General features: G+C 43.6%; 1 protein-coding gene across 4 annotated transcripts; it reads right to left on the bottom strand.

Moving 5' to 3' along the window:
* Positions 1–4,678: 4,678 nt before the first annotated feature.
* Positions 4,679–117,091, bottom strand: AMMECR1 (AMMECR nuclear protein 1). 4 transcript variants are annotated; one of them, XM_084639815.1, is made up of 7 exons: positions 116,513–117,081; positions 67,971–68,081; positions 67,484–67,525; positions 36,199–36,313; positions 26,862–26,952; positions 24,852–24,948; positions 4,679–9,065 (listed from the first exon to the last, which is right to left on the bottom strand). In XM_084639815.1, exons 1-7 carry the CDS (start codon positions 116,974–116,976, stop codon positions 8,951–8,953), a joined length of 1,035 nt encoding a protein of 344 aa, XP_084495941.1. In that variant the 5' UTR covers positions 116,977–117,081; the 3' UTR covers positions 4,679–8,950. The 4 variants fall into 4 exon arrangements, 3 of the variants coding, with proteins under 3 accessions (XP_084495941.1, XP_084495943.1, XP_084495942.1); XR_014713066.1 differs by lacking the exon at positions 4,679–9,065 and adding an exon at positions 33,425–33,581 and having other exon boundaries at positions 116,513–117,091; XM_084639817.1 differs by lacking the exon at positions 67,484–67,525 and having other exon boundaries at positions 116,513–116,966.
* Positions 117,092–117,552: the final 461 nt, after the last annotated feature.

The following is a 117,552-nucleotide window of genomic DNA, read 5'->3' as shown; positions in this document are numbered from 1 at the left end:
AAGAAAATGCTTTTGAAAACTTTGTACATGTCTTGTTAGTTACACTCTGCCTACCTCAACACCCTCTCCATTGAAGTGGCAGAGCATTCTTCCTAATTTTCTGTACTGTCATGCCAATATTTCACAATAGTCTCAGAAGAATTACAAGGTATGGAACAGAATATGCACAGGTTTCAACCTAAAACAATCTTTTGGACCTTTTATTCTGCAATATTTGCACATTTTGGCACTGCTGCTCAACTGCAGTGGATAGGTAAGTCCTAACTTTTAGTTTGTCATTACAGATGACATCGAGCCCTAATTAGCAGGTTTTTATTTAAAAAAATCCCCACACTTCATGAGTGCTGTGATCAACTACACTTCAGACCAGCAGTGGTTTGATTGCAAAAGCTGTTTAACATCTTTACTTCAATCCCATGAACAGTATCATTATGACAGGCTACCATATAACTTGCAAATGGTGTTCATGGAAAAGGAAAGTGACAAATCGTGCACATATATATTAAACAGTATATAGAGGCCATGAGCTGTGGGTTTCATCCAATCAAGGAGCAGAATCAATACTATGTCTTGGGATGACCAGTCACAATGTGTGAAGACTGAAACCATTGGCGCTAATAACTTGAAAGCACAGCTCAAGCCACCAGAGTAGATTTCTACCTCTATGAATGAGAGGCAAACTAATTTACTAAGCTAGAAGTCTGAATAATAACTCGGACAAGGGGCTAAATTTAATCAAATTGTTCCCTACCAATAGGTGACATAGCTATAATTGTCAATCAATTGTATTGTTTATATTTGTTTTAATAGCAAATGTTTATCAATTTTAATCTGTCACCCAAGAACCGTAGCCTTAGCTCACAGTACCACAGATTTTTTGAAAAGCAAGTTGATTCATAGACTGGAGCAGTGATCAAGGTATGGGGATTTTTTCATTGGTAGGTATAGCCACCCAGGAATCCATCACACTTTGGGAATGCACCATGCTCCATTTGGGAATATTACCATGGGGAAAAGGAGAGTGGCTCTCTACTTGAACATTGCAGAATAGAAAAGCATACATATTTCACTACTACTACTTTGTAAACATGCCTTTATACAGGTGACAAAATCTGATAAATGCCAAGATGGAAGCTTTAGTCGGGTATGTTAAGGATGGGATTGATTGCCAGAGCATTACCTATATATGGATGGCAGAACGAGAGGAAAATGCTTAGTATTCTGCATGCATTGAGTGATTTTTTTACTTTAGCAACAGCAATCAAAACAAGTCAATTTCTGTGTATTAGTGATGAAGTGAATGTGTAAAGGCTTTTTTACCAGTCTAATGACTACTTTCCCCAAACTGCCTGTGCCCAGATCACTATCACTCCATTACTTCCCCAAGACACACCCATGCCCGCCACCAGAGAGGAAATTTCTAAGAAACTTTTTTTTTTCCAGCTAAAGGGTACCTCCAAAGCTTTCACGCAGAATGTCAAGATGTAAAACTGCTAGGAGTCGGGGAAAGGATTATTAAACAGTTTTAAGGTACAGTTCAGACTGTAGATTTATCCTTCATAGAAATAAAGTATTAAAAACAGATTTGCTGCTTGATGCTATTAGTCACAATTTTGAAAGTACTACAGTGATGTCAAAAAGGTAAAATTTACTTATCTAATTTTTCATTCTCTGAAGTTGGCACCATGTTCTGTGATCCATTACAACTGGGTTATTTCTCCTAGTCTTCCAAGTGCAAGAAGCGTCTTTGTTTTAAAACTCTCTAGCTGTACAATGTACAGCCAACAGGTGGTGCTGTTCAGAGACCTGTAACTCCCCAACCTTAGAAGACAAACTATACATTCTGATTATTAAACATAAAATATTAGTATTGCCAGGCAGGAGACTGTATCTACTTACTTTTTTAGACAGAGTGGAAAGAAGACTTGTGGCAAAGTCAGATTCCAATTTGAGTGAATCCCAAGATTTGACCCTCTCTGAAGGAATACTCAGGGAGGGGAAAAAAGGAAGGATTGAGAGTTCCTCTTCAACTGGAATTTAATGCAAAATTGGACACTTTGGATGGAGTCTCTTGGAGTCCACTTAGAAGGAAAAATTACAGAATATGTAAATTTTACTTTCTGCCTTGTGGGCAGCTGGTGCTCTGAGCACTACAAGTGGGAAGTAGACAATCTCCAAAAAGGGGGAGAAACCTTAAACCATCAAGAAAATTGAATCCCACAATATACAGATGCTCCCTGACTTACATAATCGTTCTGTTCTGGAAAGCCTTGCGTAGCTCGAATTTTGCATAAATCGGAAACGTATACCTGAATGTTAGGCAAAAAGCCCCAAAGACTCCTATTTCTAGCTTACGGAACTTTTTACGTAAGTGCAAATTTGCGTAAGTCAGCTCTTGTGTAACCCGGGGAGCGTCTGTATGGAGTACAGTGAGGGGAACATCCTCTGGGGTATTAGTGTAGACGTCTAGCCCAATAGCTTGTCTTTACAAAGCCACCTATTGACATACATGCAAAAGCTACACAAACGAGCCCAAATTTTCACATTTGGGCACCTAAATCCACAGAAGACACCTCTGTAAGAGTGATCCGATTGGCAAGGATTCTGAGCACACTGTTCTCAATGGATTTGGTTCCTAATTTTAGTCACCCAAATTTGGGGTCAAGGATTTTGCGGAAAGAAATGCATAGTCTCCCCACAACTGCCAAATCCCATCTGCTACATAGGAGGGGCAGCATCATTTTTACATGAACTGTATAAATGAAAGGAATTAAATTTACAGGGTAGCTGGAATTTTTACATACACTCACCCTTGCTGTGGAATGTGATCAAAGTTGTACTCTGTACTAGCACAATGTGAAACAAACCAGTTGAGGACTTAAGCAAGACTAGTAACACTGCAAGTCATCTCTTTTGAAATGATGTGGGGAAAGAGAATGAATGTACACTGATCACTATCTAGACCCTCAGGGGTCAGCAACCTATCAGAAGTCGTGTGCTGAGTCTTCATTTATTCACTTTTAATTGAAGGGTTCGTGTGCCCTTGTTTAATGTTTTTTAGAAGGTGTGTCTCTATAAATCTATATATTATATAACTAAACTATTGTCATATGTAAACAAGGTTTTCAAAATGTTTAAGAAGCTTCATTTAAAATTAAAATGCTGATCTTACGCCGCTGGTCCGCTCAGGCTGAGTGGGGCCTGCGGCCAGGACCCTGGCTGGCTCAGCCCACTGCCGGTCTGGGGTTCTCTCCGCTGGCTCCTGCCAGCCAGGGTCCCGGCTGCTGGCCCCGCTCAGCCTGCTGCCAGTCTGGGATCCTGGCCCTGCCCACGCAGAGTGGGTACGTACCTACCTTCTCCCTGGTTCTAGCCCATTCTCTTCCTCTCTCTCTACACTGAGCACAGGGCTAGGGTGTAGGGTCTGGCTAGGAGCTAGAATGGGGGAGGGGGCTCAGGGTTAGGGCAGAAGGTTTGGGTGTGGAGTGCTTACCTTGGCAGCTCCCATTTGGTACGAGGGGTGCAGGTGGGAATGTGGGTGCAGGAGCTCCTGTTTGGTGCTCAGGGTAGGAATGTGGGGAGTGCAAGGGTCAGGACATGGGGTGGGGGGGGTGCAAGAGTAAGGGCAGGGGGTGTGTGCTGGAGTCAGGGCTGGGGTTGTGGGGGGGTACAGGGGTCAGGTCAGAGGGCTGGGGTCGCTCCCAGCCCCCTGCCCTGAGCAGCTCACAGTAGGCGGCTGTAGGGGATATGCCCTGATTCCATGCTCCTTCCCCAAGGACCTCTCCCCACCTCGTCTCCCTCTCCTCCCCAGAGCACTATGGCTCTGGTTCTCCCCCTTCTGCACAAGGGCCATCAGCTGATTGGCAGCAGGGAGGGAGAGGAGGAGGGGCAGGAACCCAGCATGCTGAGGGAAGGAGGGAGCTTGCCTGCTCTGCAGCAGCAGCTGGCAGGGGCGGGCAGGATTTTTAAGGGCACGCTGCTGCCTGGTGGGGTCCCGGCCTGGGTTCGGCAGCGGGCTGAGCATGCCATTAAAAATCTGCTCCTGTGCCATCTTTGGCAGATGTGCCATAGGTTGCTGACCCCTGGTGTAGATAATACTTAGTCCTGCCATGAGTGCAGGGGTCTGGACTAGATGACCTACTATGGTCCCTTCCAGGCCTACAATTCTACTTTAGGTGGGATTTATGGTGTTTGTTACATACTCAATACTCTGTGTATTCATTTCCTGAGTTTTATACTGTTTTGTCACATCTCCCCAATATGTACTATATAAATGATAGCAGCAGTTGTACCAGTATGACTGGTTTTGCAACAAGAAGGCTCTATATAAAAGACCAGACCCCTCCCTCGTGGATTTGATTTAAAAGTCACTGAAATCAATGGAAGGGGCATACACTCAGTAAATCGAGCTCTGAAGGAACTGAAGTGTTACATATTAGGCAGGTGACATCACTTCTCAGTTAGATTGTCAATTTCTCTTTGCCACAGAAATACCAAGTGGTTCATGCCCAATTTATTGCTCTAGCTGGGAAAATGAACAGACTGACTTCATTTAGAACAAAATGTACCTCCAAATACATCATTAAAATCCAAATTCCTTTTTGGAACTCTCAAATGTTCAAAAAAGTAACTGAGCTGGCCACACAATTTAGCAAAGAAACATGAAAACAGGAAATGGTGATTCTTTTTCCTTATTTTATTGGGTAAATGATTTAAAAGGTAAGAACAATAGTGTTAAAACTACTACAATATCTTTCCACAGCCATATCTCACAGACCCACAGATAACCTTCTATATTTTTTTTGTTTTTTTCCTCATTTTTACCTTTTTTAAGCCATACTCATATTAAAATGCCCATTTCAACAGTTTCTTCACACTAATAGCAATTAAATGTTGGAAGGGAGGATCTAGTTATAATGGAAGGGGGTTCAGGTAATCTGTGATATTATTGTAATCAATAATCAAGTTACTAATAAGGAAGGAAAAATAGGGGCCCTGTAAGCTACTCCAGGTAGCTCAAAGCCCGTAATGTGTCACCATTGCATTCAAGATAACTCATTATGCTGGTGAACAATTCAAAGTAATTTTTTTCATAACATATAAAACACTAAAATAACTTAGAAACTAGATCCAAATATTTTGAAAAGAATCAACTTTGATATACAAAAACAGTCATAAGTTGTTACAAAAGTTTCAAACAAAAGTTTGTCTTCTCAGTGCGTTTATGTACCAGCGCAGTTACTGGATCCAGAGCAAAGAAAGAGGTTTTTATTTTTTCTTTAACAGTAATAAAAAACAAGGAGAACATATCTTTGTATATAAAGAATCATTGCTGGTCATAAGAAAAAATGTAACCAGAAACCCTTAAATCTGAGAGGCACACTTTGGGTTTCTATATTTATTTTTAACATAAAAGGAAAGTCACCAGTTTATTTAAATGAAGGAGGTACTCAGACTCCTCAAATAAACTTAATTCCATTAACATCACTAGCAAAAATCAGTTAGAAACTGTACAAAAATAAAAAAGTTACCCTTTAACCCTGCAGGGATTTTGTAAGGACTGGAAGGCAGGCTTTAGGAGCAGCATGTGTGCATGGCTGGAGGCTTCTTTGGTTCGATCTAACACACACAAGAGATGTAACCTACTCCAGGCAAGAGTTTGAAAAACCCGCACATTTGAAGACAAGTAAAGAGGTCCATATACAAATGTCAGGGTGTGCCACATCAATTGCCCTGATGAACTTCGTACACCAGGTCCAAACTCACTACTGTGCTCTCCACCTACTGTGTCTAGCACTGTGGTGGAGGTGGGGTGGGGGAAGTCAGTGCGATAGCACAATCTGGGCCAGAAGGAAGGCCACTTGAAGCATGACTGAGCAACACTTAGAGGGGCTTGCTGTCTAACTCAGATAATAGCACATGGATCTGAGGAAGAGACTTTAAAGTGACAGTTAAAGCCTTTTAAAATGGAATAAAGCAAACTGATTAGTGTTTCTCGGAAGCTAAAATGTTAACTTAAAAAAAACAGTGAAAATACCCAACATAAAAATATTTCCACTGAGCTATATCTAAAAGGCTATTAGTGTAGTTAAATAAGAACATTCATGAAACTGATTTCACACACTATTCTTGATCAGGTTTAGAAAAACAGACCTATTCTGTCCCAGGGCATGTCTGAGTGAAATACATGCAAGTTTATTCAAATATACCCATAAGTATATAAGAAACATAATAAACAGCATTCTCAGCACTTACATATCGAGGAGATAGGTGCCCCAGAAACATAGTAGATAGATTTGATTATTCTAAGCATGGAAAACCAGTGTATTTCTACATATCTCCTATAAAACTGACTGATTGACCCATATATCTGTAACAGTTTTTTAATGAATGACACAAGACACTGGTCCAGAAGGGCCTGGGCATTAATTGATTTTAAAGCACACCTTTACAATTTGTATAACACTCTTAGAACTATTCTTTTTAAGCAACAGCTACTGAAAGATAGACAAAAATTCATTGTGCATTATGCTGTGTACAAAAAGGAGACAAAACTATCCTTTTTTTCCCCCCCAAGCCATGATGGGAAGTATTGCTGACCTTGTCCTTCAAAACCTGCAGGATTGTTTATTTCATCAGTATATCATTATTACACTGGTAAGAAATTCTGTATAACATCTGCATATATTGAGGATTTTTAAAAAATCTGATATGATTTTAGAGTCCGCATGACCAGTCACGTGACCTGCTCAAGGTTGATTAGCACCTTTAAATACATATATATTTTTATATATAATCTTTTTTTAAAAAACTTCTAACAATGAGCTCATACAGAAGCATGAGCACGGTGTAACGAGATGATGGGTAAAGATGGGGTAAATGACCTTTTTTTTTTTTTGCAGCAGACAATATTATTCAGCTTGTGCTCAGTTTCCCTATAAGGGCAAGAAAAAAACCTTTCAATCAAGTAGCCACTTGTTTACAGTTTCCACTTAAAAGCTAATCCACTTTAAAATGTTCCCCAAGTAGAAACAAGACAAAAGAATCCTCCAAAATATCCTCTATATAAACATCTATTGATTTTTGCAGTGTCCACTTCGCATCTCTCTTGGCTACTGAATTTTCAGGCCCTTTTGTTTGCTTATAAATTAAGGCATTACAACTGAAAGTGTTTGGACATCAAATGCTGTGGATGAAGGAATACCAAAGACCTTCTATCTTAAAACTAACCAGCAAAACCTGCCTCATATTACAGGTGAGCAGTAACAATTTACCCAATTACCTTTTAAAATATAAAAGTTTTAGCATGATCCACTAGCCGCCTGCCATTTGCTACAGCAAACGTATTATTAGCGCCGTCTTTTTTCTCTGATCTGTTTAGAATATATATTTTGTTTCACACGCACACATCCATTATTTGAAATATTTGGGGATTTCTACTTAATGTATTTTACACATCCGCACGTAGAGGGTCTTTTTCTATGATGCATGGGGTATATTATCCCCTTGAAGAGGCAATAAACTACTCCTGGTGTTAGTGGGAGTTCTACAGCCACACGAAGCAAGGAGAGAATAGGCCCCAAAATGTTCAGGTCTTGCTACTCTACCACACGTACCTTTTATAAATCCCATCTCCGTTCCTACAGCTGTAACAACAACAAAAAATTCTGATCAATACACTAAATGAATTTCTACCTCTTCTTAGTGCAGAAATGTTACCAGAACTTTTTCACAGTACTTACAACTCTCCAGGACTGCTCCTGTAAGAGATGAAGCCATCTGAAATCATGGCATATTTGTCCTGTGCTCTTTCTCCAACACCCACACTGTTTTTTAAAACAACAGTTAATTGTTATCTGGCTAATCATGACCTAATACAACTTAGGAAACCCACAACTAAAAAGAAAGAATATGATGAGGAGAGAAGAGAAATTCTTTCACAATTTGCTTGCTCAAAAGAACCCCAGTTTAAAACATAATTGACACTAGATCAGTAGAGAATTGAGCGTGGTTTGCTAAGCTATCTGGTGCTTTTAATATTCTTCCTATGATTTTTATGTAACTATATTTATGTCCTACACAAAAGGCACAAAAATCTAAATCCATTTCTTCCTAATATAACATTGCCTCTTCACCAACCATTATTAAAACAAAAGTGACTTCTAATTTGAGAACATCAGAACGACGTCTCTTCTTTGCATTACAAACACTGTTTTGGTGTCTGATCCTGAGAAGGGCAGAATACCCTCGATTCCCACATAATGGAATATGAGTTGAGGGCACTTAGTACCCTGCTGGATCAGGCACTTTAAGTCTGTAATCAATTAGACCAACCGATCCTGAAATACTTCCTATCATCAGTGCCTCTTATGCTAGGTACAACAGCTTCTCTTCATCTGAAATATTGCCCTTCAAATTCTGTCTGTAAGTACTAGATCTGAAGCTCATGTATTTAACTACATGAAGTAAAGAGCTTTTACTACAGTGGTGGGAATGTATACTTAATACCTGAATCTCTGATATGTTTCATTCCCTGTTACAACTATTAATGCAACAGCAACAAATGTCTTACTCTAAAAAAGGATATCCCTAATTGTAACCCTTAAACATTAAAGTCTTCCTTCCATCCACAGTCACAGAAAACCTTGATTGATATTATTCAATGTTAATGTAGAATAATTTCAAATTTTATAAAAAAACACAAGGGTTATATATGCTGCAAAAAAACCCCCGCAGTGACTCAATAAAAAAGAATTATGGGAACTTCGTAATAATGCAGTTTTCTCACCCGTTGCCACGATGAACTTCTCCAACCAAGGAGAAGCGTCAACATGGCAACGGAAACTATCATCATAAAATGGTACAGTAATAGAGATAGCTAGACCAGGAAGGGGCGGGGTCTCCTGGGAAGAGGTCTGCAGAGAGGTCCAGTGACTGGTCATGTGGCTCAGTGTCAGGAATAATGGTTGTATGGTGGAAGGGGGTGCCCAATGCCATTTTGGAAGTGATGATGCTGTCGATGGGCAAGGTACTCCGTGTAGCTCATGGTCATCTTCTCACTACGGTACCTAAAAATGGGCAAAGAAAAAAATCTCAAAGGATTTTTAAAGGAAACCATTAGAAATACTAAAGTTAGGCTTGGAAGGATTAGATTTAATTGGTAAACAAACTTCACTGTACGCACACAAACCGACAAATATTTCCATTGATTAAAAACTAAAATGTACAGAGTGGCAACATAACAAATATGCTGCTTGAGAACTTAAAGTTATATCCTTAAATCAAACTCTATATATTTTGACGTGATGTTGACAATTTGTATTTTAATAAAAAAAGCTTTTCTTCTTGAATCTGTGTCTACTGTCATTAAATAATTATCTGCACTACCCCATAATATCCCACTACTGTGAAAATGTAAAGAGATAAAAATGCTTAAAAACAAACATGGATATTATCCACCAAAATTACAAACAATCAAATAAAAATCCAATTCTGCAAGTCCTAACTGAGGTTATGGCATAGTCATGTGCTTTCCAAAAATAGAGATTTCATCATTTTGCTATTAGGGAGTCGGACTCTAATCTCAGTTTCAGTGATGTAAACCCAGAGTAACTCCATGGATTTCACTGGGGTCACTTTGGATTGCTTTATTTCAGTTTCATTAAAGCACCTATCTGGGTGACTTTTTACAACTGAATATATACAATAGTATAAATGTCTTCAGAAGGTGTTGCCCATCAATAGTAGCTGTCTAAGGAGGTGGTGGTAAAGCTACATCAGTTTGTACCAGAGTTACTCCATATCCTTAACCAACTCACCCCACAAAGTCAGAGAAGATGCAAGAACCATACATGGCCCAAAATCCACGTGGCCTCCTTTCACATAATGTCTTTAGTTGTAAATGTCCACAGTCTGGACCCAATTATACTTCTATATGGGTGCCAATGCAAAATAACTCCATGGAAGTCAAAATGGAGTTACTCACCTTTTTTGTACCAAAGCCTGATATACACCTAAAAGTTAGGTTGACATAGTTATGTTGAGTATCAGAGGGGTAGCCGGCTTAGTCTGTATCCACAAAACCAACGAGAAGTCTGGTGGCACCTTAAAGACTAACAGACTTATTTGGGCATAAGCTTTTGTGGGTAAAAAACCTGAGGAAGTGGGTTTTTTACCCACGAAAGCTTATGCCCAAATAAATCTATTAGTCTTTAAGGTGCCACCGGACTCCTCCTTGTTTTTATAGCTATGTCTGTCAAAGGTGTGAAAAATTCCTGCCCCTCAGCGCTGTAGCTCTGCCAACTTAATCCCTACACACAGCTAGGTTGACAGAAGAATGCTTCCGTTGATCCAGCAACCATTCCTCGGGGAGGCGGCATTCCTGCAGTGAGCGAAAAAACCCCTTCTGTCACTGCAGGAGGCATCTCCCCGACTGCGACACAGCTGTGGTGCTGAACCTGTGCCTCTACAGCACCCATCGTGTGGACATGGCCCACATATAACAAAGAAGAATCTGGCTCCTGATAGATTCTTTTTAAACGCTCTTCATAAAAAAAATGAATAAAGTTTACCAACAAATCTGCAAACTGCTGCAACATTTACACTTACGCTGTACTGTAAAATTGGGAATTGTGCATTTATGTTGAGACTATTCCTTGCGCTCTATTGCCACAAACTGTGATTTGAAAGACCAAAAATATAAGGGAAGCACAAATGTACTTGACACGATAGTGTTTGTGAGTGATGTATGTATTCATCAAATGGCTTCCAGCCTTGGCTGAAAGATGGGTTGTACGTCTCCTCAGTTTGATGTGAATGAAGTGTGGCACTTACTATGTTGTGAGGATCTTAAAAGGAGTATGGCTTCTGGTCTCTGTGTAAACTGATCTTTGAATGAAATCCCCTTCCACTCTGAAAATAAACCATCAACTTGGCAGCTAATGAAGTTACTTGAATGTGTGTCAAAGCAGGACAAGGGCAGTCTGCCTGAAACTAGAATCACATCTGCTTGTTGAACCAGATGGAAAAACAAAATACTATTGCTATCCTTATCCTGCATCTTAAGTCACTTTTTAGACATTCCCTGTGAGAGAAGAGAGAATTAAAGTTAATGCCAAGACTAGAACTCAAAGGATAGCTGGAGCTACTGCCATCACTCTGAAGTGGGGATCATGAGCAATGGACCAGTTTTGGTGTATTTCAAGGGTTCTCAAACTTTCTTGCACCCCTTCTATCTACAGAATTACTACACAAACCTAGGAGTAGGGAGCCAAAGCCTAAGCCCCACCGCCCTGAGTGAGGGAGGGGATGGAGGTGGGGGGAAAGCCAAATTCCAAGGGCTTCAGCCCCAGGAATGGGCCCTGTAACCTTAGTCCCGCCACCCAGGGCTGAAACCCTTGGGCTTTGGCTTTGGCTCCAGGCGGTGGGGCTCGGGCCTCGGCTTCAGCCCTGGCCCCCAGCAAGGCTAATGCCAGCCCTGGTGACCCCATTAAAACAGTTTGAGAACTGCTGGTCTATTTAAAACTTTTTTCACCCTTGACTTCTGGAGTAGAGAGAGAAGTTATGCCTCCTGCCCGAATTCTCTCAATATTCTAGAAGGGAAAGGGGGCAGCAGAAGCTGCACGACAACACAATTATTTCCATATAAAAAGCAACTGGAGCTGTGTTTCAAGATACCTTATCTGACAAGAAGTGTTTAATGTTTCACTGTTACCCTATATCACAGATGCCAGTAGGAGTTATTTGAATTGTTAAACACACACAACTAGCAGATGTGGAATACTGGAAAACAGGAACAGTCCTCTAAATACATATTTTTGACTACTTACTTCACTGATGAGGGCCAATAATTCTCCACTGGTTTGGGTGCTATAGATGTAAAGAACACACTCAAGCTGGAGGTGTTATTTTCAGCTCAGGTAGATGTACGTGTGCTAGGTTTGAACACACTAAAAATAGAAGCGTACCTGCAGCGGCATGGGCAGTGAGATGGGTTAGGCACCTTGAGTACAATCATTTCCCTGTAAGTCTTATTCTCTGAAAACAGTAGGAGACTAATATTCCTAGGTTCTTGTGACTTGTGGAAACTCCTATATCAAAACTCTGATACTATTAACTCTAGCATCAGGGGTCTCTCCTACCATCTCCAATTAGTTCCTTTCTAAGCAAAAGGTAAAAAGTTATAGAATTGAAAAAATAAAGCAGTTACATTTTCTATACTTGGAAACTGAGTTTGGTTCTGCAAAGACTAGCTCTTCCCCTTGAACCTCAGGACTGAATAATATTCTCTATTTGTATTCTTCACAATGATCAAGTTGACCAGCAGAATTCTGGATCGTGAGTTGTCAGTGAGCCACAAACACTGTATTTTTCAATGACCGCATCCCCACTCACTTATTTTCACAGATCACAATATCATTCTGCCTTCCTCCTCTCTGAATCTAAAACACAGTAGCCTAACTTGGTGGGCTACAGCACTGAGTATTTATCTTAAGAGAACACAGCTCTTCAGAAAATCTCCACGTTAAGAAGGCAGCTTCTATAGAGCTAGGTGATTAAGGTATACATTTAAGAAACTTATCTCCTCCACCAGAAGCTGGAGATCACTCAGTCAAAGTTGGTGGCTACCTTTGAATGGACAAACCTCATACATTCTATGATAAGATCTGCAAGAACACAGTGTCTTTTCATCAGACAGATGCCCACTGTCTTTATATGGAGATGGCTTTTGGGCCCTACGGTTGGTACCACATCAATAATTTAGTGCCTTATCCAAATTTACTGTTTAAATGAAATGATACTCAGTGATCAGTGATACTCACCATGGGGGTGGTGATTGGGGAAACTGTCTAGTACAAGTTATGAATTCTGGTTGATTTGTGGAGTTATGGAATGTTACTATGAAAACTGCTGTTATCATGAATACCGATACAGATCAGATATATGCGAATCCTCCACTTCAGACAGAACCTGCAGTGGGTACACACCAGGCAAGACACAATGGGGCATACTTAATGTTAATGATCATGCTTTGATCACACAAAAGTTATGCTAAAAAATGGATGCATCCTAGGGGAAAACCAGCTTTACCCATCCTCTGAGGGTGCAGAGTTGTGGGGGAAAGGAAAGTTACCAACCACAAAACAAACAGCAACAGAGAGAGACAGACAGGAAGAGGGAGCACTGGACAGAAGAAAGCAAAGTCACAAGCTGGGGGAAGGAAACTTCATGAGGGAAAAGCTACCCTATACGTAACAGCTTGCCCTGCCTGCCATCCTGGATACAGATGGCCTCCAAGGACTCCCAAGAGACAGAGACAAACACCTACAAGATCTCTATCAAGCATTCTTAAAACTACAATACCCACCTGCTGAAGTGAAAAAACAGACTGACAGAGCCAGAAGAGTACCCAGAAGTCACCTACTGCAGGACAGGCCCAACAAAGAAAATAACAGAACGCCACTAGCTGTCACCTTCAGTCCCCAACTAAAACCTCTCCAGTGCATCATCAAAGATCTACAACCTATCCTGAAAAATGATCCCTCACTCTCACAGATCTTGGGAAACTGACCAGTACAGCAAATACTCTCCATCAACCACACAACAAAAACACTAACCCAGGAACCTATCCCTGCAACAAAGCCCAATGCAACTCTGTCCACATATTTATTCAAGTGACACTATCATAGGACCTAATCACATTAGCCACGCCATCAGGCTCGTTCACCTTCACATCTACCAATGTGATATATGCCATCATGTGCCAGCAAAGCCCCTCTGCCATGTACATTGGCCAAACCGGACAGTCTCTATGTAAAAGAATAAATGGACACAAATCTGACATCAGGAATCATAACATCCAAAAACCAGTAGGAGAACACTTCAACTTCCCTTTCCACTCAGTAAAAGATTTAAGGGCGGCAATTTTGCAAAGAAAAGCTTCAAAAACAGACTCCAACAAGAAACTGCTGAGCTTGAATTAATATGCAAACTAGATACCATTAACTTGGGTTTGAATAGAGACTGGGAGTGGCTGGGTCATTACACATATTGAATCTATTTCCCCATGTTAAATATCGTCACACCTTCTTGTCAACTGTCTAAATGGGCCATCTTGATTATCATTACAAAAGTTTTTTTCTCCTGCTGATAATAGCTCATCTTAATTGATTAGCCTCTTACAGTTTGTATGGCAACTTCCACCTTCTCTCTCTCTCTCTCTGTGTATCATATATATATAATCTTCTTACTATATGTTCCACTGTATGCATTTGATGAAGTGGGCTGTAGCCCACGAAAGCTTATGCTCTAATAAATTTGTTAGTCTCTAAGGTGCCGCAAGTACTCTTGTTCTTTTTGAGGATACAGACTAACGCGGCTGCTACTCTGAAACCAAGAGACAGGTGATCTAACAAGGCGCATTGTGTTTAGGATCTTAGTTATGATCTATAGGATCTGACTCTCTTTTGCTTTATATGATTAAGTAAAAGAGTAATTACATGTTAGACTTGTGAAGCATTTAGCACAGATGTTTTACACATAAAATGGTGGTTAACCTTCCATAACTGTAGCTCGTCATGTGCTGCATATGTCCTTTGCACTCTATGTCTGCATGTGCCCTGAGCACAGTCGCTGGAAATTTTCCCCTCAGTGGTACCCAAAGGGTGTCACACGCCTTAGTGCCGGTATAAAGCGACAATCGACCCCTCAGTTCCTTCTTTCCAGAAAACTCTGATGTAGAGGGGCAGGTCATGGAATGGACACGCACAAAACATCTCAAACAACAACAGTTACAGAAGGTTACTAACTGGTTTTTCTTCTTTGTGTGATTGCACATGTGCATTCCACTCTAGGTGACTCCCAAACAGTTGGCTAGGTGGAGGAAACGGAGTTCATGGACACACTGACTGCAGAACAGTTTGCCCAAATTTGGCATAAATCTCTGGCCTGTTGAGTGATTGTGTAATGGGAGGAGAACGTGTGCACTGATGACCAGTTCACTGCTTTACAAATATCGTGAACAGGAATCTGCGCTAGGAAAGAGAGATGTGTCATTTGAAAAAACGGCTCGGTTACCCACCCAGGTTTGGAAAGTTGATACTGCTGCAAGGTGAACCTTGAAAGAGGAGATTAGCTTAGACCTGCTGCTTCAGGTACAATAGATATTCAAGTCTTTCTTTCTTATCAAGATGACTCCATGGGCGAGACTCCATGTTGCAACGCCCACTTTGAAAGGTAAGTAGTCCTGGTGGAGGGCTTTCTACTACCTGACAGAATCTGAGAAACTTGCTCTGAGCAAGCCTGCTCGCTGGGATTTAGCCATGAAGCTTCCAGGCTGATAGGTGAAGGAAGCTCAGGTTTGAGTGGAACAGCGACTGTGGTCCTGAGAGATCAGGTCCTGGGGTAATGGAAGCAGGACTGGTGTGGCCACTGAGAGGCTCAGCAGAGTGGAGACTAATGTTGGCAGGACCATGCTAGGGCTACCAGAATGACCTGGTCTTGGTCCCGCTTGAGGTACTCTGTGCATGAGCAGGATAGGGGGAAAAGGATAGTAAAGATGTCCCATCCACAGTAGCGGAAAGGTTTCTATGATAGAATCTGGAGTGTGGCCTTGTAGGGAGCAGAACTGGGGACCCTTTCTGTTGTACTTGATTGCAAACAGGTCTACGTGGGGCATCCCCCACTGCTGGAATACGTCCCTCACCACATCCAGGCGAAGGGACCACTCTTGGTGACTGGAGAAAGACCTGCTGAGGCAATCTGCCAGCTCATTTTGTGTTCCTGGACAAGAGAGGCAAGAGCAAGCTCCTCCATGCCCAGTGAGATAAAACATGGCTGCAGTGTTGTTCATGAGAACAAACAAGTTTCTGCCCATAATGTGGGGCATGAAGGTCTGACAGGCCAGGTGAACTGCTGTGAATTCCCTGACATTGATGCGGAGTGAAAGTTCCTCCGGAGACCAAAGGTCATGAGTTCTGAGGGGCCCTAGATGAGCTCTCCACCCTAGTGCTGACATTGAGACCAAGGTCATAGCCGGTTGAGGGTGTATAAAGAGAATGCTCACACAAACAGCGAGCAGATCGAACCACCAATTCATAGATACTAAGGTCAGAAGGGACCATTATGATCATCTAGTCTGACCTCCTGCACAACGCAGGCCACAGAATTTCACCCACCCACTCCTGCAAAAAACCTCTCACCTATGTTTGAGCTATTGAAGTCCTCAAATTGTGGTTTAAAGACTTCAAGGAGTAGAGAATCCTCCAGCAAGTGACCTGTGCCCCATGCTACAGAGGAAGGCGAAAAACCTCCAGGGCCTCTTCCAATCTGCCCTGGAGGAAAATTCCTTCCCGACCCCAAATATGACGATCAGCTAAACCCTGAGCATATGGGCAAGATTCACCAGCCAGATATTACAGAAAATTCTTTCCTGGGTAACTCAGATCCCACCCCATCTAACATCCTATCATAGGCCATTAGGCCTATTTACAATGAATATTTAATTACCAAAACCATGTTATCCCATCATACCATCGCCTCCATAAACTTATCGAGTTTAATCTTAAAGCCAGATAGATCTTTTGCCCCCACTGCTTCCCTTGGAAGGCTATTCCAAAACTTCACTCCTCTGATGGTTAGAAACCATCATCTAATTTCAAGTCTAAACTTCCTGGTGGCCAGTTTATATCCATTTGTTCTTGTGTCCACATTGGTACTGAGCTTAAATAATTCCTCTCCCTCTCTGGTATTTATCCCTCTGATATATTTATAGAGAGCAATCATATCTCCCCTCAACCTTCTTTTAGTTAGGTTAAACAAGTTAAACAAGCCAAGCTCCTTGAGACTCCTTTCATAAGACAAGTTTTCCATTCTTCGGATCATCCTAGTAGCCCTTCTCTGTACCTGTTCCAATTTGAATTCATCCTTCTTAAACATGGGAGACCAGAACTGCACACAGTATTCCAGGTGAGGTCTCACCAGTGCCTTGTATAATGGTACTAAAACCTCCTTATCCCTATTGGAAATACCTCTCCTGATGCATCCCAAGACCACATTAGCTTTTTTCACAGCCATATCACATGGGCGGCTCAATCATCCTATGATCAACCAATACTCCAAGGTCCTTCTCCTCCTCTGTTACTTCTAATTGATGCGTCCCCAGCTTATAACTAAAATTCTTGTTATTAATCCCTAAAGGCATGACCTTACACTTCTCACTATTAAATTTCATCCTATTACTATTACTCCAGTTTACAAGGTCATCCAGATCCTCCTATATGATATCCCTGTCCTTCTCTAAATTGGCAATACCTCCCAGCTTTGTATCATCTACAAACTTTATTAGCACACTCCCACTTTTTGTGCTGAGATCAGTAATAAAAAGATTAAATAATATTGGTCCCAAAACTGATCCTTGAGGAACTCCACTGGTAACCTCCTGCCAGCCTGACAGTTCACCTTTCAGTAGGACCCGTTGTAGCCTTCCCTTTAACCAATTCCTTATCCACCTTTCCATTTTCATATTGATCCCCATCTTTTCCAATTTAACTACTAATTCCCCATGTGGCACAGTACCAAATGCCTTACTGAAATTTAGGTAAATTAGATCCACTGCGTTTCCTTTGTCTAAAAAATCTGTTACTTTCTCAAAGAAGGAGATCAGGTTGGTTTGGCACGATCTACCTTTTGTAAAACCATGTTGTATTTTGTCCCATTTACCATTGACTTCAATGTCCTTAACTACCTTCTCCTTCAAAATTTTTTCCAAGACCTTGAATACTACAGGTGTCAAACTAACAGGCCTATAGTTATCCGGATCACGTTTTTCCCCTTTTTTAAAAATAGGAACTATGTTAGCAATTCTCCAATCATACGGTACAACCCCTGAGTTTACAGATTCATTAAAAATTCTTGCTAATGGTCTTGCAATTTCAAGCGCCAGTTCCTTTAATATTCTTGGATAAAGATTATCTGGGCCCCCCGATTTAGTCCCATTAAGCTGTCTGAGTTTCGCTTCTACTTCAGATATGGTAATATCTACCTCCATATCCTCATTCCTATTTGTCATGCTACCATTATCCCTAAGATCCTCTTTAGCTTTATTAAAGACTGAGGCGAAGTATTTGTTTAGGTATTGGGCCCCGCCTAGATTATCCTTGACCTCTGCTCCATCCTCAGTGTTTAGCGGTCCCACTTCTTCTTTCTTTTTCTTTTTATTTATATGGCTATAGAACCTTTTACTATTGGTTTTAATTTCCTTTGCAAGGTCCAACTCTACTTTACTTTTAGCCTGTCTCACTTTATCCCTACATGTTCTGACCTCAATAAGGTAGCTTTCCTTGCTGATCCCTCCCATCTTCCACTCCCTGTATGCTTTCTGCTTTTTCTTAATCACCTCTCTGAGATGCTTGCTCATCCAGCTTGGTCTACAACTCCTGCCTATGAATTTTTTCCCCTTTCTTGGGATGCAGGCTTCCGATAGCTTCTGCAGCTTTGATTTAAAATAATCCCAGGCCTCCTCTACCTTTAGATCCATACATTCTTCAGTACAATCCACTTCCCTAACTAATTTCCTTAATTTTTTAAAGTCAGACCTTTTGAAATAAAAAACCCTAGTTGCAGATTTTTTTGTTAATCCTTCTGTTCAGTTTGAACTGAATTAGCTCATGATCACTTGAACCAAGATTATTATCCCCTACAACCATTTCTTCTATGAGGTCCTCACTACTCACCAAAACCAAATCTAAAATGGCATCCCCTCTAGTCGGTTCAGCAACTACTTGATGAAGGAATCCATCAGCTATCGCATCTAGGAAAATCTGAGCCCTATCATTATTACTAGCACTCGTCCTCCAGTCTATATCTGGGAAGTTAAAGTCTCCCATGATCACACAGTTTCCATTAGTATTTACTTTATTAAAAACATTAAAAAGGGCTCTATCCATATCCAAATTAGATCCCGGAGGTCTATAGCACACCCCAAGCACTATCCCAGGGGAGGCTCTAATAGTTTTCTTCCCCAATGTAATTTTTGCCCAGACGGACTCTGTCTTATCCATTCCATCGCTTCTTATTTCTTTACATTCAACCTCATCATTGATATACAGTGCTACTCCACCACCTTTACCTTTATTTTGGTCTTTCCTAAACAGCACATACCCTTCAATACCTGTAGCCCAGTCATGACGACTATTCCACCATGTTTCTGTTATCCCTATATCATCTGGTTTCACTTCCTGCACCAGTAGCTCTAGTTCCTCCATTTTGTTACCTAGGCTCCTCGCATTGGTGTACAAACATCTTAATTTTTGCTATTTGGCCTCACTCACATTTTGTACCATATTAGGCACGGTCATTCTACAGCCAGTATAACCTATTAGACTGGTATCCACACTGCCCTTCCTCCTTGTATACATTCTCCTACCCACAGCTGTATCCTTTCTTACTTCATTTTCTTCCCTCTCAATGCTAAAATCCGGCGTGGAGATTACCTGGACAACTTCCAACCATCTTCCCCAAATTCCTAGTTTAAAGCTCTCTTAATCAGTTGTGCCAGCCTCCATCCTAGAAGTCTATTTCTTTCCCTACTCAGATGAAGTCCATCCCGAGAGAACTGCCCTCTGTCCATGAATGCCTCCCAGTGGCCATACATCCCAAAGCCCTCCTTATAGCACCACAATTGAGGGAGACGAGGACCCCAGGAGGTTCTGTGAGTAGAGTGTCCAGATGGTGGTGGTTTGGTGAGTACACTGAGGCCAGCCATGTCTGGAGAAACTTGAGGGGCCTTGCATGTTGTACCACATAAGTACATGTGACCTAACAGTCTCATACAATTTTGGGCTATTGTGATTGGATGACCTCTGAGGTGTGTTAACATCCTTCTGGGAGGTAGGCCTTGACCTGAGTAGAGTTGAACACTGCTCCAGTGAACTCTATCCTTTGTGCCCGAGTGAGGGTAGACTGCTCTACATTTATCAGAAGGCTTAGGGACTTGAACACTACCTGAGCCCTGGACCAGCTCTTGTCTAGTCAGTCATCTAGATAAGGGTAGACCTGCACCCCTAAACTTCCTCAGGAAGACTGCCACTATTGCCATACATTTTGTGAACACTCATGGAGCTGCAGACAGGCTGAATGGGAGGACCATGAACTGTTAGTACAAATGGTTCACTATGAATCTGAGGAACCTTGTGTGTCCTTGGTGTATGGATATATGAATAGGCATCTCTTTAATGGAGGATGGCATACCAATCCCTAGGATCCAGAAAGGGAATAACTGTTGAGCTGACACAGGTCTAAAATCAGTCTGAGACCTCCCTTGGCTTTTTGGATTAGAAAATAATGGGGGTAGAACCCCTTCCACAGCTCCCACCCAAAGCAGAGATTGAACCTCTGGGGCCAGAAGCTCTTTGTGAGGAGGGTCACTGAAGAGGGGGAAGGAGGGAGGGTGAGAAAGAGGGGCAGAAATAAACTGGAGGGTGTATCCCACTTCCACTGTGCTCAACACCCAAAGGTCCATGGTGATACAGGACCACATGCTGAGCAAGTGGGAAAGGCTAAAGGCAGTTTGTAAACAAAGGAGAAACAGGGTCTGGCATAGAAGTGTAGAACAGAAAGGGACTTCAAGAAGTCTTCTGGTCCAGTCCCATGCACTCAAAGCAGGATTAAGTATTATCTAGACCATCCCTGATAGGTGTTTGTCTAACCTGTTCTTAAAAATCTCCAATGGTGGAGATTCCACAACCTCCCTAGGTAATTTATTCCAGTGTTTAACTATGCTGACAGTTAGGAAGCTTTTCCTAATGTCCAACCTAAACTGCCCTTGCTGCAATTTAAGCACAGTACTGGACAGGCTGTTGGGGCCTACAGTGCTTCCTTGAAGGCGCTGATGTGTACAGTTCAAGGGACTTAAGGGTTCCCCTGGAGTCTTTTAATCCATGAAGCTTCAACAAGTACATCCTGCAGCGTTTGCTGGACCTCCTGTGGGAGTCCCAAGGACAGTAGTCATGAACTCCTGCTTATGTCCACTGCCAAAACCATGGACCTGGTTGCTGAGCCAGCCACATCCAAAGCGGTTTGCAACGAGACACTTGCCACTGATTTTCCCTTGTCCACCAGTGAGGGACCTAACCTCTTGCGGGACCAAGTCTTCGAACTTCTGCATGGAGTCCAACATGTTAAAATCATACCTGCCCCGCAGCGCCTGTTGGTCTGCAATTTTGAGTTGTAACCCTCCTAGTAGAATAAATTTTCCTACCAAACAAATCCAGTTTCTTTGAGTCCTCTGATTTTTGGGGTTGCACCCTGATAGGGTGACCAGATAGAAAGTGTGAAAAATTGGGATGGGGGGCAGGGTGAAGAGGTAATAGGCACCTATATAAGAAAAAGACCCAAAAACCAGGACTGTCCCTATAAAATTTGGGACTTCTGGTCACCCTACACAATGAATATGCCCTGGAAACTGGGGGAAACCCCCACGGATTCCAAAAGGGCCACTGGACTGGCGTAAGTCCCCAGTGACCTCCTGGCCATGCACTCGATGGTAACCCTGAGCCTGGGCAGCAGCAAATGACTCCAGCACAGTATTGGTAGTGCTCTGTGTTGCAGATGTAGACACTCATCTGGTACTGGACTCGAAGGTGCCTGTGTAAGTGCCAGAGTCAACGGTGCCGACTTCTGCAGTACTGAGCCAGAGGAGTGACCTGGTTTAGATCTAACTCGACTCGGGTCCCCATGCCTGGCCATCTTCGTTGGTGATTGGTGCCAGGACTCGGGTATGGCAGGAGAAGCACTCCTTACCAACGCTGAGTCACTCAGTGCTGAGACTCGCCAACCTGGCTCAGATGGAGGTCTCAGTGCGGTTCCATGAGCAAAAACTTCAGCCTGGCCTCCCGATCCTTCTTTGTGCAAGGTTTAAAGTCTCTGCAGATTTGGCAATGGTCCCCACCATGAACTTCACCTAGGCACTTGCAGCTTGAGTGCGGGTAGGTCAGGAGCATAGCCTTGTTGCAGGAGGTGAGGGCTCAAAGCCCGGTGACCGAGGCATGCCTCAGCACCAGAGAACGGACTGCTAAAAACTGCTAAATCACCAAGTTACAGAACTTCACTAAAACTAATTACAACTAACTATACAAATATAAGAAAAAGACCACTGAGAGAGCCTGCCAAAGCAAGGTCACTGGAACTGCTATCCACCACAGCGGTAAGAAGGAACTGAGGAAGTGTGGGGTCAGGTGGGTGATTTATATTGGCACTATAGGTGCATGGCATCAGAGGGCACTTGAGCCGCCCTGATGGGTACCACTGAGGAAAACATTTCTGGTGACTGTGCTTGGGGTGCTTGCAAACTTACAGTGGAATGCACATGTGCAATCACTCAAACAGGAACTACAGTTCCTCAAGAGAAAACTAAACTGTAATCAGAAACTTCACTCCTTTAGGAGGAAGTTCTAGGAGAGGGTGTGTTTAAACACGGGGGAGTCTGAAGGGTCAGCACAGCACTCAGGGGCTAAGCAGCTTGACAGCGGGTTCCTGCTCTCAGAAGAGGGTGCCAGAAAAAAGGTTAGGGTTTCAACAGTAGCCTAGGGAACTGAGAATTGGAGCATTCAGGCTCCAGAGGCGTAAAACACACAAGAGATGCAGAGACACAGAAAGTTTCCCTTCATAACAGTCCAGTGGGTAGCCAGCAAGGGGGAGCACATGGCCAGATCTGTGATACTGGGATCTTACATCTACTTTGGATTGTCACACATGAAAATAAAGGACAGACATTTTGTCCTGCCTCTTAGTTTCTTTTCTCCTAGTTTCAGTACTTGGGGTGATATACATGGGACAAGTATTCCTACATCTCTCTCTCTTTCTCTGTCTCATGTTGCTATATTAAAATAAATGAAAAAGAGTGGCTGTCTACAAAAAGATGTGGGAAGTAATTTTATATTTAGCAGTTACTATACTGGTATCACTGTTGGAGTAATGACATCTGGAGCTTTCTACAGAGGACTGGCTTTTGTTATGAATGTCAGTGACAAATCTGGTTCTGCCACTACCTGCATGCAGAAAGGAGAATCTAAATAGGAATGAGACACACAAACTAGGAGAAAAGAGAATTAAAACCCAAACCTGTCTTTCCTTTTAAAGTGTCTAAGATACTTCATAACAAATTTTTAATCTATGGGGACAATCCAAAATTAAATCAAGTGTTCAGTAGGAGGCAGGAAATTTCATGCAGTTTTAGTAGAGAAACAGGTTCTGTAACACAGATAGACCAAATTTGACTTTTGCTCAAAGACTAAGTCTGAGCAATAATGCTTTGTATAATATATTGGCCTCGTGTGGGTGATCATGACTTTCTGTAGTGGCTGTTCTCAGCAACCATGCAACCTGATACTTAGTTCAGTGCTATAGGTGGCCTATGCTTTGGTGCTGAAGATCCTAAGTTCTGTTCCTTCTAATGTATGAAGGTGGGTGCTTACCACGGGGCTACCCTGAAAATCTGAGAGAGAGAGAAATCAGTGGCTTGCTAAGGATGCATATATTACTCTTGCTGTGCCTTAACAGGATCTTTAAGTTTTAGTTCTGCAAAGGAGTACTAATGAGAGATTCTTCTCCATGGTTCTTTCGGGAACAACATGTCCTGGGGTATTGTGCTAAATGAAACAAAATATGCCAAATGGACTTTAGAAGGCCTTATTTTACTATAGCCTCATGGCCCGTTGATGATGAACTTATAGAGAAAGGTCTTATTTGAATAGACATAATGGCTTGAGAAGAGTATTGACAGCATGATGGTTGACTGAGGTAGAACTTCACTACCACCTTTGGAAGGAATTTAGGGCAAGAGTGTAGCACTACCTTATACTTAAACCGATTTGTCTAAGTGAGTCCAGTCACTGAGGCTTGAAGGGAATTAAGTGTCTAAAATGAAGTAACTGTCACCAAGGAAAAATCTTTCTAGAGACATTTTATCAGCTTTCCTGTCTCCAGGAATGGTAAACTATTACCAATGGTATCTTTGGAGAAGTGAAAAGGACTTATTTGTATTTCTTTTTTCTCTGACTCTTAGTAGATAACCACCTGACCAAATTGAGAATTCTGCAGTCTTTCAATTTTGTAATTTATGTATTTTTCAAGTGTATAACAATGTACCTCTCTAGGTGCATGCAGAACTGCCCCTATAAAACCACATTTCTACATCATTCAGTTGACAGTGTGTCCACTACAAAGGAGAAGGTAATTCTCAAAGCACTAAAAGTCAACAAACGCTGCCTGGTTTGTGTGGAGGGAGTGAAGTCCCCAGCCCAACAATATAGGGACTGTCAGCCTGATTAACCCAGCTGTAGGGGTAATGTTATGTAATGTATCACCTTCCTTTCAGAAAGGCTGGGAGGGTACTGTAGTTTCCTAGCAGGGGCATATGAAGCACCTGCACAAGCTGAACTTTAGAATTTTGAATGGTGACAGTGCCTAATCTCCCTTGAACCCATGAGGGGATATCTATTACACCCGGTGCACTAACTTTGAAAACTAAGGGCTACCACACCCCTATAATTTTTCCAAGTTGCAATCTTTAAGCAGCAGCATGAAATAAAATACACAGAGGACTCTTGGAAAGACATACATTAAACAGCAGTTCATTCTTCCCTTGCTGGGTGGTGTTAACTCCTGTTACGATTAATGGAAGTTACAGACACACACCAAAAGAAGAAAGGACCACTGTTGCAGAAGATATTGTTAAATCTGTTATTATGAAGGAAGACTTTACCATCAATATTTTAGCAGATGTCTACAGGAAATAAACAAACTGGGGCAATATTGAAATAACAAAACATATCTGTCATGTATCCCCTAATACATACCTGGTCAGTTTTATGGTTTTCCTGAACTCATTAGTAATTGGAGCTTTGTAGCCTCCTTTCCTCAATAAGGAATCTATGGTCTGAATGTGGTCCCATCCTGTTGAGTTTTATCAGAATAAAAATCAGCAAAGAGCATGTAATTAAACAGACTTTACATTAAAATATTACTTCATGTTATATTTTTGCATCTACTCTGCTGAAGTCCATTATAAACATTCCCATAGATCTGTAACAAGTAAATTCCTGTGTTCCTAAGAACAGCTTCTTGCAGGAAGTACCACATACAGGATTCTTCCTACATCAGAGTAAGTTATTGTGCAAAGCAAAGATCTTGCACATAGTTTAAAAGTAGATCCAAGACAGCCGCGTTTTCTGGATATGGGGAAACAAAAATTATACCCTTCCAAAGTCTAAAAGCTGTAAAAGAAAACGAGGACTTCATCCTACTATGGCAAGGTCATATATCACAGTAATCCTTTAAATCGTATTGAAATAAAATACATAGAACCACTTGAAAATCAAGTTTCTATTGGAAATATTGCATGTAAGCAATCTTAACTGGCTCAAAATGTGCTTTCAGAGGTGCAGGTGGAGGATAGAAAAATCCTATCCCTCATCATCAAATGGTATGGGGTCTCACAGACCTCTCTGTAAGTGCCACTGTTAACTTTAATAGTGATTTTTCCAATTTCAGAATTACAACATTAAACAGTTTGCTGGCGGTTGGCTTATAAATTTTTGGAGTATTAACCCACAATTAGTTTAGGTTAATTATGGTTCTCACCCAACAAGTCTTTTACACTATTTTAAAGCAATATATAAAGATCAAATTTTGAATACATGGTATCACAATAATATGTAGAAAATGAACTGTGCATCTTTTATTTATAAAACTGTTAGATGTGTTATTTCAGAAGTACACAATTGCTTAGATTATTCAGATAGATGCCTAACAAGACTAAATATATCATTTTGCTTTGTCTGTTTAATAAACCACATGTATAAAAACCTGTTTTTTTAAAAAGAACCCAAAATTATATATATAAAAATTTTGACCTAAAGAAGTTCACATAACAATTACATTTTATAAATATAGTGAAAGCTGTCTTAAGTGACCATATAAGGGCTCAGCAAAAACTGAAAGATGCAGATCTATAAGTACAGAACAAACAAAATTGTACTGGAAATCTTAGGGATAATTTTAAGTGGTCACTTGTAGACAAGGAGTTGTATAGTCAAGGTGATCCTTAGTGCAGATTCTTCTTTATCTCTTAACACAACAAATCCAAACATAAGGAGGCAAATGCAAAAACAATGCAAAAAATGAAAAAAACCCCCAGAGTCACGGCTAGAAGAGAAAACGTTAGTAAGTAGTTAGCGGATCAGCACCATATACTGGTATTAAACAGAACTAGTGTATATTGTTCTTTCAAATGATGAACTTACAAGTCTGTGCCTCTTTTAAAAGGGACACACTTTCATTTACAGAAGTATTTTGGGATATTCAGTATGAAACCAACTCCCTTCTACCCACCCAAGAAACAATGGGAAGCCAAAGCTCTTAAAGAGGATTAAGTGCCTGCAGTGAGAGCCTAACAAAAGAAAAATTTGCAGGTTGCGAAATAACTCCATTGTTAAAATCCATGAGCAGTCATCCCATCACTAAGTTAAATAAGTTTTGCATTTCACTGATTGTAGCAAGTTGGGTGTATGAAAAATGGCAGCTTTTAATTCGCACTGTACCACCCCCTACATCTTTTATTTTGCATATTGTTGCTACTTTACTGTTTGTTTCTGACTTCCTTAACAAACTGTTACAATTTACTGAAATCTTCTCAATAACGGGACTGATTTTATACAGGCATGTAAGTGGCATTTATAAGAGTCATTCCTTACAGTTAAGTATTGCTCCATCATCTGACATCAGTGCAAGGTCAAATATTGCATTTTAGGTTTATATGTATATTTAAATTCTTCACCAGATCATATGAAATAAAGTGCAACAATGACCTTGCTCCTTTGCAACCTCCGGTAAGTAGGTGGCGGTGCGTTTTGATCCTTTTTCATTGATGAATTCTATTCTAATGCCATGTACACCCACCTGAAAGAAATTGGCAGTTTTATTAGTACATTTAAAAATAATACAAGAAATTTCTAATGTGAAAAATCACAAGATGTGAGCCTTTTAAAGAAAGGTTTACCCAATTTTAGATTTTTTTAAAAAACATTTTCCAGGTAATTCCGAAGTGAATTTAGCCCTTTTTAATGGCGTCCAACTGACAGCCTGGTCAGGGCAGTGGCAGTACAAGCATGCCCTACAATTCCCCACCAAAGTACTTCATCTCTGACCTGAAGGGAACACCATTTGAGGGGAGAGTAGTTTGGTCTCCATGCCCATTCAGTGCTTGACCTCTCTTCTGATCCTGCCAACAGGGGTGTTATTAATGGATGTGAACACCTGTCCACCAAAAAAGTGAACCAAGGTCACCAGTTCCATTTCCTAGGCAACCAGTGTTGTGGTCTAATGACTTGTGGCCATGACAGCCGGGATCTTGTCTGAACTGGCAACCTAATGGTGAAAGGTTTGAGCTACTACCAATCCCTTGAGCTTTCCAGTCCATGAAATTTCCACTAATGTATGAAGAAGAGGTGTACAGGAATGAAAGGTATTTCAAAGCTTTGGGAAGCTAATCAACTTCAAATTCATATTTCCATATATTACAAGACTGTTTTCTAGTGTAAGGTCTACTGCCTACAATGAAGAAACCAACATTGCTGACAGACAGGAGCGACATGCGACTTTCATGAGATGTTCCAAATTCCTATAAGAACTAGGCTGGATGCTCTTTCGAGGCACTGTTTGCAAAAATAATGCGTGTGTACACAGCACTTCCCTATTTTCAAGGGTACAATAATTCTGCTGTAAACACATGTTCTTGATCAATTTGTCATAAGAGGCCTCCAGCTAGGAGTGAAATTTCTTACCAAAATTTAATAAACAGTTTTCAGTTACTTTTAAGTTACACAAAAGTAAACAAAATGTTAGTAGCCTCAGATTTTTATTCTTGTGCTCCTGTAAATAAGATTTGTTTTTACTTAAATTTGGAAGTCTTCAGGTGCATGTGGAAACATGAGTATTGTGTGTTTAAAAGCTTATAGTGTTATTTGGTTTAGATACCTGTTTTTTGGCACAAACTAATTTGATTTCAACAAAAAGTATAGAAAGATTTTTAGAATAAAGACTTACTCTAGAACAACTGCATGGCAGCCAAATTCAAAACCAAGGATTAATATAATGGAGCACATAGGCTCTCCAGGGCCAACTGTCCAATTAATACACAGATATTTCAAGGTAAATATTACACAGTTACTTTTGCTCTAGCATCTTCATATGGCTATAAGTGTGGGGTGAGGGGTGGGAGTTTATTCTGGCGACCTTGACTTGCAAATCCTCCTCCTCTTTATCAGTGCACCATGTCTTAAATATGATGAAACTTTTCTGAATGAAGATGTGAATCTCTAACCTCCTTCATAACAACTGGTCTCAATTAATCTCTCTTACATTTCTGAACCTAAACTTTCAAGTAAGCAGGTGTAATTTTGTTTTAGAAGCCAAATCTTACTCTTTGAAGGTGTAATTCAGAACCAGACGGTTCTATTATGACAAACTGAAATTTGGGAATGAAAAGTCTTTAAGCAGATCTCGCCTAATTTATTCTAGGATCAAGGAAACCAACTAGTAACTTTATGCAAACTGTAAGACCACATCTGAATAATGGGAAACTTCACACTAATACAAAGTGATGCACATCAACATGGTCCATCCATGTGAAGCTCAGGTGCCCCCTTTTATTATTGCATCTGTTTTTTTCAGATCAAATTTGCAAGACAAATTGATTAGAGCAGAAAAGTAATTACAGATTGAATTAACTGCCAAGATAAAACCCAAAATGTATCCTGACCAAAACATTTGTTTACATACAAACACTATCAGTTTTAAATTTTCCTACATACCAGAAACTGAAAAAAATCTATCAGTCCTCAAACACAACAACTGCAACTCCTTTGAAATCTCTCTTTATTACAGCACGTAGATTGGGATCGGGGTCCTGTACCGTCTTTGCATATTGTCTAGAACAGTGGTTCTCAAAGCCAGCCCACTGCTTGTTCAGGGAAAGCCCCTGGTGGGCCGGACCGGTTTGTTTACCTGCTGCGTCCTCAGGTTCGGCCGATCACAGCTCCCACTGGCAGCAGTTCGCTGCTCCGGGCCAATGGGGGCTGCGGGATGGGCGGCCAGCATGTCCCTTGGCCCACGCCACTTCCCGCAGCCCCCATTGGCCTGGAGCAGCAAACCGCGGCCAGTGGGAGCTGCAATCAGCCGAACCTGCAGACACAGCAAGTAAAGAAACCGGTCCAGCTTGCCAGGGGCTTTTCCTGAACAAGCGGCGGATTGACTTTGAGAACCACTGTTCTAGACAATATGCAAAGACAGCATAGAATGGTCACTGCCATGAACAGTTTACAATCCAATTTAAGAAAAGGCTCAACAAGTGGGTTTAGCAAGCAATTTGAGGTAGAAAGGGGAGGACAGACAAGTGTAACTACAGGAGCCTGTCAAAGTTACGTAGCCTAAGGAGCATACAACATGATCCCTGATTCCATTTTAAACCTTAACTTTGTTTTAACTTTTCCTAGTTCCAATTTGTACAAAAATATTTTATTTAGCCTCTGCGTATGGTAATTTTCAGGCTATTATTATTAATTTACCTATTTTCATGAGGCTTCTATTAGGAAACTCACAGAGCAGTCACCCAGGGTATTGGTGGTGCTGTGATAACATGTATACACCCTCATCACTCTTCTTGCCTGCTTTATGATAGTAAGCTCGAAGGGTATTGACATTCTCATTGTTTTAATTCATAAATGACAATATCTGTTCTTAGGATCCATAAAGGTAAGGAGAGCAGTGGGATTAGAATCTAGATGAACAGATGATGTGATACATATTCTCGCTGCAGTCACACCCTGTATTTGGTGGTGGGTTAGAGAAGTGCTAGAATTTCATCAGTGTTGAAGCTCTCATTTTACAGAACCTGAGGTACATTTCAGTATACAAGGGAACAATGAAAGATTTTAGGATGGGTTTAATTTCAACTCATTAAGTTTTCTGTATAAACTTTTTTGAGGAAGTATGTGATTGCTTCACTGATATGAACAGATACAATTATAGTAATTGGTGGAAAAAATGAACGTACAGAGCTGTCTTGTGCTATCACCACCATGCTGCACAATTAGGCATTTGACAGTTTCATAGTACTTATGGTATATATTCAATTACTCAAGGTATTTTGTAAAATATGTTTTTATTTTAGCATGTCTTCAAAATCAAATTTAAAAATTTTGTGGAATATATAAAGTTAGGTCCACCTTCCTGTGCTAATATCCTGTGCAACAGAGGTGATCATGAGAACATATAGTTTACAATATTCATGAGGAATTAACCAGAAATACAGTAAAAGCTTTGTTATCTGGCATGTTGGGGGAATAGCGGGTGCTGGTTAATCAAATATTCCAGTTAACTCAGAGTTATACTTTACCAATGGAATACCAATTTTCAAAGAATTACAATACAATAAAATGAATAAAGTATAAAATACAGTAGTGCAGTACACAAGTATTCGCCAAGTCAGTAGTAGTGCTGCACTGCAGCGTGGTTGGTGTCTTGAAGCACTTAGGTGTATACAGATAACCTACGGTATAGAAAACTTATCTTATGATATTATATATCACTATGGGCAGTGCATGATGTACACCCAGATCACTAAAAATACACAACACTAAAACTATACTGAACATATTTAATCTTTCTTTGGTGACTCAGAAGGCACTTCAAGGCTCTTGCCTCAAGGTTATCAATTATCATTGTAGATGTGGAAGGCGTAGTAGATTGGGCTGAATCTGTAATGGCCCGATAACACACCCTGGAAACTGCTTTTTTGAATTAATCCCTGATATCAGCTTGCTGTCTTCTGCCTCTTTTGCATAAAAGTAGAGTGCAGAATGTGCAATTGCATAACTTTCTGGGCAATATACTAGTTCCCATTACTAGATTGGGGATTTGTATTGGGAGATATCAGAAATGCCGGATAATAGAGCTTTCCGGTTGATAAAGTGCCAGATAACACAGCTTTTACTGTACTGATGACGTGCTGAATATGATTCAATATCCAACCAACAAATAATTGCACTCTAACAGAGAGTAAATATAATTCTCATTGATGAGTAGATTGTGCGTCATAACCAATTAAATGGACTGACAGAGTTCATGGAAATGTCTTGCTCTATTTATGATGTCCAACACACTTCTGACATATTACAAACCCTGCCCCACAACTACACAAGAACATTGCATTGGTATAACTTAACTTGTGAATTTAAACCACTAATAGCTAACAACTGCCAACCTCTGCATGGACATTCTTCTTTTGGTGTAAGTGGGTTTTTTTTCAGTTTAGCTTAAGTTGACTGGAACAGGCTTAAATTTTGGGTGGTTGTTTTTTTAAAACTCTCTCTTGGGTGCATCTGTTCACTAGAAACTCTAAGATTATGATCTAATTTTGTACAGACTGATGAAAAGCCATCTCTCAGTCATTACTATTAACTTTCATCTCATCATCAAACCCCACAGCCAGAGTCTCAGGAGTCTTCTACAGATTGGTAGCATTTCATTGAAGGACAACAAATTCAGGATAAAGGACCATTTCACATTATTTCAGGAACCAGAAACTGACAAAATACTGGCCATTAAGTAGCCTGAATTTATGACAGTATGCTTAATGTGGAACTACTGAAGAAACTTGGCTAATTTTCTGTGCTGCCTGTATTCTGACTTTTCTTGATGTCAGGAAGGCTTGTTTCAATATCCCAAAGCTTTCTCAAGGAATCTGAATCACTTTGTGGTAAGAAGACACAGATGATTTTAAGAGGAGAAAAAAATGACTAAAAGGAAATGTACTGGGGAAACCCAGCTGTGATAGGATGTGAGTGACAGAGAAATGATAACATAGCTTTTGCTTCCTTCGGTATTTTCATAAAAGAGAAATGCAGAAAATGTATAAATTAGTTTGTCTTTCACACATTAACAAGGTATCTACTCTCAAATAACCAGCGTCTGTAGTACCAAAGCTTGCCTCCTGAAACATTTAAGCATATTTCATACTTGTCCTATCCATTTGTAGGATTCAATTTTTTCCTCCCAGGGACTCCTGATACAGCATCCTGAACCTCTCTCCTGGGGTAAGGGATTCAGTGGCCAGAGATGCAGAATGGATAGGAATCCCCTCTTTTTTTTTTTTCAGGATCTAAGCAAATCAAACAATTTCCTTAAAAAAAAAAAAATCCTGAAACCCTCTGTACTGTTTAGTAACCTAGCAGAACATGTTTTAAGTGTTTGATTTCCTCTGTGGAGCATTGTACTGTAAGGAAATGCCTCGCTAAATAGTTTAAAGATTCCCACTCTGACATGAGTTGAGAGTAAAGGAATTCAAGAGCAATAAAGCTACGAGCAAAAAAATTAATAATTTTGGAGAAGAGGGAATTGCAGAATCTGTGCAGGGCAGGGATGACCTTAGTGGAAGGGTAAAGAAATCAGGAAGGTGATTGCAAAGTGGGTGAAGGGAGGAATAAAACTGAGTTTGCTTTGGGGATGGATGGCTGCAAGGGGAAATGGATTGGGAGAAAAAGTCCCATCAGATACACTGGAGGATGTGAAAGGGTGCAGATCTTACTGCCTCCATGTCAGTAGCATTAAACAGTTATTTTACTTCCATGAGCTGCTTCCCCACTTGCCCTCTGGTGTCCACATTCTCTACTAAAGAAGTATTATCATTCAAAAACATATCCCAGAATTCATGACACTGCATGTCTCACCACCTTTCTTTGATGGAAAGGCTGTGACACTCCACATAAGTAGACATTGGACAGGGGTAGTGGAGAGATGTCTCGTGGGAGGAAGACTCTGTGCTTACAGAAATGAGGAGACAATGCATATCTGCCCAGCATCCATTGCAAACCACCACGTGTGTGAACTACGGATGCATAGTGCAATCATATACAGTCATGCGTGAATGGAAACCCTGTGTTTTTTATGAAGTGTCTTCATGAATCACTGTACTGATGTGATCCTTTGAAAGTAAATATAAAAAGGTGAAAACCTTTATAAAAGGTGAAAATGGTGGCAATTTGAAAAATCATATGGGAGCTAATGGCAGTCAATTCACTCATGTCTCCTGTTTACTCGCCTGAAGTCTCTGCTGCAAAGAGGATCTCTCACTGCTTGCTGCAACTGAAAAACTGATCTCTTCAGTTTGGGGAAACAATTCATTAATCAGTAGAAGGAAGATCTATCAGTCTGTTTCAGGGTATAGGAGGCACTCCTGTCCTGAGCCATGTCTTCAAATGATCGTCTCTAAACCACCACAGCACTGCAAGCTGTCTGGATCTGCAATTTTGAAATATTTTGACTTCTGTCAGCAAATTGCTGAATTAGCTCCCACAAGATCTCAATAGCATACCTACAGAAGTAAGGTCTCCTAACCAGGCTGATGATTTTTCAGGATGATCTGGAAATGAGCAGTTATACCAGATGGAAGACCCAGAATCTCTCTTTAGGTCATATTCTAGCCATCTTGAAATGTCTTTTTGCCACTGACATTGCATAACTGCAGTTCCCTTAAAAGAAACATGGATGACATAAGCTGTCTCACTGTAAGGGGCATGTACAGTGACACATCATTCTTTTAAGGACTAACATTTCAGTATAAACTTCTTACTTTATATGGAATGCCTGTACGTCATTTATAGTTATATATAGAACCATCACTTGAAAAGCATGGCAGAAAAAATGACAGGATTTTGCCATGTCTCAGGAGACTCATTATATTATGGCCACCTCTTTTGATTGCTTTACCATGTTAGAGGCTTTAAAAGTAGATTATTAAAATATTTGACAATACTCTTACCTTTCCCACCCTTCCAAAAGAGGCTAATGATTTCCGTTATTGAAGTGTCTTAAGAAATTTCATCGCAAATATTTTTCTACAGAATTTTTAAACCAATGTATAGAGTTCTATAGCTGGGATATAGCTCTCTATTTAATTCTATAGGGAGGATTACAAATTCTATCAAAAGGAATTTATATTTTATTACCATCGAAAGTCATTTCTCTCAAATCCTATTTTTATTTCTGTTATTAAATTCTATAGGACTTTGCAATAAAATACAGAAAGTGAAATTGCTGAAGTTACATACATACAGACATTTAAGGTATAAATTAGAAGATGGGCTCCAAATCACAACGTTCAGATCCATACTTTCCCAAAGTTTGGTGGGTGTTCTGAGCTGGGGTTTTGGTTTAAGCCCCTCTCTCGAACAAATACATATTTTGGTCATTTTAAAGCAATATGCTTATTTGATAGAACATAATGGCTCCTTTGAAACAGTTTGTCATTATGTAAAAATATTTATCTGGAAACTTGAAATGCCTATTTCAACTTGGGAAGATAATGATCATTACATTATACTGTACTAGACAATAGCATGAAGCCAATAAAATATTAGTGTGCATTTAAAATATTATGAAAAACAGTTTCTGAACATGCCCACAGTCAATTTTCAAGAGTTAAAATAAATTTAAATGACTGAGTTATTAAATCCTTCACATTACTAATTTTAGCATCAAATGCTAAACTGTAGCAAGCAGACTAGACAAAATCTCAACCAGACAGTTTGAATTATTCACTAAATTGATTTAATTATTGGCCTGTAAAGTTTCATTTAAAAAGCCACTGTAGTTATTAACGCTTGAAAAATTGTGGTCCAAACATATATTGTACTTCTGTAGCTCAGAGACAGACAATTGGATTGTCTAGAAAAAAAACTGCTCTTGGTTTAGGACAAAGCTTCAGCTCAGAGTAAATTTTTGACAGATGAGATATAAATCATGAAGAATGGTGTTTATGGTGAAAACACTGATCATTCCTCAAAGGAAACTTGCACCCATTTTGCTCAGCAGTAGAGAAGACATGAAGCTGTTGTCACTACCAATTAACTGTGAAATGCATTATATTTAAGCTTTCAATTACTGTACAATTGGCACTTCAGAGGCTAACGCTGGAGACAGTCACCCAAGTGAAAATGAGGCCTCTTGTGACCTTACCAGTGAGAGCACCCAATTGTGGAGACTATACACCCGTTTTCAACCTACAGATACAGCCAATAGAAAAGCATTACTGTTCACAATTTTTAAAAAACGAACACTAAGCATTAGAGCTCTTTTATGTGTGTTAAACCATTATTAACACAAGACAGTGGAATTTGTTTTCTTTTGTACTGGACTAGACCATGTCCATTATTTACGTAAGTGACAAATTTTCAGTAAAACTGTCGCACTCAAATATACATTGTAATTAAAAAAAAATGTAAACATAACAGCAATTGCTTTGTAACCTGTGCGTTTTCATGCTGCTGTGCCAAGACAATGTGTGCAGTTTCCCTTTAACCGTAACAAGTAAAGTGGATGCTGCTCTTCACAGGATAAGTATTAAATTGAAAAAATAAATGGTATATTTGGTTCTCATTGTTTTCAAGGGATTAGTGGGGACAGGTGCTAACTGTCTGGCTTGCACCATTTTCTCCAGATAAAGTGTTATTTGGCTTCAGCCATCCATGCTTATTCCTATATCTAAATGAGGCAGCTGTGTGGGACTTTTTTTTTTCCTTCTACCTTCCCAATGAGTGTACTATGTGATTCCAGCAGCTTAAGGTCAAATGTAGTATCAGTATAGATTGTCTGGTACAGCCTCTTTCTAGAGACTTATCTTGTTCTAGCAGAATGATGGACTATGACTATCTAGGTCTCCTCTATAACTACTTCATTACAGAAAGTTTTGATCCAAAAAACTGAGGATGTATTTCAGACTATGCCTATTTTAATATTGCAGGATTTAATCTTAAAAAACAAACAAACAAACAAAAAACAACCCTGAGACATCAGTGGCGTTTTGTTCATGTGTCTTTTAAGAACACAGGTTTACTGTGATCATCCAGTGGGCATGAAAATGGCTCAGTTCCACTTTACGGTTTCCATATCCTAAGAACTTGCATGGTAACACCAGATCTCCCAGGAGACACCAGAGATGCATCATCTTATGTGTATAAAAGACAACTAAGACAATCAGATAACTACACTAAATATTCCAAAATGTCAGTTATTTTCTTATTAGGTTGGGAGGAACTAGAGGATACTGATATCAAGGTCATTTTCTTTAAAAAGATCTGGAATCCTTACCTCCCAGTCCAAGTAATCACATACATCTTCAAAATTAGTGAGTAGAGACACTGAGCAGAAAAGCCGTGGCAGCTCATCCCTCGTCATTGGGGGGAAACGGCTATCTTTAAGGGCACTGTTGAAAACAAAACAGATTTTTAAAGCTCTTTTTTTTTTTTTTTTTTTTTGGTGTGTGTGCCTAAATTGAACTACCTAATGAACCAACTGGGAAAGAAAAAGGTAAGAGACAGCAAAAATAAAAGCTGATGGCATGATGACTACTCTGACAATTAATTCTTAATAGTGCAATACACCAGTATGGTATATCCTTTTCTCTTAGACAAATGGTTTCCAGATTTCATGGCTGGACAAGTTATATGGTCAAACCAATTGACTAGATTTCCTGGGTGGTCACTCCTTGATGAGTTGGTTTTGCTACAGGGACAGTCTTAAGGAGGAACAGATTTTGGGGAAAAATATATAAAAAACAGATCAATGACAAATCTGTTTTGAAAAGATTAAACAACATAATTTTAGGTAGGGGAAGAGTTATGCTGGAAAAAATATATTTTGACATCTTGAAAATAATCAGAATGATAACTCTGTAAGGAACTATTGTGTTTAACATATCAACGTAGACAATCTGAATGAGCAAAATATTCATGCAAATTAAGAAATGTCAATGTAAAAAGGTAAAATACTTATAATGGTACCATCAAAGAGACTCAAATTTGTGAAACTATAGGACTTGAAACTATTCTGCAAAACAGATGTATGGTAAGTAATAGAGCAGCTAATGAAGATAATCTAAGATAATCCGCTGATAACGTAAGATCCTGTGGGCAGGTGTGTAATGTAGCAGTTCAAAATCAAAGGGGAAGTGGTACCATCTACATTCATCTCAGTAACATCTGCATTACAAAAACAGGAGAGAGTGGTTAACCAGAGATGTTGGAAACAAATGTCAAAGATAAGAGCAGTATATTGTGCAAGATTTGGTATAAGGAGAACTGGGCAAATCAGAAAGGGTAAAATGAGTGCAATATACCTGCATTTATTATTTTCTAAGCTTGGGACAGGAGATACTTATACACAAATGTGCCTATGTTTAACAAGAAAAAGAACTGATCTGGCCAACTGGTTGTTTCAGCAAAAGAGGAGAATCTAACAGTGCAGAAGCCTAGTCTAAGGAGCTACCTAGTCCTCAACAGCCTTCATTTTCCACCCACTGAACGTAGGATACACTCACTAGTTCTATGAACCCTATTTGGAAATGACTAGAGATGACACCTCTTGGATCTGGTACACAACTGTGTTTCTAAAGGTGCTCAGGGTTCATTGAAATGTCTGGGTCAAACTCAGCCATTGTGTGTAGTCCTATCAATAGCATAGTTTGGTTCAATATAGCTAAATACAGCTAAATTTAGCTCAGATGGAGTTGTTGTACAGAGTGCAGTAGATGCAAAAAAGTTTAAGCTGGAACGGGGAAATTATCGTATGTATAGTTGATCCAGCCTTTTAACAAGGATCAATATGTTTTATTGTGGTGTAATGCTTGAAAACATTTAATGAAAACCTATTGGAACTACTGAGGTGGTGAGAATTACTACAGGCCCCTTTTTAAACATTGGTAGTTTTACACAAAAAGAGGAGGAGAAAATCCAATTTTATTTTTGGATGGACTTAAATGTAGTTCATTGTATAGGTTGACACAGGATGAGGGGTAGCTCTACCAAGCATTAAGGAGTATTTTAGGATGCCCAGCTTCAAACCATGGCCAATACAGAGATTAGAGAGACAGGAAAACATGGGGCAGGTACAGCAAATAGAAAAGTTAAGTATCTTTTTATGAATGAGGAATATACTTATTAGGAAGGAAAGATCGTAGCATTCTGTGCCTCAGCTTTCCCACTGGGAAAATGGGGATAATACCAATCTATGTAAAGCCTAGAGAAACTCTGTATGAAACCATACTATATACATCTCAACTATGATTATCTTTGGCAGGATTATGGAAGTACATTTGTGTATGTGATTGCCTTCATTAGTTCATCTCAGAAGGTGAATGATATTCTCCAAGACCCCATAGAATTATTTTCAAAACCAGCTGCGCAACTGCTGCAAGTTGAAAAATCAGACCCCAGTTCCTCTCCTCCCTTGTCCCAGTGACATGGAGCAGTATCAGAAAACAAAATCTATTTTAGACATGATAAAGTACTGATAATGAGAGGGTACGAGGCCACGTTTGCCTTTTATAGCTCTCCATGTGCTGTTCTTCCTGGGTTTGAGAGAGGCACTGCACAACTAGAGCAAATGCCAATGGGAAAAAATGGCAGTTTAGGAATAGACAAGTAGATGACAAGAACGTTGGTAGAACCAGACCTCTTCACACTGGTGAAATTAGAATTGACATATATTACCGTTTTCTAAAGAGGTTTCATTCATTTGTGATGCTCAGGCTGGAAGGATGAAATGGTTGAGTACCACTGCAATAACATGTATTTAACCTGATGTTGGTTATAAATTACTATTTCAAGGCTTAAACTGCTATTTTTCAGTGTCACTTAACAGAACAATTCTCAACAGCAGTAAGTTAATGAAACATTTTTGTTGATCAAATAACTTTGCATTACTTACTGCTGTGCCTTTCCATCTCTAGAAAGGCAATGTTGTAATTATAATTACTGGATAATAAGAAATACACTAAGCGAACATATATACAATCCAGACATTTTCCTGCACCTCTTAAAATCACACAGTAAAAAATTATGTTCTGCAAATCTCAATTTGATATTACTAATTTCTAATTTTAAAAATCAAGATGGTAGGCCACATAAATCTATTGCCAACCTAAAGCTGGCCTATGTTAAAAATCATAGTTCAATTTGTCTGACATACGCAGGTTTGTGATTTATTACTAACCAAACAATGCCTACAGAATTCTCACCACTTTAATATTCCCTTTTTTCCCCACACACACTGTGCCAGTGGTATAAAAATACACTGATTGAATGCATTGTAAGTCTAAGAGACTTAAGTCATCCTGGTGTTTTGGGTCAGGTAAATGATTAAGTCATAATATTAAGGCATGATTCAAATTTTTTAAAATTAAATTGATAGTCTTGTTCTTTCCTTTAGTCAGAAAGATGTTTAATTAAGATTCCTTGTTACTTCTGTCAATATGCTTTGATTATTATATTGCATTAATATGCTTGGAACTGTTCACTTTTTTATTTTTGATGAATTACACTGCATATTATTTTTGGGACATTTCCCCCATCCCACAAGAAAAGATACTGTTAAAGATTATGGCAATTCATTATTAGATTTCAAGTTTCTCAGTAACATAATGTGCCTGTACAGTATTAATAGCTTATTGAGTTCTACTGATGAAAAGAGGTGGATATTATTAAATCTAAACCAAAAATTCCAATTCTCTCAGGACAGACCTGTACAGACTGTTATTAGAAAACACTCTTCTAGGTACTGTGGATGCTCTGATCCACCTTTCTTAATTTGTGCATTAATTGTCATGTAAAACATTCCATACCAGCTGAATTTGATACCTTCAGGAACCATCAAGTTGTGCAAGAGAAGAGACTATGTGCAAGACTATGTAATCACATGGTCTTATTTTTGTAACCTTCACTCTCCCTCTCCTTTTCCTCCTTTTATTTCATCCATCATATTTGCTTGTTACATCCTGCTTCAAATTAAAGACTAAACTCATTGAGGCAAGGAATATCTCACTATATGTCAAATCATGGGCCCAGTGAAGTTAGTGGCCAAAATTCCAGGTATAAATTCTCAGCTGGTGCAGACTGTCAAAGCTCCATTGACTTCAACAATTTTCCACTAGTTGAGGATCTGCCTCTTTGACTTTAATGAGGCCAGAAGTCATCCTATATGTTTAATGCAGAAATCACCACAATAACACCTCAGTTCCAACTGCGGCTATTGTGGGGTTATATGCTACTTCAGTAGTAAAATAAGTAACATTCTGGGAGCTAATCTGAACAAATCATAACAAATTTGAGTAACGCCCAAGAACTGAGATATGAATCCTAGTACGAACCTATCAAAGACAGAAAGGCACATGCAGCTACACAATAAGATGAAAGTCAAGTGTACAATAATAAAAATGAAAATGTATGGCCACCTCAATTTGAAGCCTGAGGCAGGAAAAAGTCCTTTAATGTTATTTTCATAGTTGGCAGCTGACTGAAGGTTTTAAAATTTTAGGAAAATTAGCATTAATTGTAATTTGCATAGAATATCATGAATGTACACCTTCACTGTATACTCTTGTAACTGCTCAGTTATATCATTATCACAAAATTACACAATATTATGGAGGTGCTGGTAACAGCTGTATAGTTAATGATGAGTCAGAAGTTTTCAGTGTAATAGAAGATTTAAACCTTTATTTTGTAAGTCAACTGAAGTGCCAGTAAGTGAAATACAGAAAGTAAACTAGCTACAATTTAATATTTTCATGGGGGTCTGATGAAAATTGGGTTGATACGGACAATGAGAGTTCCAAAGTAACTCCTATTCAAGGAAACTAAAACATCTGGGATCCGTGTTTTGCTCCTCATGCTCATTAATACGGTCGTAATTACAAATAAGTCGTGCTTGTTTGGATCATGATGATTAACTTTGTTTTCATAACTGAAAAGAAAAGGACCAACCCAAACTGCCATATTTAGCAGCTACAAAGTAATATAGCCACTCGGGTAAAAATGGGGGAGAGGAGAATACAGATAGAATTCCCTTTCTGTGCATGCTTTCTGTAGATAAAAGTGATATGAAACTAACTACCCACTTGTGCCCCACACCTGTAATAATTTACACCTATGTGCAAAAAAAATAAATCAGACTTTAAAAATCTGACCGCTTGTGTCAACACGTACACATACAGGAGCACATGAGCTAAGAGAACCGTTCAATTCTACAGAAAGCAGAACAGCAACATTTTGAACAACCTACATACATTTTAAATCACAATTTATAATATTTTATATCATAAGCTGTTATGAGATCAGGAAATGTGAAAAACCTATTCTACTGCAACATTTTCACGAGTTGCTTTGCCTGTGCTGGAAAGAAGGCAAAGTACCACAAGAAATCGAAGAGGCCAACATCATCACTCTCTGTAAAAACAAGGTTAACAGGAGCAACTGTAACACATATCGTGGCATTTCCCTTCTTAGTATTATGGGAAAAGCCTTTGCCTGAGTTGTCCTGAACAGACTTCAGATCTTTGCAGACAGAATCTATCCAGAATCACAGTGTGGCTTCAGAGCTGAAAGGTCTACCATCGATATGATCTTCTCACTGAGACGACAACAAGAGAAATGCAGAGAACAAAAAAAAAGCCCCTTTACATAGCCTTCATCGATCTTAGAAAGGCTTTTGACCTTGTGAGTAGAAGTGGACTATTCGCGCTTCTAAAAAAGATTGAATGTCCCCGCCCAAACTCTTAAGCATGATTTGATCCTTCCATGTTCAAAGTTCAATATGATGGCTCAGTCTCTGAGGCTTTCCAGATTCGTAGCGGAGTTAAGACAGGCTGTGTACTTGGCCCAACTTTGTTTGGGATCTTCTTCTCCCTGCTGCTGAAACAAGCTTTTGGTTCCTCAACTGAGGGAATCTACTTGCACATGAGATCTGATGGAAAGCTGTTCAATCCTGCAAGACTCAGATCTAAAACCAAGACTTGGGAGGCCCTTATCCAACACCTCCTCTTCGCTGACGATGCAGCAGTGCCAACCCACACAGAAGCCCATCTCCAAAACCTCCTGGACAGTTTTTCCAAAGCCTGCCAAGACTTCGGCTTACTATAAGCCTAAAAAAGATGAACATAATGTGCCCAGGAGTTGCAGAAGCACCCTCCATCAAGATCAACAGCTATGAACTTGAAGTGGTGAACGAGTTCACATACCTGGGGTTCTCTATCGCAGTCAACCTCTCACTTGAACAGAACTCAACGTCTGCATCGAAAAAACCGCCACAGCAATATCTAGACTAAGCAAGAGGGTATGGCAAATCAATAAACTGACAGAACACACAAAGATCTCTGTGTATTGTGTGTGTGTTATCAGCACCCTTTTGTATGGGAGCGAACCATGGACCTTATATTCTCATCAGGAAAAAGGGCTCAACAGTTTTCATATGCGTTGCCTTTGTCGAATCTTTGGTTAAGATATAACTTTCTCCCATTCAAGTTACAGTTCAATCCTAGAGATATAGCACACATGAAAATTGCAACTGACATGAAGTTGCACATTACACAAACTTGCTTCTTGAAGGGTGAGAGTAGGTTTAATAAACAACTTTTACGACTTTTCTGTTAAATTTAGATGAATGACAGCTTGACTAGAGGTAGTGAGGAAAATATCAAGTTGGAAAAACAAGGTGGAATACAAAGGAACTACTGAGGAAAGAAAAACCGATTAAAAAAAATAGTTGCCAATTAACTACTCCTTACTTCCTCAATCCCCAGAGCTCATTCACATCCATTACTGCTGACCAAGAAAAGCCATGCCGTACCAAATAGCTGAAAAGTAGTAATGCAAAGCAAGTTGCTTCAAGTTGCTCAAACTCACCTAGGAGATGGCAATGTTTCAGCAAGAAGTCTGCTGCTCTTGAAATTAAAAGTTTTAATGGTATACATAAGCAATACCAAATCACAGTGTAATGTGATGAATGCATAATTTATGGAGCAAGAAAAGAGTATTGCAAGTCAAACATACTTAAAGCACATCTATGCAAGCCTGGGTGTCCTACTGAGGGTAGTTCAAGTTACTGTCAATCAAGAAAAAACTAAGCATTACTGTCAGTTCTCATTCATACAAGACATGCTACACAAGTCTCAGCTTTTCACAAATAAAATTCAAAATGGTTTATAAATTCTCAAATGCATTTTTCTGACTTTGGTTTATACTAGATTCTGGAGCACACTTCACATTTGGGATATGGAGAGGGATAGAAAACATAGCTAAAGGGTACCCAAAGGGGAGGGAAGAGGGGGAATGAAAAATAATCACAGAAATGGGAAAGAGAAAAAGGACTTGTTTAGGGTAGTCCAAGAATAACTAATAGGATGAAATTTAGCAAAGAAAAATTAAGCTATCAGTAATATTTCTTAGTACTGAGCATTATTGGATTGTAAAATCTCCCCCAAGGAAAGCTGCCGCACCACTTGGATAATTTGTCAGAATGGATAAAGCAAACTGCAATACTAAAGTATTTTCCATCTGTAATTTCTATGGTAAGATTGGTATGATTTTATGAAGGAACACATACTAGAATATGGAAATGCTTGCTTTGAAATAATGGATATGTCCAGTTGTAATTGGATTGCAATTTTGTTAATGACAAATATTTAATCAGTCACAAGTGACAGGCAGTGCATTTCTGGTTAGTGAGTGCATGTTTTGTGAGGTGTTCTGAGATACGAGGCTGAATGGCACATGGAGATAGCCCAAAGAACTACAGTACACACTAGAAATGCACATTTTGGAGTGTGTTATTGATAGTTGGAAAGATTTAAAATGAAGGAATTGCTCATAAAGGGGAAAGCCCACCACTCCTGTAATGACAAATCAAGGTTAAGTGACTTCCCAAAGCACACAACTAGTCAGTGGTACGGGATGGAACAGAACCCAGTTGCACAGATTCCCAGTGCTCTACAAGTCTCTCTCCTGGACTAGACTGCCTACGATTGCTAGCCCTCTAACTCTACACATTCTATAAAAGATACAATTGTATCTGCCATAAAAAGGCTAACTTGGTGGTAGGGAGTGAAAAATAAGATCTTTGACAGCAACCAAGATTTTATCTTAAATTATCTAAAATAAGTTCCCTCTCACCTCCCAACAAAGAAAAACTCAACGTAATAACTTCAATTCTTATGGTCAAGGAGCCTTAGTCAGATTTGTCTTCACAAATTTGTTTACATTAGTTTGTTTGCAGCTTACTACAAAAGCATTTCTAAGGTAGTGTGTTTTAAGCTACTGTATGTGAGAAGGAAAGTGATCATAATAACTTGAGCGAAAATAAATGGAATTTAGACTAGGTAGCTAATTAGAGAGTCTTCTTTCAATTTATGAAATAAAACTTTAAATTGATCATTAAGTCATGGTTTTCATAATTGTTGATAGTAATGGGAATCACAAATTCAGGTTTTGCCAGTAAATCTTGAGAGTAAAGCCAATCATTTCTAGGGTTTAATGGATTTGGCAAACAGAGACAAAAAAAAACCCTGACAGTTAGATCCCAGCATACAACCCAGTGAATCTCAGAGCCTAGGTCTGCAGACTCAGCTTGCGGGGCCTGCACTACAGTGCTAAAAATAGCTGTGCTGACTTTCAGGCTCTGAAGGCTGGGGAGCAGGGTGGGTCTATTTTCAGCACTGTAGCACAAGCCTGGATCTTGCTGCCGAAAGGGTGTTTTTTCCTGCCATATAAAGCTACCCTTAAAGAACATCCAAGTAAGGTCATGTCTGTACTTACAGTGCTGCATCAGCACAGTTGTACCGATGCACTGAGCCGCTGCCACATGTCAGGCGAAGATGCTCTATGGCAATGGGAGAGCTCTTCCGTTGGCATAAAAAAACCACCTCAGGGAGCAGCAGAAGCTACGACGGTGGGACAAGTTCTCCCGCCGACATAGCGCTATCCACTCGAGCACTTATGTCAGTGTAACCTGTATCGCTCAGGGAGTGGAATATTCACATCCGTGAGTTACAAGTTTTGCCAACATACGTGGTAGTGTGGATATAGCCCAAGTCAGATACTGAGAGAAGTATTCAAATTACTGAAAAAACAACAAGGCAATTATATGATCATAAGGTTTGTATGCGTTACATACAGTTGACAGTAGGTCAAAAAAATATTTGCTCATTAACAAAAACCTCTCTGCAGAAGGTTTAAATAACCATCAATTATAATAAGTTAATGTCTGTTACAGGAATTGGCATCCAACAACATTAGCAGGCAACTGTATCTTCTTATTCAAATAGAATTCATTTGGAAAGGTTTTCTCTACATCTGTATTTATCGCATTTTAATGTAAGCATTACTAAGTAAATGATTTTTAAAGGCAAACAACTAAGAAAAAAAGAATTAGGATACCTACTACAGCAATATTTGATTATGAATCATAAGTACATGCAAATGCCTAACATGGAGAATGTCTTTCACTTCAGTACAAATATGCCTACAACAGTTCACACTTTCACAGCCCATATGCCATTATTTACATATGAATGGATGCCATTACATGCAAAACGTTTGAAGTTCTATAAAAACTGCTAGAGTAAAGATCACTTGAACAACTAATTTGCTGCTAATACAACTAAAGTGTTCTACTTTTATTGGGGCTTTCTGTGCTTTTTATGCTCCAGGCTCATTTCTCCCTTCTCCCTCACAACTAAAAGCGGGATCAGAGAATTAAAAAAAAAAAAAAAAAAAAAAAAAAAGAAGCAGATTCTCATCTCAGTTACACATAGGTGGTGACTTGGGGAAGCTAGCCCTCCAGCCCCGCCCCTTCTGTGCCCACCAGAGCCCAGCCCCCACTGTGGCTGCTGGCCTCTGCCCAGCACCCCTAGTCCTCCTCCACTCTGGCTGCTGGCCTCTGCCCAAGGCTAGCGTCCCCTGGCCCCAGAGCGCCAAAGAGCAACCTGGGAAAGGATACACTGCCATGTTCCCAATCTGGCATTTTTGCAACCACTGAAAGTTTACTAAAACTGCTGACTGATATCTAAACCAAATATTTCCTTCAGAACACATCTGCAATGTGTATGGATGAACTTGATATTACCTAATGTTCCATTAATTTCAACAGAATATCAGTAAAAGAGTAAGAAGAGAAGAAGTACAGCAGAATTTTTTTTAGAGAAGCTGATTATTCTAAACACTACCATCAGTAAAAAGAAAAGGAGTACTTGTGGCACCTTAGAGACTAACCAATTTATTTGAGCATGAACTTTCGTGAGCTACAGCTCACTTCATCGGATGCATACCGTGGAAACTGCAGCAGACTTCATATATACACAGAAAGAAAAGGAGTACTTGTGGCACCTTAGAGACTAACCAATTTATTAGAGCATAAGCTTTCGTGAGCTACAACTCACTTCATCAGATGCATATCGTGGAAACTGCAGCAGACTTTATATATACACAGAGAATATGAACCAATACCTCCTCCCACCCCACTGTCCTGCTGGTAATAGCTTATCTAAAGTGATCATCAGGTTGGGCCATTTCCAGCACAAATCCAGGTTTTCTCACCCTCCACCCCCCCACACAAATTCACTCTCCTGCTGGTGATAGCCCATCCAAAGTGACAACTCTTTACCAGCAGGACAGTGGGGTGGGAGGAGGTATTGGTTCATATTCTCTGTGTATATATAAAGTCTGCTGCAGTTTCCACGATATGCATCTGATGAAGTGAGCTGTAGCTCACGAAAGCTTATGCTCTAATAAATTGGTTAGTCTCTAAGGTGCCACAAGTACTCCTTTTCTTTTTGCGAATACAGACTAACACGGCTGTTACTCTGAAACCTGTCTATATACACAGAGAATATGAAACAATACCTCCTCCCACCCCACTGTCCTGCTGGTAATAGCTTATCTAAAGTGATCATCAGGTTGGGCCATTTCCAGCACAAATCCAGGTTTTCTCACCCTCCACCCCCCCACACAAATTCACTCTCCTGCTGGTGATAGCCCATTCAAAGTGACAACTCTTTACACAAGATGAACTCTTTACATCCGATGAAGTGAGCTGTAGCTCACGAAAGCTCATGCTCAAATAAATTGGTTAGTCTCTAAGGTGCCACAAGTACTCCTTTTCTTTTTGCGAATACAGACTAACACGGCTGTTACTCTAAAAACTACCATCAGTGTTCAGGTCAAGAAAGCAGACATGGGATGCTGATGGCAGAACAAAAACATCACCATAGATAAAGCAAGAAAACCACTGATACCAAAAGGCTGCATGAAGGTGAGACCTCAGGACACAAAAAAGCATGGGATGAACCAATTAATATGGTCAGTTAAGCCTGGTATCAGAATTGTGTAAGATGACGACACATTTTATATAATGTCACTGATCTTATTAAATTATATTTACGTAGCAAGTTATTTTTTAAAACTTGTATTAACTAGAAGCTAATCTCTCTGCATTAAAGAAATCCAGTTTCTTCCCTTTTCTCATAATTAAATTTACATAGAGTAGTACTTTCAAAGCAAGTTAAAACATTAAGTTTCAGGAGCACTGTTAAGTAGACATGATATTTTCAGCACCCAAAAGCATGCTCTCAGCATTTCATAGTACAAAGATTGACACAGTACTTATCCCAAACATTTACAACAGAATGTTAGATGTGATAAGAAGGGGTAACAAACATATGAGAATTACAGCAATAAGATCACATATTACTCAGATGTAGACATATGACTATCCTGGTGATTCAATTAAAAAAGACTTATTTTAAAAAGATATATTGATGATTCACTTGTGAGCATTAATGAAACACCAAATATTAAGAAGGAATCTGAATAAGGACAGGGAAGGCATTCGGTATTTATACGTGGCATAGATGAAGGCATGTAGAGGTTTATAGGAGAATTATACAAACTGGGCATTGAGACTAGCATCTCTAGAAGATATTTAAATAGGTTATAGCCATGAGTAGAGAATTTTGCAGGTTATTGGAAATTAGATCAAGAAATTTTAATACGATTTAGTGGAAGGAGAGGCAGTGGAGACATTCAAAGATGAGGGACAATACAAGTATTATTGTACTTTTACAGATAAGATAAATGAAGCACAGAGAGGTTAATGACTCATGCAATTTAAATGGCTTGCATATAATGAGTCAGTGACAGAATCAAGAATAGAACTCACATGTCAGGACTTCCAAAACCTATTCTTTAATTCTGTTACACCCATTCTTTTACACTGTATTAATCCTGAGAGAATTCTGAGCCAAAAAAATAAAAACTCTGCACACAAAAAAAATCTGTATACAATATTTTAAAATTCTATATATTTTATTTATCAATAAATAAATGTGGAAGCTCCAGCATGGTAATGGGGATCACAGGCCATGAGTTGCACAGAGGTGGGAGATTGCCCTGAGTCCTTCACAACTCCGGACATGGACTCGGTGGTGAGGCTGCACCCAACCCTGACACAGTGCAAGGGCCAGGCCTGTTCCAGAAACACCCTGAGGCCTTGCCCCTCCATGCTAGGCACAGGCATGGAGGGGCAGGCAAGCTAGAGGAACACAGTCTTGTATGCATGCCCAGCCTGGCCCCCCGATCCAGGTGTGGGTCAGGCAGGTTCAGCCAGGCAGGATCCAAGCGTGGAGGGGCTTAGTGTGGGGTGAGAGGGTTCTGTGTAAGGCAATCTGGCTGAAGGCGGCTCACTGGGAGGTTCTGGGTACAGAGGGAATAGAGCTCTGCAGGGGAGGTCTGGGTCCAGGGGACTCGTCGGGGGGGGGGGGTCCAGTTGCAGGGGAGGTGGGGCTTGTTGAGGTGGGGAGCAAGCACAGAGGGCTCAGTGGGAGGTGATCTGGATCCATGGGAGATGGGCAGACAGGATAGCTGCTACCCATACAGTGACCCTCCCCCCCCACGGCTGAGGAGCGATGGGAGACAGGAAGCTGGGGGGCGGGTGCAGAGCTTCCTGCAGCCGAGGGAGGTTTCTGGGGGTGGGTCTCAGTTGGCCCCAGCCCCAGCAGCTCCTTGCAGGGGAAGAGGAAGTCCCGTCCTCCCCTGCCCCCCGCACAGCCAGAACTAGCAATTGAACCTGGCGCAGGGTAGGAGCCACAAGCCAGGGCATCCCTAGCCCTACTCCCACCCCAAAATGACACACCCGCACTTCTAGGGAGGGGTGCATGACCGCTCTTGCAGCTGCCCTTTGCTTCCCTGTAAAGTCAGTTTTCTGAGGGGAAGCAAAAAAATCTGCAGGGGACATGAATTCTCCCCCCAGGAATAACTATACTTACACCTTTACTGCTGTGCAGAACATAACAGTACGGCTCCCAAAGGATTAATCAAATCAAGACTGATTAACTCAAATGTGATTAATCCAATTTCAGAAAAGGAATTTTCTATAAATTGGTGCCACTTGTTAAAAACAAACTGCAGTAATTGATTTTGCTACAATAAGCAGTGTTTCCTATATTTGGAATAGGAAATATGGCAAATACAGTAAATTTATGACCAATTATGGTAACTGTTTTGGCACTCACTGTAGCCAGCAATTCATATATACTGTACCCAAGAGTGTCTATGAAATATTTGCAAAAAGAAAAGGAGTACCTGTGGCACCTTAGAGACTAACAAATTTATTTGAGCATAAACTTTCGTGAGCTACAGCTCACTTCATCAGATGCATGAAGTGAGCTGTAGCTCACAAAAGCTTTATGCTCAAATAAATTTGTTAGTCTCTAAGGTGCCACAAGTACTCCTTTTCTTTTTGCGGATACAGACTAACACGGCAGCTACTCTGAAACCTATGAAATATTTGTTGAAGACCCAACTTTGCAAGATAGTTCGCCTTTTCACAAAGAAGGTACATTAGACATTTTAAAGGCTCCTTGAAGTCCTAGTGGCTTCATATTTATCTAAAAGATATTCTCTGTGCCATACCACCAGAGTTGCATTTAGCAGAAATACTCTAGCAGAAGACACCTTGGTGTAAAAGAAAGGGGACTGCTGGAAAGATATATTGCTTAAGGGCCCCGGACCTTGTGCACCAGTTGGTCCAAAACACCTATTCTTTTTGGCTTTTGGAGAGCCAGGAGATGCATGAAGGTAAAGAGTGACAAAAGGTGTCATGAGTTTCACAGGTGTGTATTAAGGTTTATTTTTTTTTCCATTGTTGGTTGATGTTAATCCTCCCCACTCCCCATAGTTTTAACAGAGAGGAAATTAGGACATTCTTGTCACACAGATCATCAATATCTTCTTAATGAACCCCCTCCCAGCAGACATTCAGCTTGGCAAAGCTAGACAGACAAGCAGCTTCCACCACATAACACAATGCTTCTATTTTTTAAATTAGAAGACCCAGTGCAAAGAGTGCAGCACTCTAGAGAACAAGCATATTACACCTGTAAGATTCTCCTATTTTTCTCTGTGTAGGAAAGCAGACAGCCTGATGATTAACATAGGACACATTAAATTGATTAAAAACTGTCTGAGAAGTGTCAAAATGTAAATGTAAACAGGAAATCATTATCAAGCAGGTGTACTTCTAATGGGGTCCCGCAGGGATTGGTTCTGGGCCCCACACTATTTAATTTTTTTTTATCAATGACCTGGACAAAACCATAAAATCATCACAAAATTTGCAGATTACTTGAAGACTGGGGGAATGGTAAATAATGAAGAGGACAGGCCATTGATAAAGAATGATTTGGATCACTTTGTAAGCTGGGTACAAGTTAGCTAGCAAACAATATGTGTTTTAATGTGGCTAAATGTAAAAGTATACATCTAGGAACAAAGAATGTTGGCCATACTTACAAGATGGGACACTAAATCCTGGGAAGCAGTGTCTCTGGAAAAACATGTGGGGGTCCTGGTGGACAATCATGAGCTTCCAGTGCAATGCTATGGCCAAAAGGACTAATGTGATTCTTGGATGAATAAACAGGGAATCTCTAGTAGGTGTAGCAAGATTATTTTATCTCTGTATTTGGCACTGGTCTGACCTCTGCTGGAATATATGGCAATTTTATAATCAAGATTGAATTAAAAAGAAAAGAAATACTCTAGTTCAAAAGAAAAGATTTTGGGAAATCTCTATGGCCTGTGTTATATAGGAGGTGAAATGAGGTCACCATATGGGCCGTTTTGGCCTTGGAATCTATGCATCTACCAATCTCGCATTTGACAATTCTCTCACAGGCTTGATTTATTGCCAGCAGAAATTTGCCAACATAAATATGAACTGCAAAGAGTAATTTAGATGTATCATCAAATCACTTGAATGCAAGGAAAAGAATTTGTTTACATTGTCTTACTTTTTGGGCAGACTGCAAAATTTCCAGGAAACAAAATAGCTGTGAATGACGTTTCACTTCCTGAACCCACCCTTACAGTTGTGAGGCAGACAGGGAAAGAACAACACTTGTATTTCCTGAACGTTGTGTTGGTAACTGGCAGCCACAGTGGTAATTTTTTAGAATACTCTTGTTGCAATTTGGTTCAGAGCTCATGCTGTTAGTACTAAACCTTCCTGAATTAATGCAGTGTAGCAGGCAATGTCAACTTCCAGAGCCAGGTGATGGAGACAAAACATCAATTTGGCATTTTTGCTTTTTTAACCAATTTCTCAAATTTCTTAAATTAGGAGTATGTTTCCTCCAAATCTCAAATCACTTGCATAGAAGCCTATGTCCTCATTCTTCCAGTAGTTTGATTTCAGCCACCTCGTCTTAAATGTCATATTCTTGGTTTCTAGTCAAGCAGATTAATGAACATGACAATATAAAAAAACTATTAATACGATCAGGTTTGTATCCTATTTACAGAATTTGCAACACCAAATATGATGGAAGTGATAATCCCCAGCAATTTGGAAAGGATAAATTGTTCATCTCTTATTTTAATTAATAATTTATATTATATTTTATATAATTAATAATTATTCCAAATGGGAGTAATATAACATAGTTCCCTTAAAAACCCACATCCCTCTCTTCAAGATTTATCAAGAGGAGACAAGCTCTTTTACATATTGCTCTATTTTTCTTATATGCTTCAAAATGGCTAGTTGTAACATTTACCTTTGAAATAGAAAAAATGTATATTAATCTTAAACAACTAGGAGTGAATGACCTATTAGTCCCCAGTTAAATATATCTTTAATGTTAAATATACCACATTTAATGTTCACTTAAACAGAGTTCTTTTAAAAAGCAAAAAGTCCACTTAGATTTGAAAGACTAAATTAAATTTTAATTAAAAAGATAAAAAAATAAGTAATCAAAAATCCAGAAGACAGAAATTCTTTAGTATTTAAAAATCCTTATGGCCTCTTTGCAAGTGATCACAATTTCTTCAAGTTCAGTAACTGTAAATATTACATCTAATCGTTCATTCATCTTTTTAATCAAGTTATATAAAGTTAGCAAAGTAAATTCTCTATCTCTGGATGGGATGAAAACATCTATGCTGTGAGGATAATGTTGGTGTGAAAGGGATGCTGAAAGCCAAGTGGGCACATCCAAATCCAGGCCTCCATTCCAAATTTGATCCCATTCTTAAAAATTTACCATATGGCTTTTGTTGGCTTTATTAGGGTTGACAACTTTCTAATTGCACAAAAACTAACACTTTAGCCCCGCCTGTTCCCTGAGGGCCCGCCCACTACATTCCCCTTCCCTTGGTGGCTCACTCTCCCTCACTCACTTTCACTGGGCTGTGGTAGGGGATTGGGGTACGGGACGGGGTGAGGGCTCCGGCTGGGGGTGCGGGCTCTGTGGTGCAGGAGGGGGATCTAGGCTTAGAGTGGGGCCAAGGGATTTGGAATGTGAGAGGGGGGCTACAGGTTGAGATTGGGGTGTGGGAGGGGGTACAGTCTCTGGGCTGGGGCCAGGGATTAGGCATTCAGGGTGTGGGATGGGGCTCTGGATTGGGGCAGGGGGTTAGGGTGCAGGAGGGGGTATGGGCTCTGGACTGGGGGGTGCAGGCTCTGGGGTGGGGCCAGGAATGAGGGGTTTGGGATGCAGGAGGGGGCTCCAGGCTGGGGGGCGGGGCTGAGGGATTCGGAGTGCGGGCTGCGGTGCAGGAGGGGGTGAGGGCTCTGGGGTGGGGCCGGGGATGGGGGTTCAGGGTGTGAGAGGGTTCAGGGCTGGGGTTGGGGGGGGTGAGGGCTCTGGGCTGGGGCAAGGGATGAGGGCTTTGGGGTGCAGGAGGGGGCTCCAGGTTTGGAGGGGCTGAGATCTGGGGGTTGGGGCACAGGCTTACCTCAGGCGGCTCCTGCCTGGGGGGGGGTGGTGGTGGGCAGGCTGGCTAAGGCAGGCTCCCTGCCTGTTCTGACACCACATTACAGTGCTAGTAGGCGGGGGGTGGGGAGGAGGCCCCATGCATGCTGCTCTCACCCATAGGCGCTGCCCCCCCAGCTCCCATTGGCTGGGAACCGGCCAAATGAGCATGCAACTACCACAAACTGTGCATGCCAAATGAGTAACTGTACATACAAAAAAAGGGACTGTGAAAGGGGACCACCACTATTTCTAACTAAATATTTAATCACCTCCACTGCAACGTTTGTCACTATGGAAATTCTGGGGTAGATTTAGCGGAAAAGTACGTTCCCAACTTTGTAGGCCTGGTCTGACAATCAAGCAAATAAGTATAATCGGGTGTTCTCCACTGACTGAGTTTGACACCCAGGACCCTACACCTAAGGAGAGGAAATGAAAAAGTCAAAACAAAAGAACGTCTGTGGAACACATTTTACAGCAATCCTCTCTACTGATTTTAAAAAATCCTAGCTACAACTGTTACATTGATCTATTTCTATGGGTTTCTCTCTTCCACCTGCAATTTGCAATGCTTGTAGTTTAGTTAATTTATGAAAGCAACAAAAGGCGCCTGGCTAACCACTTACACCCTTGATGAATTACTTAGTAAGGATGTGTTGGAATCTAAGCAGCACATCTTATCTGAATTAAAGCTATCACAAGCTTAATATTGTGTCTTCAGTGGCATACAAATTAGATTGTGAAATTCACTTATAAAACTGACTATGTACAGTACTGTCCCTCTAATAAGAGCTATTCTGCATTGTAGTACTAATATAATTTTTTCAATTAAAACAATGCTATACTGCACTCTTAAAATTGTACATTAATCATAATTTGCTTGACAATTCAAAAGGCTTGAGGTTTTTTTATAAATTCACCATCATCCTACAATTTAAAACATACATAGGTGGTTATAGGGTTTGTTGGTGTCATTCACAGAGTTTTAGAATTTAGGCTTTCATGTGCAAGGGGAAAGACCATGCGCCAAATATTGATCTTACTTGCTGTGCTCAAAGGGAGCAAAGTAATACCAACTCATGCTGCCTGAAACAAAAGTGAAACCAAAATTTTAATACATGGTGCAATCCTGTTCTCTCTAAATTCATGGTAGTTTTATCTTGGACTTCAGCAGAAGTAGGTAAATGCCCCAAGGAAGCCACACTGTGATTGGGTATATTCCCCACAGTAGAACTAAAAAGGTTAACTGGAGATGGGGAGCTCAATCAAAGCACCTGGAGGCTGGGCCAGGCCCAAATGAAGATAAGACCCAGCTGTGAAAGGAGCTGGGTGGTGAGCATAAAGAGAGGAAAACCCAGATGAGAAAAAAAGCTGCAAGCCAAGAAGGGAAGAACTTCACAGGCCTTCTGTAGTTATTAGCGCGCAGAAGACCGGCCTAGAGGCGGCAGATGTACACTAAGTCCAGGGAGATGCTTTTGGCAAGGGTCTGAAGGAAGACCAAGGTAGGAAGTGGTCCATGGAGATAGCAGAGAGTTCAAGAGAGCAAACCCCTTAGCTGCTTGCCACAGGGTTCCTAGACTGGAAGCCAGAGAAGAGGCAGGGCCTGGGATCCTCTACTGGTCCACTTGAAAAGATGGCACAGAAACACTGATGCAAGGAGGACACTCTGGAAGGTGTTACTCTGCACAAGAGTGAAAGGACAACATTGCAGAGCCTGGGATGGGATGAAGAGACTGCAGAACAGTGAGCGTAGCTGGGGGTGATTATTTGCATTTAGTTTATTGGACTTTGTTTATCCTGGAAGGGGTGGGATTAACAGTGACCTGGCTGGAGAACTGAATCATGAGAAGAGAGACCACTACAATGCTGGAACAGCTGCCAGCAGGGCATGCTAGAGAAGGAGAGCCTTGCATACATGTCCAGCCACGAGACGGTGTGCCAGTGGTGAGTTCACTCTTCTACACACACTTTTGAGTTGGTTACCCATCTTTCTTGAATGTAAAATATGTCTTTCTACCACTAGATGCTACTGTTACAGAGAAGCTTTCTGCAAGGTTACAAAAAGCGGCTCCTCCATTGCATATGGCTTCAACCATCTGAAAGCCCAACAGACATTTAGAGTGCAATTAATTAGTATGAATGAAATGTGGCAATACAGAAGTGGGCGGGCCAGGTAAAATTCAGAAAGTGCCAATTTGAAACACAAAACAACTGGTTTATAGCTAGAAGAACTGAGTCAATGTTTTTCACAATATTAGATTTTTCAGCTTATAAAGTGTTCTGCTAGTGTTAGAATTAAATTCCATGCACACCTGTTTTGGGAGTTTGGGTATTTTCTACACCTCATACCACAAAACAATAATAATGGCTCATTATCTATGCTCTGCAAAAGCATAGGCAGGAAGGGGAAGAAGTTAACAAAAACAAGAGAGATGTACAATTTATGAAATTTCATGGTTATAATTCAAATTGTATATTTAACAAATGTATTTGATCAAACTAAGTAAATTATATGGTATACTGGCTTCAATTAGAGGTTTTTAAACCTCCATTTTCAGGCATTTCTGAATAAGAGGCATGAATTGGTCGAGCATGACTGAGCCCTAAAATATGAAGTGACTTTTTTGGAGGGGAGAGTCTGGTCAGTTCTTATGGTAACTTAGCTTTCAATTACTGCACAAATTGTGACATGTACAATTAAAATTTTCTAGCTCTGGAGGTTATACTGAAGGAAACTTTTAGTTAACTTATCTCAAATCAAAGCACTAAATTTGAGCACTAAAATTTTGATACTTGTTCTGAGATATTTAAAATATAGATGTAATATCCATTATCTCTCATTCCATAATTCCACCTGCTTTGAAACTCTATATTTTAAACAACAAATAGGTTTCATCCACTTTCTAAAAAGCAGAACTCCAAAGGGTCTCCCCCTGAATGTCAGAAATTCATCCCTTCTACACACGAGTTTGGAACAGTCCTTGGTAACCTACATGTTTTCAAAATGTATTTTCACACATTTGTGAACTTTCACAAGCCTGGTAAGAGTTTCTGGAAGAGAAAACAAGTCACTGCTTCAGTAATGAGAAAGCAGAACACAGAGGGGTTGCCCTAACTAATGAGGCAGCATGCAGATCAGAGACCTCCACAGACAAAGCGCAGCTGCTGGTCTTTGCAGTAAAAGATTAGCAGTCTAGGTCAAGAGAAAAAAGCTTCTTTGTGGAGAAGGAAGCTGAACTGCAGAATGCATCCTCAGTGCAGAGGAAAAAGGGAAGTCAGCTGAGCCTGTAAACTATGCAGGAACTTCTGGGGACAAATAACGGGCAGTGCCAATTCTTTAACAGAACGTGTACAAATACATCGTCGAAGATAGCAATCACAACCTTTTGGAGGATTGAGAATGTAACATCCTTTCCAAATAGCTGTCATGTGAAAAGGCTGTTGCCTCCTTTTCTTATGTTTTATAAAGATGGAATGTATGTGTGTGTTTTCACTAGATTTTTGCACCAGCATCATACCATCCAGGTTGCTGTAAGAATGTCTGCAAGCTGCTGCTCTAGAAACAGCAGAAGAATACTTTTTTTGGTCTCCTATAAGAATTGAAGCGATTTGAAAAAATCTTAACACAGTGAACTTAAAAAAAAAAGAGAGAATTCAGACCTCTAAATCCCCAGTTATGAACTAATTTAAACTAGTCTCTTTTAAGTCGCTAAATCAGACAAATGACCAATCACAGTCTGACCACATTTCTTCTGTTTTTGGCTATTAGTTGAACTGAAAATAAGCCAATGATTTGAGGAAAAAAGTCATATCCAAAATTAAGGATCTATTTCACCCTCCAATATTGTGGAAGTACATGAAGTTAAATATTGTACATATTAAAAGTTATGCTGTTTATAGAAGTGCTTTTTCTCTTCTCCTCCTGTTAAATCAAACCAGATCCAGAACAAAATATATCTACTCAACTGAAAAATGAATGAAATGTAAGAAAGTTTTAATAGTGTTCATTTGAATTAAGTCTGAGTTCCACCCTGATAAGAGAAGCCTGGCTTAAATCTAGGTTCAGTCACTGAATTACAGGATATGTTAGCAATTACTGTTTTCACAAAGGCCCTTCCCAGTGAAGCTGGTACAGCAGGGTATGACAGATGGATAAGCTCTCTGGAGCAATTAGTTGTACTCATGATTGTTAAAGTGCTCTTTAACAACTGTTAGAGATACAAAAGTTCTTGTGGGAGTTATTTACATTTAGTACCTCTCAACCTGCCAGATTAAGTATGGGACCACAGACTCTTTTGCTATTGGTAAATTGTAGTAAAAATAAAGGACTATACCAGCCCTATAGATATGAGTTTAAACTATTGGGCTTTCCCAATCTGGGTTAATTGAAAAGCAAGTTTAAAAAGTATATTTTTTTAAACACTGGAGCGTACCTCTGCCATTTTTCTCAATTTGTCTCCTTAAAGGCTAGAATGTAAACTAGTCACAGTGTAGGTGGAATTAATAAATATATCTAAAAGTCTACACTTAGATCATAAACAGTTAACTTTTAAATACTTTTTCTAAATTTTGAAGTGAACAGAGTGAAATTAAACATTCACACACAAAACAACCATTCAAAAGTTGAAAACTGCATTGTAAAAGTAGATTCTGATGTGTTTCTAAGAAATTGGAAACAAGATATTAGAGGTTTTCTCAATTGTACTATTGGAATGTCATTTATGACTCAAAAGTATCAGACATTAAACTGCTGTTTATAAAATAGATCAACAGGATTTTTTAATATACAACAATATATGTAAGCGCCACCAAAAGTTTTTTGTCAATGTCAGCAAATATACACCCTTTAGGAAGATTGTTCAAGGGTGAAGGAGAAGAGTGCTTTAACAAAGTTGACTGACAAGTGACCACTCGGAGCGTAACTGTGATTCTAAAATGGTTCAATTTAAAAAAAATATTTAGAAAAGGTTTGAAAACTTGGCTATATTTCTGACACAAAAGTAGCCCGATTTTAAAACTTACAAATATAAGAGCCCATCACTCAAACAACTTCAGAGATCACATTTCCAATTTCAGCAGGGGCTATCTGAGCTGAACTCCCAGTCTATGAAAGGCTCACCATAACTGCTGATGCTTTGTATGGTAAGGTGGGCAGGGACAGAAGCCTGTGAAATTAAATTTTCGGACTGCTCAGTCTGAATTTATTAAAGCTTTAGATGCTTTGATACAGTTCTTAACATTTTTAAGGCAGCCTGAACTCCCCCAGAGCTGGGTACACCATTTCCCTTTCCAAGAGCTCTTCGGCTACCTCAATGTGCAGCTCTATAAAGGAAGCCAACTTTTAAAGTGGATGTAGCTTTGCTATTCATAGTCTCAACATGAATAGCTTTGAGAAACAGTTTACATCTGTTAGCACTGTATAAAATCTAGCAAAGTTATGAGCACATGTATTTTAATTCTGATTGGAGCATAGCCAATTTCACAGGCTACAAAGTCCTACTGAACAGCGAGAACACTGGCCTTTGGATCCTGGTCCATCACACCCAGTTTGTGACATTTCCTCTGCCTACAACCTCAAGTGTCAGGAAGAAGCAGAATCTAAATGGAGGAGGGGCTTACAGACAGAAAAATTTAAGAGGCTCCCTATTCCATAGTCGCTTCTACACAAAGCAGCAAAGTTTAGAACTGTTAACGGCTTGCATGGAATTTTCAGAGCCCTTTCTTTATCCTCTTCCATCCCTGGTAAGTTATGGAAGAACTGTATAATTCAAATAAAACACCCCACTAAAGCAAATCAAGCCTTTCAGTTTATTACTGAGTTGGGTCTCCCAGCACACAACCACTGATCCTGAATCTCCACCAGCTCAGTCTGTCTTAAAAATCGAAATATAAATCACATTGCAACAACCAAGAGACCATCCTCATATTCAGCACATATAAGTACTGTTTAGTTGGTGCAATCCATTCTTTTTCCATCTAGCATCTAAGTTGAGGGGCAACTCCCCCTCCTGTGCCTCTAAAGAGACAGGCATTTAATCACTGAGAACAAGCTGAAAAACAGGCATAAATACTCCCATGAGAAGCAGCAAATAACCACTCTGGTGCCAGAGCCAGACTAAACCAGTGTCCCAACATGCACCAAACCCTTCTGTCTCATTCAAAAAATCCTTACACTCAGCTACTTTGAGACCAGTTCCATTTATGCCACTAGCTTCATAAGCCAATGTATAGTAATGTCTTGTATTTTCCAGCCCCTGCCCTTAGACTGTGATGGGATAGGGAACTTCTCTGGCACAGTTCTATTGCACAACACCAAATACATTCACAGTGCTTTATAAATCAACAAGCCACGAAAACTCTGCATTGAAAGTAACTCCCATTCCAAAAGATCTGAGGAAATTTTAAGTGGCACAAAGCTCAAGTGAGTTATTTGAGAAAAATATGGATTAGCAACAGCGATCCAGTTTGGCAACTGAAGGGAGATAGTTATTGTGATGAAGTTTAGTGTTTTAGTCATCTCTGGGGGGAGTAAAATCGCTTGGAAACCAGTAATTCAAGTTTCAACTTCACCCCCCCAACCCCCCAAAATCTTAGGTTAGGATGTCTGACAGAGCCAAAAGATTGTCCCAACTCAATTGGCTTTCTGGCTTTGAAGCAAAAAGATATGCACTAGCTTCATAGTGTGGTGGAAGGAAACTGTATAGAAAGAACTTGAAATGCCATAAAAGCATCATGGGAAAGGACTGGAGTCCCAACCTGCACAGCTCCTCCCAGACACCACTCTGGAAAGACTGAGTGATCACTGGATGAACACACATTCAATGGAGAACTCCAACACCATCTCGTATCACTGCTCAGCACAAATAAGAATCAATCAGCACTAAGTACTTCCAACTTTTCTGTAAGCATGAATTCTATAATAAGCACACATGGTTCCAATTCCTGTTTTCCATACGTCTGTTATATTTCAGCTATCATTCTTAAAGTCAGAGTAAAACTTCTTAATCCCTCTAATATTGATAATACTGCCTTAGTTATAGAAAATCATACCAGATGAGAGAGATTAATAGTTATGCTGAGCTGCATCTGAAAAAAAGATGGTTTTGACTGTCCTGATGTGTATATTATTATTTAGTGAAGAGAAAACATGAGTAGAAATCTTCATTGGGCCACACATTGAACCAAGCCACTTCTATAACTTATATCAATTGCAAAATTCCACTTTTCTAGACATTTAAAATATTGAACTCTCCAAATAAGTCTGTCACATAGGTCAGTAATATATTCGCCTTTACATACCTATATGCATAAGTAGTCTGGTTCTCTGTATGGATGGTAGAACAGTGATCTGTTTTCTCAAAAAACTTAAGGTTTTATTCCTTCCTTTTCCAGTAAAATTCAAAATAATTTAAATATTATCCTTTTTATTTGTAATGTTTTTTCTTTGATTTCCTGCAAGAAGACTTTCATCCACTGTTTAGGCACAAGGGTCTAGCCAGGCTTCCTCAGGATGAACAAACCAATCTTAGTCTATACTGTCTTGCGCCTTAGTCCCTTTTTAAAAAGTAAGAGCTCTTAATAGATTTTTACAGTAAGTTTTCTGTTTCTCTATGGCAAAGTTACTTTTTAAATTAAGAAAAAGTAAAAGATCTTTTTAAAAAGATACAGGAAAGCCTTTGCAAAGCAATGTTAACTTTACCTACCCAAAATTCTCTCTAACTTCAAGGCACTCAAGAAGTGCAAGAATCCTTAGCTCCCAGTGAAAAGAACGCTACAGCTTCTTCAGGAGATGAAAAAGGATTTTCCCCCATATTCAAACAAGGTATTAATCCAAATACTAATGTCTGCCACTTTGGTTTTTGCAGCAATTTTGCCTCTGTGTAAGAGACCCTCAACTAAATTATTTGATGTGCCACACCCCATGCATTGTTTGCTCTTTAATGACACACACCAAAATTTCACTTACATTATTTTAGAAACGTTGATAGACAAGCATTTAATTAAAAATTTAAGCAAAGTCATTTTACTTTTATTAAAGACAGCTTATTCTTTAATTCTGCCTTCTGAGGAAATATATAATGGTTTAATGTGAGCAACAATTTTTTGGAAATGGTGGCGTGCACACTATTCCATAGTAGTAACACAATCGTATTGAACAGACTGAGTCATATGCAATAACTAGCCTCAGTTGGATAAGTTAAGGTTTCTATGCCTTATTTAAATCTAAAATATTTGTTCTGTTGGTTTATATCACAATCCAACTTATTACTAAACTGAATTCAAGCTACATATGGTAGGCCTAAACTTTTGTCTTGAAGTGGTCCTATTTATAAAGTTCATAGCTAAAATATTTCTTGGTTCAAAGATTTTTAGAAACATGAGTTATTGCCAAGTCTCAGTAAAGCCAGCCTTGCACACAGATCAGCATGTCTGTATTACAGAGCACATATGGACTTGCCTAATTGCTAGATCATAGTCTGTGCCTAGACATACTTTCAGTCCCAGAACAATAGTTTTGTCAGTTATGACCTTACCATTACTTAAATGTAGTTGTGTTAGGTATTTAAAAAAAAAAAAAAGAACTGTGCTAATCTCACTGCTTCACTTCACACTTTAGTGTAAGTGGTGAGACCCAATTATGTTTTTGAAAGGAAGCAAATGGTTTCCTACTTTGCCAATAAAAGCTCTCTGGAGGTGTTCACTGATGTTTCTAATGTCTTGTAAAGCAAGCCCTGCTGCCTCAAACATGCCAAAACTCTGGCCTCATTTTCCTTGAATAGTTTAAGTAATGTATTGTCCATTCTGTACAATCAGTAGCAATCCCTAGCAAGATATTAATAGAACATGATAAATTTTGTTACATCTACTTAATGATAGTAAACACTCATTAAAAATGTTGAACAAAAACAGGTACTCCCCTCTTATACAGAGATCTCACATGCACAAAGTAGTTTAACTTAAGATAATTAAGAGTAGGGAACACAACATAAATTTGGAGGAACAAGCAAGAACGAATGTAGCATCAGATTATATAAAGCACACTGCTTTCAATAATTTATGAAGAAAACATCAACAGATCTTTACATTTAAAGACTACATAACTATTAACATAACCAACACGAAAGGGAAAAAAGCTGGTTTACAGTATATACTGTGAACCTAAACAAATTTCTATTGAACTCAAAATTAGCTTGCCTATGGCAGACTATTTTGGGAACAGTCAGAACTGCTTAAGTCATGAATTTAAGAGCCCCGTTCCTGACCATGCTTAACAAAGTAACCTGTAGTACTCCTCTCCCATTTATTCACTTTTATTCAAATGTAATCATTAAATTGGAAACTCAGATTTCATTTCATGAACTGGCAGGGTCTAGAATACGCAGAGATGATGAACTCTGCTTTGTGCAGGAAAAAATGAACCCTATGGAGCTCAAACTGCTCAGGAGTAACAAAAAAAGTTGACACTGAATGAAACTCATTTCAACTCTGTAAGCTGAAGTCAGTCACAGCTACCTTGGCTATCCTTTGTGTGTTAATCGTTTCATCAGTTATGTTGTGGACTGGTAGAGCTCTGAACCTAGCATGGAGCTTAGGTGTGGTGAAAGAGACTAAAGATGTATAAAGCCATAGGGAGTAATACATGGAAATGGTCGTGTGGAGTTAGTGTGAAGAAGGGTGGTCCAAGAACTGAAGAGATGTAATGGAAGTTGTATGTTAATCTATATATTGACCTTAAAATATAAACAAAAAATGCTAAAGTTCAACTGGGGGGAGGAGAAGAGCAGAACACAAATATATATCTATGAAACTTGAATCCCCATTCACTGTGATCAATCATCCAAGTGTTTGTAATATGAAAAAATAGCTCATACACTCAAATGTTTAGTTCCCTGTCAGAGTGGGAGAAGAGAACTGATATTTTTCGTGGGGGGGGCGGGAGGGATGAAGGAGAAAAGAATTTAGTGTTTTGTTTTTTTAATTATCAATTAAACTATCGGGAGATATATGCCAATTGTGACTTTACTGGTGTCCTAAAACTCAAATGTATCTTCCTCTAAAATTTAAGTTTTAAGGGGAGAGAATTGTGTAGCACTTCCCCCTTCCTTGCATTTTCTAGCTAGAGTCCTAACTCCCTCCTTTTATTCCTGTCCTCCCACAGACAACATTGTGGGGAGGAATGTTGAATGTTGAACATGCCTCCTCTAGACCCAGCAGATACTACTCTCAGCTGGAGATGGTTAGTGGCGAACGTAAGATACACCTTTCATTCAGAGAACAAGTGCACTGTGTGCGCTCCCAGGTCCCTGCTGGTACAAGGCATAAAAACTACAATGCGGATGTGCAGATTGTAGCCCACCAGGCCAGTCCACTTCAGGTTTGTGGGCTTCCAAAATCAACTTTTTTTTACTGCTCTTCTCTCTCCCCTTCTGTCACAGAATCAACCTTCCTTTGTCTGCCTCTCCTCACTAGTTGCCTTTCCAGGAATATACCCAAGTTATGATACACATTGGAGGAACAGTGAGTGTGAAACTGATGTCATTATAGTTTTATGCCACTGCTCCTGCTAGATCAAGAAGAAATTGTTTTGTACCCTGCTAGCTTAATCTGCCTTTCAGCTATGGTATGACTCAAGTGGGAAATATACAGTGAATTATAACCAAGTTAACAGGTAACTAAAGGATTACTAGCAAATAAAAACAAATTTATTTTACTGAGCACCTCAACTGTAAGTCTTCACTGCCAAAACCTAAGTCTTATTGCTGAACAGAATACATGAAAAAGTTTGTCAACCTGTTCTGAAATGTTGTAGTAACCTGCTTCCAAGTTCAGTGTATTTTCTTGATGAAGCTGCAAAACACAAGGTAATTTTTCATAATCTGGATTGATTTATTTTATACGTTCAGGTGGATACTCAGTTCATACAATCAGTCTGAAGGACTGTTTTTCCATGGTATAGTTCTTAAATTCTATAATATTAAATACTGCAATGCCTTTGAAAAAGGTTAGATTTATTTTTACCCAGTTAGCTTTTTGCCAAACTCATGTCAATCACTACATTCAAACTTTTACTCAGACTCAAAGGCCAGAAGGGACCATCATGATCATCTAGTACAGTGGTTCTCAACCTGCACTCTGTGGACTGCTTGCGGCTCAATCAGCACAGAGTTGTGGCCCAGGTGACATTCTCAGGGCTATGCTGGTAGGATTGGATGCAGCCCACATAACACATTGGGGGCTGCATATGCAGCCCACGATGGTAAATAGGTTGAGAACAGCTGATCTAGTCTGACCTCCTGCACATTGCAGGCCACAGAACCTCGCCCACCCACTTCTCTCATGAAGTCCTGCAATAACTCACTTCCTTCCTTCCGCCTCCCACAGTTTTATGTATCTGTAAAGAAAATTGAATTCTACAAAACAGATTTAATTAGAAATGCATTACTAACTTTTTAAACTATGGGTATTCTCATCCCTTCCTCACGACTTGGGCAGATGCATCCAATTAATGAGTCATTCAACATCAGAAATTTCCTGTTCAGAGCATGCTGGCAATACCACTAATAACCTACATTGCTCAAAATGCAGAACAACTCATTTTCTATCATATTACTACTATTTTTTTTTGGGGGGTCTAAGACTGTAAAAGATAGTTTCCAGACTTGTGGGCTTGGCTTCCAAGAAGGGTAGGGTGGGAGAGAAAGCTACTCATTTTGGATTGCCAGATCCACTATCCTTACTTTATTTAAAAGAAATTTAAATTACTGGGAAGCGTGGAGGGAATTTGCAATCACCTGCAGAACGAATGAAGTCTGATATCCTGATGTGCCTAATATTACTGACATCTTTATCTCAGCCCAATATGAAGGAAATCTACTATACCTTGATTAGCACAAGGGTGTTCTAACTCACTCCTTGAAACCACAGCCAACTGACATACTAGAAAAGTTAGCCTCTTAGTATGGTGAGTACCTTGGAATTCCTAATTCCAAGTTTTGAAAATGTAAGTCTAGCCTTTAAGAGGATTTCAATCATCTGATGAGAGTGCTTCCTTAGTCTTTAGTTAGAAAGGTCTGTGGATGCTGAAGGGCTCTGAAAAATCCATGTCAATCCACAGTCTGGAAGTTACTAAAAGGCTTAGAATGAATCAAGAAGGCATCTTTTGCAAGAGCTTCCATTATTCTAAAACAGCAGAATAAGATGTCTTGAAGGCAACATGTGATCAAGGTCAGGAGCAGCTTAGCTTGCAACTTTGTTCTTTGACTATTTTGATAAAGTTCCATTCTCGGGAATGATGGCCCATTCATGAGCAGTCTGCCCTGTGGTTTAGTTTGCCTCCAAAGCATTTTCACTAATTTTTCTTTGCTTTTGGGAACTTTCTTTTATCTTAGTCAAGAACGTCATAGCCCACATACTGTTTAACAAATTAGAACATCCTAGTTTCGAGTCCCTCCTAGTGGGGCTTGTGAAGCCTCAAGTCATAAAAGCTGATGGCCATTTGAGACTCTTCTCGTCTGGTTCTCCGAGTTTCTTTCTGGAAAGTTTCCTTGTGTAAAAGGCTGAGAGCTGCTTCCCTGATAATTTCACTCTTTCCTTCACTTTTTGGAGATAAAAGAAACTTGTCTGGAAAATGCAGATAATCCACTCAAAGTTTTTCTTCTTTCTAAACATATGCTGAACAGAAAGTCGCAACCGCAACCACAATCTCATGCTAGCCAATGCAAATCAATAGTCTCTCTGCACATATATGCCATCAAATTTCAGAAACCCTGTAATTTACTCAGAATCCCAGTGCTCATACCTATAATGTTTCTACCATACTGAAAGCTGTTTAAAAACCAATGTAAGTTTGAGAGACTTCCTGTAAAAATAATGGGGATTCCAGAAGAACCAGTAAAGATTTTCAAACAAGTAGTAAAAATTAAGTATGCTCACTGTGTTACAAAATAGGTTGGCTTTTAGGTCTTGAGGTATAAAGTTTCCCTTCATGTGGAAAAATACTGAGCTGTAATCGCATTCTCCTGTGATCAAGCTTGATAGCATCTTCCTATTAAAACCTCTTTCTGGATAGCTTAGTGTGACTTTCCACATTAGCTGTCCATTTAAATGATGCATTTAAGCTATTTTAATGCCCTTACGTTAGGTGCCACTTTTCATATTTTTGTTACCCTTTCCAACTTCAGAATTTGGGATGTAATAAGGATCTTCCAAGTATCTTCTAAATCACACAAGAGTACCGTGCCACGCAACTCCTGGACAATGAAAGACTGACTGACACTACAGTTAACTTGCATGTATTAAACACACTTCCATGGATTCTCTTAAGATTAGATAACCTGGCCTCTTCACATCAACTTCCACAGGTTTACCAATTCCATAGCATTTACAGTATTCCAAGTGCCTTCTCATATTTTCTCTGTTTTATTGTTTGCCATTAGACTTCACTTCTTTGTTCTGACTTCTTCATCCTAGCCTCTGATGGAGGTTTTCTGCACAAACCTGCAATACCTGACCCAAAACAGCAGAACAGACTTTTAGACTTTAAGCGCTTTGGAAGTTTTTCACTGTCTGTACAGTTCCTAGTATGATGGATCCTTAACTTCCTTTAGAACTCTAGGCACAATGTTATACAAATACTACTACTAATGTATAATATATTTTACAAGTCTTGTTTTACTGCTCTTTTTTGATTGCAGAGTCTTAACAAAGCATAGCCAGAGATGTTCCAGGTATTATAACTGATACAATGAAGACAGCTAGGTTTTCTCCAAGTTTGAGGCACCCAAGCAAATGAATAGTTGAGCTGCTTCATGCATTTGCCTGCTAAGCCTGAAGTAGCCTCAGGATTTTATTAGCTTAATCATTCACCAAGAGAGACATGACTATACTCCATTATGTCAACGGTTAATATTAGCAGTGTGGGGTTTTAACAATAGAGGAAGATCCAGCACTAGAAGCAAGTCTCCAAACGCAAGTGGTCTAGAAATACCGAGTAATAGGGATGGGATGGTAACCATCCTAGAAGTCTACATGCACCAGAATATATTTTCCATTTTGAAGCACTACAAAGCAGAACATTGAATTGTAACAAATTTTAACAGCAATCCCACCCACCCTTTAGAGAACCTAAAATCACAATAATCAGAGGAAACCAAGTACAATGCCTACTTCTAGCTCTAGTGATTTTTTTTTTTCACCCTATGCAAAAGGAAAACACACACTAAGGTGAATGATTTTGGGTGTGGGTCAAAAATAAAGGATTATGCTGACAGGGAAGTGAGAATTATCACTTACCTCCCTAGTCCAGAAGTTTCCCACTCAGGGGCTGGGATGTATCTGAAGAGTAACATGTAATGGAAATTTGTAGGATTAAAATAACTGCAGCTGATTGGAAGCACCCGATGGAGAAGAGGTGAGAATACCTGCTGTTTTAGACCCGTGAATATGATAATCCCCAAAACTGACTTTCTGGTCTTCTGCCCTCAAGTTAACTATTAAGATCAAAAGTTGTCTATCCACTGGGGGGAAACTACTATGAGTCAGTTACAGTAAGTTGCTGGAAAACCATATTTTAGACAAGAATCCAGCTATGGATTTAATTGAAGCTATTAACACCACAGTACCAATGGTCACATAGAGAAATTTAGATGGTGTTAAAGGGGTTAAAAATTTTGGCTGACAAGTTCAGAAACAAAGAAATCACAAAATTCAGGTTCTGTTTTGATTTCCCTATTTAAAATATTTAAGTGCAGAAGTTGAAACAACAAAGAACAATTCTTACCTAGTAAGTGTGTACTCCCTGAGTCCTGAATGCAGGTTCATGGCTGAAAAAGTACCTATGCATCCACGCAATCGTTTATCTCGACCAATCTTCCACGTTACAAATAGCGGGCTGTGTTAGGGAGGAAGAAAAGGCATGTGTGACTGCAGAATTCTTACAAGTGTTACAATACTGATAGTCAGTGGTATTTCAATAACATAATATTTCTCTGTTGCAAGACTGAACAAAGCCTACAAATTAGCTGCTTTTGCACTGGCCATAGTATTTGGAAGCCTATTTTCTATTTGTTTGTCTACTGTAGAAAGGCCCATGTCATTCAGATACAAATGCTGGAAACTAGACTAGTCTCTAGCTACAATACTCAATAGCCAGAGAAGCAAATCTTTTGCTAGCTGACATGATGCATTTTGTATGTTTGCTTATATTCCATAAGACTCTCCCCAGAAGCAAAGAAATCTTCCCTCAGACATCTTTGCTATAGAAGGACAGTTCTTATGAGACCTCCACAGAACAAAGAATAATATCGCATTCATACTAGTCATACAGAAAATCCTTGCTCTTTTTTAATTGAGAGCTGAGCACTAACAGAATCCCCCGTAAGGCAGGCAAAAGGCATTTAAGGACAGATGCTATCTAGATTTTAAAATATAAGCCTGTACAAAGGAAATTTTCTCCACTATGGCCAAATCTTTCTTGGCGGCTAGCCTAGCTTCTGAAAGATGATAATCAGTAGTGCAAAGGCCAGAGTAGTATCTTCTCTGTAAACAGTCTAATTCAGCAGCCAGCTCTTTTTTTTTTCTGAGCTCAACATAAATCTTAATCTGTGCATGTGTAACAATTTTGCTAATTCACCCCCCCTTCTCAAAAAACCCTACTCTAATTAAGTGAGCAGTAAGATTTTGTAAGGTTGGTCTAAACCTCTCAGTCCCACTTTCACCATTGAGAAACTTCAAAGAATACCAGGAAAATTTAAGCTTCAATTATTTTGTTTTAAAGCAAGCCTCACTCAGGGGAAACATGGATTACTGACTCCTACCAATAACACTAAACCACTTTAGTGGTGACCTGTGCATACACTCATGTGTGTGCAGGCCATTTGAAGTCAATGGACATACTCGGATGTTCACAAAGTTAAGCACAAGTGTCTATAGGACTGGGGCCTTGGTCTTACTCACCTCAATTTGTGGGGACGTGGGACAGATTATATTAAGTCAATGTGTGACAATGAACTCAGCTTCTTAAACATTAACATTTAGATAATCTGATTTAATAGGATAATGTCAAATAGTTTAGGGCCTAAACATACATTAGTTTTTGTTAAACATAAAGATCAGGAGAATTTTTTTATTTAATGAAAAAAAGAATTTGGATCTAAGCTTTCCCCTACAGTGAATGCAGCCCCAAACATTACAGCATTGTGCCAATGCATGAGAGCCAGAAAATTACATTGACTTGGAATTTTCTAGTCCAGCGGTTCTCAAACTGTGGGTCAGGACCCCAAAGGGGGTCACAACCCCATTAAAATGCGGTCACCAGGGCCAGCATTAGACTTGCTGGGATGCCGGGCTGAAGTTGAAGCCCAAGCTCCGTCTGTACCCAGGGCAGTGGGGCTCTGGCTCCACCCCCAGGGTCATGTAGTAATTTTGTTGCCAGAATGAAGTTTGTGAATTGCTGTTCTAGTCTACTCATAGCCATGATGGAACATAGCAGTCAAATGCAAAAAATTTTTTTAATCATTTATCCTTTTTAAAAATTTTAAGATATTGAAGGTATTAATGCAGGTAAGGCATGTTTTAATGAAAACTGAACCTAGTTCATCTTTGAGCAAAATAATTTACATGTCAAAATCTAAATATTTTTGCAATTCTTTCTGCTTCCACAAGCTAGAGCATTACATTCATATGGCCTAGACTGAACACTTCTCAAACTGTAGTCTATTGGTTGAGACATCACCTGGTTCTAGCACTTGTTCTATCCTCCCTGCTTTCACCAAGGAGCCAGGGCTTGGAGAAGGGGCCAGGGAAGCAGAAAACTTGACTCAAGTTGGTAGATTGAACTTGAGGAGTGTCAGCATTTGTAGCAGGGATAAAGTGGGGGGGTGGTGGTGAGAGGGAGATAAGGAATACCACAGGTGGGCTCGGAAGTAAAAACCTCTACGGCCAGGGATTCCAGCAGGCAAGCAAACAGAGACGCAGGAAGTGCATGATGGAGGGGACAGGAGGATTCACGAAGTACATCAGAGAGAGGCCATGGGCACTGAACAAGTTGGGACAGAGGGGAAAAAAAGCAGTCTCTCTCTGGGACAGTAGATGGAGTGTCTGGATTGGGGAAGGAGTCTGGACGCTAGCAGAACTAAGCCCCGGGGAGCCAGAGCAGGTGGAGTTGTAGGCAGAGGGAGAGGAAAGTTCATGTAGTTCCTGGATCCCCAGTTCCCTGAAATCTGCAGGGTTGTAATTCAAGTCCTACAGAGTTCTTGAGATGAACAGCCTCAGCTGGAAGTTCCAGAATGCCGAGGAGATGGGGGTGGGAGGGAAAAGAAAAGCAGGAGGAGTCTACTGCATTTTCTGTTAAAAGCAAACAAATTACTATTTCATGAAATACAAATAAGAAGGTACAAATATCAGTCCTTCAGACATGTCCTTGTTTTAGTCTTTCCTATAAGCAATTTGTCATGTGGATGACTGATCACAATGGGGTCATAATTAGGGAGGGAGATATACACAAGAAAAATTGTGTACCTCTGGCCTAAACCCTGATTGTTCATCTCAAGTAAAATCTGGCTTCACATTTCAGGGAAAGTCTCTGTTCACAGACAATTGTGGCAGAAGATGTGTGCCATACTTGGCATCAAGACTTTGAAAGCACTGTATAAAATCTGCTACAGTAAGGCATGCATCTATCTCTTTCTACATCTGTCTAGAGCTCAGTTAGCAGGCAGGCATTATGGCGCCATGACCTTCATCCCGTCTAACAATATCCTGGAGAAATAAATCCTCTGAATAAATACATCTAAACCAGCTGCTACTGCCTCATGAACGTTTGGGTATGCTGCACTGATTTTTCTACTCAAAATGTCCTTTGATTGGTCATTCTTCTCCCCCCCACTTCCCCCGGTTACCAAGGCAAGTCTGGCACAAGCCACCACTGCCAAGTCTACCTGGTTTTGCACTGATTTTTCTATCAAAAATATCCTGAGGTGGTCACTGCCTTCTAAGAATGGAGGAATGTCTCACATTAGATTAAGCTACTGGGTTTGAGACACAGGAGATTACAAGGTGAACGCACCAGCTCCTATGTTTCTCTAAAGAAACAAGCAAGATTAATAAATCTTATATGGGTCCAGGAATAGCTCTGAAATGGCTGCATCAAAAGAGATAGCAACAACAAATCTGTTTTGACATCAGCTGAGAATGAAGCTAGATAACCCTGGGAATACTGCACCACAAACTTTTCTAATTATGAGCTTTGAAAACCTTCTTGTATTCTCCTTTCACTTTCCATAGCAAACTCCCTTTTTTTGAGGGACTAGTCAGATGACACCCCAGAAGCTTCTCTTTTGCGAGACAGTCACCTCTCCCTTGCCACCTTTCCTCTCCAAGCCCTAAAATATTTCAAAAACCTCAAGGTATTTCAATTTTGAAGCAGTCTAAGAACCAACAATTAGAGGGCCTTTTCTTATGGTATGAAGATCATAGTTCATGAGACCATGAAAATATACAAAGTGCCTTTGAAGATGCAAGACCACCTTGGGATTGTAGAATGGCAGGTGGCAGCAATTGTCCTATTTAATATGACCAGTTTAGAGGGTGGCAGAGTCTGCCATTAGTGTCCCTCCAAACACATGGCAAACTTTGAAGAGAGATCATGGAACCTAGATAATCCCTTACTTTCAGAGATGAGCGAGTTATCATACCAATTTTTGAAAACTAATCGGTTACAATGTTCTTGTGAGTCTGGGGCCACGTCAGGTCCTTTTCCCCCCAACCCCCAAATAATTCAGTCACTGCAAAGCTGAATGAGCCCTGAAACTTTACATGCTGATGACTTTCAGAGCACTAAACAAGGTGATCTGCCCCCGGTGGAACCTTGTGACTCTCCTTTATTAGGCTGGAAGAGTTCACCTTCTTCTAGTGATGATGAACTGAGGAGGCAGTTTAAGATGTCTCTTACTTTGTATTTTATTAATTTGCTTTTTGATAAGCTTGAAAAGGAGGTAGACAGATCTTTGCTTTTTTTGCTCTTTTCATAGATTTTTAAGGCCAAAGGGACCACTGAGGTCATCTAGTCTGACCTTCTTTCTAACACAGGACATAGAATTTCACCCAATTACCGCTGTATTGAGACCAATAACTTGTCTGACTATAGCATACCTTCCAGATCTAGCCTTGATCTGAAGATACCAAGGAAATTGTTCAATTGTGATAGTGCTCAAAACAATCTCCCCTTGCTCAGATAAGTCTGAAATAATATTCCAACTGGAGCTCATCACTGTTTTCTTACCCTTTTTGTCTCAGGTTAGAGATTTATTAGCTGTATTATACTAAATTATAGTGTATGGAAGTTAGAATTCAGATGCAAATATACTGGTTTACTCAAATACTTTGTTCTGAGTTATCTTTTTCAATCCAATGGGGATTCCTTCTAGAACTAACTGATATGGCTGCTTTAAAGGGTATGGGGAAGCCTGTAAATAAACTACTGCTGAATGTCAAAGGGGTTAATGGACCCCTGCAGGGTCACTGACAGAAGTAAATATAGATCGGAAGGGCTCAAGATACATTCATTCTATGATGAGAGTTCATATTTGAATCTGGATGCATAGCAACATTCTAGTTCCATCACAAATTGTCAGGCTAAATGGGAGAATTATTGGTTAAAGTTTAATAGGCCATCTAATGCAGGTGGTCAGACTAGATTGCCATCCTCGCCTTAATCTCTGAATCTATTAAGTCCTTGCCTGCTATTAAGACCCCTTACAGCAAACAGTACAGAAAAACTAATGTAAACTAAACAAATACAGGAAAAGGATACCCGCTTCAGTACTCTCTACAACATCCATCTGCTTTTTACCTGTTAAATTGTAGATTTGGCTTCCCTTTGTTTGCATGACTCTCTTGAAAACTGCCGCTGGTTTTAAGGTGCCTTGAAATCACAGCCACTGCTAAACTTGCAAAGTGATACCCATCCAGTGGCTATCACAGGTTCTCACAGTGCAGTGCCTAATTCAAAGCACAAGCATAAAGCACAAGAATGGGAGAATTATCTACTGCAGAAGTTATAAGTCCTTAGATAGCTGGCTGATCACTTATTACTGGCTCTTCTCATTTCCAGTTGTCAAATGTCATTAAAAAGACAGCTAAAATACACTAAATATTTAACTAATATTACTTCTCCATGTAGGCAGCTGCTGCAGTTGCCATAGGATGTTAGGAGATTGTGAATGGGAGGGAAAGTTGTCCCCAGAACAGCATCTACTAAAGGGTGGTCCACCTGAAGAGTTTGAGACGCCATTGTAACTACTGCACTTTTGATTAACTAAACAATAGCCTGTAGCTGAAATACAAGCCTGGGAGTCAGTAAATCAAGGTTCTAACCCTGGCTATGCCAATAAATTGGCTGTGTGACCAGAGACCATTAATTCCTCCCTCCTTATGCAATATTCCACTAATGAAGTAAACGAAGCACAAAGGAATATTCTCTTACTCCCCAGGGGAGCTCTGAAGCTTGATTTCTTAGAACTTGTAAAGAACTTGGAAGAGCTTTGGGTGAAGGGTGCTATCTTAAGTATAGACTGATAGACATGTTGAAAGAAAACTTGGAAAGCGGACCCGTCACAGCAAAAGTTCCAGATGTTCCCATAATTCTGCCATGACACACTGTAGTACAATTTCTGTGTAAATTACTATTAACACCCAAATATTCTTATTAAAGTTTTACAGCTGACATCACCTAAACTTTACCTGTGACCTATTTTCTATGCAATGTTACTGGAAGCATTTAGTCTGAAAGCAAAAAATAGTTCAAGATACTTCAGTAGTCAGTCAGCTATAACTGTAAGAGTGAATGAGCCAAGGACTTGTCATGCTTCCACCATCAAGTATTTACATTTAAAAATCAATATTCTTTCAGTATAAAACAATTCATGCAAGCTGCCATTCTATTATGTATACTTGCATATTTACAGTGTTTACACTTTTGTACATGTTTACAGTATATTTAGGTTCTGCAGAGTTTGATTTTTATAATGACTATCAATTTTAATTTTTTTAAATTTTTTTATTCATTTAAATTTTCACAGTTGGGGGAAATTAGGGGGGGAATCAGACAATTATTTAATGGCAGATATTGAAATTAAAAAAATAAGCCTTATAAACTTAACACAAGTTGTTGACATTGCCCAAATTACAAAATAAACACAGTAAATATACTTAAATCAACAAATTATAACTATTTTAACTATTCATTTGTTAGTCCACTTGTAGCAAGCCTGATTCAAAAGTCTAAATCATTAGATTTTGACACTAAGTTCACAAGCAACATTCTTCTTACTTTGCCTACCTGTAAATTTCAGTTATCAATGGAAATATTTGTCATGGGTTTGTGTGCAATTTACCCATAAATAGCTAATCTTTCCAATCCCATATATATATAAATGCATTGTCTCCAATGAATGGGATTACTTCAGTGCATATCAGTTTAAGTACCCAATTTAGACACGTTCCAGAACAATGAAAAATGGAATAATCATCTAAATGTCTACAAATATGTTTCCCTTTTAATTTCATGGACAGTCAAGCTGTTTTTTGTTGTTGTAGGAATTGTTTCAGTTTGGTGTGTATGATCAATCGATATTCAAGTACTGTGAAATATCTCTGGCTTGCTGATTTTTTATCTTGGGTGGAAACTAGGTTTTTGTCCTCACTAGAGAACTCTTGTGAGGATATTTTTCTCCTCCAATCCCTCTCTCACAAATAAGATTCCCAAAATAGAGCACACTCCAAAATACTTATCAGTATTTCATTCTAATACAACTGCAAATTAAGCAAAGCCAAAGTGTATGCACATTTAGGGTAGGCCTACACTTAAAGTGGCATGTAGAGTACATACACTGCACTCCCAGCTAGCACAGGTAAAAAATAGCAGTGCAGACAGTGAGGCACTGCCTTGGCAAGTGGAGTAGAAAGACGCCAGAACCCTAGGGTATATCCCCAAGAGTGTCTCCCATACCTACACTCTTGTTTTTAGTGTCCTGCTGCCTCAGCCTTTCCTGCCATAGTGAATGGCTCTGGCACGAGAAGAAGGCTCTAGTAGGGGAGGAGGCAGGGGGACACTAGGCTCACCTCTGTCACAGCCCCACTGCTTCCCCTTTGCCACACTGCAGTGAAAGGCTCCAGCAGTGGGGAACTGTCAGAGCCTTCCCCACTGCCTCCCCATCAAAACCTTTTTACTACCATGCGTAGCTACACACTGTAGCGTGAATGCAGCCTGCCTTTCACTCCAGTGTAGCTACACATATCCTACAGGCTGCTGCAAGTGCAGGCAAGGCAGTATATGCAGCAGCGAGAGCCACAACAGAGAATACTAATAAGTTCTGTATAAAACTGCCAGAACCTATGGCACCTGGAGAGGCAATGTCTGACAGAGATTACAGCCCAGAATTAGGTGCCACGAACTCTTGATAATAGCTCCATGAGCTTTGACACTGACTCACTGTGTTAATTTGGGCAAGTATCATAGAACTGGAAGGGACCTTGAGAATCTAGTCTGTATTCGTGGCAGGAGTAAGTATTATCCAGATCATCCCTGACAGGTGTATCTATGTCTCCATTTATAAAGACCTCTTCATTTACAAAAATGAATTAAACCAATATCAGGAAAAATTACATAGAGATTGTACATGAAATAGATTTTAAGTGTTTTTCTACGGAACATTATGTACTACCATATTAGGCATTCCTGAAGGAAAAAAGTTGCTTTCTTGTCCTCCCCAATCCCATATCCTTACTATTTTATTCTACCCACCCTTTCCACAAACAAGTGTGCTTATGGAGCATGGTATTCAGATTTTGAGCCGTAGGGAACCTGGACTGTACTAGTGCCAGTCTGAATTCCACATTTTTCCTTTTTGAATAATTATAAGCTTGTCAAAATATAAAAAGGGGGGCTGCAGTGTTTAATAACATCACAATTCCATTAAGTTCAGTAATACTATACAAGCCATTTAAATAAATCTCGGGGGGGGGGCATTAAGAGATGTCCTTAAACTGCAGAACAGCCATTCACAGAAATAAGAGGAAAAACAAGAACTAAAAGAATAGGGGTTCAACTAGCAATGCTGCACTCAGGCACAAATGAAAAACTCATAGCATACAACTTCAGGCTCTGGCTTTTGCTGGGCTTTATAGCATTAAATAAAGGTGCACCTCTACTCCAACAACTGTAATCATTCACTAATACCTGCATGTCCTAGCCATTGTGTGAATGACTAATGGACACATGAGATGGGTTTAAATGGGAGGCCGCAACTTTATTCACTATAGCTTGAGGAGGGGCACTACACTGAGAGCTAGGGCAGGCACATATCAGGCGTTTCATTAGTTCCAGTGTGGGTTACAGGGCTTTAACCATAAACCAAACACCAACTCAAGACTGACACTCCTCAGTCTGCCCCATAGACTCACTTCAGTTGTGAAAACTCTCCCTCCCCCCTGCCCCCCAACTACCCCAATGTAAGGGGAGGGTGGAGTGACAAAAGGCCACAAGGCTGGGTTGGGGGAACCTCAGTTGGCAAAGCTGTCCAGCTCCTCTCCTAGGAGTACAAGGTCCAACTGGGCAATGCCAGTCTTATTTACCTCCGAGAGCTGGCCCTTCTAGCCTTTTCTCACACTGGGCATAAGCCACAAGTTGTGATGAGTCAATCATAACAGCATTATAGAAACCTCAAATCTTATTGCTTCTAACCCAACTGTGCTATCGGGAGGCTATGAGGAAGGTGAAAAAAACCACCAAGCTATGTGCCCATTTGGCCCAGTAGGCACAACTCCTTACTGACTTCTAAACACAGATGATTGGTTAGACCTGCAGTATCTTAAGTGACACAGCTCCTAATCTACAACTAAGGGGAGGAAGGGTAGGACAGCTAACTGGAAAGCAAGAGACTTTTGCAAAGCCTGGACTAAGCTCTAACAGGCAAGGCCACACAGCAGCCAATCAACTGACCCCATCCCTCTTTACTCAGAGGATGGCTAATCAGAGAACCAAAAAGGGAGGGATTGGTTGGGGGGAGGGGGAGGGGGAGGAGGGAGGAACAGCCCCCCTCCCTGCTACACCTGTGTTTGGATTTCTCTCATTCCCTGCTGTCCAGTCAAGGTACCACTCTTGCCAAAATTTACTCTACTGCAATGGATATTTTTATGGCTCACTAAGCAGTTGACAAACTTTGCTATCTGAGTTGCAGTTGTCTCAAAGAGCTACACTGCATAACACTTTATATTGATTTTTTTTTCCTGTGTGTAATGAGAAACTAAGTGAAAAAAATAATGAAATATGCAATTGATTATATCTAGAAATAACTAAAGTTTTAAGTATTGCAGATTACCATATGAAGAGAGAAGTAGCAAGCTTTTTTTCTTACAGGGCCATGCTTTGGTATCCATCCAATGTATTTTTAAATGCAAGACTAGTTTTAAAAACTGTAAAATGTTCTAACTACAAACCACCCTAAAAATGGAGATGCTACAGTCTAAAAATGGAACCCAGTACACCCACAGTCCCCTTTAAGAGGACAGTGTGATCACATAAGTATATTTACTCTTTGCTTTTCTGGCAAGACTAAAAGCTTTAAACTATTCCAAAATTCCAGTAACAAACAGTAAAGAAAATGGAGAAGTAAACACTTAACTTAGCACTGCATTTATAATGTGCTAAGCAACTCTCCATCTCCTCCCAGCCTTCCCCCTCAGTCTTTTTCACATCCCTGCCAGAACACTGTGGAGACCCTCATTTCCTCACAACTTACATCCAGCTTCATGATAAAAAGAAAAGGAGGACTTGTGGCACCTTAGAGACTAACCAATTTATTAGAGCATAAGCTTTCGTGAGCTACAGCTCACTTCCTCAGATGCATATCGTGGAAACTGCAGCAGGCTTTATATATACACAGAGAATATGAAAAAATACCTATTCCCACCCCACTGTCCTGCTGGTAATAGCTTATCTAAAGTGATTTCCAGCACAAATCCAGGTTTTCTCACCCTCCACCCCCCCACACAAATTCACTCTCCTGCTGGTGATAGCCCATCCAAAGTGACAACTCTTTACACAATGTGCATGACAATCAAGCTGGGCTATTTCCTGCATAAATCCAGGTTCTCACATCCCCCCCACCCCCATACACACACAAACTCACTCTCCTGCTGGTAATAGCTCATCCAAACTGACCACTCTTCAAGTTAAAATCCAAGTTAAACCAGAACATCTGGGGGGGGGGGTAGGAAAAAACAAGAGGAAACAGGCTACCTTGCATAATGACTTAGCCACTCCAAGTCTCTATTTAAGCCTAAATTAATAGTATCCAATTTGCAAATGAATTCCAATTCAGCAGTTTCTCGCTGGAGTCTGGATTTGAAGTTTTTTTGTTTTAAGATAGCGACCTTCATGTCTGTGATCGCGTGACCAGAGAGATTGAAGTGTTCTCCGACTGGTTTATGAATGTTATAATTCTTGACATCTGATTTGTGTCCATTTATTCTTTTACGTAGAGACTGTCCAGTTTGACCAATGTACATGGCAGAGGGGCATTGCTGGCACATGATGGCATATATCACATTGGTGGATGTGCAGGTGAACGAGCCTCTGATAGTGTGGCTGGTGTTATTAGGCCCTGTGATGGTGTCCCCTGAATAGATATGTGGGCACAGTTGGCAATGGGCTTTGTTGCAAGGATAAGTTCCTGGGTTAGTGGTTCTGTTGTGTGGTATGTGGTTGTTGGTGAGTATTTGCTTCAGGTTGCGGGGCTGTCTGTAGGCAAGGACTGGCCTGTCTCCCAAGATTTGTGAGAGTGTTGGGTCATCCTTTAGGATAGGTTGTAGATCCTTAATAATGCGTTGGAGGGGTTTTAGTTGGGGGCTGAAGGTGACGGCTAGTGGCGTTCTGTTATTTTCTTTGTTAGGCCTGTCCTGTAGTAGGTAACTTCTGGGAACTCTTCTGGCTCTATCAATCTGTTTCTTTACTTCTGCAGGTGGGTATTGTATTGGATTTGTGCTGGAAATCACTTTAGATAAGCTATTACCAGCAGGACAGTGGGGTGGGAATAGGTATTGTTTCATATTCTCTGTGTATATATAAAGCCTGCTGCAGTTTCCACGATATGCATCTGAGGAAGTGAGCTGTAGCTCACGAAAGCTTATGCTCTAATAAATTGGTTAGTCTCTAAGGTGCCACAAGTCCTCCTTTTCTTTTTGCGAATACAGACTAACACGGCTGTTACTCTGAAAGCTTCATGATAGTCTTTCTGGACAATAACTTTTTTGGGGTTGAAGTCACTTGTTGAAAAACATCACTGATTGGCTTTAGTTCCTTTTTTAACACTATCTGCAGCAAAACATCCTTTTTGTTTTTCTAAATATGATATTTTACAGAACTTAAATACCCTCCTAGTTCAGTGGTATTCAACCTTTTTTCATTTGCGGACTCCTAAAATATTTCAAATGGAGGTGTGGACTCCTTTGGAAATCTTAGTCTGCAGACCACCGGTTGTAAACCACTGCCCTAGGTATCAATGTTCTTTTGGAAAGTGAACAGCTCCTGAACAGCTTTGACCTCAGTTTCTTGACACTAATGACAGTCCATGATGTGACACTGAGAACAGAATGAGGGTACTAGGTAGTTGTCGTCTTTCTAATACTCAGGGAATACTGACAGACAATGAACATACAATGCAAACCTTAGGGTGATCATAGCCTCCATTAGTGCCATCTTTGGTGGGAATTCCTCTATTACAAGGTAAAATAATGGAGTACATACACACAAAAAGCCATTCGGTTTAGGAATAAGCACTAAAGAATAACAGACCGAAAGGAACCAAAAATTTACCTTTGTCCCCTTCCTAGACACTATTTTAAGGCAGACCTACACCATTCTTGAAAAATTTTAGGTCACTGTTGGTTTAACCATTGAAAAATATTACACAATTTACAATTCTGCAAAACTTCTGATTTCCAATTATTTCTGAAGGAAAAAACTGATTCAGTCATCCTTTGCATTAATTCAAGACAGCAACTCCTTTGAATGTTGCTCTTATATTTCATTCATACATTTAGGGATTTCCTTCTTTACTCGAACAGCATTTAGAATCATTATACTGGAGTTTTCCTTTAAATCATTACGTACCTCAGTTAATCAACAGATTAAAAGTGAACTGTGTATATACTAATATGTTAGCCAGTTCTGCTTATCTTAGCAGCTATCCTTAAAGGGTCAGAAAACAGCTATTATCTTAAAACCTAGTTTAAACAGGACTGTAAGTAGGGCCAATGAGAAATTATGGGATCAAATCCTTCTTGAACAATCTCCTTCCTGACTGAGTCCACAATACTTTTATTAAGAAGCCGGTTTAAGAATTTGTTGGCACCTATCTCACTCAGTCAGCTAGCCACCAATTAATAGCAGAGTTGCACAAGAGGGCTGTCTGTGCTTAGCTGCTGTGCTAGGGAGAATAATGATGTTATGTGAAGATTTGAGGAGTGGCCATGAAGAAAGTAGGTGAAAGTTCTGAATCCTTATTACTATGTCCCAGACATCCCTTGATTGGACAATTTCACACACTGATATCTGACACTGTCTGAAAATGTCCTCCCCCTGTATTTCCTCTTCCCACCTCTTACAAAAAGTCTAGCCAGTTTTGCGTCAATGATTTATGAGCATCTATTGCATATGGTCTTGTTAACCTTTACAGTTCACTTTTAAAAAATATACATCCTACATAATGACAAAAATCCAATAACTTAGAAGCGATTTTACTCCAAGTTATGTATACCAATGTAGTACTTTAAAAAGGTATATGACATTCCTGGAGGCTTAAAGTTAGGTTCTGCTCTGAAAAGTGACTAAACATTGCACTCTTATTTAACAGAGGATGTTCCCTGTGTGTATTCAGGCACATCTGCTGACTAGTGATGGAAGATTTTACTACATCTTACCCTTAGTACAGCAGAACCAACACAACTATAGAAGAAAATGGATTCTATTCCTTGTGAATCAGCAGTATTGTTTAATCTAAATTTACTAGTCATAAGGCAAGGCACTTGAGCAATCCTCCAACTGAGCACAACAAGGGTAACTAAGCACAGAACTTGGCTTGTAGAACCTGTTCCTAATGAGAATGCAGGAGAAGAACCTATCTTAACGATCAGATCCCAGGTTGAGTGTGCAGGATTGGCAATTAAGAAAAATGTTTTTACTTGTAAACTGAGCATATTTATTTATTAAGGGTCACCAAATAAAAGAAACCCACAATGACATTTGTGCAGAATCACTTCTCAGAGCAGAACCAGACTTTAGCCTTGTCTATATTTAAGTCCGTTTTGATGTTGCTAGCACACACATGAGCTTGTAATTGAGTACAAGGGTTTCTTGCACTGGAATGGTACTTGCTCAAAGCAAGGCTCATAACCATTACATCTTCTACAGAGACATTCTGCAGCATTTATGTTTACGTTTATATGAATTCTTTTAGTATATGGCACCTTACAAGCAATCTTAAGGCTTTTCTTGTAAAGAATTTTCATGCAATACTGATACTATTTATTACAAAATACATACTACTCTTTAAACACTGAAAAGCACCTCTCCAACCCATAACATAGGTACAGAATACAGTGATACTGCAACAATTTTTGAACAAGTTTACACAAGCCATGATGGTTGGTTTCTTTAGTGAGAATGTTTAAAATTTACAGTAGTTCAACTGAATTGCAACAGTGCATTTCTCAGTCTCCATCTTCCATTGAGGCCTTGTCTTCTCTGTTGAGACTGCCCACAGGCAAGCTGTTTTTATAGTACTGTAATTACATGGACACAACCACTAGAAACTCCAAGATAATCAAATCATTTTACATGTCCAACAGCTGTCATACTAATCGTTTTGGATGGTAGCTAATTATGGAGTCAAACCAGAGACTTATAAGTAAGAAAGCTTCATATCTATCAATCCTTAAAGTTATTCAGTCTAAAAAAAACCCTTAATTTAAAAATATTTTTTTTAAGTTTAATTCCCAAGATACTAATGGGAGAGGGGTTCCACATAAATACAGGGCTGAATACCTAAGGGGGAAAAGTTATAGTCAGGTCGGAAAAATTCACTTACCACTAGCACTTGGGCAAGGTTCACCTGGCAGACGAAGGACCTAAGCTTTCTATGAGAGCAAGGTTCTCGGTTTTCAATAAAAAGCTTTAAAACACTTCTAGCCCACACGGCTGCAAAGACAACTTTCTAAGTGTGATCTGAAGGCAAGCCTATGCAGTATCATTGGCGGCTGTAGAGGCTGCTTCACAATCTTTGCTGATGAGCTTAGCAGCAGCATGAAATTAAAACTCTAGTCAATTTCTGTTTCAATTTCTGTCAAGATCATGGGTGCAACAGGGAAGCCAGTACTCATTTCAGTTTCATACTGCTGCTTGAGAAAGCTGTGAGCAATGGCAGGCATCCCTCATCCACACAGAAGTGAAGAGGAGGGAGGTACAGAGTAAAAAGGATGAGAGAGAAGAGACTGTGGTGGAATCAAATTGAAGAGCCATCCTTCCCTTTGTATCACCCAAGAAGCTGTGGAGTGGGGAAGGAGAGAAGAAATTTTCTTCCTTCCAGCATCTAGAGAAGGACAGATCACCACATTCATCAGATCTTCTAGCCTAAGACTGAATCCCCACACAGGGTCAAGGGACAGTAACCTGGTTTAAATCATAGCATTAGGACATCTGGGCTTCTCACCAGGGCATTACTTTAATACCTCCTTGGTTCCTCACTCTTTTTTTGTATCTCTTTCTGGGTAGTAGGCTGATTCCTCTTTCTTATAAACGTTTGTAATTTTATTCAAGCCCTGGCTACACTTATGGCTGCAGGTCCTTCTTCATAAATAGAAACAACAGTCCAACACTATAAAGCACAAAAACCCTATAAGAAACCAGAATGTCATCTTTTAAAACGACCTTCCCATTGGTGTCTTACACATGCTCATACTCTATGACCTTAGTGTTCACAACAAGTACTCTCAGAATATTGATACAATTTGTATTGCCAGCCTCATACTATTCCGACTATGTAATTTGGAATATAATGCATCAAAATGTAGTGATTGACTACAAATGTTGCATTCCTCAAACACAAAGAGAGGAAGTACTATTCACTATTGATATTACTGAATAGAATGAGTTGGGAAAGCTTGGGCTTGTCAGTCCTTCCCCAGTCACTACCTCTCCCCACATGAGAGCCATCCAGAATGTCAGATCCCAGTTGCCTCTCCTCCCCCATGAGATCAAGTATCAGGAGGAACCTCATGGTGCCAGCCCTACATGTGGCTTCTCACAGGAGGAAAAGTAGCAACCCCATGGGGACTTCACTCCACCCCCTACCACTTGGCATCTTTAAAACCTCCAAACTTGAACGTATCACTTTTCTAATTTTGTCAATTCACTGTTGATTGGTGGTTTATACGTGGCTCTGTCAGACGCATATTTCTCCACCTATTATGCTCCTTCCCACATTTGCCCCACACAGAATCCTTCTCTTCCTCATCTCCTTTTCACTTCCATCCATATTTCTCTCCATTTATTTGCAGTCTCAAACCCATCTTCCTTTCCCCACTCCTACCCGTCAGTATCCTCCTACATAAAAACAAGCAAAGACCAGAACTAACATGTCACATGCCCGTCACTGATTACTTCAGGGAGAAGTGATACAACATACAATCCTAGTCCTGTTTTGTTTTTTAGATTGTAAGCTCTGAAGGACAGAAGCTGCGCCCTTCCATGTGTCTGTACAACAACTAGCACAATGGGGCCCTGATCCTGGCTGGAGCCTTTGAACACAGCAGTAATAAAAGCATTCAAATCTCCCCTCCCCCCACCAAAAAAAAATCCCCAAATAATAAAGCTATAGAAGAGTGGATTTTAAGTTTCAGAACTTAAACGATAGCTCATGCTAGCAAAAGACTGCTTAATCTATAAAGACAGTTCTGTAAGTTGTTATATGCACTCAGTTTAAGTTATGTACCAAAGGAAAGTTGGCACCAATATCATAAGCAGCCAAGAATGGGTACCAGTGCCAGCATATTTTAGGTTATTAAACTACCATAGCATATAACATGAACACAATTACATAACTATGTATGTTTATACTATACAACTGTTCAAATTTATACTCTGACCGACTTATTTAAGCAAACTACTTTCCCCCCAATTGCACAATTATGAAGCAGAACAGAAACATCCAAATTTTATAACTTGTGAGAGTTAATAGATCAATTCAGTGTCATTTTAAGTTTTTCACATAATTATTTCTCAGAGTATGCCACTCACATGAAGAAAGATTCACCGCTCATTTTGTCATGCACAGCTATACCTTAGAAAAATAATCCTGCTTCCTCACATTCGTCATTTAAATTATTAAACTAGTTACATGTACTCTTTTGACGACACATGCAGATCATTAAAATGAAATCTATATTATGCTTTTTACAAGTTTAAAATTTTGACACAGAACTATTCACAAACTGCAAAGTTATCAGAATAAGGCCTGGTATGTGTGTGCAAAAGAATAGTAGGCTTAGCTGCCACAAAAATTACAAACTGCAGTTTTCCTTTAATAGCTAGGCCCCTGTCAAATTCCCAGTCCATTTTTGTCAATTAAAAATCATAAATGTCATGGTTTCAGCTATTTAAATCTGAAATTTCCAGTGGTGTAATGGGAGATTACAAGGAGATGTGGGGTGGTGGGCCACAAGGCTGTTGTAGGGGGTGCTGCAGTACTGCTTGCCTTACTTCTGTGCTGCTGCTGGCAGCAGCCCTGCCTTCAGAGCCGCCACCAGCAGCAGCGCAGAAGTAAGGATGACAAAGTACGGTATGGCCACCAATGTTCCCTCTAAATTTTCCCACCTAGGTGAGGAATGAATTTTGTTATGTGCACCAATATGGAGGTGATGTGTGACATCTCCATATTGGTGCACATAACAAATTTCATGTGGCAGGGGTGGGGCTGAGGGGTTTGGAGTGTGGGAGGGGGGCTCAGGGCTGGGGCAGAGGGTTGGGGTGCATGAGGTGAGGGCTCTGGCTGGGGCCGGAGATGAGTGGTTTAGGGTGCAGCCTGCCCCGGGGCTACAGCGAGGAGGGAGGACTCCCCCCTTCCCCCCCCCAGCTTTCTCTCCCCACAGCAGCACCTGGGCTGGGGTGGGGAGGGTACCTCTCCCCTCCATGGCAGCTCCAGGGCTGGGGCCGCAGGATAGACGCCTCTTCCACGGCCGGTCCGGGCCAGAGCTGGGTTGGGGAGCCTCTCCCACAGCCACGGCAGGTTTATTTGCAGTCCGGCCCGCTGGTAACAGTCCGCGGCTTCAGGCTCCCTGTGGGAGCCTGAAGCGGCAGAGCATCCATCACCGGCGGCCCAGAAGAGCTGTAGCAGCTGTAGGCTCCTTTCCGCCCTCTCTTCCTCCTCCCGCTCATCACTGACAGCCTGCGGGTGACAGAGCGCAGGGTTGGAGAGAAGCCAGCTGAGAGGAGCAAATGGGTGGGGATGGAGGGTGCAGAGAGAAGACCTGGACCGGTGGGCCTAGAGGAGCACAGGGGAGGGGACGGAGGAGTGGAGCGCTGGGCTGGGCCCCTGCTTAGCGTGGGCCTGCCGCTATTATAAATGCAGTATTGTTCGGGCCGGGCTGTGTTGGAGCCAGGGGAGCGGGGGCTCTTCCCGCCACAGCTCTGAGTACCTGCGTGATGCTTAATAGGCTGTTGCACAGCCATGCAGCTTAGAGGGAACTTAGATTGCCACCCTTACTTCTGTACTGCTGCCTTCGGAGCTGGGCTCCTGACTCCCAGCTGCGGCTCTCTGGCCACCCAGCTCTGAAGGCAGCGCAGAAGTAAGGGCGGCAATACCATGACCCCCTAAAATAACCTTGCGACCCCAACCCCTGAAACTCCCTTTTGGGTCAGAACCCCCAATTTGAGAAATGCTGCTCTCCTCTGTGAAATCTGTATACTATAGGGTAAAAACACACAAGACCAGATTTCACAGGGGGAGCTCAGATTTCACGGTCCGTGACGCCTTTTTCATGGCTGTGAATTTGGTAGGGTCCTAATAATAGCAACCTGTGCACAGCACCAAGAGGCAAGAAATGTTGATCCTCTCTCCAGCTCCGCACTCATTCAACATGTGGCTTTGATCAAGTTACTAAAGGGTACATCTACACAGCAAAAAAAACCCTGATGGCAGCAAGTCTCCCCCACGGGGCTTGCACTACAGGGTTAAAAAATAGCTATTAGACATTCCTGCTCGGGTGGAGCCCGGGCTCTGAGACCCTCCCCTTGTCACTGGGTTTCAGAGAGCCCAAGTCAGTTGACCTGGACTCCGAGGGACTCACAGCTGAGGGTTTTTGTTTTTGTTTTTTGCAGTGTGGACATACCCAAAGACACCAGTATCACAGATACTGAACGCCTTATAAGTCACACAATAAAAGCATTCTGCTGATATGCGTAGGTCTGTGAATGATCTCATTCCCAATTACAAACTACAGAACTAGAGTAAGCATTCACAATAAAGGGAAAGGTATTCAACAAGAAGTTTGACAATATAATGCCTCAACTTCAAAGTTAAAGGTCAGGAAGGTAATATGCCCCAATAAGTAATTTCCCCCCAAAAAGCATGTCCTTTCCTAGTCTGTAATTACAGTAAGGTACGTGTGGTCTGAAGAATATGATCAGCACATTTAGGCACCTCTCTAGAATCTTATTTGTTAATTTTTGGATGCACATTTTAAAACCTGTTTGACAGGAAACAGCTAGCTTTAGTTAGGAACATTACCTGCTATGGTTGGGGATGACTTAGCCCTCCAAAAACCTTGCAGAATATAAAGCAATTGAAATATAGCAGCTCTCATAACCACCTCACTGTAAAAGAAAAGAATGGAGGTCCTTTCACCACAAAGAGTTGCACAAACATCTATTTGCTACAGCCTTAAAATTAATTTCCCTCCCCAGCACCACTAAAGTCTCATTCATTCAGTCGTCCGTTTTTAAGAACTGAAAGGCAAATTTTGAAGATATGACAGTTTTCACAATTTAGGACTATGCATCAGTATTGTCTTTGATGCAAGAAAGCAAATGATTTCAGAGACAATTTAGAGCTTGCCTGACAAACAACTGTATGCTCAGTGCATATTAACTCCTAAGCTGGGTTCACAGGAACATGCCTTTTTGTAAAGACTTTGATTGGAGCTTAATGAATGAATATTTATTACTCACACCTTTAGAAAGATTCCCTACACATTTTCCCTTAAAGGAAAATCTACACTTACTGTGAAAACAAAACACATTTTTTCTTTCCATTAGTTGGTATTTCTGCCCTAATTACCAATAACCACATAATTCAAGTGGAAAGCCAGTATTTTAGCAGAATAAATAGGTTCCACTAAACTCTTATCTGAAAGAGCCAACCAAGACAACAATGAAGACAGAGGCAATCCTCAAAGGTCAAAGTTGTACCAGAAATCCTGAAGACGTGTCAGGTGTAGAGGGTATGGCTACATTGCAACATAAGTCCAGGTTCAAACGCAGGCTCAAGTCAAGCCCTCCTCTCCCCCGCCCCACCTTAACCCAGAACTTGGACCCAGGGTCCCAGAACCCCCTGGGGGTGGAGAGTCGGAGCCTGAGTCAAGCCAGGACCCAGGGTTCAAGCCCTATTGCTTTGCAGTATAGATGTAGCCTCACCAGATTTGTGTTCTGGGAATCCACCAAAAGTATCCCACAGGCCAACTTCCTTGGATAGTCAGTTTGGCGGACAGTCAAGTTTTCCAACATTGCACCATGAACAAATGGTGAAAGCGGCCACATTTAGGGAAGATGCTAGGAAATCTTGAATATGGGTGGTTAAACTCTAGCTTGCATAATGCAGTGCATAATGGCGCACCAGACTGGGACTCAGGGTTCAACAATTCCTAATCCGAGTTCACAAAAGAATGTAAATGCACAAACCCAAGGTTAACAAACACAGGGTCTGCTAATTCAAGATGTACTAGTCCTGGGCTTACTTTGCCTTACATACCCTTAAAGGGCTTCCTTACTGTAGATGACCAACAGTGCACGTTTCACTTGGGGCTATGACAAGAACAGCTTTCCTTTCAAACTTTTGAATGCTAGATTGAGCAAAGCAGGCAAAGTTGTTTAATTTATGTAGTCTTGTTTCAGGGCAAAAAAACCCAAACAAATCGTACCTCATTAAGAGCCATGTATTTTGGAGACAGTTAACCACATATAGGCGCTCTGTCCATCTGTTCATTTAAAATGCTGCAATGTGTGCAGAAAACACCAAGGCACTTAACATATATAACTATGCAAAAAGAAAAACTGTGCCAGTAATCATGGCAATTAGTCAAACTCACATAGTTTTAGCAAATTTCAGATTAATTTTCTGCTTAAGTGGCATTGTAACTTAATTCACATTAATCTGAAATATTTACAGCAACCTGATGGAGGTTTGGAGCTACTCAGGCTGAACTGTATTACTAATGTGTCCAGCTGCCAGCCATTAGAAGGCCAAGCTACAGCTCAGCTACAACTACTGTACTATTCTTTCAGAACACCTACCTGCATTCTTTTCATGTTAACTTAAATATGCAAACTTCATCAGATTCAAAAATTCTACTACATAATATTAGATCAAAAGAAACCTGATTCTACAATACTAGACCAAAGAACGCATTTTTTAGCATGTGATTTTTCAAAATGTGTTTATAAAGTTTTAAAAATAGGATCAGAGGGATTTTAAAATCATACTAGATAATAATGCAAAACTAAACTTGAAAAACCTCCTCAGTAGACCTTCTAATTTCTCGTAAGAATGACAACTCACTCATTCTAGCCTTGGAGTAAATTAATCTTATGGATCATAAGGAATAATGTTAACGTGATCTAGGTTGTACCATTCTTATAATGGTAGTAGGAAACATAGAGCATCCATTGGGGCAATGATTCAGTGGCATACAGACAGAGCATAAATGGTAAAGTTACATTTAAGACAACTGGAATTAATAAGCATAATATTACTTCCACAGAATAGGTTTCATCTGTCAGTATGCCCTCTCTGAGTCAAACCTAAAAAGTTCCTGATGGTCCATTCTAGTGTTTTTAAAACCACAATATTTTCTCATATGTTGTCAGTCAACGCCAAACAGTCTAGGATATGTGTTTATTGACTGATAAATGATTGGTAAAGTTATGGAAGCACTGAATGCACCAGGGATTATAAAATATAAGAAATAGCATGTTCAAAGCAGTTTTTCTTAGAAAATGCAATTCTTTACCACTATAAATTTGAACAGCAACAAGTTTAGGATCAAATCCCTTACTGTGAAGGAACTAGCCTAGGAAGTGAAAAAGTATCCTCTTTAACTACCTGCACAAATTCTCAATATGTCAACAATCTGCAAGGAGTCCTGACACCCTTACTCCTGTGAACAGTCCTGCTCATTTCCACAGGACTACTCATGAGGTTGCAGGATAGGGTACCATTCAACATTGTATGATTTTGTCAAATAATTCTCCAAATACATAGCAATGACCTTAAGCAAAAAGACTTAAGTTTCTATAACAAAGCTTGAAACATTGCTTCTAAACTAGACACTCTCAAACTCCACAAACAGTGACAAATACAAAAGCCAACACTTCACTACTGTAATTATGAATATAAAATCTTCAATAAGAACGCTTTAAATGATTGAATTTTTGACAAATCCATCAACCTGGAAACATAGGAAAATACCAGTCTGCATATTAAGCTTCATGCATTACCACTGATGTGGTTTGTGGATGACAGTTGCGGTCCTTTCTGTGCAGCTAATGAGCAGTAAAATAACTAACAGGAATAAAGAACTTTATTCTGAATATTAATCATACAATATTTTAAGTGATCCATTTAAACTACTTCAACTACATTGTGTAGAAGATACACAACTCCTCAGAGCAATGTGCACTTCTTTCAATACATAGTACACAGCAACAGGTCTGTCACAAAACTTTTATAAAACTTGCAATTTCACAAGAGTGTAAATGTGGGCTTTTGTTACACTATTTTGTAATAACAAGGAATCTGGTGGCACCTTAAAGACTAAATCTGTTAGTTTTTAAGGTGCCACCGGACTCCTTGTTGTTTTTGTGGATATAGACTAACACGGCTACCCCCTGATACTATTCTGTAATAAACCTCAGAATTCATAAGCAAATCCCAATTTAATTAAAAAGAAAAGGAGTACTTGTGGCACCTTAGAGACTAACCAATTTATTTGAGCATGAGCTTTCGTGAGCTACAGCTCACTTCATCAGATGCATACCGTGGAAACTGCAGCAGACTTTATATATACACAGAGAATATGAAACAATACCTCCTCCCACCCCACTGTCCTGCTGGTAATAGCTTATCTAAAGTGATCATCAGGTGGGCCATTTCCAGCACAAATCCAGGTTTTCTCACCCTCCACCCCCCCACACAAATTCACTCTCCTGCTGGTGATAGCCCATCCAAAGTGACAACTCTTTACACAATGTGCATGATAATCAAGTCTGGCTATTTCCTGCACAAATCCAGGTTTTCTCACATCCCTCCCACCCCCATACACACACAAACTCACTCTCCTGCTGGTAATAGCTCATCCAAACTGACCACTCTCCAAGTTTAAATCCAAGTTAAACCAGAACATCTGGGGGGGGGGTAGGAAAAAACAAGGGGAAATAGGCTACCTTGCATAATGACTTAGCCACTCCCAGTCTCTATTTAAGCCTAAATTAATAGTACCCAATTTGCAAATGAATTCCAATTCAGCAGTTTCTCGCTGGAGTCTGGATTTGAAGTTTTTTGTTTTAAGATAGCGACCTTCATGTCTGTGATTGCGTGACCAGAGAGATTTAATTGTTACACAGGAGAGCAGCTCCAAAACAAAGCTTAGCCTGAGGAACAAACCAGTGACCCAGAGGGCAATATTATTTTACCAGTATTTCATTCGTGTATCAATTAATCAAAGTTTCTAAAGGCCAAACCTTAAGTTAAATCTTTATCCCACTACACTGGAGAGTCAGCGATCTCCACCATCTATTTGCTTCTCACTCTGAAGTAAAATAAATTGCTTTTAATGGATTACCAAAGTAATCTATATAAACTCCTTGATAAAGAGGTTGTCATAGCTACAGGGCTATCTGCGCTTCTGTCCCCTTTCTTGTCTCTCTGTGCATCTCCTCAGGTGTCATGCCTCTTGCTTATACCTACCCTAAGGCATAATTCTCCCACAGTTACACAAGGCACGGTAGCACAGGGCTTGGTTAATTAACTGTGCTTACCCAGCAGGTCCAACTGGCTCCAGTACATACTGTTCTTCTCTTCGGGAATCTGACTAGTGGCATATATGGTGACCAAACAGCCTTCTTAAAACCAAAGTATTGTTTATTTTAATATAGGAACAAAGCATTTAGAGAAAAGGATTTAAAACAAAGTCCACATGCCTGTCTATCTTACCTTATGTCTTCCCATCCCCGATGGAAAACTACTCAAGTATAACTTCTTCAGAGACCTGCAAACGCTGTCAGTCTGGCTCCCCCAAACAACTGTCTCTTTTCTTGAGACATCTTTTTTTAAAAACTGCCAGACTTCTTTTGTTCTTGTGAGTGCCTGGGTTCTGGCCTTGCTCATCAAAACCAGTTTTGTAAGTTGGCTGGAGCCAGAAGGTAGAATCTTCAAAGCTAGTAGATAAGGCATTGTCTCTTAATACCCCTCAGGGGTATGTCTACACTGTAGCTAGGAGCATGCTTCCCAGCGCTGGTAGGCAGACGCACATTTGCTCTGTTGAGCTAGCATGCTAAAAATAGCAGCATAGCCAGAAGAACTGTGGGTGGCAGCTTGGCTAGACACCCAACCACACACCCAGGTGGTCAAAATGGATTTGCACTCAAGTGGCTAGCCTGAGCTGCCATCCATGCTACCCCCTCTTCCTACTCTGCTATTTTTAGGGTACTACCTCAAGCAGAGAGCGCACGTTTATTAACCAGCACTGTATACAGTAGTCATAAATTACTGAGCAACTTCAATTCTGTCAGTTTACTTACATAAATTACACTTGTTTTCTAAACACATTGCCTCTGCAGACACACACATTTCCCTCAGTTTCCCTCTGCCTCCAGGATTTTATAAATCTAACTCCAAAGCAGAGGATAGGTGGGATCGTAAGGGTTGCTCTGCCAAAGTAAACATATGGAAAACAAAATGATTTTAGTAAATAACCTCTTTCTTTTTGACAGTCCTTGTTAAGTTGCACTGTAGGAGACCAGCTAGCAGCAATCATCTTCCAAAAGTGGGTTAAAAAGAGCTGCTAGCTGGAGAATGCAGTGCAGCTCTTCCAAACAGCATCTGATTTTGTTGCAACACTCAAGCACAGATTGAGAGAGAGAGAGAGATTCATGAATCTATGACCAAACTATGCTTTCTCCAATATCAGGAAGCCCATTTCTTTCCACTACGAAACTAGTTTGGATCTATGACTAGCTATCACTACTCCTCCTGGTTCATCCTTCATTCCCATTTGAAGAATTAGAGAATAATAACCTAGGCTTTTACTGACAGATCTGAAGTTCTTAGGCAGGAATTTCTCTGGACAATTACTGATATGGCTAAGGACCAAACATCTATATCAGTTGTTATGGTACTGTATATGGGAATGTTTGGATAACCCTTCTACCTTCCAAGTTAGCTCCAAAAATCCTCACTTTTTTATTGACAGGAATATATTCTATTTCAGAGCCTGAAAGGGCTGGAATAGATTCAGGGGTGGAGGGATGACCCAATATTCAATTAACCTGACTTTCTTTGACACCATAGCAACAAACTTTCTTGCATGTCTCCCAAAGGCCCTCACTGACAGGGAAGGCCACCATATCTTTCTCACTCAGCTGCAAAACAAACAGTTTGAGTGGCTTTTTGGAACTGAGGTCAAATGGGATGTCCAGGGCACAGCTATTTTGCAAGCATCACTTAGAGAACAGCTTCATCACGTAATTAATACGATACTAGAAACTCTTAAGACTGGAGCTCTTCTTGCAAGACCAAACACCCTGGGAAATCTAGATTAGACCCTTGATTTCTTGGAAGGTGCTGCCTTGGTCTCAACTGGAAGACTTAAGATCGTCTCATTGAGTCTCCAGAATGAATTCCTTCTTTGATAGAGCCAGAAACAGTGAAGGAAGATATCATGACCAATAATACCCATAGAGAGGAAAATATCTTGGAAAAGGTTTCCACCGAGGAGCTATCTAGTATGAAAAACTTGTAGCTGTTGCGGGCAAACTAGGAGGAACAATAGCCATTGATGGATCCAACAGTGACTCATTTCCAATCTAAGGGAACACCTCCAAAGAGACTGCATTCACCAAAGCGACTGCATTCACCAAATCAGCCATTCTAAACAATAATAGTCGGAGTTCAACCAGAACAGAATGACCCCAAAATAACTCCAATACAGGGAAGCAGCTGCACAGTGCCTGATCACCGGTAAGTACCTCGTTTTAGATGCACTGATTTTTTTTAATTAATTCCAGAGGTGGAGCCTCTATTGGATCTATTTGAAAATTGCTGATCTTTCCCTAGTGAATTCTTCCACAAGGTTTTCAGCTGCTCTAAAGACCCAAACTTTAGTGCCAAAAGGGTTTTGGAGGTAATTCTGGCCTGCTAGGATAATCTCTTTCAGAGAAATTTCCATTGGATCCTCAAACCATCAGATCCTCCTGGATCAAAGGAAGGCTTATGTCGGTCTGTAGCTCCTTTCCCTACTAACTCAAGATGACACGGCTGCATAAGCAGCACATCCCTTGGAGGAATGTCTGTCACTTGGGCATTGGGGAGGCAGGTCATGTTAATCAATAATAGGTCTGAAAGTCTCAAGCCTGATTTTAGTGTATGGACTTTTGCTTTTAAGTATGATGTTAAACAATTAAGAAATGCTTAGCTCAGATTTCATTCGTTATCTATATTTTAATACTGTTCCTGCAAAATAGCATAGCCATAATTTATATTGAGAGAGCACCTCCACATAAGAGTTACCGTATGAGATCAGACCAGTGGCCCTCCTAATCCAGTACTCTGTCTCTGGGAGGCTTCAAAAGTACAAGACAATTGTGGAATAGCTCATTATTATTTTTGGGGTGAGTGGCGGGTGGGAAGGTTTCTTCCTAATCCTGCCTAGTGTAACTGTGGATTTTCTCCATGTTATTTCTTTCCATCGATAATGGCAAAAAAGCTCTTCATCTGCTCCTGAACATCTTTGACGCTGTTTTTAGACAAAACTACTGTGAACCACTATGGCACAGGGAAGGCAGTCTTCAAGCAGACAGATCACAAACCATTATGAAAATGGTAAACACCTTAAAATTCCTCCAGAAAAATTGGTAGCAGCCAGCAAACATCATGGAGCACTGATTACAGAAGCTCCCAATAATACGCTTAGCAACCAGGCAGCTACTTTCTGCACCAGCTCAAGTTTCCATGTTAACCTGCAGCCCAATGTGGGGCAAACTGTGGTAATTCAGTCTTGAGGCGACTAAAGAATTGATCACAATAGTCAGGTGCCTGCTGAATGTTTAAAACCTATTTTTTATTAGCATCAATGAAATCTAGTGCCAATAAGTTACATGTGTAAAGAAGTGTGTGTGGAAAAATACACCTTTATCTGCAATAATTTAAAATTTCTTACAATTTTACTGAATGCTTCCTTGGTTTTCCACTATGAAAGGATAAATAGAATGCAATTTATCTTGCCTATAACCTTTCATTCTTTGCTTTTACCCATCTTCTCTCCATACTAAATAGTCCCAATCTTTTCATCCTCTCCTCACAGGAAGATTTTACATTTAATTCAGATATTATGGTAATGGGTAGGTTAAGTACCTAGCATTGTGCCACCTATCACTTCAATTTCTGCTACATCTTTGAGATGAGGTGACCAGAACTGAACACGATATTGCATGTAAGGGTGACATGCCCAGATTATGGTGCTCTTTCTTATGAAACTGTGATCCTAACCAGTAAAAACTGTAGGTCACCCTGTTAGAGGCAATTTGTTTTAATAGGTTATATTTTCCACTCAGATTATTCAGTCCTTGGCCCACTAATTGTAAAGATGAGCTGGCTGGGAGGATGCTATACCGAAAAACAGCCTGTCTGCCCTTGCCATCTTTTTTTTGGCTGGTAAAAAGCTACCGTGGCTTTCCGCTTAAGACACATCCTTTCACAGCGACAGACATCCCTTCAGGCACTGCATCATCTTCTGGGAAGAGCTCTTTTTACTTCCCTTTGAAAGCCTTAGACATTTTTTTTATTTCAGAAGGTGGAGAAAGCAACTAGGGGAGAAGCTGTTCTAGATTTGATTTTGAAAAATAGGGAGGAACTAATTGAGAATTTTAAAATGGAAGGCAGTTAGGGTGAAAGTGATCATGAAACGATAGAGTTCATGATTCTAAGCAATGGCAGGAGGGAAAACAGCAGAATAAAGATAATGGATTTCAAGAAGGCAACTTTAGCAAACTCACAGTTGGTAGGTAAGATCCCATAGAAGTAAGTCTAAGGGGAAAGAGTTCAAGGGTACGTCTACACTACCCACCGGATCGGCGGGTAATGATCGATCCCCAATCGCTCTGCCGTCGACTCCACCGCGGCGAGAGACGGAAGTGGAGTTGACGGGGGAGCGGCGGCAGTCGACCCCGCGCTGTGAGGATGCGAGGTAAGTCTACCTAAGATACATCGACTTCAGCTACGCTATTCTCGTAGCTGAAATTGCGTATCTTAGGTCGATCCTCCCCAGTGTAGAACAGGCCCAAGAGAGTTAGCAGTTTTCCAAAGAGACAATATTAGGGACACAAGAGCAAACTATCCCACTGTGTAGGAAAGATAGGAAGTATGGCAAGAGACCACCCTGGCTTAACCAGGAGATCTTCAATGATCTAAAACTCAAAAAAGAGTCCTACAAAAAGTAGAAACTAGGTCAAATTACAAAGAATGAATATAACTAAACACAAGTACATAGGGACAAAATTAGAAAGTTTAAACTTGTTTTGTGCCTTGGCCTATCTGTAGACATAAAGGGCAACAAGAAAACATACTACAAATACATTAGAAGCAAGAGGAAGACCAAGGGCAGGGTAGGCCCATTACCCAATGAAGGGGGAAAGACAATAAAAGAAAATGTGGAAATGGCAGAAATGCTAAATGACTTTTTTGCTTCCTTTTCACCAAAAAGGATAGTAGCAGCTGGATGTCGAACCTAATGAATGCCAGTGAAAATTATGTCGGAGCAGAGGCTAAAATAGGGAAAGAAGAAGTTTAAAAATTACTTAGACAAGTTAGATGTCTTCAAGTCACTAGGACCTGATGAAATACATCTTAAAATACTCAAGGAGCTGACTGAAGCGATATCCAGGGCTATTATCTTATCTTTGGAAGATGGGAGAGATTCCAGAGGGACTGGAAGAAAGCAAATTCAGGGCCAATCTATAAAAGGGGGAATAAGGACAACCTGGGGAATTAGATTAGTCAGCTTAACTTCAGCAACCGGAAAGATAATTGAGCAAATAATTAAGCAATCAATTTCCTAACACCTAGAAGATAATAAGGTGATAAGTAATAGTCAACATAGATTTTTTCAAGAACAAATCATGTCAAACCAACCTAGTAGCTTTCTTTGATAGGGTAACAAGCCTTGTCGATGGGGGGAAAGCAGCAGATGTGGCATCTCTTGATTTTAGTAAGGCTTTTGACACTGTTGCACATGTCCTTCTCATAAACAAACTAGGGAAATATAGCCTAGATGGAGCTACTATAAGGCAGATGCATAACTGATAGGAAAAACATTCTCAGAGAGAAGTTATCAGTGGTTCAGAGTCAAGCTGGAAGGGCATATCAAATGGGATTCTGTAGGGACTGGTCCTGGTTCTGATCAATATGTTCATCAAGGATTTAGATAATGGCATAAAGAATACACTTATAAAGTTTATGGACGATTCCAAGCTGAGAGGGGTTGCAAGTGCTTTGGAGGATGTATTAATAGGCGTGTTTGTAAGCAAGACATGAAGTAATTCTTCCACTCTCCTCCTTGCTAAGGCCTCAACTGGAGTATTGTGTCCAGTTCTGGGCACCACATTTCAGGAATGATGTGTTGAAATTGGAGAAAGTCTAAAGGAGAGCAACAAAAATTATTAAACGTCTAGAAAACATGACCTATCAGGAAAGATTGGAAAAAAAAACAACTGGGTTTGTTCAGTCTGGAAAATAAAAAACTAAGGGGAGGGGGCACATGATAACAGGTTTCAAGTACGTAAAAGGTTAATACAAGGAGGAGGGTGAAAAATTGTTCTCATTAAACTCTGAGTGAATCAAAGTTTGAAGTATTGTAAGCCACCCACAGCACACATTTGGACACCATATACCCCTCAGTCACCAGCTGCTTTGGTCTTTTCCCACATGGATACCCAACATACTCAAAGAAGAATTTCTTCCCCAAAAAGTCACTCTTTTGGCATCTTTATCCAAATGGAAAGGTTGGACCAGCCTTGCAACTTCTTTGGCAGCTAACCCCAACCAACAAGTCAGCAGGACATCTTAGGAAATATTGGAACCCTTTTTGTGGCACTTGATAAAGGTGATCCTTTAGCTTCTTGTATGCAACTGGGAGGGAGGTTGGTGCCAATCAGATTTTCTTAGGGAAAATTCCCATTAACAATGAGCTATTGGACCTTTCTCCTTGGACATTAGGAAGTACAACAGCCAATGAGTCTTAGATAGCTAAAATTTCCAATACCAGACTCTCTACCACACAAGCTAGAAACTCTTGTCCAAAATGTCAAGTGCCAAAGAGAGACATGGAGGTGACCTGTCCTCCGAAAAAGCTGAGGAGGAAAAAAATTCTTCTTGCTGGTCAAAAAAGGTTATTGCAAATACCCTACCCCTTATTCTTCCTCTGAATCAGACAAGTGGTCAGAAGTACTGTCCAACAGAGAAGATAATGTTGCAGTTAGGCTGGCAGAGTAAATGAGACAGACAACACATTAATTGGGAGAAGACTGAATACCAGCAGTGTATTTTATGATCCCCAGATTACTAAGGAGGACCCTGCTAGTAAGGCCACATAACTCCTGAGTTAAAAGGAAAGCAAGGAAAGGTGACATGAAATGAGCTGAGCCAAGGGGCCAGAGAAGCTGAGGGAGCGCTCCTCATAACCCAAAGGAGAATAAAAGCCTCAGGATATCAATGCATCTCTGCATTGACAGCTGTCCCAATAAGCCTGTGATCCCACCTCAGGTAGAAACAAGGCTGATCAGAACAACTCACCGAACCAAGAACAATCCAGGAACTAGATCTTTAATAATCTTGGTTCCATATATTTGGTGCTGTAAGAGGGCACCCATGCAGCATCAACAAGAACAGCTTTCCAGAAAGTTACCAAAGCCCAACATTGCCACAGGTATTAGGGCATATTGTTTAATCACAAAAAGTGGGAGTATGCCTGGGTCACCTCAAAGTATAAGTAGCATGGGGTAAAGCAGGCAGCAGCAGCAAAAAGAAAGCGGTACCTCGTCAGAGATTGAATACTGACAGCCAAGGAGAGAACCTCTTCCTTTCAAAAATAGATCTCAGAAGGTTGCTCTGCAGGAACAGAGTTTTTAAAATATTTTTCTGAAAGTATGTTTAGTTAAATTTGTGATCATTTTAGCTCACTGCTATATGTCCTCATTGTTAGACCTAGTTTCACTTCTGTCCCTCACAAGGCTGGTCTTGTATATATGACTGTACATTGTAGTGCTGCAACTCACTGAATTTCATGCATGTTAAAAAATATTCCATATAATTTCAAGCTTTGAGTTTTGGGCACATGCAGGCTGAGTATGAGATGAAGAGATGTTTTTCACATGAACTTAAAGGCTGCTGAAAGATGCAAACCCCTTATTTAACACTTGTAAATAGCTCCCTATAGTACTCCCGTTAGCCTGGATTTCTGTTAAAAATGATACCGAAACCCTTGAAAACCAGCTATCAACTTAGTATAGGGGAAAGGTCTTCTGCTTTTGTTATCTATGACAGCTTGAAAGGCAATGTAGCTCTGTTTGACCAGGCAGCATAAATTATAGCACTGACAAGAGCCACTCTATAATCTAGACAACCCACTATTATAAGTTTAAATAACTGACTTTATGTTTGAAATTATGTTTGAAATTAGCTCCGTACTTGTAACTTCATCAGTAAAACTTCACTGATAATAACAAACCACACTGTGTAGATGTTCCGTTTCCAAACGTACTTTTGTTTTTAGTAACCCTCTTCTGATAACCATGATCGAACTTCAGTTGCCATCAAGTTTTCTTAGCTGGTGGTCCTAGAAATCTGCAGCTAAAAGAACCATACAGATTTAAAGCTGAAAAGTTCTGCAAACCTACAGTCTATGCTATCAGCTGGGAGTGTAATTCCCAACTTGAGGAGACAGACCTACACTAGCTCTCACTGACTAAGTGCACTAAAAGTAGAGCATGGTCATGGTGATGGCAGGGGCGAGCCATCCTGAGTACATACCTGTTTGAGATGCAAAGTATGTATCTGGGGTTGCTAACCCCTGCCTCGCCACTCACACTGCCACAGCTACATGCTATTTTTACGGCAATAGTTCAGTTTTCACAGCTAGCCTAGGTATGTCTCCTCAAGTTAGGAATTACAGCCCCAGGTTAAAGTGTACATATACCCTCAGAGGGAAACCACTTAGATTCTTAAAAAGAGAATATAGATCTGCAAATCTAAACAGCAGTAAAGCTTATATATGCTAATGTTAAAGGATGCTGCATAGCATCCAAATTGTGAAGGCCTAATATATAATACAAATGACAGATTTAATAGACTGCTCAAGAGAAAACAACACTTTTACAGCGCATCACTACCAAAAGGAAGTATTTGAATATTGTTAAATTCTTAACTATTCAGAGATCTCTAGAGAGCAAAACAGACTACTGCTCTTCAGAAAGGGATTTGGACAAATGAAATATTCAATTTTAGGCCCCAATATGTCCTTTTTCAAAGGCAAATAGGTTGAGGTGAAAGCATCTAAAATACAGTGTCACAAAAAGACACCGTCAAAATTACATTCAACAAAATACACACACACAGGATATTTTACATTTTTAGTATTTTGTGGATTCTGTGATCTTAATGAAATCATGATTAATATAGGGCCTTAGGTATAAGATAACGTTAACACATTATATCGTGAATATCTCTAGCTGGAAACCTCCAAGGGGGAGGGGGGAGGGGAGAGAGAATGGGACCAACAAAAGATATGGATACATTAGCCAAAACAGAAGATGCAACAAGGAAGTACATCTATATAGGCAATGGCAGAACAAAGGAAAAGCGGTTTCTCCACATACACATCCTTTAGGGTGGGAGGGAACAGTCAGTCTCTCCAAAGCTAATATGGTGACTGACCACAGATGATGTATGAGCAGTACCAAACTCCACAGCAAATGCTTCCAGCTGAAAAAATGAAATCTTGGGTCCTTTCCCAATAGCATCTACACCTCCTATTTCTTGTACTGCAAACTCCTGGCAGATTCCATCCCATTTGCACTTAGGAAAATTCACTCAAATCAGAAGCACATGCAGCCGACAGTCTCACACAACACCTCTCTCAACAATACAAGCCTTACTAACCTGTTGACCATCTGCCTTATGCTGTACTTATGCAGTTTGCCCACTTCCTATGTCCTGCTGAATACAGTTTAATACCTATAATTCCTACCTAGTACCCATTTTCAACTAAAACTGAAAAGAGTCACTAATAACACAACTATGACAGGGTATTTAGAGCTTTTATCATCTCAACACTTTCTCTGTTTTATAAGAACATTAGGAGTTAAACCTATTGGCAAAGACATATTCTTTCTGTAAAAAGAAAAGGAGTACTTGTGGCACCTTAGAGACTAACAAATTTATTTGAGCATAAGCTTTTGTGAGCTACAGCTTATGCTCAAATAAATTTGTTAGTCTCTAAGGTGCCACAAGTCCTCCTTTTCTTTTTGCGAATACAGACTAACACGGCTGCTACTCTGAAACCATTCTTTCTGTAGTCTCTTACAGTTTCCTGGTACGCTATCATTTTTCCTCTGCTACAATACAGAGGCATAGTCATCAATCTTACTTTTGAACATGCTGGGAATTCCCTACAGAACACTGCTACTGGCAGCCAACATACCCTGAACCTCTTTCTGTACTGCATTTTTTAAAAAAATCTAAAGATGCTTCTTTGTAAAACTCTCTGCTTCACAGTCAAATATTTCGTGTTCAGTGGTAGAAGGGAAGAGAGCAATTACAACTAATAAAAGTTTTGAAATGTATCAGAAAAACAAATATGACAAACTAGCACAGTGGTTTGAGCATTGGCCTGCTAAACCCAGGGTTGTGAGTTCAATCCTTGAGGGGGCCATTTAGGGATCTGGCGCAAAAATTGGGGATTGGTCCTGCTTTGAGCAGGGGGTTGGACTAGATGATCTCCTGAGGTCCCTTCCAACCCTGATATTCTGTGAAACAGCAGAACAGTTTGGATGCAGTCACAGACAGAAACAGGACCTACCAACTGGGCACCTTGAACACCACAGAACCCATTCCCTTCAGTATAAAGTGACATGTCATATTGTGACACAACTTCAGTATAAAGTGACATGTCTTATTGTGAAGACTAAGGCAATAGTTATAGATGACCTCTAACAGTTTGTTATGCAAAGGATAAATTTTTATTATACATAGCAAAGGCTCCATAGTCACACAAAACAGTGTTCTAGAAGAACAGTTTAAACTTCTGACATTAAAGATATTAGTTTAACTTTTGTGAAAGTGAAGTGAACATGTACTACAGGCTCAGTTCTTTAGAGAGTCAATATAGGGCTGGCCAGACTGAAAGTTTCTCTTAGATCACAAGGAAGTTTTCTACTTTGATCATACATTTACAAACATTTTTATATAATTGTTCCTGGAAAGAAAAGTTGACTGATGAAGGCAATAGTGTGGAGTATAAAGCCAGTAAATGTGTGTGAAAAAATAATAATTGGTAGAGAGTAAATGCTCCAGAAATAGTACAGGCAACTGTATGCACAGGTGAAAGACCAGAACACACACAAAAGATACATATAGCCCTTTGGATTTGCCAGCCATAATTAAACATACAGACTATCTACCTATGTATGTTTATTATCGCCTCTCCTAAAATCCAGTGCCAGTCTTAAAAAAAAGCATAATTATTATTATTATTTTAAAGTTTCAAAGAAACCGCTCTTGGGATTGTAGGTGGAGGAATAAAAGGTTTTTTCGTCCAAAGTATGATCAAATCAGCCTGTTCTCTGAGGAAAAACCCTATTCAGGTAACAACAGGTATGAAGTTGTAGCTAAGACAAAGGAACAAAAAAGCTGCAGCTGGGGGGAATGCATACAAGCAGGGTCCTCCAGAACCTTTTCTATCCCACAGGGTCAATTTACACTCAACCTGGGCTAAATCACAATTCTTGTCCAAATGCTGAAAATTGACAGACACCAAGGGATCCCAGTTCATGTAACTTATTTTAATGTTGTTATAGTAAGTAGAAGTCACTGGAATTATTTGAGAAGAGGCTGCTGAACAAAACTTCAGTAAGGAGAGAGGGTTTTTTGGTACAGTATTTTCTTAATGGTCCTTCATTTGATTGTCTCTTGTTCCTTCCCACTTTAATAATAGTAAAATATTAGAATAGAAAGGAAAGAATTAAATTCATAATTTAAAATAGTCACCACCACTGTTCTCTCACAGTTCCTAGTCTCCAAAACAGTTCTCAGGTCATTTGTATATTTGCTTGCTTTAAAAACATATCAGCAAAGGGGAAAATACTTACATTTAAAAGCCCAAAATCTTTGGTAACTCAGTTAAGGTTGCCCAGTTGTGCTCTGTGCTATTCCAGAATGCGAAGAGTGGCTAAACTTAAACCTCTCAAAAACCAGGAAATACAAAGTTAAGGTACATACCACCCCCCAACCCCCAGGAGGAAACAGCCACTGGGAATGGTTCAGTAAGGGTGCTGCAAACATTAAACTATAAAGGGAAGTGGTGGGTTATCTATCTATGGATGTCTCCAAATCAAGACTGGATGCCTTTCTGGAAGATGCCTTAGACAAACAAGTTATAAGGCTCGATACAGGAGTAACTTGATGAAAATTTCTGTCCTGTGTTGTACAGAAGGTCAGACCAGATTATCTAATGGTCCCTTCTGGGCTTAATATCCATGAATCTATAATAAGCAGATAGGAGGAAGGACTAAGAACATGCCACTGTTTGTGCTGTATATTCCACAGACTGGAATTCCAGCTTTTAACTGCATGCACGCCAGCTGCATTCCTTCTCTTATATGTAGCTGTATTGAACGGTGATGGGATTAATGGGAGCAGCACGACAGAGATATCACTGTGATATGGGGAGAGGTGCATGTGTACCTTCAGAGATCAAGTTTGCCTCATTTCAGCTCTGAATCCTGTAGACTGAGTCACCAGAGATACACAAGGATCTTTTTTTCGACCATGGGGATTATCAGAAGTCTGGTGGCATATATGACAGTGGTCTCCAGGGCCTATTGAGAAGAATCCTTAGCAAATCTGGAGTGGTTTGTGTGGAGTACACTCTGTGTTAGCATAAGCAACTCCTGTCCGCTATGCCTAACATAAACCTGAGTTTTGCCTTAGCAAAGAGGTATTACACTTTTGTTTTACAATGTCATGTGCTCTGTTCCTGAAGTGTTCTGTAGTATCTGTAAGAGTTGAGAGCTAGTATGTGTTGTTGGAGCACTGGGGCTTTGCTCAAAGGGAGCAGAGTTACAGTTAGGTTGCAGAGTGGCGTGTATCTTAACTTTGTATTTCTTGGTTTTCGGAAGTTTAAGTTTAACCACTCTGCACATTTGGGAAAGGCATGAGGCACCACTGGGAAATCTTAACTCTCCATTAATAAAATTTTGGCACACTTAATTTCTTTGTTTTTTAATAAAAATTGCTCAGCATCTCCATGTACCACAGCCCAGCTCTTCTCTTCCCCTACTTCTGGCTATTGGCAACGATTACCTTAGCCACAGAATGCACTGACAGCATGTTAGTCCTTTACTGATCCAGCGACATCTCCTGTCTGTTTGCCTGACCAACACAATGTGATTCTCCATCCTCCCCATGGAGAGGTGGGAGCCATAATGGGATCCACAGGTTGAAGAGCTAGGCAAAAGATGCTGGAACAGTGCAATACTTGCATGCAGTTAGTGGGGACACTTTTTGCAGGGGGACAGATGAAGCCCCAAATAACCCTCACTGCACTGCACTGCTCTGAGCCCTTCCTTTCCACCCCACATTCTCCTGCCATGCTCTGAATTCCCCATTCCCATTAGAAGCAACATTAGCGTGGGGAAGACTAAGCCTTGAGCCCCTTCCCTACAGCTGGAGGCAGGAAGGAGAAGGTGAAGAGTTCTGAATTCTTTCCCCTCTTGAGAGAGTAGCCAAGTCCTAGAACAGCCCTGGGGAGGAACTGTGGGGAATGGAGGGATATTTGTGGGGAATGGAGGGGATGGAGGAAAGGGAGGGCACAGATGGCTACGCTTCCCTTTTCCCCAAATGTCACTGAAGGGAAAGTTGCCCAACATTCCCCCTTACAGATCTGCTCTGTCAGCACTTCTGATCTCCCAAGAGAGCAAAGGTCCCTTTGAGAATGATCCTTTATTTGAGGGATTGCAGAAAAACTATTTTTTTGGAAAGTCAGTTCTTCAAAACTCTATTCATCCAACTGGGTTTGCCGCAGCTGGGCTTGTACTGTATGTTCTTCCCATAGGCGGAGAAAATTCAGGACCAGTAAGTAGCATGAGCATTAGCCGGAGTTTTTACACAGAGGTATAACTGTGTGCTTGCAAAGGTGGGCTAGCAGGGAAAGGGTCATTTCAAAAACATGCTGGAGATGTTAAAAGGGGGGGGAGGGGAAGAGAGTTTCTTTCCAGTCACTAAAAGAAAAGGAGTACGTGTGGCACCGTAGAGACTAACCAATTTATTTGAGCATAAGCTTTCGTGAGCTACAGCTCACTTCATCCAGTCACTGTGCAATAGAGTTCAAATTTGTGACCACAGTTGCTGGAGTACTATTTTTAGTAGTACATGTAATGCAGCATCCACACACATTTTACCAGCAGAACAGTGCTGGTAGAGGACCTGTGCCATTCAGGGAAGTGGTTTTCAGTCACTGACAAACTCAGGGTTTTACTGACAGGTCCTAAAATTGAATGTGGACACATGCAAAGATGTGCTGAAATAAGGAAGTGTTACTGGTAAAATTTTGTAGAGTAGACCAGGCCTAGGAGAGAGAAACCCTGAGTGGCTGAGATCAGTTTAGGGAGGATTAGAGTTATAGTTTGAGCCTAGGTGTTCATTTAAAAAAAAAAAAAAAGTTACAGGAACCAGTTGATGTTGTAAACATCTTTTTTAAGGGGGAAGGTCAGAAGTGTATTTTAGGAACCCCTTTGTCAAATGACACTAAGTTTGACCACTAATCCTAACCTGCACCACCATGAGCCACAGCAAATTTCAAGACAATCCAAGTAATGTGGATTTTAGAGCACTTAAAATAGTTGACCTTTAGACAGAAAGTGACACTCCACCTTAACTAGGAGAGCTGGTGACGTGCTTACTGGAGAGAGTTCTACAAGTTATTTATTCTTTATCAATCTACAGCAAATAAACTGTGGGCAGAACTCGGTTCTCCCCCATCAATGAAACCACAGAGTGATAACTGTAGAAAATTGAGGCTGGTTATCTATGTAGGACTGGGATGGAGAATAGATAGAAGGGAAGTGGACCCCCCACACAAGATGATAGCTACTTAGTACAAATCAAGAGAAACAAGGGTCCCTAAGAAACTGGTATCTATAAGGGGGAGCATACAGGATGTAGAGAGGAAGGGGTAATGTAAAGAAACTCACAGCTGAGCCCCTCACATTGGTACACAGAAGTTTAGAAGGGCATGTAGGGAGTACTTGCTGGGGTTGCAGGTGAAGCAGGAGATCTATGGCAGCTAGGAGTATACATCTCCTACACAGAGTACTCACTAGGAGTCACTGTAATGAGGGTTCCATTAAGGTTATTAATCATGTGCCAGATATATCTAGAATACAAAGGACATTCATCAAGTGTCACTGGTGAAGCAAGGGCTCTGTGGTAGCAGGAAGCACTACTGAGGGCGCACGGAGGTATAGAAGATGGAGAAAGGAATTCATTAGCAGATGTTGGTGAAGCAAGAGGAGGGAGAGAGGGAGGGAAGGGGTCTACCAAGCATGGTGGTCATGCAGCAAGGAGGAAGTATACCATTGCCCTGCAGGTGTGAATAGCTGCACACGGGGAGATAGCAGGGCAGATGAGGTCACTTGTGAAGCCAGGGCTCTGCATGGGATAGTAGATGTACAAGAGCACTGAAGGATACTTACTAGGGGTCATTGGTGAAGCCAGAGCTCACTGGGAGCCCCCCATAGGGGAACTCAAGGGGCATCATGAAGGGGTACGGGTGTCTGCTGTGAAGTATTCACTAGAGGCTGATGAAGCCAGGCTCCACACTGTTTAGGGCTGGAAGGAGATCTATGAGGTGGTATAGGGGTATGGCGCCTGAAATAGAAAACTCACTAGGGGTGACTGATGAAACTAGGGCTCCGCAGAGGCTGGGAACCATGTGCAGGGGATGGGAATACAAAAAGCAATGAGGGCAATGTGTGGGATACTCACCAGAAATCATTGGTGAATCAGAGGCTGGTAACCATATACGTGGGGGCAGGATAGGAGTATGGTGTTCTGTGTCAGGTACTCACTAGGGGTATCTGGTGAAGTGGGGCAGCTCCTCAGGTGCTGTCAGATATATGGTGTGGGTCCATGGAGGTGATATAGGGCTTTGACGGCTGGTAGCTACACAGGGTGGAAGAGCATGGGATGCAAAGGGACAGTATGGAGCCCAGTGTGGACCACTCAGTAGGGGTCATTGATGAAGCAGGGGCTCTGCTGGGCCTGGCAGCTGTATGTGGTGTGGTATGGTGTAGGGAGTTAATGGGGGCAAGGTGCCCAGTCGGGGATACTCACTAGTGGTCATTGGTAAAGAGAGGGCTGGTAGCTGTATGGAGTGAGGGGTACAGACAATATGGGGCATGGTGCCTGACGTGGAGTCCTCAGTGGAGCTCACTGATGAAATGGGGTATGTGGCAGCTGGGAAGGAGAAGGTGCACTGGGATATGGTGCCTGGGGAGGGTATATGGGGCAGAGTGTGGGGTACTCACTATGGGTCACTGGTAAGGGGTGGCAGGGTGCCCAGGGGTGCATAGAACAGGGTGCCTGGGGGTGCCCAGGGGCTGGAGCCGGGTACTCACTAGGGGGCGCTGACGGAGTCAGAGCCAGGGGGCAGGAGCCAGGTATTCACTAGGGGGGGTGGCAGTGGGCCAAAGCCCGGGGGCAGGAGCCCAGGGCCGGAGCTGGGTACTCACTAGGGGGTGCTGTCGGGGGGAGGTGCCAGGGGCAGGGACAGGAGCTGGGGCCAGAGCCAGGCACTCACTAGGGGGCACTGGCAAGGGGCGGAGCCTGTGGGCAACAGCCCAGGGCTGGAGCAGGGTACTCACAAGGGGGTGCTGCAGGGGGAGGAGCCCAGGGACAGGAGCCCAGGGCTGGAGCAGGGTATTCATTAGGGGGCGCTGCCAGGGGGCAGCAGCCTAGGGCCAGAGCTGTGTACTCACTAGGGGGTGCTGGCGGCGGGAGATGCCTGTGGACAGGAGCCCAGGGCCAGAGCCAGGTACTCACGAGGGGGGTGCTGGTGGGGACAGGAGCCCGGGGGAGGGGGCCAGAGCTGGGTACTCACTAGGGGATGCTGGCAAGGGGCCAGAGCTCAGGGGCAGGAGCCCGGGGCAGGAGCCAGGTACTCACTATGGGGCGCTGGCGGGGACAAGAGCCCGGGGGCAGGAGCCTGCAGGGCTGGAGCCAGGTACTCACAAGGGGGCGCTGGCACAGAAAGAAGTCCTGGGGGCAGGGGCCGGGTACTCACTAGGGGGCACTGCGAGGGGCTGGGGCCGGATACTCACTAGCGGTACTACGGGGGACCGGAGCACAGGGCATGGGCCGGAGCCAGGTACTCACTAGGGGATGCTGTTCGGGGGGCCGGAGCCGGGTACTCGCGAGGGGGCGCTGTCTGGGGGGCAGAGGCTGAGCCAGGTACTCGCGAGGGGGTGCTGTTCGGGGGGTCAGAGCACCGGGCCAGGTACTCGCGAGGGGGCGCTGTTCTGGGGGCTGGATACTCGCGAGGGGGCGCTGTTCGGGGGGCCGGAGCCGGGTACTCGCGAGGGGGCGCTGTTTGGGGGACCGGGGCCGGAGCCGGGTACTCGCGAGGGGGTGCTGTCTGGGGCTGGAGCACGGGTCTAGGTACTCGCTAGAGGGCGCTGCGCGGGGGTCAGGGGCCGGACCCGGGTTCTCGCTAGGGGGTGCTGCTCGAGCGTCAGGGCCGGGTACTCGCTAGGGGGCGCTGTTCAGGGGGCTGGAGCATGGGGCTGGGTACTCGCTAGGGGGCGCTGTTCGGGGGGGCCAGAGCCCGGAACTCGCTAGGGGGCACTGATCTGGGGGCTGGATACTCGCGAGGGGGCGCTGTTCGGGGGGACGGAGCCGGGTACTCGCGAAGGGGCGCTGTTCGGGGGACCGGAGCCGGGTACTTGCGAAGGGGCGCTGTTCGGGGGCCTGGAGCCGGAGCCGGGTACTCGCGAGGGGGTGCTGTTCGGGGGGCCGGAGCCGGGTACTCGCGAGGGGGCGCTGTTTGGGGGACCGGGGCCGGAGCCGGGTACTCGCGAGGGGGTGCTGTTCGGGGGGCCGGGGCCGGAGCCGGGTACTTGCGAGGGGGTGCTGTTCGGGGGGCCGGGGCCGGAGCCGGGTACTCGCGAGGGGGCGCTGTTCGGGGGGTCGGGGCCGGAGCACTCGCTAGGGGGTGCTGTTCGGGGGGCAGGGGCCAGAGCCGGGTATTCGCTAGGGGGCGCCGTTCGGGGGGCTGGAGCACAGGGCCAGGTACTCGCCAGGGGGCACAGTTCGGGGGGCCGGGGCCGGGTACTCGCGAGGGGGCGCTGTTCGGGGGGCCGGGGCCGGAGCCGGGTACTCGCGAGGGGGCGCTGTTCGGGGGGCCGGAGCCGGGTACTCGCGAGGGGGCGCTGTTCGGGGGGCCGGAGCCGGGTACTCGCGAGGGGGCGCTGTTCGGGGGGCCGGAGCTGGGTACTCGCGAGGGGGCGCTGTTTGGGGGGCCGGAGCCGGGTACTCGCGGGGGGGCGCTGTTTGGGGGGCCGGAGCCGGGTACTCGCGGGGGGGCGCTGTTCGGGGGGCCGGGGCCGGAGCCGGAGCCGGAGCCGGGTACTCGCGAGGGGGCGCTGTTCGGGGGGCCGGGGCCGGGTACTCACGAGGGGACGCTGTTCGGGGGTTCGGGGCTGGAGCACTCGCTAGGGGGTGCTGTTCGGGGGGCAGGGGCCAGAGCCGGGTACTCGCTAGGGGGCGCCGTTCGGGGGGCTGGAGCACGGGGCCAGGTACTCGCGAGGGGGCGCTGTTCGGGGGGCCGGGGCCGGGTACTCGCCAGGGGGCGCTGTTCGGGGGGCCGGAGCCGGGTACTCGCGAGAGGGCGCTGTTCGGGGGGCCGGAGCCGGGTACTCGCGAGGGGGCGCTGTTTGTGGGGCCGGAGCCGGGTACTCGCGAGGGGGCGCTGTTTGGGGGGCCGGGGCCGGAGCCGGGTACTCGCGAGGGGGCGCTGTTCGGGGGGCCGGGGCCGGAGCCGGGTACTCGCGAAGGGGCGCTGTTCGGGGGGCCGGGGCCGGGTACTCGCGAGGGGGCGCTGCTTGGGGGGCCGGGGCCGGGCACTCACGAGGGGGCGCTGTTCGGGGGGCCGGGGCCGCAGCCGGGCACTCGCGAGGGGGCGCTGTTCGGGGGGCCGTGGCCGGATACTCGCGAGGGGGCGCTGCTCAGAGGGCAGGGGCCGGAGCCGGGTACTCGCGAGGGGGCGCTGTTCGGGCGGCCGGGGCCGGATACTCGCGAGGGGGCGCTGTTCGGGGGTCCAGGGCCGCAGCCGGGTACTCGCGAGGGGGCGCTGTTCGGGGGGGCAGGGGCCGGAGCCGGGTACTCGCCAGGGGGCGCTGTTCGGGGGGGCAGGGGCCGGAGCCGGGTACTCGCCAGGGGGCGCTGTTCGGGGGGGCAGGGGCCGGAGCCGGGTACTCGCCAGGGGGCGCTGTTCGGGGGGGCAGGGGCCGGAGCCGGGTACTCGCCAGGGGGCGCTGTTCGGGGGGGCAGGGGCCGGAGCCGGGTACTCGCGAGGGGGCGCTGTTCGGGGGGCCGGGGCTGGGTACTCGCGAGGGGGCGCTGTTCGGGGGACCGGGGCTGTGTACTCGCGAGGGGGCGCTGTTCGGGGGGCAGGGGCCGGGTACTCGCGAGGGGGCGCTGTTCGGGGGGCAGGGGCCGGGTACTCGCGAGGGGGCGCTGTTCGGGGGGCAGGGGCCGGGTACTCGCGAGGGGGCGCTGTTCGGGGGGCCGGGGCCGGAGCCGGGCACTCGCGAGGGGGCGCTGTTCGGGGGGCCGGGGCCGGAGCCGGGCACTCGCGAGGGGGCGCTGTTCGGGGGGCCGGGGCCGGGCACTCGCGAGGGGGCGCTGTTCGGGGGGCCGGGGCCGCAGCCGGGCACTCGCGAGGGGGCGCTGTTCGGGGGGCCGGGGCCGGATACTCGCGAGGGGGCGCTGCTCAGAGGGCAGGGGCTGAAGCCGGGTACTCGCGAGGGGGCGCTGTTCTGGTGTCCTGGGCCGGGTACTCGCGAGGGGCCACTGTTCGGGGGGCCGTGGCCGGAGCCGGGTACTCGCGAGGGGCCGCTGTTTGGGGGGCAGGGGCCGGAGCACTCGCCAGGGGGCGCTGTTCGGGGGGCCGGGCACTCGCCAGGGGGCGCTGTTCGGGGGGCCGGGGCCGGGCACTCGCCAGGGGGCGCTGTTCGGGGGGGCCGGGCACTCGCCAGGGGGCGCTGCTCGGGGGGGCCGGGCACTCGCCAGGGGGCGCTGCTCGGGGGGGCCGGGCACTCGCCAGGGGGCGCTGCTCGGGGGGGCCGGGCACTCGCCAGGGGGCGCTGCTCGGGGGGCCGGGGCCGGGGCCGGGCACTCGCCAGGGGGCGCTGCTCGGGGGGCCGGGGCCGGGGCCGGGCACTCGCCAGGGGGCGCTGCTCGGGGGGCCGGGGCCGGGGCCGGGCACTCGCCAGGGGGCGCTGCTCGGGGGGCCGGGGCCGGGCACTCGCCAGGGGGCGCTGCTCGGGGGGCCGGGCACTCGCCAGGGGGCGCTGTTCGGGGGGCCGGGGCCGGGCACTCGCCAGGGGGCGCTGTTCGGGGGGCCGGGGCCGGGCACTCGCCAGGGGGCGCTGTTCGGGGGGGCCGGAGCCGGGCACTCGCCAGGGGGCGCTGTTCGGGGGGCCGGGGCCGGAGCCGGGTACTCGCCAGGGGGCGCTGTTCGGGGGGCCGGGGCCGGAGCCGGGTACTCGCCAGGGGGCGCTGTTCGGGGGGCCGGGGCCGGAGCCGGGTACTCGCCAGGGGGCGCTGTTCGGGGGGCCGGGGCCGGGTACTCGCCAGGGGGCGCTGTTCGGGGGGCCGGGGCCGGGGCCGGGTACTCGCCAGGGGGCGCTGTTCGGGGGGCCGGGGCCGGAGCCGGGTACTCGCCAGGGGGCGCTGTTCGGGGGGCCGGGGCCGGGTACTCGCCAGGGGGCGCTGTTCGGGGGGCCGGAGCCGGGTACTCGCCAGGGGGCGCTGCTCGGGGGGCCGGGGCCGGAGCCGGGTACTCGCCAGGGGGCGCTGTTCGGGGGGCCGGAGCCGGGTACTCGCCAGGGGGCGCTGTTCGGGGGGCCGGGGCCGGAGCCGGGTACTCGCCAGGGGGCGCTGTTCGGGGGGCCGGGGCCGGAGCCGGGTACTCGCCAGGGGGCGCTGTTCGGGGGGCCGGAGCCGGGTACTCGCCAGGGGGCGCTGCTCGGGGGGCCGGGGCCGGGCACTCGCCAGGGGGCGCTGCTCGGGGGGCCGGGGCCGGGCACTCGCCAGGGGGCGCTGCTCGGGGGGCCGGGGCCGGGCACTCGCCAGGGGGCGCTGCTCGGGGGGCCGGGGCCGGAGCCGGGTACTCGCCAGGGGGCGCTGCTCGGGGGGCCGGAGCCGGGTACTCGCCAGGGGGCGCTGTTCGGGGGGGCCGGAGCCGGAGCCGGGTACTCGCCAGGGGGCGCTGTTCGGGGGGGCCGGAGCCGGAGCCGGGTACTCGCCAGGGGGCGCTGTTCGGGGGGGCCGGAGCCGGGTACTCGCCAGGGGGCGCTGTTCGGGGGGCCGGGGCCGGGTACTCGCCAGGGGGCGCTGTTCGGGGGGCCGGGGCTGGAGCCGGGTACTCGCCAGGGGGTGCTGTTCGGGGGGCCGGGGCCGGGTACTCGCCAGGGGGCGCTGTTCGGGGGGCCGGGGCCGGGTACTCGCCAGGGGGCGCTGTTCGGGGGGCCGGAGCCGGGTACTCGCCAGGGGGCGCTGTTCGGGGGTCGGGGCCGGAGCCGTGCACTCGCCAGGGGGCGCTGTTCGGGGGGGCCGGAGCCGTGCACTCGCCAGGGGGCGCTGTTCGGGGGGGCCGGAGCCGGGCACTCGCCAGGGGGCGCTGTTCGGGGGGCCGGGGCCGGAGCCGTGTTCTCGCCAGGGGGCGCTGTTCGGGGGGCCGGGGCCGGGTACTCGCCAGGGGGCGCTGTTCGGGGGGCCGGGGCCGGGTACTCGCCAGGGGGCGCTGTTCGGGGGGCCGGGGCCGGAGCCGGGTACTCGCCAGGGGGCGCTGCTCGGGGGGCCGGAGCCGGGTACTCGCCAGGGGGCGCTGCTCGGGGGGCCGGAGCCGGGTACTCGCCAGGGGGCGCTGCTCGGGGGGCCGGAGCCGGGTACTCGCCAGGGGGCGCTGCTCGGGGGGCCGGGGCCGGGTACTCGCCAGGGGGCGCTGCTCGGGGGGCCGGGGCCGGGTACTCGCCAGGGGGCGCTGTTCGGGGGGCCGGGGCCGGGTACTCGCCAGGGGGCGCTCTTCGGGGGGCCGGGGCCGTGTACTCGCCAGGGGGCGCTCTTCGGGGGGCCGGGGCCGGAGCCGGGTACTCGCCAGGGGGCGCTGCTCGGGGGGCCGGGGCCGGGTACTCGCCAGGGGGCGCTGCTCGGGGGGCCGGGGCCGGGTACTCGCCAGGGGGCGCTGCTCGGGGGGCCGGGGCCGGGTACTCGCCAGGGGGCGCTGTTCGGGGGGCCGGGGCCGGGTACTCCCCAGGGGGCGCTGTTCGGGGGGCCGGGGCCGGGTACTCGCCAGGGGGCGCTGTTCGGGGGGCCGGGGTCGGGTACTCGCCAGGGGGCGCTGTTCGGGGGGCCGGGGCCGGAGCCGGGTACTCGCCAGGGGGCGCTGCTCGGGGGGCCGGGGCCGGGTACTCGCCAGGGGGCGCTGTTCGGGGGGCCGGGGCCGGAGCCGGGTACTCGCCAGGGGGCGCTGTTCGGGGGGCCGGGGCCGGGTACTCGCCAGGGGGCGCTGTTCGGGGGGCCGGGGTCGGGTACTCGCCAGGGGGCGCTGTTCGGGGGGCCGGGGCCGGAGCCGGGTACTCGCCAGGGGGCGCTGTTCGGGGGGCCGGGGCCGGAGCCGGGCACTCGCCAGGGGGCGCTGCTCGGGGGGCCGGGGCCGGGCACTCGCCAGGGGGCGCTGCTCGGGGGGCCGGGGCCGGGCACTCGCCAGGGGGCGCTGTTCGGGGGGCCGGGGCCGGGCACTCGCCAGGGGGCGCTGTTCGGGGGGCCGGGGCCGGGTACTCGCCAGGGGGCGCTGTTCGGGGGGCCGGGTACTCGCCAGGGGGCGCTGTTCGGGGGGCCGGGGCCGGAGCCGGGTACTCGCCAGGGGGCGCTGCTCGGGGGGCCGGAGCCGGGTACTCGCCAGGGGGCGCTGTTCGGGGGGGCCGGAGCCGGAGCCGGGTACTCGCCAGGGGGCGCTGTTCGGGGGGGCCGGAGCCGGGTACTCGCCAGGGGGCGCTGTTCGGGGGGGCCGGAGCCGGGTACTCGCCAGGGGGCGCTGTTCGGGGGGCCGGGGCCGGGTACTCGCCAGGGGGCGCTGTTCGGGGGGCCGGGGCTGGAGCCGGGTACTCGCCAGGGGGCGCTGTTCGGGGGGCCGGGGCTGGGTACTCGCCAGGGGGCGCTGTTCGGGGGGCCGGGGCCAGGTACTCGCCAGGGGGCGCTGTTCGGGGGGCCGGAGCCGGGTACTCGCCAGGGGGCGCTGTTCGGGGGTCGGGGCCGGAGCCGTGTACTCGCCAGGGGGCGCTGTTCGGGGGGGCCGGAGCCGGGCACTCGCCAGGGGGCGCTGTTCGGGGGGCCGGGGCCGGAGCCGTGTTCTCGCCAGGGGGCGCTGTTCGGGGGGCCGGGGCCGGGTACTCGCCAGGGGGCGCTGTTCGGGGGGCCGGGGCCGGGTACTCGCCAGGGGGCGCTGTTCGGGGGGCCGGGGCCGGGTACTCGCCAGGGGGCGCTGTTCGGGGGGCCGGGGCCGGGTACTCGCCAGGGGGCGCTGCTCGGGGGGCCGGGGCCGGGTACTCGCCAGGGGGCGCTGCTCGGGGGGCCGGGGCCGGGTACTCGCCAGGGGGCGCTGCTCGGGGGGCCGGGGCCGGGTACTCGCCAGGGGGCGCTGTTCGGGGGGCCGGGGCCGGGTACTCGCCAGGGGGCGCTGTTCGGGGGGCCGGGGCTGGAGCCGGGTACTCGCCAGGGGGCGCTGTTCGGGGGGCCGGGGCTGGGTACTCGCCAGGGGGCGCTGTTCGGGGGGCCGGGGCCGGGTACTCGCCAGGGGGCGCTGTTCGGGGGGCCGGAGCCGGGTACTCGCCAGGGGGCGCTGTTCGGGGGTCGGGGCCGGAGCCGTGTACTCGCCAGGGGGCGCTGTTCGGGGGGGCCGGAGCCGGGCACTCGCCAGGGGGCGCTGTTCGGGGGGCCGGGGCCGGAGCCGTGTTCTCGCCAGGGGGCGCTGTTCGGGGGGCCGGGGCCGGGTACTCGCCAGGGGGCGCTGTTCGGGGGGCCGGGGCCGGGTACTCGCCAGGGGGCGCTGTTCGGGGGGCCGGGGCCGGAGCCGGGTACTCGCCAGGGGGCGCTGCTCGGGGGGCCGGAGCCGGGTACTCGCCAGGGGGCGCTGCTCGGGGGGCCGGAGCCGGGTACTCGCCAGGGGGCGCTGCTCGGGGGGCCGGGGCCGGGTACTCGCCAGGGGGCGCTGTTCGGGGGGCCGGGGCCGGGTACTCGCCAGGGGGCGCTGCTCGGGGGGCCGGGGCCGGGTACTCGCCAGGGGGCGCTCTTCGGGGGGCCGGGGCCGGAGCCGGGTACTCGCCAGGGGGCGCTGCTCGGGGGGCCGGGGCCGGGTACTCGCCAGGGGGCGCTGCTCGGGGGGCCGGGGCCGGGTACTCGCCAGGGGGCGCTGCTCGGGGGGCCGGGGCCGGGTACTCGCCAGGGGGCGCTGCTCGGGGGGCCGGGGCCGGGTACTCGCCAGGGGGCGCTGTTCGGGGGGCCGGGGTCGGGTACTCGCCAGGGGGCGCTGTTCGGGGGGCCGGGGTCGGGTACTCGCCAGGGGGCGCTGTTCGGGGGGCCGGGGCCGGGTACTCGCCAGGGGGCGCTGTTCGGGGGGCCGGGGCCGGAGCCGGGTACTCGCCAGGGGGCGCTGTTCGGGGGGCCGGGGTCGGGTACTCGCCAGGGGGCGCTGTTCTGGGGGCCGGGGCCGGAGCCGGGTACTCGCCAGGGGGCGCTGCTCGGGGGGCCGGAGCCGGGTACTCGCCAGGGGGCGCTGCTCGGGGGGCCGGGGCCGGAGCCGGGTACTCGCCAGGGGGCGCTCTTCGGGGGGCCGGGGCCGGAGCCGGGTACTCGCCAGGGGGCGCTGCTCGGGGGGCCGGGGCCGGGTACTCGCCAGGGGGCGCTGTTCGGGGGGCCGGGGCCGGAGCCGGGTACTCGCCAGGGGGCGCTGCTCGGGGGGCCGGAGCCGGGTACTCGCCAGGGGGCGCTGCTCGGGGGGCCGGAGCCGGGTACTCGCCAGGGGGCGCTGCTCGGGGGGCCGGGGCCGGGTACTCGCCAGGGGGCGCTGTTCGGGGGGCCGGGTACTCGCCAGGGGGCGCTGTTCGGGGGGCCGGGGCCGGAGCCGGGTACTCGCCAGGGGGCGCTGCTCGGGGGGCCGGGGCCGGGTACTCACTAGGGGTCGTTGGCGAAGCGGGGGCTCCGCGGGGGCTGGTAGCCGTACAGGTGACAGTAGAGCACATCGAAGCAGAAGCAGCACATCTCGGCCGACACCACCATCTTCCTGCAGCCGGGCGCGCTGGAGCCGGCCCCGGGGGAGGCGAGCAGCGAGGCGGCCGGGGGGGAGAGGCCGCCGGGGCCCCCGCCGCAGCTGGGCGGCAGCGGCGGGGACAGGACGCAACCGGCGGCGCCCCCCGCCAGCCCCCCCAGGCCGTTGAGGCGGGCGATCCCCGGCGGGGGTAGCGCCCCCGGCTCGCCGCCCGCTGCCGCCGCCCCGCCGCAGTGGGAGCTGCCGCCGCCGCCGCCCCCCGGGCCGGCCGAGCCCGAGGGAGGGGAACTGGAGAGTTTCTGCTTCTTCACCCCGCAGCAACCCGCCGCCATCTTGGAGCCGTCTCCCCCCACGCAGCGCTTCCGACCCATAGCGGGGGGGCCGGCCGGCCGGCCGGGGGACGTGCGGCCGCCTGCTCCGCCTCCTCCCGGGCCCGCTCCGCCTGCAACGGGGAGGGGGCAGGGAAGGATGAATGGGGAGAAAGGGAGAGGGGAGTTAGAGCCGCCGCGGCGTGCCAGGCCCCGCGCCTCGCAGACAGCTTCGCCGCCCCCCCGCCCCGGCCGGCAGCTCCTCGTCCCCCCGCGCCGCCTCCCGCCGGGGAAGGGTCCTCCACCCCCCCGCGTGCCGAAGAGCCCCGGCCGGGCCCCGCGAGCCCGAGGAGGCGGCTGACAGTGTCCGACTGGCACAACGCAAATGACCTGGGTTGGCTTTCGCTTCGGAGGGGGAAAGAAGCCGCCAGGGAGGCGTGTGAGTCAGCCAGCGGGAGCACTGCAGGGAGCCCCGGCTGCGCCCACAAACCAGGCAGTCCTGGGATGGCTGGCCGCGGGGACGGGGTTCAGTGGAGACTGTGCTGAGGCCAGCAGCCCAGGGGGCAAGCGGGCGTGACCCTGGTGGACTTGCCCAGTGCTTTGCCTTCTTTCAGAGGAGCTCTGTCCCCAGGGAAGCGA

The sequence above is a fragment of the Lepidochelys olivacea genome (assembly GCF_965140295.1).
Source record: "Lepidochelys olivacea isolate rLepOli2 genome assembly, chromosome: 9".
Taxonomy (NCBI): Eukaryota; Metazoa; Chordata; order Testudines; family Cheloniidae; genus Lepidochelys; species Lepidochelys olivacea.
Note: the sequence above shows the minus strand (reverse complement) of the source record. Positions and strands in the feature narration are given on the sequence as shown.

Coding starts and splice junctions, on each gene's coding strand:
- AMMECR1 (XM_084639815.1), bottom strand. CDS start 116,976: ATGGGTCGGAAGCGCTGCGTGGGGGGAGACGGCTCCAAGATGGCGGCG. Junction 67,526..67,970: donor AGGGAGTACACACTTACTAG/GTAAGAATTGTT, acceptor GTTACTCTTCAG/ATACATCCCAGCCCCTGAGT. Junction 26,953..36,198: donor GTGATTACTTGGACTGGGAG/GTAAGGATTCCA, acceptor AATTTCTTTCAG/GTGGGTGTACATGGCATTAG.